Genomic DNA, 138,090 nt, shown 5'->3' on the forward strand with positions numbered 1-138,090 from the left:
CTTGCAATGTTATGTAGCAGAGACAAATGCAAGCTCACCACACATGTACAAACTCAAAACATGTAGCAGACTAGTGTTACAGCGACACGTCCCATTTGCCACGATGGGGCGTACCTCAGTAGCATTTTCCTGCTACCTTTTCATATGCGTATGCATGTGGTGATTTTTCTCCCTGCTACATGTCGCTTCGAAATAGCTGATCCCTTTGTGTGTCGGCACTTTAAATATATGGGATTTCCCCCACCCTCCCCCTCTCTGGGTACAGGTATAAATGTGGTTTATCGTCGTAAGCTTATCGATGAATTTTTTTCTGTTTTTAGTGGAAGAGCAAGACGAAGGTTTCGTGGGATTAAGTAAAGGAGCAGTTGTTGGAATCTCTGTTGGAAGTGTTGTGCTTGTTTTAGCCTTGTGTTTGCTTTTGATTTTTTGCTACCGTAAAAGAAAGTCAAGGCGTCGACCTTCCTCGCGCCGTAGAACTCAAAGGAAAAGTAAGCTGAGGGATTTTGTTCTTTGTTTCAACACGTACATGTGGAAAGTTACCGAATGAGCTAACCAACTCGGCAAATGGCTTGAAGGGTCATTAATAACATGAGTCAACGCGAGTTAAAATAGGAGTTTGGACGATCAGCGAGCGGTCCAGCGGTCCGAGAGGATATTTTAAAAGTGGAAATGCGTTTTACTGCGTTGTCACACCCGATTAAAAATTTATTTCGCTTAAAGAGTTACAAGTTAGAGTAAATATAAGAAAATTCAATTTGGGGGCCTTCGCTGCTGTTCGCTTATTAACAAAGGGTATCCGCTTAATATGGTATTCGCTCAAAATATTTTGTCCGTGTCTAACCGACGGAACTCGAAATATTTATCAGTGCAAATTTTTCTTGTTGTGAATGTTCAATATATAAAGTTTATATAATCCGATAGAAGTACTGAAATGTTTCTTCTGTTAGGTAATTAATATAAACACAGTCAACAGGTTGCTATATGCAAGTATATAGCTGTTTCGGGAAAGGTCTCCAAACATAGCAGCCAAAACGTCTGCGAAAATATCCAAAAAGCTTGATTGAAAAAAAAAACACTTTCACCTACATACTCGTCAGTGCACGTCTTCAAGAATTGACAATCGAGACGTCGCCAGTTTTATTAACAGTGAACTCCCGCCTAGGGGACACCTCAAAGGCAAAGGTCCGATCCCGGCGAATATGAATAACTGAAATTAATATTCATTCAAAATATTTCTCTGTTTTTGATTGGCTTTCGATCCCCGGCTAATTCCAGCTGACCGGCTAGCGCCGACCAAATTTGGAAGAAATTCCAATTGACGTCAATCGTCCAATATATACATTAGAATTACATTAAAACATGTGATTGGTCAAGAGCATTCAGTCAATATACAGTAGCATGTGAACTTGGCATGATAACCCAATTCTGCAGCAGATATTGGGTTATCATATCGAGTTCAAAGTCCGCCTAGTTTCCAAGCCCCTCGTCCGCGTAGTGCTGTCAAACGTTTGAAAATATGGCTGAGCGATTTGCCTCCGTTTCCAAAGAGGAATTGAAAGTTATGATCCAGAATAAAGATTCTAAAAACGCCAAGAGAACAACAAAAACAAGTGTAAAAATTCTGAACGATTAGTTGAGGTAGAAGAACCTAGAGGAACCACATGTTCTGACGAAGTTTTACGCCGGCGCTAGAAAAAGTGATGGCAAATTGTTTGAAAACGTATAATAAAACAATTATTAAATTCGGTTTTTTTGCATGATATCGTGAATTATCAAAACCTCGTGTCTGTGTTATCTCGCCTCAGCCTTCGGCTTCGGCAGATAAGGGACGCACCATTATTTTCTTTGAGGGGGGGGGGGGGGGATGAAAAATTTTCCTCTGCAAACTTTAGTTTATGCACCTCTGCAAACTTTTTTTTTCGAAATTCTTACTATTTTTTTGTTATACATATCGTGTTTGGAAACAATTTATTTTGTCTTTCCAGGCCCTGCAAACAATTTTTTTTCAATATACTGTACTCGTAAACATCGCTTTTGTGTCATAAGATTTAGCTCCAATAGACACTTCAAGCAAGTGCTAAATATCGAAATTATAAAGGACAAGAAATTTAATGAAGGTAACCGAGTTTTTGAAGTTTAAATTAAAAGCGAACGTTGTTGTGTATTTGTGTACTTTGCCTACTGTCAAAACCCTATTAAATTCATTTTGTGCATTTGGAGCTCTAAAAATATTTTGAGTGGATAATAAACAATTATTGAATTCGGCTTTCGTATCAGGATATGCGGATAACACCCTCCTCGATCTGCATAATTCTTCATATCATACTCAGCCTCATCCAATTGCTAATAACTCCCGCTACTACGGACCTCCTCTCCTCTATTACGGACACCAAATTGTCATCTTGAAGGTGTCTGTTAAAGGGAAGACTTGAATTGACTGCATTTATTAAAGTCTATTGATTGTTTCCTAGACTGCCTTTCTGCATTGCTGCGTGCGTTTTACTCTTCTTTTCGATAACTGTTCACGAAACTGACCGCTGTACGTAGCACAGGGGGCCTATACAAGCGGGGTAACTGTTTGTCGCCTCTGCTGTTCACAAATGGCGAATTTGGGCGTTTTGATGGGTTTGAATTCGACATTTTGAGCCGCAAACTGAAACGACAAAATACAACCGTTGAGGGTTAAGGTAGGTTTACGTTATTTTAAGCTTAAACATAGACAATTTTTGAAATAAGACACGCGGCTTGTATGGGTACCCCTGTGTACGTAGCATCCATAAGAAGCGTATGCGTGGAAGGTAATGAGAAACGCTTTAGCAACACGCAGTTGCGACATTTAAAAAACAAATGGCTGGGCTTTCTTACGCATTGACTGATTTTTTTCATTTTTATAGATTCAATTGAGATGTACATGTACAGTAACCCATGGTTTTCCTCGAATGAGCGATTTTGACAAGCCGAAGTTTTCCCCCACCGCTCCTACAATAACCCGGCTTACACAGTGGCTCAGATAAAACGCCTGAAGATCAGTGATGTGCAAGCCAGTTTCCTGGCTGATACTTACGCATAGGCTTTAGTAGATTGTGCTAGCATAATTTCAAACATAATTTAGCAAAACGATCATTATTTTAAGCTTTTATTTCAGTTTCGCACTGCTAGCATAATCCGAGCTTTTATGCGTTGAAAACAACTGAAACAAACAACAACATAGTTCTAAAATAATTCAGTTTGTATTTTATTTCTGTATTGTTTTTGGAAAAGTATTGAGGTCTGTGCAAAGGCCCATGGTCAAATATGGTCCTGCAGACTCCAGGTCACCCTGTGCATATTAGAGATGTTTTTTTTTTTTAATTTCTTATTTTTTAATTTTTTTTTTAATTTTTTAATTTTTTTAATGCATTTAATGCATGCATAGTCGGTCTTTATACTTAATACTTATATATGAGGGCTTTGCGTGGATGGCGTCAAAAACAAGTATTAACAAGTAACTTTCTGACTCGGATTTAGAACCCAGAAACGGTTGATTTGGATATCCTTTGTTAATCATTTGGCTTTTTGAGGTGCGCACATGCGTATTTGCGATGCTAAAGACTGGAAGGTGGACTATATGAATGTTCATTAAAATTAAAGGGACATGGTCATGGACAACTTATCTTAAAAAAAAAACTGGCAAGTTTTTTCAAGTTTGTCGTTCGTAAATTGTCTTAATTAATAAACCATCCTTGGTTATTTTCGCGTTTTGTTTACTCCTTTGTTGTTTTCCTACATTACACAACTATTATTTGAAGGTTTCCTTCAATTTGAAAGTAATCAGAAAAATTACTTAAAATATTGTGAATATCAGGGCCATAGCCAGGCATTTGACATATACGAGGCAATATCTTGGTAAGGTGGTCTGGGGTCATACCCCCCCAAAAAAAGTCTAGGAGCCCTGAAACGCGTTTTCCAACATTTTTTATAAGTTTTTTTTTTATATGTTTTGTACGTGCAGTGATCTCATGTGGCCTGAAACGTTTCAGGGTTGTCCCCATGATAAGGGGCAATTTTGCTATTTTTAGGGCAAATTGCGCCATCTTCGACGTCACAAACCGCGCGAATGCACACAAAATTGGGTGGGTTCTCGCGTGGATGTAAACGGAGTTGCGTGACAGTGTCACGTGAGTGAAAACATTCGCGTCTGCACAAAAAGTTGAGAACGAAAAAGAAGGCAGTCAAGTTCAGTGAAAACCTTAAATTTGATAGTTTGATGGTAGAAAGAGTGAAGCAAGACGGCCGTTATATATAGATTTAGGCAAGCCTAAACGCGGAGCTTTCAAGGAAGTGCTCGAAAAAGGCTTGATGTAACTGAGGAGTAGAAACAGATGAAAGAAATCCAATATTTGCTTCACTTGAAGGGGTAATTTTGGACGCCATTTTGTTTTTTTGTTTTTCGCGCGACGTCCACGCAAATATCCTCGCAGCAGTACGCGCGTGTACCACACGCGATGGCGCAATTTGTGCTAAAAATAGCAAAATTGCCCCTTATCATGGGGACAACCCCCAATACTGAAATAGCACGCGCTTACGGTCTCCGTCCCCGATTATGGATCCTGAAAATCATCCGATTGTTCTGATTGCAATAGTGCGTTACTAGATTGAAGTCATAGACTTACATATTTAAGACATTTAAGGAGAACTCAGTTACAAAAAATGTTCTCATAGTATTTAACCCAGGAAAGATGATATACAATGATTGATAGACGAGGAAAATATACAGATTCCTTGATGCGCGCGATAATCACCTTACTGTGTTTACATTTATTTTACAAAATAAAGCTGATGTAATTGCTACGTAAAATCGTGAGTGTAGACGAGGAAAATATACAGATTCCTTGATGCGCGCGATAATCACCTTACTGTGTTTACATTTATTTTACAAAATAAAGCTGATGTAATTGCTTCGTAAAATCGTGAGTGTTTCTTTCACTTTCTTAATGTACATAATGAGCAGGAGGTTTGAGACCCATTTATACAATTATTATTCAACTTTAGGCAAAACGCATCCTAACCTAGAAGTCCTTGCGCATCGATTGACTTTTCAATGTAGTGATTAGACAGTTAGACATTGACTGAAAGGAGTCGTCCATTCCAGGTTAATTTATAATGAAATTAAAAGGTCAAATCGATGAAGTTGCGAATAAGATCGTTGTGGGTCTTCATTTCGCATACGCGCGCAGGCAGAAATAGATAAATACACTATCTTTTGAAGCCCTATCGATGTACGACTTTCATGCAATTGATAGCAATGGAAGAAGGTGCCTCCTTTTGTTAGCGCGCCACGTTCTGTGCGTCACAAGATAAGCTCGCTTAGCTTGTTTTATCATCATTTCATACAAACAAATGTACCGTTACGTTTTTTTGTGTGGTCTTTCAGCGTAGGAGGCATGCTGTTAGTAATGTAAATTTTGTAAATCTATAGGATAAACAGAATAAACTACATTAAGAAAGCTTAAAATAAAACAGTCTCCTGTAGGACCATCCAGCAATATGGGGAACGTCGAGGAACGAGTACGCGCAAACAGGCTGGTCATAGTGTTCTCAACAGGCTTTGATATTTACGCCAAATTTATGATACGTTCGAATATGCTGTTTCTTAACGAGCACCGCAGCTCACCACTTCCATCATGCCGGACACACTTGGAGCGCTTTTTATTTGCAAGGAGAAATTAATTGTTCCTTTCTGGCACTATTGCCATGCTCCTCAAGGTCGTAACTAGCGAGAGGCAAGACGAGGCACTTTGCCTCGTCTAAATTTTAGCCCAAAATTAAAAACAAGATATGCTTAATAAAGAGAATAAGCCCCAATTGAACAAGAGTGATTTTGTTCAAGAAATCCCTATAAAGATGGAAAGTGGAAAACCTTCAGAGGATTTCCCTTACCATTTGAACAGTTTCCCAGTTCCAGTCTCCCATCAACAGAAAACAACAACAGGAAACCAAATTACAAATGGTAAGCGCCATCTATTTCGGTTGGTTTGCTGATTTTGGACTGGAAACTTCTCGCCATTATTCGATGTTATCGCAACCGGTTCCATCCGACAAATGGTAAGCACCCCAGATCGACCTTTCTTATCTCACCGAGGTCAGCCACTTTCGTTTCCATTTTCATTCGCGTTTGCAAACAAAAATGAAAATAGAAATGTAAACCCCGATGAGAATGCAAACGCGAATGAAAATGGAAACTTTTGCCTTAATTAGCATAGTACACTTTTAGTAGCGATGCGCTTGCTGTTTTGGTTTTAATTTTATTTCGATTCCGTTATGACGCTTATGCATAGGAAATCTGATAATTGTTATCTACTGAGTTTCCCCAGTAATTTTCTTTCACCGTGCTATTTTTATAAAGTTTTCCTACAAAAGTTTTGCACGCTTTTCGTATCAAATTCTTGGAAAGTTCCAGGCGGCGAAAACCGGAAGTGGCGTTGGATTTTTGCGTTTGACCGCTGTAAAGGGCTTGAGATTGAACTATAATGTGATCGGCCAAACTTATTAAAGAGACGAATCAACCCTTAGACAAATATTTCGATCCCTGAGACGGGTAATTGTCTTGATGTAGATTTGGTGTTTTGAGGAATCTTACCGCATTATTCGTTTTGACACTGAATTTAAATTTAGACCATTAATTCGTCTCAGAAAAGTGGATCAGTCGTCTCTTAGTATAAATTCGGCGTCGGATAATTCACTCCTTTATATATGTTGGGCAAGATACCTCAGGATCTAGGGTAGGACTTGAAATGCTAGCGCGGTTAAACCACTAGCTCCCTGATAGTTCTGACAAGATTGATAAGTAAAATTCCCAATAATCACAAAATAAAACCCCCAAATGAGTACACTTTAACTACGTTTCGTTATTCCCAACATCAGATGACAATTCCGAATAATGAAGATATATATTTACGCTAGGTGTTTGGCCGAGCCTCTGTCGTAACAAAGCTAACATTATCCTTAGCGACTGTAAAACAAATTCTGACCAATTCTATCGTTCATGAAGGTTAGGGAAAAGGAAAAAACTATTCCACACCTGCTATCGCAAAAATATCATTAAATGCTAATTATATTTCCAAAACACGTTTCTTCAAAGGTATAATCATAGCTATAAGCATAACCCACTGTCTATTGGCAAATCGCGCAATCTGATTGGCTACACGGGTGCCTTCTATTTAACAATTAGACGGCTCGCTCTCGGTTTCTATCGACTTTGATAGTTGACTCGGGGCTTCGCCCCTCGCCCACTTTCAGCCGATAGAAACCTCGAGCTGGCAGTTTAATTGTTAATTACAGTGACTGGCTATTTTTAAAGGCGTCCTCTAATTGGTTTCACATATACATCATGGGATCATTGGCACTTAAGATGTGCTGTCTCCTGGTAATGAGCTCCAACAGTTAAACACGTCATGTAAGCCCTACAAACTGTCACATTCTTTGTTTTTGCTCATCGACGGTCTTTAGGGCGCTATAAGTAAGTTTGTAAGTAAGTAACGCCCTTATATATAAAAAAAAAATACAAAATGCTATTGCATTTTAACATAAACAAAGTCCTATCATCGTCATCATGTCGTTGTAGTCAACTTTAGTTGTTGTCATCATCACCATCATTTCATCATCATCATCACCATCATCGTCGTCGTCGTCGTCGACATCATCATCATCATCATCATCATCGTCATCATCATCATCATCTTCGTCATCATCATCATCATTATCGTCGTCGTCGTCGTCATCAACATCGTCATCATCATCATCATCATCGTCATCATCATCATCATCATCATCACCATCAGGCCATTGGTTCCTCCAGTTTCAGCGAGGCCTCTGAGTAAGTCGGGTTACCGTAGGACTGCAGGTGTAAACTTTCAGGTCGCACCCACGCACCACTTGGCACCTCGGGGTTACTGAAAACCTCTGTTGAATCTAAGTATAGAAAGCAAAATTGAGCCCAACCGTTGGTTTTGGAATCTTAGTACCTGCGTGATTTGCAAGCAAAGGACTAGTTAAATTTCCTAAATTCACACGAGTGTTATATATGCAATTGGTTGTTTAAAGATAAAGCGATAGTTTTCCGTTTCGTTTCTAACATAGATGCAAGAAATGTATATAATGTGACCTCATTATACTGTGTAGAAAAACCCTCAGGCAAAGCCGACAGTAAGCAATCATGCGCGTTTTCGTAGTTGTCTTAGAATGTGGCCACAAGAACGTGAACTCGGATTGGTTAAAGGCCGGATTAAACTGGAAGAAGAATCGACGAGAGTTGAGGAGCGCTGAAATTCTTCTCCTCGCTGACTGTCAACACTCACGCGCTGTCGTAGAATTTGAACCTTCACAAATATTCATTAGTCAAAGAGTCGACGATCGAGAGTTTCCGCTCGTGAGGTCTCGTCCGACCGCGCATAAAAGGATAGCCGAAAGCTGAAAAATACTCTCGTTCAAACTTTGGTTCTCTTATGTTGTTCCAACATTACACATGTAAGTGTTTAACCAAAGAACGAAAATCCCGTTAAAGCCAGAATTTTTTTTTAATGTCTCACTTCAGTTGCAATTTCTTTAATTGCAAATAACATTCACTGCGAGGATAATTTCAGTGTGTAATTTCGTTCATTGAAAATGCCTCGGCCTACCTTTCCTTTGAGGTCTACCACGCAAGGACTGACCCCTCGACGTTTTCTTCAAGAATAAGTACACCACAAGCAAACACAAGATCAAACCCAGCACGAAACTTCCAATTGAGATGCCAACAACTCCTGCTTTACTTAATTCCATGCCACCTTCACTTTGCTCTTCCACTGAAAACAGATCAAATTGACTTTAGCTGCCAAACCACATTTATATGCTAAAGCCCAGAGGGAGGGGACTCCCACACGAAAATGACAGTGGGAATTTCCTTGTTCTTCCTCCCAATTACCCCCGTCACTTTAAAATAGCTTGCTCTCTCTGCCCCCGGGGGCTATAAGCTTTTATTTCAAAACTAGCGATGGTATATTGCAATTTCTGAGTATGATCATGAGCTCATACCATGGACCACAAATATGGTAGGTGTACGCGTCAACGAGAACAGTCGGGAAGCTCAAATATTGCAATTCTTTTGGTGTTTTCAATAAAACAATTATTCCACTCGCGCCTGTTAAATATGAGATACAGTAGTTATTTACCATATTATATCCAACACGCGCTCGTGAAATAATTGTTAAGTATACTTGTTTCAAGGAGACAAGTTTCGGAGGATTTGTTGGAGACCTTTTTGCCGACTCGACTGACATGTATTTTATTAATTATTGTATTATTTTGCTGCAGTTAGGAAGAGAAAGCGAAGAAGTTACAGGAAACGTTAAACAGATGACACATCACTGTGTAAAAAATGCACAGGATAAGCTGACAAAAACAGTAAAACAGTTTATACATTTAAAGAAGATTGTTTAAAGCCGATCTGTTTTTCTTTACTAAATTTTCGGTGACATCTGTTCACCTTCATCAGAGTTAGTGAAAGTTTGTTGGAGCTCGCTGATGAAGGTGAACAGATGTCACCGAAAATTTAGTAAAGAAAAACAGATCGGCTTTAAACAATCTTCTTTAAGGTGGCTCGTAATAGTATAGATATTCCCGTCTTTAGCATTCTCTTGCTGCTACACCTGTAATGTTGAAGTATAACTTTCAGAACATCCTTGTAAAGGTTTTACTAATAAACAAATTGGAGTTACTGTGACGTCAAGATTCGTTGCCATGGCAACTACAAAAGTGGTCAAAGATACCATATTTTTGACTGTTTTAGGGCAATTACTCTAAAACTAGACGGTAAAAGTTTTTGTTTTTCAAATTTTTTTGTGAAAAGGACAAAATAAACGATCTGACAACTTTTTAAAAAATTCTGTCAAAAATTTTCAGAGCCACCTTAAATTTATGCAAAAATAACGTAGCTCGGAATCCCTTTAACAGATTTCTTTTAAATTTGGCAAAAATGTTTATTTGATCAGTTGGATAAAAATATGTGAAAACGAAAAACTTTCACCGAGTAGTTTTTGAGTTATCAGCCTCGAAAGGTCCAAAATAGTGTATCTTTAACCTCATATGGCGTTGCCATGGAAACAGATTTTGATGTCACCATGACCTCAAATTGTTCATTGGTAAATCTTGTTTACATTTGTGTAAAAAGATTTTTCTTAACGTTATTGATATAGCTGTGATAGAATACCAAAGACAGGCATATTTAGTTCTGACTAAACTATTGAGAGCCACCTTAAATGTCTTCTACCGATCGCACTACTGGTTCCAGTATTTTCAGTTTATACATTTTTTTACCTTCCGAGCAGTCTGCTTCTTGAAATCCTTTTTCACACATGCATATATTTGGTCCAACGCAGGCTCCATGATTTGAACAGTTGTTTAAAGACTCACAGGTCACTGTGTCATGAAAAGAAACATAACAATAATTAGAATTTTAGAAATGTAGAGGTGGCGTGATAACAGGACTAGCCTGAATTCTGGGGGTCCTGGGTTCAAGTCCTCCAGAATTCCACACTGTAATTCACACTGACCATTCACTTCTGCTTCAAATGGCCAGCGTTCCACTTGTTAAGATCGTTAAAAGTGTCTCCATATAAGCGCCATCGTTTGAAGGGAGGAGGATATCAACTCCCGTTCCCCCCCCCCCCACCCCACCCCGCTTCCATAGGGGCTCCCGCCAATTTATATTTTCTATTTCTCCCGGTTTCTGTTAACTCGGGAATCTCGCATCTTGTCCTCCCGTAGATTTCCTGACCACTTTACTAGCGGGTATCTCCATCTCCCCAGTCCCCACTCCACCACCACCGGAGTGCTAAATACATTTATTTAACAAAAATAAAGTGATTTTATTACTTTATTTTATTAGGATAAAGTACACATTAAACACCTTCTGAGCAATTTAATCCTTTATATCCACCGTGGCATGAACAGACATTAGGCCCGGTACAGTCACCGTTATATGAACAGTAATCCAGTGATTCACACGAAACTGCAACGGAAAATAAATGAAAAATAATGCAGCTTATTATAATAATGATATTCATCAGTTATATGACAAATTGGTCCACGAAATCCACGATAAATAAACTATTTGAAACTGAAGTAATGGTCACACTATACATCCCCGCGGGTTTGACCAAAACTTGTACGCATGCGCACGGCCAATGGTAGGACTCCTCAGCATGGCATAGTACCAGGCGGTGTGACTATTGCTTTCAAATGGTTAATTTAAAAGACATATTTTTGTCGTTAAACGCGGTATCTATAACGTTTTGAAGATTCACATCAACATATGCATAGCTGAGACTGTTTTACAGACCTAGCCAAAGCTCCCATATGATTCGTATGGAGCTCGGGCTTATAGCAACCTCTGGGTATGTCTTTGGAGTAAAGGGCAGTATACAACCTGGCGTTTGGGTATTGTTCACTGCCTGTTGCCGTGCAAGGATGGGCCGATACAGGTTTTTCAAAACGATATCGATACGATATTTGCCTTTTTTCTCGATAACGATATCGATATCGATATTATGACGTCATTTCCGTCCTGGCGTCATTGGAATGTCACGGGATTTGTCTAACTATACAAAGGACAGTCCTGGCATTACAAATGTTAGCCATGAACGTTGATTTTTGGTCTTTTTGTTTCACTCTTGCATCAGCAATGTGTGGACATCAAGCCAAGGACAAGAACATCAATATTTGTTTTGAGCAAAATTGCATTTTTAAACCTAAGGTGCTGACCAGTAGACCGCAGGCTCAGGTCACGTGTGCACTATCGTAAACGTATCGAAAGTGCGATAATTTTCGAAAGTATCAATACTTTTCAAAATTGTCAAAATATCGGTTTATCGAATATTTGGTATCGAATATCGGCCCACCCTTACAAAAAAGAACGAAACAGCTGTCCACGGTTTTATTGGTTGTGAGTATGTGTACTGGTTTTTGGCCAAACCGCGGGGATGGATTATTTTGATTGCGTACTCATGTGCAAATGCACCAGTTACTGTACCTTCAGAGCAATCTGCTCCACCTCGAAAGCCTTCGTCACAGGTGCATTCGTTTGGTCCGGTGCAGTTTCCGTGATTTGAACAGTCGTTTAACGCCTCACAAGATACTGTCACAAGATCCCAGAGAAAAACTTGTCAGTACATGTATGACTGGATTTATTAAACCAGGTTAATGAAATTTCTCGCCAGAAACTATCTTCAAAGTAGAAGATATAAAAACTAAAGTGAATGTCAGTCTTTTTTATCTCTTCTCCTCTCTGTTATCTACCTTTAAGCGCTTTTGTTCATTTTTTTTTCTTTCTGGGCATGTTTTTAGCCATATCGCAGTGCAATGTACGTGGTCAAAAACACTCAGGTCACTTTTCGGCGACCAAGTTTTCGTAAATCCAGTTATATGTAAAAGTGTCTTTTCCACTAGCGTTTTCTACAGGGACGTTTCTTTTTACAAAGAAAATAACTTCGCCCCTCCTAGTAGATCTAAGACGTTATAAAACAGCTAAAAAATGAAAAACTGAGGTAAATACCTTCCGTGCAGTTATTTCCTTTGAATCCGCTATGACAAGAACACACATTAGGTCCAGTACAGACACCACGACGTGAACAGTGATTCATTAACTCGCAAGAAACTGTAAAAAGATATTAACATGCACAAAATACGCCTTTAATACAAATAACAAGTAAAGATAGTTCTCAATAGAGCAGTTTTCAATTGAGTGTCGTAAAACCCAAACCAAAGTTATTACTCTGGCCAATCACAAAGGACACAGACAATCCAGTGAACCAATCAAAACTCGAAGCAAATACATGTAGCTGGCACAAAGAGGGGGGGCCCGCTCTCCCAAAAAAAAAGACTTCTCGGGCCTTCGGGCCTCAGTGTAGCCTAAAAATAAGATCGGGGTCCGGCCTCTCCTAGATCCGCCACTGGTTTATTATTTAACGTTATCTCAGGCGAGGTCATGCCGTGACTACGTTTAGTCCGAGCTCGGTCAGAACAAGAGTCACATAATTTCCCTGCGGGTCGATATCGCATTCCGACTGACCTGTATCATTCCACAATAAAATGATTTTAGATTGTATGTTATACTTTTTGGCGATGATGGTGCATGGAAAACTCCGACGTGGTCGACCACTGGGTTTTGTTAAAGGAAAAGTTCACTCCAGAATGGCCATTTATTTTCTTTACGCCAATAAAAAAGTTACACAAAGATATGTTATTCACCAAAATTTCAGCCTCCAACGTTCGCTATAACCCTGCGAAATCTTTCCCAAAACTTGACAACTGAACGCCGCCATCTTGGAGCTGGTAATGTATGCGTGACGTCAAAGAGCTCAGCCTGAAGTTTGTTCGGGGAAATTTTAATAGTCGAAACTCCTTGTTTTTTGTATTTCTTGGAGCTCTGTTTGAGCAAAATAGAGCTGCACAAAGAGGCATTTTGTCCAACAAAAGCCACTTCGAAAAAACAAGGAGTTTAGAGTATTTAAATTTTCCCACAAAACTTCAGGCTGAGCTCTTTGACGTCACGCATACATTACCAGCTCCAAGATGGCGGCGTCCAGTTGTCGAGTTTTGGATAAGATTTCGTAGGGTTATAGCGCACGCTGGGGCTAAAATTTTGGTGAATAACATATCTTTGTATAAACTTTTTATTGGCGTAAAGAAAATAAATGGCCATTCTGAAGTGAACTTCTCCTGTGACCACGAGAACGTGAGCTCGGATTGGCTAAAGGCCGTATTAAACTGGAAGGAGATTCGATAATAGTTAAGGAGAGCTCAAAAACACTCGTCCTCGCTGATCGCTTACATGCACTCGTACCCTACATCGTAGAATTTGAACCTGCACAAATATTCATTAGAGTCGACGAGAATTTCCGCTCATGTGATGTCAACTCCATCCACCAGTCTCGTTCGACCGAAAGCTGAAAAACTCTCGTTCAAACTTTGGTTCTCTTGTGTTGTTGTAACAATACTGTCAGTGTTTAACCAACGAACAAAAATCCCGTTAAAGCCAGATTTTTTCTAGTTTCTTTCTTCAGTTGCAATTTCTTTAATTGCAAATTCACTGCGAGGATCATTTCGTTACTTTGAAAGAGCCTCGGCTTACCTTTCCTTCGAGGTCTACCACGCAAGGAATTACCCCTCGACGTTTTCTTCAAGAATAAGTACACCACAAGCAAACACAAGATCAAACCCAGCACGAAACTTCCAATTGAGATGCCAACAACTCCTGCTTTACTTAATTCCATGACACTTCCTTTTTGCTCTTCCACTGAAAATAGATCAAATTGACTCAAGCTGTCAAACCACATTTATATGCTAAAGCATAGAGGGAGGGGACGCCCATACGAAAATGACAGAAAAAATATTCCTTGTTCTACGGGTGTTGAAACGTAACCACGCCTTCAAAACGAGATTTTGGTGCCTTTTAGCAATTTCGTTCCTAATTCCTTACGATTACCCCTGACACTTTAAAATGGTTCCCTCTCTTTTCCCCCGGGGGCTATAAGGTTTTATTAAAACATGGCCATGGTATATTGCAATTGCTGAGTTCTGATTGGTTAACAGGTAATGGTATATGAGCTCATTTGCCATGGACCACAGATATGGTAGGTGTACACGTGAACAAGAACAGCCGGGGAGCTTAAATATTGCAATTATTTTGGTGTTTTCAATAAAACAATTATTCCACTCGCGCCTGTTGAATATGAGTTACTTATTTACCATCTCATATCCAACGCGCGCTCGTGGAATAATTGTTAAGTATACTTGTTTCAAAGAGACAAGTTTCGGAGGATTTGCTGGAGACCATTTTTCCGACTCCATTAGTTTATTTATTATTAATTATTTTGCTGCAGTTAGGAAGAAAAAGCGAAGAAGTTACAGGAAACGTTAAACAGATAACATATTACTGAGTGTAAAATGCACAGGATAAGCTGAGAAAAACAGTGAAACATTATTTTTTTTTACCTTCCGAGCAATCTGCTCCCTGAAATCCTTTTTCACAAATGCATATATTTGGTCCAACGCAGGCCCCATGATTTGAACAGTTGTTAAAGGCCTCACAGGTCACTGTGTCATGAACAGAAACAAAACAATAATTTGAAATGTAATAAAAATGTAGAGGTAGCGTGGTCTAGTGATTACGGGGCTAGCCTTGAATTCGGGAGGTCCTGGGTTCAGATCCTCCAGTCTTCCGCACTGTAATCCACACTGACCATCCACTTCTGCGTCAAATCGTCAGCTTTCCACTTGTTATGATCGTTAAAAGTGTCTCCAATAAGCGCCACCGTTTGTAGGGAGGAGGATATCAACTCCTGGTTCCCCTACCCCCATCCCGCTTCCATATGGGGGCTCCCGCCAATTATTTTCTATTTCTTCCGGTGACTGTTAACTCGGGAATCTCGCATCTCGTCCTCCCGTAGATTTCCTGTCCCACTTTACTAACGGGTTTCTGCAATCTTGGTTCTCCTTCCCCCACCCCACCACTAGAATAGTGCTAAATACATTTACTTTTAACAAAAATAAAGTGATTTTATTACTTTATTTTATTAGGATAAAATACATATTAAGTACCTTCTGAGCAGTTTAATCCTTTGAATCCACTGTGGCATGAGCAGACATTAGGTCCAGTACAGTCACCGTTATATGAACAGTAATCCAGTGACTCACACGAAACTGCAACGGAAAATGAATGAAAAATCATGCAGTTTATTATTATATTTATTATAATGGTAATCATCAATAAAAATAATTATATGACAAATTGGTCCACGATAAATAAACTATTTGAAACTGAAACAATGGTTACACTGTACATCCGCGCGGGCTTGGCCAAAACTTTTACGCATGTGCACGGCCAATGGTAGTACTTATCAGATTGTTGCTTTCAAACTGTTATTTAGGCATATTTATGTCGTCTCACACGGTCTATATTAAGTAGATTCACATCTCCATACGCAGAGCCGAGACTGTTTCTTGTACAAACACAGTACAAAAACAGCTGTCCATGGCTGCCACTCCACGGTTAATTGGCTGTAAGTATGTGTACGGGTTTTTGACCAAACCGCGGGAATGGCTCATTTTCAGTACATACTCATGTGCACATCCACCGATTACTGTACCTTCAGAGCAATCTGCTCCACCTCTAAAGCCTCCGTCACAGGTGCATTCGTTTGGTCCGGTGCAGTTCCCGTGATTTGAACAGTCGTTTAACGCTTCACAAGACACTGTGTCAAGATGCGAGATGAAAACTTGTCAGTGCCATAATTTTAAATATGTTTTGTTCTCCTAGATCTAAGACACAATAATACAACTAAGAAATGACATACTGAGGTAAATACCTTCGGTGCAGTTATTTCCTTTGAATCCGCTATGACAAGTACACACATTAGGCCCAGTGCAGACACCACGACGTGAACAGTGATTCATTAACTCGCAAGAAACTGTAAACAAATTTTAACATGCACAAAATACGCTATTAATACAAATATCAAGTAAAGATAGTTCTCAATGGAACCTTTATCATTCATCATTTAACTTTTACTCTGGAGAGGTCATGCCGTGCGAAGCAACCTCACTGCGCTCGGTCCGTGCTTGGTCAGAATGAAAGTCAAACATGTTTCCTCCCGGGTCGATTATCTTATTTAACACCTCGATAAAATAATTTAGTGGGTTTTATTTGATACTTTTCGGCGATGATGGTGCATGGAAAAATAACGTGGTCGAGGGTTCTGACAGTGTTAACATCCATAAAAAACGTTTGATCATAGGAGAAAACATTTACCTTGTGCGCAGCCCACACTTTTGAATCCACTTTCACAAACACACGAGTTTGGACCAGTGCAGTTTCCATGTCCAGAACAGTTGCTCACTTTTTCGCAGGAAACTAGTTAAATCAAGAACAAGCAACAAATAAATAGTTAGATTCACTCATGTGATTTGTTGAGTTACAGAAGCATAAAAACGAAAGAAAGAGAAAGTAAACAAACCCTTTGAACAATCCAGAGATCCTTTAAATCCACTTTCACAATCGCAAGTATTTACTTTGCTGCATCTTCCATGTCCGGAGCAGTTATTTACCGCCTCGCAAGTAACTAAAGACGAGAGGAAAATTTAAAATAAAAACTAGGGCTATAATGTAGCTTAATTTTTTCGGCACCGTGCAAGCAGGTATTTTACAGGCTGTTTTTACAGGAAGTGTCAAATGTCAGTCTTAACTACATCAAAAGTCTACGATGTCTCACTACAAGAAAGGTTATTGTAGGGCCAATCCCTATGCAGAAAACCTAATAGAATTCAAAGCAAAATAATGTAACCAGAGGTTAGCGTGGAAAAAAAAAACCATGAAATCAGTGGCGAGCGCGAGTGGGATAACATGTAATTAGTGGGAAACAGGGGGGGGGGGGGGGAGAAAGTCGGCACTTTTCTTTGAATACATAGCAGTGCCTGGAAACGGTGCGAGTCTATGTAAATCAAGCCGTTGCTAAGAAAGACGTCAACCCAAAGTTTTGTTTTCTCAGAAAGATTTAAATATCAGTGACTGCGTGCGTGTGAAATGCGAATAGTGGCGGTGTTTGCGTTTGATGTTATACGCCGCTGAGTTGTTTTTGGCCTTTTCGGACAGATTTCTCACCTGATATTTCACTTCAATATGAATGTTTTGGCGGCGTTGAATAACAAGCGAAAAATTTATCACGGTTGAAATTTAACAAACAAAATATGGGAAATAATTTCAGTATCATTGGAGTTATTTTTAATTAGTATATTTCGCAAGCCTTACTTTTGCCAGACTGGACACACAGTTATCACTGTTTGTTGTTTTGATGTCCGGCGAACTTCAAAGGAGCAATTAAAATGGAAATAGCTATCGTGTTTTGTGCACGGTCAAGACCAAAACATGTATACAATATACAATATACAATGAACTTTGTCAAGCTATTCACTACGCCCTTAGCAACCATTCGATAGCTACTGCGCAGTCTCGGTTGCCCGGCACCGCTATGATTACTTTTTGAGTCGTGTAACAAAGGAAGTTTCTTCCCCTCCCCCCCCCCCTGGTGGGAAACGTGGCACGCTCCATGTATCCTGTGGTACTGTGACAAACGCGGTAAAAAAGGTAACGAGGGGAAAGTGCGGGAAAGCATGTTACCAGCGGCAAAGCACGGGAAAGCATGTAACCCGGCAGTGGCAAACGCGGGAAAACATGTAATCAGTGTCAAGCGCGGGAAGACTTGCAATCAGCGGCAAAGCGCGGGAAAGCATCTAACCTCTATTTTTCCTTAGCTTAAGTTAATTTGTTGTCAGATTTAAAGGATATTCAATTCTGTTGGCAAAGACCTCCCAAAACACTTAAACCCAAAACGTACCACAAAATAGCACATCAACATCAACCGTCTTGTTTGCTTTGTCTCCATTAGATCTTTCTTCCGCTATGGCGATCACACTCAGAACAAATGGTTCCAACGTCCCGTTAAATGTAATAAGCCAACCAGACAAGCCTTGAGGAGCTGTAACATTACTTCCATTCACAAACTTCGTGACATTCTCGTGAACTGATCGATAACCACTCGGTAAACCCGAGAAGATATACGTCAGATTCTCCGAACCATCTCGATCATTCAGGTAGCTTTCTAAAGAGACTGGTATGATCTTTTTGCTGCTGTTCCAGTGATAACAAGGTACACTGACATTGAGAGACGGAATGTCAGCAACGGCTTTGATCTTTATTTCAATTTGGTTGCTGGTGACTTTTGTTTCCCTTGGCGTTGCGCCTTGCGCTGTGATGTTCAACTTGACGAGTCCTGAAAAGTCCTTTTTAGGCGTCATCCAAATATCACCAAAATCTTCACGTTCCAACACAACACGGTTCCCAGTCTGGTTTCCTTTATTGAACGTGAAACCCTGCGGAACATCATCTATGAAGAGTTTCAGGGTGAAATTGTCATTATAGCTGCTGTTGTCAAAATCCGGAATAAAAGCGGAGAGATAAAGCTGAGCTCGCGTGTCTTCAGAAGTGTCGCTGTACATTACGTTGATGACCGGAGTGTCAAAACGTAAAGGAAAATCTGCAAATTATGAAACAATTTTAAGATCAGGTTTCTTTATCGCTTGATAAGTGCATTTTTATATAAAGGATTTTGTACACACCATTTGAGTGGCAAACATAGTAATGATATGTAACTTTTTTTGTTTTTTGTTTGTTTTTTTTGCGAGTGATTAATGTTTTAACCTACATTTAAAGGAAACTGTGTAACGCTGAGTTAGGTTTATTTTATTAAGTTTTGGGAAATACTTGCTATGAAACTTAATGTCTGCAAAGAAATTACTTCTATGAATCAAAAATAATGACACAATCATAGCTTCATTGCAACCAAATGTGTCTCCCAGTTACAAGCAAACAAGATTAACTTTGAAAACTGTTCAGCCCAACAATATTTCAAAAACCCATATCGGAATCCGTTTCAATCTTCGTCGTTTTTGGCCATTCGTACCTTCTTTTGTATTTGATGACTTATTGAAATGTTCCTTCATTGTTTTAAGCGGTTGTTTTTATATTTAAACGAATTTGATGGTCATTTCGCATGCCTAAAAATAGCGAAAATCCGTGAAACGGTCCCTTTAATCGATACCTCGTGCTTCGCCCTTGTGCTACGCGCTAAGTGAAATAATTTGCCTCGTATAGCGTAAGACTGTTTGTCGGTGCTAATAATGACGTGTTCTTTGATATGTAATATGATGAATCCATTCAATAAATAACTTCTGATACTTACCAAGTGAGCAGTTAACACCATAAAATCCAACTTCACAGACACAGAAATTGAGAAGGGAGCAATTTCCATGGCCGGAGCAGTTGTTCAGCCGTTCACAGGAAGCTGTAAAGTGAGGATGAAATACTAGCATTACTCTACATTTTCACACATAAACTATTGACAACAGCATTTGTTCCAAAGCTACAATTTCGGACAATTCTAGTCTGTTAAAACGAAATTGTAGAGATTGCCATTTATTAGCGTTAGTTTACTGTTTTCAGATACGATTTCCTTCCCCAACCCTCTTTAATTTATACATGTTGTTCAGTTGGGCCCGAATGTCAACGCCACTAGTATGATATCTTTAGCCCAAAATATAATACTCCCCAAACAGTAACAGACGTAAAAGTAGTTGCATTGTCTTTATTTACCTCATTTTTACAAAAGCCATATGAATGGTAACGAGTAAACTAAACCGTTTTCTTGTAAAAGTAGAATTCCCGAGCAGTGGTGACTGTTTTTGGCCGACTTTCTTTGTTATTATGTCTACTTTGTCTAATGAGCTTTTGAATATTAGCGCGAGAAGGGCTTCAGGAATCCCAGATGTGTCGCGGCATTCTGGGCGATGAATAACCTTGATGTAGAGCTGAGGGCTAGTTCTAACGGGGAGAGAGATTATTGTCGTACTTTAACAGTATGACAACGTTAAAACCAAGACATACGTTTCGGAAGTGTAAAGTCCACTGTGATTGCTCGATTCAAGTCCATTGGCTGCCTGTTACCCACGTGATCAACAGCCAGAGCCAGAAGTGTGTACGTCTTCTCTGGGGGGAGGGGTAGGAAGGTTGTATCGTCTGTTATGCCTGACAGTAGGGGAAGTAGGGATTGTTCTTGAAGAGGGTCTGAAAAACGGAACAAAAAGAGCATTCAAAAACTAAAAGTTGATGTTCCAGGGTTTTATATCATGTAACGTGAAAGAGAATTGTTCGTTGGCATGATGATGATGATGATGATGATGATGATGATGATGATGATGATGATGATGATGATGATGCTGATGCTGATGATGATGATGATGATGATGATGACGACGACGATGGTAATACTTATACAGGATAACCCTGTTAATGAAATAAGCATTGGTATCAAAGGAGGTCTCTATAGAAGTCTCTAAAAGGTGTAAAACATTAAAACATCATCTCACGGCCGATTTAACATCTAATTAAGAGGCAAAGACTTTAATGTCCCTCGAGAGTGCAGGCGTTACTTTTAAGGTACAAGTTAAGTTCTTGTTTGGCAAATTTAAAACTGGTAAACCCCCGTGCCTGAATAATACGAAAACGAAACGCGTGTGATGCTTAAGAAGTTCAAATACCACCGACTTACCATTACCCTCCGAGATTTGGTAAAATATGTCAACCGACTGGACCCCAGACCCCTCGTCTCGTGTATCGATATCCACGGCCAGTTTTCCAACCTTCATGACGTCACTTATAACAGATATATTGGAGGAGGGACTTGAACTGTCAATCTGGATAGAAATATATTATATATTGTATATAAAGTGTTTGTAATCCTACATTAAAAACAAACGTTGTCGTTGAAATAAACGGTGGCCTATTATATTATATGATTGTCGTAATGTAGTTAGGCGTCCTCAATTAGCGTACATGTTTCGACACAACAATAAAGTTCTTACTTAGACTAAATCAAGTTGAATGTATTTTATATGTATAGCATAGGTATAGAGAAAGTCCTTATATTGGCCACTTTGTCCCGTCACTCTAAATTCAGCAATATAAACACAAAATGATAAGGGGTTGAGTCATTTACATTGGCCTAACCGACGAGTGGAGGATTTTGTGATATGATTTCCCCCGCCTCCTCTGTAAGTGTTTATGCTAATTATTGCGCCACGTGACCAAAGCACATGGAATAAACGATTTGGAAGACTTAACTATCTTGAATGGGGGTATATGTCACATCGTGTCAGAAGTGGAACATTTTTCTTGAAGCCGTGTAATCAACCTGTAACAACCTAATGTCTTGTCCAATAACAAAACAGAATATTAAGAGGGTGCTAATGGGGTTAACAGTTAACTGACAATTGGCCAAAAAAATAGTAGTTAACTGATATTTGGCCCAAAAAGTAGTAGTTAACTGATAAATGAAACGTTAACAGTTAAGTGACATTCTAGTAATTATACTGCACACAATTGTTGTTGTAAATAAACACAACAAGTTTTTCCTAACACCAAAAGCTATTTCGTGGCATTTACCTGCCCCGCTGCGTGACCAGGTGATATATTAACTTATATTATAATTAAACGGAAGGTACCAGGGTCGTACCAGGCACATGTTGATCTCCGTGATGGCGTCAAGTGGGGCGTGGTCAATGCAAAGTTACTCTATATAAGTTTTAATCGAGATGATGACGAAAGATCGACATTCAAACGAAAACAGAGGTCGCGTACTGTTTGACATGGCAAAGCACAATTCAATGGACATGGCTTGTAAACATTTTATTGACTTCATGGAAATCAAACGACAAGCGGAAAAGTTTGGACTCGGTGCATTTGACTTAAAGTTGTTACCTACAAACAAACGGAACTGCCATGGGCACTAAAATGGCGGTCGCATCATACTAATCAGTGTTTGACATACGCACCCATTACAAGCCCACTGAAACATTTCATTACCATTATTATTCCTCGTGTCACCCACCAGGAGTTAGGAAAGGTTTTATCAATGGGGACGCCTGAGACTGCTTAGAACAAATTCGCCTCAAACAAAATTTGATGAGAAAATGCGACCAAGAGAAAAGCCCTGCGAACGAGGTTGAAAAAAATCAAGCACTTCCAATCACATTTTATCGAGAGAGGTTACCCAGAAAGCCTAGTCTAAAGAACTCTCACGGAAGTAAATTTTGAGCACAGGAAGTAGGCCCTCCAACCAAAACTTAAATCTTAACTTTTGTAGCGCAATACCAACCAGCAGTACCAAACACAGTCCGAACTTGAAGAAAATACTCATGAAAAATTGGCATTTTATAGAACAACAACCATTGCACAAGAAAATATTCAAAGAACATTCCCTAATATTATACAAAAGGGGTAGGTCTCTCAAAGATATACTCGTGAGATCGAAATTATGAAAATGGCTAATACACGTGCGTGAGAGACGTGCTGAAGTAAAGAAAATTCAGGTTATGACGCAATAATTTGCGCTGTAAGAAAAGAAAAGTGAATAGATAACTAAAATTAGTAGTTAACTGACAATTGGCCAAAAAAATAGCAGTTAACTGACAATTGGCTTAAAAATTAGTAGTTAACTGACAATTGGGTACCCCCATTAGCACCCTCTATTAACTCATCATCTTAACTATTTTGAGGACAAAACGTTGGTTATAAAATTTCAATCCCCAAAAAAATAAAAAAATATTTCCTGAAGATTGAGCGAGCTGTTTGATTGCCTAAAGTAACAGAAATAACACATATGACTCCTTCCCGTTACTTTAATTTCCATTACCTATTTGTTTCACTCAATTATTTCGTGATTTTATTTCATATTATCGAGTGCCCCACTGAAATCCCAGACTTTGTTCCCATAGCGCTAGAGCTTTTATTTCTTATTAACTCTGTACCGTATTAAAGATTGGAGGAGTGTCGATCGGTTCGTTCTTGTCGAAATAGATGCTGGCCTTCGCATCAATCCTTGCTAAAGATGGCAAGTTCTTCTTCAGGCTTACAGTGAAAGTCACATATCCTTGTCCTGTCGTCCCATTGTTCGGTGGAAGAAAGCCTGTCAGTGGATTATCGGGAGCTTCACCTGTTATTGAATTGGAAAAAAAATTGGCAGACGTGTTACTTCTCAGATTTTATTTTTAAAAATATAAAAACATATACCAGGTGCAATACTGTATGAAGACCAGTGAAAGTATTGTTCAATAGCTTTTCATGCAAGGTGGCTTACTACAGTTTGAAGGGGGGGGGGGGCATGAATCCAACTCAATTTTAATACGCGTATTCAATGTGGACGGGTTCAGCCTTATTATCTCAGAATTACTGGTGACACGTTACCTAGTTGACTCTCTTTAAGACCTCTCTAAAAGAGGAAGAGTTGGAGCCGGTCCCAACGGGGTCAGTCTTCGAGAAGGTTGACTGTATTTATGCAGTCAAGGAAGGAAATTGAGCAACTTGTTTTCGCCAACTAGAGTATGAAATTGACCATAACTGCTATGACTGGCTATTGGAAGAGTGCCTGTAACAACCACAAAATACCTGTCTGAGGATCTAGGCTCTGAAATTCCCAGCGTGTTTCACGAGTCAAGACATCTATACCAGCTAGCACTCGGAGGTAAATGTTCTTCTCCGACACGAGGTCGATTGTTTCCTAACGAATAAACAAATTAACAAAGAACATTCATAATATGTTTTTACAGCCGTTAGACTTTGAATTAAGTTGATTGTTTTCTGGAATGTGCTGGCTAACAAATAGAGTACGTATATGAAGGAAAAAACTTCTATGTCAACTCGTTTTGGTGGGAGAGAGTGATTAGGTTAATTGTCTTCGATCTTTCCCTGCAGTATTCTGGCGCGACTTGAAAAGATAAACCGCCATAACAAACGTAAAATAGTTTAAAGGGGTTAAGTCACGGTATTTTAATTATTTTCGTTAATTAAGAGCTCTAACCTTCAAGTTGGCAGAGCAAAAGTCTTTTATTGGCAAAATCACGGCACGACACTTTCATACAAATTGAGATAATCTTGAAAAAGTCGAGCCGACGTTTTTCAAATTTACCCGAACGCAGTCCGTTTAAATCAGTCTCGAATTTTGCCCATCCATGCCGCTTTTTGGTCTTTCTGCGTTTCGTTTGAGTACTTCTAACAATTTTAAGCTGTTATTGTGATATTTCAGTTAATTCTATGACCAGTTGGTCAGTGCCGAAATTGCCTAAAATTGCGTGACATAGCCCCTTTAACAAGGCATGACTATAAGAGCGGTTTTATATTCAGTCATACCAGCTACTCAACCAATCAGATGTATATAACTTAAATTAATCCCGACTAATTGGCCACGTGTGTTTTCCCGCGCTTGGCTAGTTTCCATACCTGAAGAGACGCTCTTGAATTTGTCAGCTTTTTATTAAAGCTACCAAACCCAAATCCTGTGATTCTAAATGTTCGAATGTCCAAGTCTTGATCCAGTGTGTGTAGAATGATCACGTGCTGCGCAGGAGCTGTCGCATTAGGATCGTTCTCAAACCTGATCATGTAGTTCAGCGGCGTCTTCACTGAAATGAAGCGCGCGTCTCCGTATCCTGGAGGACCAATCATGTCGTTCTATATAAAGGGTTAAACAATTAAGATCGTCGGAGAGTTTTACAGCACGACTAACAACGTAAATATCGTCTACCGTCTATATCTTCACAAAAACATCGAACTCTGACGTTTTCACCCACTAGAACTAAACTAACGGTTTTGTTTTACATAATCTTCAATTTTCTTAATAGACTGCCAGCGAGTCTTTCTTTTGCTCTAAAATCCTTGGGGAAGAACGCGAAAATAGTGTGCGAGCGAACACTATATTTTGGCGTTCGTTTACACAGATTTTAGAGCAAAAAAGAGAGATTGCTCGCAGCCTATTTTCTTAGTGGATGTCTCAGTTGCTTTAGCCGGTTTAAAAAGGTTCCGTCTGAGGGTTGCTGTTTTTCTTTTCGATCCATTTTGTCTGTTTCCTTTTCTCAACGTCTGTTGGTTATCATCATAATTATGTTTGAAGGCAGTGAAAAAAGGGAATCATAAGTTGGATTTTCATCTTCACAGCTCTGGTGTTATTTCTGGAGAAATTATTTTATATCGGATTACCATCCAAACACGGTATTCAACAATTGTCTAGAGGGGTGTTGTCCAAGTTCTCAGAACTTACATTGAAATAAACGTATAACAACCAGTAATGAGAATTGAGAGTTTGAGCCTCTTAAGAGGGGTTTGCTGTACCGACCAACTAAAGGTATACAAGATAGGAAGAACCGATTTCCCCAAACTTTGTCAGAATAAAGGCCTTGGTAAACTAGTTCTAAAAATATAAGTTTCGGGTCGTTAAGAATTTTTTTGATTTTTTAGTAGAATTTTTAATATTTTGCCCGTGGCGGCACGCTAAATCAACGCCGAAATAGCGACTTTTGTGAACGCTGCTGCTCATATATTAAAAGCGTCCTAGAAAAAATTTACCAAGGAACTCAAAAGCTTTCATTTCCTCTGCCTATTAGTGGTTTTAAAATTATGTGGAACAAAAACTGGAATTTTTAACGGAATTTTTAAATTTATACATTTTGACAGTCGTAGCAACAGCCGAATTTTGCCTAAATTCACGGGTCAAAAAATCACTCTGGTACACGACTTTATCCTTCAAAACTATACGCCATAGAAAGAGAATATTTCCATCTACACTTTGGTCGAAAAAAAATTGGGATAAATAAAACGGCGAATTTTGAAAGCGTTTTGAAAATAGGTCACTTAAGTCATATGAGTGACCTTTTGACCTTCGTGTCAATAACAACAACAAACGGAAGGTCTTCAAATGTTACGTTTCTTCGATAAAAGACGTGTTATTTTCGTTTTGTTGTATGCTTTTAAATAAAAGGAAACCAGGTTTTTTGTGGTGGAATTGTGTATTTGCTTTATCGGGGAGTTTGTTTGAAACTTTTACGAGAGTTTTGAAATGCGAGCTTGTCTGCTTTGAGCGGTTCCGGTACGTTGATTATAAAAATCAAATTATACAGTCGAATCTGCTTTCAACGAGAATGTTGCATCTATAACGAAGTAAATGCCAATTCACTGAGTAATAAAGAAATATTTCTTACCTTTAGGATTTTTCCTAGTCCAGAAACCACATTATTCGTACCAAAATACGGAGCGAGATGCCTCTTCATGTCTTCTTGTCGCACGCGATCATGTTTCAATGTAACGTCCATGTTAATGATTAACTTGTCAAAACCGCATAATTCAACAGGAAGTACAGTTCACGTAGGCTTTCTTCGTAGTGCAGCAGCGCGTTTTCCCGGTGTTACTAGGGCATTTCAAATTCTCGAAGCTCTCGGTCGACAGAATTGGTCTTTTGCTTGTCTTTGTGGAATGTTAACGATTTGTGAAGTAAAGCCGCAGGCTACCCAACTGTACCGTAAAGGCTGGTAATCAATTAAAAAATATTGAAGACCCAAAAGCAAAATTTTCGTGAGCTTTTTGAGCACAGTTAAAGTTGTTGCACTGATCGACTTCATTAAATGGTAAGCAAAAAAATATAGTTAGTAAACGACTGTTTTGGCAGTATGTGTTTTTAGAATATTCAACTTTTTTCGACCTTGTTATTGAAATCGTGTTAAACGTTACAGACAAATTCCATTGTCCGGCATGAGACATTACCCAGTTCTAAGAAACTGAGGTATAAAACGTACCCCAATACACTGTGCATGCACTATAAATCCACAATGAAACATCTTTATTGTTTGGTTAATACCACATAGTCACCAAGCTGTACAATTCAAGTGGAAAACAGAAGTGGCAAATGCCGTAGCCTCTACTTACAGCCACTCCCCTTTACAATTTTCCTGAAACCAACCAGCTACTTCTCCAAAAAGCTAGCCAACAAGTTTAAAAATTCAAGTGTAAACAGATGACAATAAACATGTGTCTTACTCCCTACTAAGAGCTTCACCCTTTTACAATCTCCCTTAGGCAACAAGATATACATTTCAAGTGAAAACAGATGACAATTTGACAGGTGACTAAATCTCTACTTAGAGCCACCTCTTTAGAATCTTCCTTAGCCAACAAGATATACAATTCAAGTGAAAACTGATGGCAATTTGACAGGTGTCTTACTCTCTACTTAGAGCCAGCCTCTTTACAATCTCCCTTAACCAACAAGATTTTCAATTCAATTGATAACAGATGACAATTTGACAGGTGACTAAATCTCTACTTAGAGCCACCACCTTTACAATCTCCCTTAGATAACAAGATATACAATTCAAGTGATAACAGATGACAATTTCACAGGTGTCTTACTCCCTACTTAGAGCCACCCCCATTTACAATCTCACCTAAGCCAACAAGCTATACACCTTACAACCTTAGCAAACAGGCTTTCTAATTTAAATAAAAACATACCGCATCATGACAGTTTTCTTATTTGCTACAACGGCTACACCCTTTACAATCTCCTCTAAGGAGAAAAGAAACTCCGCTTTGCGGGTTGCGATGAATCCGTCTGTGGAAACGCCAGAGAACTCACAAACAGTCTTGAGCATAGCTATACTCAATGCTTTCATTCTCCCCTTCTTGTGCATGTCACACAGGTTGAAGTTGTCATAAACCTTGGGTTGTCGTAACTGCACGTCATCCAGTACAACCTGGCGGGCATCGCAAAAACTCCTGCTCTTTTCCGCAGCTCTTATATCTTCTTCCCTAGTTGCCACAGCGTTGCGCAACTTAGCTGCCATTCTTCAAAAGAACGACCGCATATGCTGTGCAGTAAGGAATTCGTCTCTGGAGAACAACCTCGACCCGTCTGCATTCTTTGTAAATCGCATATCTTTAGAAACTTGCTCAGGGTTTTGTTTGTGACCAGTTTCCTGCTCAAGGTTGAGCTTGTCTTCTAAGTACTTCCTTTGAGCTTCATTAAAGCGTTTGGGCTTTTTGGCTATTTTCAAGGCCCATCTGAACCCTCGGGTAAGCCTGCTCCCTCCGTCGCCTCAACTTCAGTTGTTTCTAGTGCTCTTGCGGAACTCACATATTCCTGAAGGAGTATGTGGTATGACGTCTTGGCTTTGTCCAGTAATGTCTTTTTTCTGGCAACATCTTGAATTTGCCGAAGGACATATGCTTCTCCAGACTTGAATACCTCTGATAAACCTTTACACAACCCTCATTTGGGCAGGAAAACAGGACGTTGGAATCTTCCACCGCACCACTGCCTTTCATTAAGGCATGGCTTCTTTGAATTTTCTTGGGAAGCGCGGACGAAGCCAATCATCAACCATCGAACGCAGATCTTCAAAACCTTTCGCACCGTCTGCTGCAGACCCTGCAAGGATTTCCTGGTTGTAGCTGCGCAGGAAGGCAAGACTCTTAGCATAATGTCCAGACTGAATGGAGTTAAATCTGTTTCCACACAGTAATTCTGGTACTGCTTTACTAGTCTGCTGGGGATCATCGTATTGATAACATTTGGTGTTTCTGGTATCTTCCCAGGGGACAGGCGGAGGTATCGCTGCCCAAACGGGATATCCTGGATGACATGCGGACTCGTTATGTAAGTTAAAAGTGGTCAGGCTGTTTTCTTTTCACTCTCATTCTCGGACTTTTTGCTCGGGGTACTTCGACTCCACGCCCATACTGAAGAGAATGCTGTCTTGCCATTTTCAACCGGTGTTCGGTAAGGCCTGAAATGTAGCTCTGGATGTGTTTGAAAGTTGTGAGGTCCGCCATGATTGACAATATTTGACGTCTTGTTTCCCAGAAAGATGCGTTTTCGTAAGACTCTGCCAGAGCAACAAGATTTTTTCGCTCCTCAGGCTCGCCAATACCGAGTTCTTTTACGACACACCCGGAATTTCTTACGGCCTCCCAGAGGTAGTCTGCATCTTCTGGGCCAGCCACAATTACAGATTTCGCCTTGGATACATGGTTAGCTCTCGTACGTCGTTTGTATGGCCCGACTGTATCAGCATCACATGAACGTAAGAAATCATTCAGTAGTAAACGTCTCGTGGCCAGACTGGTTAATAATAATAACAATAATTTATTAATTTATATTGCGCTTTTTAACATATAAAATGAGCAAAAGCGCATTACAATATTAAAACTTAAAATTATTAAAATATACTAACTTTATACACATTATTGACAAGATCTAAAAGTTAAAAAAGCTAATTTAAAAAGATATGTTTTAAGACGAGATTTGAAAATAAAAATAGAACTAATATTACGCAGGCTAGCTGGAAGCGCATTCCAAGGTGTAGGCTCACTGACACTAAAAGATCTGTCACCAAAAGACTTTTTCATTTTCCCTTCTTGGTGCAATAAAAGCGTGCCTGAATTTATAGAGCGCAGTGAATAGCGTGCGTGCTTTCTTACCTTAATTAAGTTACTAATATAAGTTGGAGCCATGCCATTAAGAGCGTTGGTGCTACTAGAGGTTTCGCTGCTTCCCGACTGCAATCCGTCCATATTCACACCCGGCCATAAAGTTGAACTGTACAGGAGTGACAGCAAGTATAATCTAGTTGAAACTTTGCTTCGTGGCCGCGCCACTTCCGGAGTGTAGTGGAGTTATCCAGTCAATCTTTGAAGATATGCAACACATCTCAGAACTCGACCAACAGCGTCCAATATTTATATTCTACACTTCAAAGAAAGCCTTAGTGGTCTTAGTGAACTGTACTTCCTGTTGAATTATGCGGTTTTGACAAGTTAATCGTTAACGTGGACGTTACATTGAAACATGATCGCGTGCGACAAGAAGACATGAAGAGGCATCTCGCTCCGTATTTTGGTACTAATAATGTGGTTTCTGGACTAGGAAAAATCCTAAAGGTAAGAAATATTTCTTTATTACTCAGTGAATTGGCATTTACTTCGTTGTAGATGCCACATTCTCGTTGAAAGCAGATTTGAATGTATAATTTGATTTTTGTAATCAACGTACCGGAACCGCTCAAAGCAGACAAGCTCGCATTTCAAAACTCTCGTAAAAGTTTCAAACAAACTCCCCGATAAAGCAAATACACAATTCCACCACCAAAAATCTGGTTTCCTCTTATTTAAAAGCATGCAACAAAACGAAAATAACACGTCTTTTATCGAAGAAACGTAACATTTGAAGACCTTCCGTTTGTTGTTGTTATTGACACGAAGGTCAAAAGGTCACTCATATGACTAAAGTGACCTATTTTCAAAATGCTTTCAAAATTCGCCGTTTTATTTATCCCAATTTTTTTTTCGACTAAAGTGTAGATGGAGAAATTCTCTTTCTATGGTATATAGTTTTGAAGGGTAAAGTCGTGTACCAGAGTGATTTTTTGACCCGTGAATTTAGGCAAAATTCGGCTGTTGCTACGACTGTCAAAATGTATAAATTTAAAAATTCCGTTAAAAATTCCAGTTTTTGTTCCACATAATTTTAAAACCACTAATAGGCAGAGGAAATAAAAGCTTTTGAGTTCCTTGGTAAATCTTTTCTAGGACGCTTTTAATATATGAGCAGCAGCGTTCACAAAAGTCGCTATTTCGGCGTTGATTTAGCGTGCCGCCACGGGCAAAATATTAAAAATTCTACTAAAAAATCTAAAAAATTCTTAACGACCCGAAACTTATATTTTTAGAACTAGTTTACCAAGGCCTTTATTCTGACAAAGTTTGGGGAAATCGGTTCTTCCTATCTTGTATACCTTTAGTTGGCCGGTACAGCAAACCCCTCTTAAGCACTCACCGGATCCAGGGAGCGGACCCAGTTGATGGTGAAATTGATTATATCCTTCGCCCATGATGTTACTGGTGGTACTAAAAGGTTTTTAATGGCCTTGTCATTAAAATCTGCTATAGTTTCTATAATACGCTGTCCACACCCTCCTAAAAAGGAACAGAAGAGTATTAACTCTAACAAAATTTAATAATTTCAAATAATTTTCAGATTTTGATTTTTCGCGAACGATAGCAGAAAAAATAATAAATATAAAAAATAATCTAGTTGCTGATTAAACTGATCGCAGTTTGCTTTTTCTCGAAATTTAGTATGGGCAAGACAAGAGCGGGCGCGCGATCGAGGAAAAGTCTTGGAAAAGTCCGCAGTCTTTTTTTTCTCGTCTCGCCCCAAGCTCTTTTTCATCCATCCGACAGTTCATCCAGTTTGCTTGGTTTTCTCGCGTTTCTGATATAACCGCGCTTTCCTCGGACCCTAAGAGAAAAAGACACACTACTAGTAGCCTAGTTTCTGATTTTCTTAACGTTATTTCGGTCGACGTGACGCAGATCCGAATTTCCAGCGGTCTCAGTCGCATAACCTGATCACGTGCCAGTTTAGTGTTCAGTTGTTGTTCTTGTAGGAAGTTATGAAGTAAGTTATGACGTTAAGGAGTTATCGTCTAAAGTCATCACATGATACTTTCCCGTTCAATCGAAAAAGATGGAAACGGGACTCAGTGCAAGCAACCGTACCGAAGCGCCATAATTAATATAGAACTTATTGGTTTTAAAAGAAAAAGAAGCATTAAAAAAAAAACAGGATAAGAATCAGTAGCCTGTGTACAGCCGTCCCGCTCCGCGATTATTTTGAGCGGAGCGGGACGGCGGTACACAGGCTAAACAATCGGCTGGTAAAAAAGGAATAAAAACAAAGCAGTCAGAAAGGCAAGGACAATTACCACCGCCGAGTGGAGGAAGGGCTGAGGAGATTGCTCCATTGATTCCATCTTCCAATGCCTTTCCCCATTTAACATCACGGTTATCAATGCCTTGCTGTATCATAGAGCCTCCAAAGCTTGTGGCGAACCCGACCGCGACTTCTGAAGGTTAATAAATTGAAACATACCGGTTGGTAAACGATAAAACAAGCAGTAAACTAACTAACTAACTGAAAGAACTAACTAGCTGTAAGACAAGTGTGAAAAGGTAAAAGAAAACTAAAATCCGCCGATCAGAATGCCTTATTGTTGACCAATACTATCTATGGAGAAATCTGTTCACCTGTTTCATTAGTCGTAATTCGTTTCCAATATAGGATTGGGCATATTGGGCGGGAAATATTAGGTATTTTACGTTTAAGAAGACCCCCGCCTTAGCTACAGAGATCCAGAGCTGTTGCTAAGGGACTGCTGAAGACGGTTTTGTTGAAAAGGAGGCAGCGTGGCCGGGTGGTTTATGGTGCTGTTTTTGGAATCCGGAGGTCCCGGATTTAAGCCCTACGCCCTGCCACAAGATGGGTATAGATGGTTTTTTTCTCGGTCTTCCCGAGTTCAACTCCTCGTTCACGCTTTTTACTAAAAATAGCCCACTGGTCCGCCTCCTGCCAGTTGGGATTTCTAACCATGTTATGTTTATTTAAAACTTTTGTTTCCTCTGTTTGTGTGGCATGCCTGGAAACTAGCTATCTCAAAGCTAAGTGCGTGGCCACTTCAAACATAAATTTAAAATTTCATTTATATCCTTTGTGTCTAGTAATTTGGAGCGTCTTGTAACGCCAAAGGAGAAACACCTGGTCTTAAATACTTATAATTTCCGTGCGTAACTGGTGCCAGTCGACCAAACCGCAAGTTAGAATTTAAAATCCCTTTGTCACGGATTTGAACAGATTTTTGAACAGTCAAAATTTATATTTGTGTCGTAGGAAACCTAAAAATAATGATCCATTTTTATTAACAATTGCTATTTTAGAGCACTAAAACTGCTAACAAGCAAAGCATCTTTGGCTGCGGATGGATAGGATAGAAGTAGATTGCAAAACTTTTCAAGTTGTTTCCGCGCGTCTTCGAAAAATCTATATTTATGGCAATAAGATTATATCTTCCTTTTGCCTACCACAAATTTCAGAACAGTTTATACCAAAAAACTGCCAAATTCCCGTGACGTAGCCGGCTCATGCATGGTCACTGATATAACGTCAAGCTGCATATACTTACTTCCAGCATACTTCAAAGAGGACGGAATAAAACCGCTCACTGCGCCGGTTACTGCGCTTGATATCAGTCCTAAAAATAATTAAGAACAAACAAGTTGTGTCAGAGTGCAACAAACACTGGTAAAGTCTGAATCTGGGCCAATTGGCCCATACAGCCGGAGCTTATCCCGGTTTCCGTAGCATTAACCGACTAGGAGTATTGCTACTCCCCTCTGGATGGGATGCTAGTCCATCACAGGGTTACCGCCCAGCAGTAAATTTGCCGGTACCCATTTATACATGCACCTGGTTGGAGAGAGGCACTGTGAGAGTAAAGTGTCTTGACCAAGAACACAACGGAGCACCCCGGTCAGGCCTCGAACTCGGGCCGTTCGAACCTGAGTCGAGCGCACTAACCATTAGACACCCCTCTTGGTGGCAACAAACACTGATGATGGCTTAATTAGTAAAAACTGTCTAACAGACTGAAAAAATACGAGTTACGCACGTGACTACGCACGTGACTACGCATTATTAATTAATCTCAACAGAAAAATTATGTTGACCACAAAGTGTGGAGATTATTCGTTTTGCATACATACCTCCATAAGATATTTTCTCATTTTTCATTTTCTGAGCATAAAGATAAGCTGCGACATTCGTCCCTGCATTTAAGGCCGCACCAAGGGGACCACCGGCCACATTAATGAACGAAACACAACGCCCTCGAGGGTCCCTGAGCATCACGGGATTGTTTGCAGCGTACGAGTAAAGATTGATACTTTTCCCTGAGAAACCTGAAAACAAAGGAAATATAAGCAAACAGTCTCTTGTCATTGGCTGGACAACTGCCTCCTGTCTTCTATCAGAGATTGACAATGAGTTTTACCACTTAAGATTAAATGAGAAAAGGATAATCAACATACATTCCTTCCAAATTTTGAGAATAACGATGTTCGATTCGACGAGTTTTTAACAATATTACAAAAAAGATTAAGATCGTCATTTGAGAGGGAGAATTGGAAGAAACGCCAACGTACTTTATGTGACACTGATCAAAAGTAAAGGCAGCATAACAACAGCTAGCTAATTAAAAAAAAGTTGGCAATTTAAAATTTAAACCTAGTTTTAAGACTGTGGATGAACTTTACTGACTGTGTGTGAACGTCGCAAATAAAAGCTATTGAGTGCTACTTTCATGTGGTACTGTTTAGGTGGTTCTAACACTTAACTCTTTTCATATGAAACCCTTGTCCGTGACCGTTTAAATAAAAGCTCTTTAGCAGTGTTTTCTTGTTGTACTGTTTGTTTTTCAACATTGCGCAAATGAAATTTAAAATTTTGCCACTCTCAAAACTTATAGGGGGTTTTCAAAAATCAATAACGGTGCTTTTACCAAGTGGATCAATGCTAAGGAATCTTCCAAGCTGTGCATCGTAATGTCTGGATCTCATCCAGTAGATATCTCTTAGTTCACGGTCAGCAGTCACTCCCCATTGACCAATAAACGTAAAGTCCTGTGGCAACTTTTCATCGACTTCTAACAATCTCCCAAACGGATCATAACTGTAGCGATTGACACGATCACCACTTGGATCCAGTACTCCAACGACAGACCTGACCAGAAGAGTAAAAACAATGATGGTAAGCTCAGAAGAAAAACAAGTGGAAATATTTCACCTGGTTACAATCTACCTTTTAAACGGTATTAAGATGACATAAATTCAAGTCATTCTATAACGGGTATACTAAATTAAAAGATTGTTAATGGAGATTTGTCACAATATATTACGTTGTTTTTGCAGATGACAAAAATATTTTCAAATTGAAGAAAAAATAAAATAATAATTTGGTACAGTAGAAAAACCCTAGAGGTAATATAAAAGGATAGTTAAAATGTTACACCATCCGTGACAAAAGTTTCTCTTAAACCGTAATAATTATTTGATCAGTGAATTAATTAATTAATTACCGACAAGTCTACCCGATCAAGTATTTTTATCCACTGGACACTGTGGATGAAACGATGAAACAAGTTCCTCCGACATGCATTTTTTTGCAATTTTTGGTCGTTTAGCCGGGGCTTAAGAAAAGAAATGACGAGAAAGATATTAACTGCTGAGTGCCACAAGCTACTAAACTCTTACCCTAGACCGTCAAACTCGTAATAATATAGTTCTCCATTCACATCAATCAAAGCAACTAATCCAAGCTCTTCACAGTGGACAAAGTGTGTTACATTTCCACCAGAAATCTACAGGAGGAACGAATACTGTCAGTTAAATATTATATTCTTAAAAGTAACACAGCATGAAAGAAATCTATGTTAATCATGATCAGTAATAAAAATAAATATGGCCATGTAGCAGGGACATGTTGCTGCGACTCGTCTCCTCGTGTGTACTCATCTTCAGTTAGTGCAACACGGAGTTGTCAGCAACATGTCCCCTCGTGTGAACAGTACATGATTGCGACATTTCCCCTCGTGTATACCAACCTAAGAATGCCGACATGTTTTTTTTTTCTTTAAGCCGATGACTTCTGATTGGTTTATGTCATTTTACACACGGTGATTTGTTTGGTTTAGTTTTCAGGACAGTGATAAGAAAACCCCTAATAATCTCTTGCCTTTCCCACAATATCAGCTCCTGGATTTCCAAATGGATCAATGATGTACTGTGTTTCTGTTTGATCGCATGTCTTCTTGTACAAGTTTCCAAAGCTGTCATAGACAAAGTTACATCTACAAGAGAGAAAATAACTTAAGAAAACTCCCTTTAATGGTCAGGTTGGAGCAATGTATAAAAGAGCTCAGTGGCTATCTCGTGTATTATTTACGAGTGTTACACATAGGTGGTTTTCACTGTCACGCCGCAAAAAAAAAAATCCAAAACTACTGAGTTAAAAAAAAAAAAAGGAATATTACAGGTTATAGAAAGCTAATATATAAACTCCTTTTCAAAGTCTCAGGTCAATACGGTATTCCGTGCTCAATTTATCTGTCAAAATATTTCACGCAAATTTAGAGAGCACAGTGTGGAAACGCCATGCTGGAGTCCAACTGCTTGGACTCCAACATGGCGGCCGGAAATCAATGAAAACATCTGGCAGTAAATTCTGCTACAAAAAGCGATCAGATCACCCTCTTGAACAAGTAAACATTCACATGAAGACTTCACGCGAAACCTCAACTGTTCAGATTGTTAAAAATCGCAAGATAAGGCTTTTTTTAATGAGAACGTGACAGCCTTCTGGCGGCCATCTTGGATCTCGTGTGGCGTGAAACTCAGAAATTCAAAATGTTCTATCTTAAAGACGGTGAATGCTATCGAGCTAAAAACCTTCAACAAGATAAATATTAAGGACGCCTAATAGCCAGGTGAAGGATAAAAACTCAGGGTTCTTGCGATTCTGGATATTAGAATTTTGATGACGTCACGTGAAAACAAAGAATACGTCTACGAGCACGTACGTCCAGTAATAGGCAGAGCGGGAGAAAATTGTTTCTTAAGGAAGGTAAAGTCAGGTCTAGGAATTGTGGAAAGCGCATAGCTCAGGTGTCTGTTGTAGGAAGCGACTAGGAGTATTTCTCCCCCCCCCCCCCGCCCTAATATTTTATTAGATTGCCCTAACAATTCGCTGGTGCCCTTTGATACTTTCGAGAGGAAAGGGACACCCGTACAATGTCAAACCCAGACCTCTCGGGACGTCTGAAATTCAGGCTAGTGCGTCTCCCACACGTGTGTCTTTACTAGTAGGTGACATCATCCCGTCATTCCGAACACTTCTTTAACGTATGGATGTTCCTCAGATGAAAAATTACTTTGCGTTCTGCGTGTTGCCAGATCTTTGCTAACAGACACATTTTTGCACAATTACAAAAACGAGAAAATCTCTGCAATGAAGGAATTAATGATATAATTCAACCATGGCGTCATGTCAGGACTGTTTTCCTTACCTTTTATTCGGAGTTTCAGTCTGCACCAAGAAATCCTCGGCACTGAACTTAAATTTGACACTATCATTCCGTACATCTCTGTTAGTTTTCTCCTCCATATTTCCATTCATGTCATATTTAATATCGTAATCTCCTGCCGTGGTGTACTGGTTAACTTCGTTTGCAGCGTACAGCGTCTTGTTACCAGGCTCTTGTGAAACGACAACTCGGTTTTTTCTTTTGTCGTAGGCGTAACGAACAACATTTCCTTGTGGATCTGTTGATTCTATCAGCTGCGAAGCTGCATCGTATTTGTAATGCCAGTTCCCTGATGTTGTGTTGAGTTGAATGATACGCCCTTTCCTGTCATAACTGTACTTAAAATAAGACGAAATGCTTCCATTTGGGAAATAATTCACCATTCGCGACAGCTTGAAATTAATTGGATCTAAAACGTATTCAGAATAAGCTCCATTTCCAAGAACACGTTTAGATACCATTCCTTGTGAGTTGTATTCTAATTTCAACAGGATGTCACCTCTGCCGCTGGGGTCTACACGAACGACTTCTGATAACCGGTAAAACCGGTCATACTTGTAAACCAGGTTTAGCCCAGCGACGTTTAGTGCCACGCGCCTTTGGAAATTGTTGAATTTGTAAGTGATCCGCTGACCGTTTGGATACGTAACACTGGATGGTCTGTTTTCTTTGTCAAAGGCAATGTTAATTTTTCCGATATCGTTTGTTGTTTGAATGATGTTTCCATTGTCATCGTGAAGAAAATACGAAGAGCCAAGTTCATCAACTTCTTTTTTGACCTAGGAAAATAGCATTTAGATGAGTTTATCATATCTTCTCAGTCAAGAAGACATGCTTATTATCTGCGAAAGATTTGCAAATACAGGCGGGTTTTGATGTGGTCGTTGGCTCGAGTTAGCGTTTACATTTGCTCAAAGAAATTGAGGAGATCCGCAAGGTTTATTGCTCTGGCATATTTGCATTAGCTTTCAACTAAAAAATGATTGTCAGAGATTTCATGATTGTCAGAGATTTCGGGAATTTCATGGCAAGTTATAGGACAAAATCAAGCACCTTCGGCCGCTGCCGTCAGCAATCATATAGGACCCACGCCATCTTCAAAGCAAAAGCACGTAAGACAACATAACATTTTCCGAATAAAAATTTACATTGTTCCCTAGATTGAAAAATTGTCACTTAAGAAGCCAAGGAGTTGTTGTTTGTTGTTAAAACAACTATAATGGCCTTGCCATTGTCGTTCATAAACTTGATTTTACGCCTGTGTACTTCACATTTGTTGTACGCAGTCCATCTCATTCTTTCTCATTTTTACCACCCCTGTTTCTTATCATTGTCTTTTTGCTGTTTTTCTACCTATGGAAACTGTTATTTGCAGGTTTGATTTGATTTAATAAGTATCACCAACAAGCTATCACAAACTTACAATTCTGTCAATTCTTTGTCAGACTGCAACTTTTCTTAGTTTGTATTAAATCTTCGGCAGCATTCTGTCTTAGAAAACGGTTATTTTGAGATTTCGTTTGTTTTTGATGGATCTGACGAAAGAAATGTATTACAAACTTACAATTCTGTCATTTTCATCGTACTCGAACGTAACCTCCTTCCCAGCTCTGCCAGTGAACTTTACCAGCCTCCCAGCGCTGTCATAATCAGTGAGTTCAGTCTTGCCATCCGGGTATTTGAACTCGGTCAGTTTGCCTTTGTCATCATAAATATTCTGATAAACGTAGCCATCGGGATCCGTCATGTTTAGAACGCCCCCGTTTTTCCGCAGTAGGAATTCTGTTTTGTGGTTGTTGGCGTCTACTACAGACATGATATTCGTCTTTTCATTGAACGTTCGTTTCATAACAACCTGGAAAAGTGATAAAGGTAAAGATAAAACAAACAACAGGAGGTGTACCAACGCATCCTTAACTATGCTAATTTGCGCAGGAAAACTTGTAGTCGATGCCAACTGCGAAAAAAAAAACGTATTTACTCGATTAAGCACTGCCCCGTTTAAGCGCCGAATATGAGGGCCAAAATATCAATTAAGGCAATTAAGCAAGAACACTTGTGTGACAATTTTAACAACCAATCAGGACTCTCAATACCTGGTCTCCTTGCCTTGTGATTCGCACAACCTCGTCATCAGATCTAACACTCTCGAACCGTACACCGCTAAAACCACCGCCGACTATATCCATCATCCTCGCTTCTTCATTAAACACGAGCACGGCCGAGTCGCCTTGTGGAAGTCTGGACATAGTAACCTTACCATCCCAGTCGTACGAGAAAAACACTCCCTGAATGAACTCGTTATCCCTGTTAAAACCTGTTATATTACTCAGGAGTCCATGCTGGTTCCAGGAATACTTGACAGTAGATGACGTAGGATAGACAATACTTGTAAGGTCGCCTTTAGAGCTGTATGTGTAACGGGTTGTTTGCTCGCCCACGCTGACAGACACCAGTGCGCCTGTATCCCAATTATATGTGTAGAAACTGCCAAAAAAACGTAGAAAAAGAGGGTACTTATTCTTCAGCACGACTTTGGTTAGGCCAAAAGAGGCTGCCACTTACTCAAGTTTTCGTAGCTCAAAGCAGCTAAAAACATTCCAGTTATTTGCTAGTACACCGCAGCCAACACCGCTACCCCCGCCGCCCCGCCCCGCGCGCACGTCAAAGAAAAACTTTTTCCCATCATGAAGTTAATCATAGACATCAGGATTTTCACGCGACAATGTTTTTTGCTAATGCGCGCACAGACTGGTACGTAGGAATAGGTAAAACTTTATTTAGACACACTTGCCTCGTCAACTAAATAAGTACAAGAAAGCTGATTTCCACAAGGGGTATGTGGCTACAACAAGAAGATTTAAACTCTATAAACATGAGTGATACTTAGTACGTATGGCGGCGTTTGCCAAGATCGCGATGTTCTATTTGCGGGCGGATTTGGGCCATAAAAATCAGTGTTATCAGAGTAAATTAATGTATCTTAACAAAATATAACTAAGCATCCTTATAAAACTCTATTCAAGCGAAACAAAAATATATTTACCATCTTTGTTTTTTACCGGATCCATCTTCAATTTGAGCCTCTCGAACAAGTCCATTGTCGTTGTATTTCACAGAGATTTTTCCTCCAGAAGAATGCCTGAAAGTCGAGGATCTGTTTTGCAAATACTCGATTTTGATCGTCTCGTTACCTCTTTGGATCTTTTTGAGATGTTTCATGACGGAATCAAAAACAAACACGGTGGAGATACTGGAGTCGGTAAAATGAAGTTCTGGATTCAAATTCAAAGCAAAAAAGAGTAAGCGTAAAATCTTAAATCGAGCTATAAAAACGAACGAACAGAAACAGCAAACGCCTCTCACCTGTGTTGTTAACAGTGGCTTTCTTTCCATCAAGTGACATATAGAGTCCAGTCGTGTCTGCCTCAAATACTAGCTCTTCGCGTAAACGAACAATCTCAATTTTTTCTGGTGTAATCTGTGTTACTTGAGCCTCCCTAATTTGGTGAAGGGGCAAAAGCAAGAACAAAATCAGAATAAAAATGACGATGAACGGAATTCAGCAACATCCCTGGTGCTTATTAAGGTTCTTCGTTGAACAACGGATAAAAATAAAGAAACATGTAGGTTTTCAGTTACTTTACATGATGATATTTAGTTAAGAAACTCTTCCTCTTCGATTCCTCTTCAAGACTGACCACGAAGCATACCATTTATGGATTACCTACTCTAATCTTAAAGACTGGGATAGATTTTCGAGAACACGCGAATTCTTTTCAAGGATAGGTTGAGGTTAAGTCTTTTAAGGTTCATTTCTTTTATTTTCGTAAGCACCATTAATCTAAGTGTGAGTCAAGAAGGATTGTTGCTGTTTTCGTCATCTAAAGCGACTGTTCCCTAACTGTTTAGATTGATTTTATGACTTCGTTTGAAGTTTTCTTACCACCACGCTGCCATCCATCCAATTCCAAAAGCGCCCTTGTCTCTTCGTTTAGAAAGAAGTGGACTGTAGGTTCTTTGCAAGACTAAAGGCAGTGCGCCACGCAATGAAGATTGGTCCTTTAAGTCATCCTGCGCTAAGAGTGGGTCACCTTTAAGGTAAAACATTAGGTCAGAGCAAGACACGTGCACCAATTGTACACAACAGGGCAAACATCTGGAAAAGCCCGGGAAAAAGGCTTTAAGCAAACAAGCCATATACTAAATGTCTTAATTTTTGTGTCCTTTGAAATATTTCTGTTTTCTGGTTCATAGAACGGAGCATTCAGGCTTGAAAAAACAAATGTTGATGAACGAGAGGTTATGAACAGGAAGTTTGAATTAGCCTTGATGTAAATGGGGAATATTACATTACATGACATGTCACGTGCGTCACGCTATTTACAGAGAGTGAAGACGTCTACCGAATTAACCAATTCAAAAGGTAAAATTTGTATCCGCTTTGTAAACTCTTATCCTTTAAAATATGTAATCACAACAAACCTACCAGACAGTTTGCCATTGGCCATATCAAGTTGAAACTGGACAAGATCAGTCAACAAGTTGACCCTCCTTCCTGACATGCTCAGCAAGGTACTGACCGCTGACATCCTGCGCTGGAACGAGGACGCGGTCCTTCCAACAGAAGCCATGAAGTTTTCCCAAACTGGAGCCCACAGTTCATTGTTCAAAAAATCCGGCTTCAGATCTTTTCTGCTGTTTATATAAGCGTGTGGTTCGTCGTTCCCATCCAACATTTGAAGTCTGTATGTCTCCTTCGCTTCTTCACTTCCAACTGACTGGGTGTCAAATACTACTTCCCCGTAAGCCTTTGGAGGTAAAATACCCCCTGGGCCTTGAATCGGTTGAGCTAAAAACATAACGGCGGAAGAGAACTGGGCAGGTTCTCTATCTTTTTGGACAGGACGAAATTGTGTTTGTCCTTCACCAATACTGAGTGACAACAGAGGGCTTAAAATATCAGTGTCGCCAGCATTTTCATACGTCAATGTTATCACCCCAGGGGAATCCACTAGCAACACTTCTAGAAAGTCTACGTGTGTTTCTAACCGTCCAGGTTCACCGCGGATTATGACCAAAGAACGCGCTAATAATGCCTCTTCTTTTGACTCTGAGTTAACGAGCTTAACGTGGAAGGTTGCACCAAGAGTCAAATTTTTAGTTATGAAAGTGGCATATACTTCAGTAGAACTCATTCGATAAACCTTTTCTGCTTTGATGAAATTTTCATTAGTAGACGAATTCACGAGAAAAGCTTCCAGGTTTTGCCCAAACAGAGTTCCTTCAAAGCGCAGAGTGGCATTTCCAAGTGACGCTACTTGATTAGGAAATACACGAAGGATTTCAAACTTGGCAATGCGTGCACACAATTGTGATGCATGGTTACTTAGGGCGGATGAAGAAGAATCATATCTTCGCATCAGAACATAGTATTTCCCAGAAATCGTTTCGGGAATTACCACTTCTTGGTCAGCTGACAGAGCAAAGGTTGAGCCACCATCGTACTGGTAAGCGGTTGCGGGTTTAGAGTGTCGGACAAACAGTTCATGGAATGCATCAGCACTGCTGCTATTTACAGCAACAATAAGAGTCTTTTCATCCGGGACGTTGTCGATAATATAAGACGTGTCCTCGCCCTGTTTTAGGGTGACATCAATGCAGCCATCCAATGAAAGTCTTGGAAATGAAACATTTAAATGTTTTGGCCCAACGGCGATGTTATTTTGGTGATTCTGGTCTAGAATATTACTTCGGGTTTTTACGAGGCTAAGATATTCTCCCAAGCTTGTCAGCGGCAGTTGGTTTGTTAGAGAGTAAGACCTGTCTGCGTTGGCGCCTCCACTGTAAGGTTCCAGGATGACGTAAGAACAGATCGGACTTCCTATTCTAACGTCTTGTATCTGCCATTCATCGTCTTGCGACAAGTATACGGTATCACATTTGTAACCCTCGGTGCGTCGACTTCCATTGTTTCTGATCTTCCAGTTCACTGTAACATCTGAAAAAATAGTGTAGAGTAGCACCAGCAATTCTATAAAATTGTCAAAAATGGCCACAAAGGGTTGCTGGTTCGCAAAATATAATTCTTGATCATGATGGCAGGATTAAGTTAAGACCCCTACTTTAAAAGGGTTTGTGATTAGACATCAGGCAAGCAGCTCTGAATATTATTGAAAAATCTAGCAATAACAAAATATTCTTTAGTCATCTATCGGAAAATGTCTTCCAACTTAATTGTAGGGTTGCTTTTCACAAGCCGGAATAGGAGACACGGTTTTAGAACACTGTCTGTATGATCCTGTCTTACTGAGATTAATATCACTATGAAAAATAAAACGCAAAGGACTAAAACGCGCTCTTTGCACTAACATCAAACAGGAGCGGGTGCCCTAATGACGGGTCAGACTGGTTTTATCTCCTATCTGATACGCTCCTAGTCTACACTTAACGGAAAGATTTAGATTAAGAATTATTTCTTACCATCGCCATAATAGAATTGACCACTAGATGAGGAAACGGACAAAACAGCTAAGTCGCTGCTGAATGTCTTGTTGATCTTCATCAACAGAGAAGCCTCATTGTTTCGTTCGTCACTCTCCCAGATCGTGTTTTTGCTGTCCACTGACAGTAACAAGTAATACTCCGAATCAAGAGTGTCAAAGGGAATGAAAACCTCAGCGCTAAAGGACAATGTGGCGTTTACGGAAAGATAAGTTGCTCTTACAGTGGCAAGTCTCTGGTCAAATGGATCGATCAGCAAGTCTTGGCTGAGATACAGGGCATTGTACCACGCGCCCTGTGCAGGAAATTTTCCTCTGTTTGTTACGTTGAAAGTCACATTTAATGGCTGGCCACCACGGGTTTGCAACTTAGTGTTTCCCAGTGACCCTTGCAAATCTGGCAAAAGACCTTCTGTAATAATTATGCCAGTCGGCGCTGTGGGTGTCACTGTGGGTTGTGTGACATTGGGTTGAGTGATATTGGGTTGTGTGACATTGGGTTGTGTGACATTATTCCCTCCATCTATGTCTGGTGTATGGGGACTGTGGATATCAGCAAAACCGTAAATGAAAGCCGAAGAGCCAAAGCCATGGGGAATTGTAACATTTGACGTTACTTCATAGAACGATTGAGCTGCTAAGGCGCCAATGTGAGGAAACTCCTTTAACTTTGTCCCTCTCTCAATGACCTCTGTCCTTTTCGCTCCTTTCCTTTCGTAAGCATAAAGCGCATCAGTCCACGACGTTTTCTTCGTTGTTACGGATCCCACGTTCTGTACGCGAAAAGCAATGGAGAAAGGAGTTCCTAAGGTGATCTGAGACGGCAAACTTGAAATAATAGTCAGGACTAACCTAGCCGCAAGGGGAGGAGGAACGGAAAGAATTTGCCTTGCCACACCGATGTTATTTGAAAGGCCTGGAACTTCCGACAAGCTCTTATCTGCGTTTGTTACTGCGTGCACGTAAAACTTTCCTCTGATGTTGCTATTAATCTGTAAGGCAGCGGACAGCGCGTACTCTTGTTGCTCATCTAATTTAGCATTTACGCTCTCAGAGGCTAAAACATGAGCAGCTTCGCCATAGATGACGCCTCGTGACGACGAAATAATAACTTTGTCTACCCAGGAAAAAGGTGCGCGCATCCAGCTACCAAAGTTTGCCACGCTCCAAGACACTGTCAGGAAACGACGTTCTTCTTCAAAAACGAAAGACGTTGCGACAACAGCTAAGTCTGGCAATGGTGCTGGAAGAATTTCTACACGCGTCCAGGCTAAGTTGTTCGTCTGCGCGTCTTTTTCAACCAACGAGCCGCCATCATTCACTTTCAAAACGAGATAGTAGGTTCCAGTCATGTTTGATGGTAGCTTTATAACTGAAACTTGGTTGTATGTTTGCCCAGGGTTAAGTGCTTGTCTATAGAAGAACGCGTCCGTCATCTTGGTCGAGTTGTTTTCTACTGCTGGTGAACTTGATAGATAAACCGCGTCGTGCCAGGATTTCAACAAGGTGCTCCCTGTCCCGTTATTTTCAACTGTCCAGCTCAACGATACTTCAGAATCGCTTAGTAGGGGTTTCTTGGCAGACACCAAAGTGAAATTTGTCACGACCAGATCCGGCACAACTTGTGGGACGGTCACATTTCCAGAAGCTCTGATGTTGCTCTTTACGTTTTGTTCCGTGACTGTTCCATACGCGTTTGTTATCACGTGAATGTATCGCTGACCAAACACATCCCTGTTCACTCTTATCGGCCCTGTGTCCATACTGTATCCTTTCCCTGGATCCAAGTTGACGCGGTGACGGAAATCTTCCAACCACAATGCATTCCTTTGAGAGAAATTCGCGTGCGGCGAGATGTAAACTGCGTCAAACCACGGCGCCTCGGTCGTCTCTCCCGCTCCAACGTTCTCCACTGAAAAAGAGACCCTCAAATAGGCTTGCACGTTGTCAGCGGTTGAAAAAGCGTTGACAAGCGTCACGGTAAGATCGGGTAGCTTTTGCGTGACATTTACCTGTACAGTTTTCTCATTGTTATCATTGAAGACGAACTCAAATACGTCGTTGTAATAGTCCGTGTATACAGTGATGTTGTATTGCCCAGTAGGCCAGCTAGGAGGAATCACGTGATTCACAGTCCTTGTGTACATCGACGATGGAGGTAACAAACCTGAAAAACTGGTGGTGCCAAGAACTTCACGCTTCATCGATGCAAGGTGGGTGATGGTCTGAAAATAAGTGATTTTAAAAAGGTAAAATATTCGCCGATATACAGTAAAATTCCACTTATAAGCCCTGGGCTTATACAACTTCGTAAGGGGTTTTGGATGGGCCTATAAACGGGAAGGCTTATATCCGGGGGAGGGGCTTATGAGCGGAATAAGAAACGTTTCAAAATGAGCTACAGCAGCGTTGATCGAAATACATTTTTCATTAACTTGCTTTGAATTAAGCTTAAAAGCTCATAATAAATCAAATTAATTTCAATGTTTGGGACGATACTGGGAGAGGGCGGCTTATATCCGTTTGTAAGGCTTTCAGGCTTATAAAATTTCTATCTGTCACGTAACCCAATTTAATTTGGGAATTTAGCCATGAAACACACAAATGTCTCGAAAGAAAAATGCCCTGTGGATTGACCGCGTTCGATCCGATACACATCAATAAGTTGCCACGTATCCAGCGTGGTTGACCCGATGGTGTAGTGGATAATCATATCACACCTGACTAGTAACAGGGAGACGCGGGTTCGAATCCTGCTCAGAGCATGTAATTTTTCTTTCATTTCAGAGACGTGTGTCGAAAGCCATCTGTAATTTATTTACATCTTTCTTTCTAAGCTTAAACTGGATGTACTTTTTTGGTCTACAGGAAGATAGGTCTATAACCGGGGGGCTTACAAGCGGAATTGTACGATAACTGAATATAAAAAGGAAGCTGGAATAAAGTATCCTATATTTTTCTCCGTTCTCAACTTACCACGCGATCTCTCCACCAATAATGAAACGGTTCCCCGAGTCCACTGTTCGAGACATTAAACTGAATCTTCATTGTATCACCCGTGTAGTAACTCTTTAATGTTGTGATTGAACTCACCACAAGATCCGGGGGAGGGCTCAAGGAAATTTTCAACACCTATGAAAAGAAAGAACAACATTTCTTGAAGCAAGAGCTACAGTAAAAACCCGCGAGTAAGAACCTAACATTTAAGAACCTGTTAGGCTAAATTCTCTATTATAACATTAAAATTTTTTCTTCAGAAATTAAGAACCTGTTAAGAACCTACTACGCCTAAATTTGTGTTAATAACCCTTTATGTAAGAACCTGTTTAGGCTAACCTGGAAAACAATAGGTTCTTACTTGCGGGTTTTTGACTGTATTCTTAAAGCTTTAAATAATACAGATATATCAACATTTAGTCATGGTTTCTCAAAACTATCCTGATTCAATCCTACCCGTTCCCTTCTGGCATGACGGGTCTTACTGTGTAGGCCTGGACCGGTTGGTTCGGGGTTGGGGTATAAGCCGCGAGCGAAGTCTCTCCCCCACTGATTGATTGATTGATTGATTCATTGATTCATTGATTCATTACCTGCGCTTTAAGGTTGTCGTCCTCTTCATTATGCTCATAGACATTGTTATAAAAGTCCGTGACTACCAAAATGGAGAAGTTACCGTAGATTGCGTTAGGCAGCGTGACGGGTTGCTTTCGCGTATAGCTTGCACCAACTGCCAGCACGCCATGATGGTAAAAAGTGCCCAGGAGCCAGTCAGACCAGTCTAAACCGGATGAAAACAAGATTTGTTAGTTTAGTCCAGATCTCACAAATTTGACAACGCGTCTGGGTTTGAGGCTCCGCCAGGAGGTTACAGGGAACAGGGGAAAATGACCATTACTTTTTTGGGGACATGAGGAAGCCCCCTCCCCCCAGGAGTCCCTCAGGTTTGCAGATTAGTGAAAGACGTAAATAAAATGGCACAAAGTAGATATACGAGCAGTTAAATTTAACGCAGGTTTTCATAGCGTTCATCTATATCAAGCCGTATCCTTTGCACACCTCTGCGTGTGTAGTGACATTGGGAGCAGGGATGGCGCAGTGGAGAGAGCGCTCGCCTCCCTCCAATGTAGACCGGGTTCGATTCCCGGACCCAGTTTCATATGTGGGTTGAGTTTGTTGTTGGTTCTCGTCCTTGCTCCGGGGGTTTTTCTCCGGGTTCTCCGGTTTTCCCCCTCCCCAAAAAACCAACAATACTAAATTCCAATTCGAACTGGAATCAGTGGGATCCGAAGAGCCACTATCTGGAAGATCCCACTATAAATTCTCATTTATTTTATTCATATTTATTATGAATTGGTTCCGTATGCAGGATATATTCCCGGGAAGGGAGGAAACCCTGAAAGGTGCCAGACTCCATATTTTTGGAGGGTCGCACGGCAACGTTTCACGCGCCGGTAAATCTTCAGATGAATACCAACCTCGCTTGTCATCCTTGGAAAGGTACACTCTGTCGTACCACGAATGATGTGCAGTGACACCCATCCCATAGTTCTTTACGGTCCACGTTATGTCAATATTTTTGCCTGTAGAAAGAAAAGTATGAGATGCAAAAACATTTTAAAAGTATTTTATTTTTTATCCTAGCTTAGTCATGAACGGAAGAGACATGCATCGTCGCGGATTTTTTTCCAGTTTCGTCTTACTCCTATACGCCAGACCGACGATGCATTTCCTAAATGCCAGTCTTTTGAGAAAATAAGAAATACCGTTTTGGGTATCAAATTACGCTTTGGTGTAGGGCAAGGGAGTATCTTTGGATCACAAAGATACTAGCAGAGGTTATATACTAATCAACTAGAGATGACTGGGTTTTTTATCAACTTAAGATGACTGTTGCCATAGGCTAGTTCCTCACCTGAAAACGATGGACTTGGAAACACAATCTTTTCAACTTTAAGGTTAGGAGGCGGAGTGAGGGACACTTGTACTGGAGTATCACCTAACAGCATATCATTAGATCGATCAATGTCGCTTATCTGCAAAAAAACGAAAAAACATTCTGTGCTCCTCTTTGTTGGTTTTAAGACGAGAACATGACAAGGTCAGTTGAGAAGTAGTACTTACCCTGTTATACCTGTCAGTCTCTACGAAGACATAAAACACACCAAACTCGTCAACTCGTAATTGAACTGTCCCCTTAGCAGTGTATCCATCATTTTGGAAGAGAATCGCTCTATGTGGCACGGATGTTGCAAACCTGGTAAAAATAAAAGCGTTTAGATTCTGATTCTCTGTTGCAGATAAAAGAACATGCGTGAGTTTAAAATCTCATTGATATTTACAACAACTAAGATCTTCCAATCCGTTTTCACTTCTGTTAGATAATAAGCACTAAAGACTGGCTTCAAAGGAAACAGTGAGCTTTGTTTGCCATGTAAAACCCCACAATGGAGAGTACAAGGGAAACAAAACTCAGTTTTCTATGGGGTCATTTTTAAAGTGTTTTTCAATACCCTAACCCCTTAACAAAAAATAAACTTTACTATGTTTTCACCAATACAAGTGCATGAAGAGGATTCTAAGAATAAGGTGGCCTCAGACCATATCCCACCAACAAATCCAGGAGAATACAGGAGTGAACAGAACGAGCGATGAGATCAGACGCCGAAGATGGAACTGGATTGGTCATATATTGAGGAAAGGCAGAGAGGAACATTGTGTCACAGCTTTGGAGTGGAGGCCAGAAGGGAGAAGAAGACCGGGTCGACCGAAAACAACATGGAGGAGAATGGTTGAAGATGAAAGGCAAACAGCTGGGTGGCAGTCATGGGCGAATGTCAGAGCCCTTGCAGCAAATCGTAGTGGGTGGAAAGAGAATGTCAAAGCCTTATGTGCCTTATGGCATGGAGAGATATAGGTATAGGTAGGTATGTTTTCACCACTAAAAATTGATTCTAGAAACTGAAAACGATCCATCCATCATTTTTGAGACGCTTTTAACTTTCAAATTTTGCATTGAGATATCCTTCTTTGGGTCAAATTAAATTTTCCGCGTGCATATTATTATTTATTTGAGCTGTTGACTTCCAAATACAAACAAAACAAAAAAAATAAAAACTTCAGCTTTTCTCCATAACCTCGAATCACTTTGCGTTTATTTGTTATTTTAATTTGCCGCGGTTTGCAATACGCACGTTCTGATCATTATTGCCATTTTCCACTTTCCATGTAAATTAGGTTCACCCGCGTCCCACTGGGACCGAGAGACGTCATCTAGCGTGCGCATAAATTTAAGATATTTAAAACCGTTAGCAGTTATGGCTAAATTCGGTGTATTTCAATCTACATGCTATCTTGCTGGCGATTCGTGCTATTCATTTACCATCCGGCGGGGAAAATTCTGTAAGTTTGCGTTCTTGTTTGTTTTCTTTTAGTTTTATTTCGTTAGTTGTTGTACTAGTATTTCTGGTCAAACTCGAAGTTGTAAAGAGACAAATAAACGTATTTTACGATAACAGCGATCAAGAATGATAAGTTCAAATTTCAAAACAAACCTTGCGTGGCGGAAATCTGTGCTCTTTCCGATATAGACTGAATCGTACCACGTGGCCAATGTATTTCCCACCTTGCCAATATTTCTAACAATCCACGACACTTCGAAGGATAGACCAGAGAATGCGTTTGGTGGTACCAGGACCTTTTCCACTTTAAAGTCCGGGAAGGCCCTGGTTTGGAATCCCCAGACTGGACTGGGTATCAGTTCTCCTGAGCTGAGCACGTATTCAATTCTCCACAACATCCGGGTATCCGCTGGGTAGCCTGAGTAAGGGAAGTATCTTCGATAATATGTCCTGGAAATAAAACAAAATTGGAATGCTAGCGAGAGGTAAGTAAAAACAAGTAAATTACTTATATTTAATAACTAACTCGAGTCTGCGACGTAAAAATCCGAAAGCGACGATTTCCCCCCCCCACCCCTCTAAAGCAGCGATACAACTTTACTGTTGTGAATACACCCCGAAACTTGTTCGTCAAAAGTAACTTGACTTGTTATCTAAAGATACAATAGAATGATACTTATACCTAATCGTACCTTTTTGGTACGCTTCGGCGGCATATCAGGCGAGTTTGGTCGAGCCATGGTTCGTATTTTGGCGAGACGTAGTCGAGCCAAAATACCCATGGCGAGACCAAACGAGCCTGATATGCCGCCGAAGCGTACCAAAAAGGTACGATTAGGTATTTACCGTACCCAAATTCAGAATTAAGCGAAAAATTTGGGAACTCCGACTCTGTTGTTTCAGTCTGAATGTCTCAGTACTCGTCGGCAAACATCGTTCATTTGGCGAGCGCGTTCAAGTTTAATTTTGGCGGGAAAGTTTTTACTTCTTTTACAATCGGTAAAAACTAGCTAATCTTAAATTTCGAGGTTCTGCTTTATTGGTGAAACCTTTTCAATTCATCGTACGGTAACACTACTTTACTTCAAAGTGACCATGATATGGTGGCATATCAGGTCAGTGACTTGATATCGTAGAATATCAGGACAGTAGATCGCGCTTCTGATTGGCTACTTGCGAATTTGGGTACGGTAAAGGTTAGAAAAGAGCAAGCCGTACCAAACTGGTTTAATGTTTGTTTTAGATGACCCAATATGAGACAATTTATTACCATGTTGTGATGTAAGGCAATGTTTTCAACAAGATTCATCTTTTTAAATAATTCCTAACGCGACAGTTTCTTTAAAGCATTTTAAGTTTGTTACGATGGATACGCCGGTGTATGGTACACGTTTTAGCAATATGAAAGTAGCGATACTGACATCTCCCCCTCCCCTCCCCGGAAGTTGCGACCTTCTGAAGCCGCTGAGGTAAAGAAAGAAAATATCTGTTAAACCGAAAGTAACGACACTCGTTTCTCCCTGAGTTTTGTGGTTATTTACCAAACCTACCACGCAGTTGGTGACGATGGCTTTGTTGTGCCGTACCGCCAAAGGTAGACATTGTATTTAACAGACCCTGGATACTGCGGCCACCGAAGCGCCTCTCTCAGGTCTACATTAACTTGTCCAATCTTGGGGTAGTCGGGCAACTGAAGCGCTAAAATTCGGATTTGTTGATGAACAGTCACTTGTTTGCCACAATCATCAGCTATCGTCCATGTTCTTGTAAAAGTACTGGCGCAAAGGATGGTGGGAACGGAGTCGACGTGCGTTATCGTGATTGGTCGATCACACGGATGAGTGACGTTGATTGCATCGCGCATGTCTTGCTGCTGTTCCTCAAAACTTCCACAAGCAATGGTTGCGTTCCCATGATAACTGACGGCCGGCGGACTGGGGTTGCTGAGGTTGATAACCTGAGTCTTGGAGGCGCTGTTACCCGCTCGGTCTGTGGCGGTCCACTTGCGTTGAAAGCTGCAGCTACCGCCTGCGATGTCTTGGTGGGTTAATGTTATATTTGGTCCTTCGTTGTCGCTGACTGAAGGTTCACCCAGAGCTGATGGACTGAGATCTGATGTGCAATCTACTGTCAGTGTAGCCATGTTTGAGATAGCTGGAGGCTGTAAATCTATTCAAGGATATAAAGAAAGAACTACGTTAACGGCGCTGTGGGAGGTGTGGTGACCTAATGGTTAGTACACTGGACTTTGAATCGAGCGGTCCGTGTTCGAGCCCTGGCCGGGGTCATTATGTTGTGTACTAGGGGGCAAGACACTTTACTGTCATAGTGCCTCTCTCCACCCAGGTGTATAAATGGGTACTGGCTAAATATATGCTTGGAGTCAACCCTGCGATGGACTAGCATCCCATCCAGGGGGGAGTAGTAATACTCCTAGTCACTTAATGCTACAGAAACCTTATTTAAGCGCCGGCTGTATGAGCTTCAGGTTCGAACGCGGACTTGACATTCGTTTCTTTAAGACATACATTGACACAGATTGCTGCGTACACGGCCGAACAGCAACTGGGCCAGTTTTGAGTGGAAACCATTCGTTAACTGATAGTGCTAGAAGAAGAACTAGTTTTTCCATCCAAATGGTTGTGACATGCTCCTTAAATAATTAAAGGATAAGTTGGTCTACAAATGCAAAAAGAATTGATAAAGAAGTGCTCTTATAGTGCTCTAGTTACCTTTTAGTTGCGCCTTGAGGATAATTTTGTTGTTGTTAGAAAAAAAGGTAATGAAGTTTGTTACACGGACAAATAACGAAAATGAAACGGGTCTCTCACCAACTTTCCATGTGTAATTCACAGGATTTCCTTGGTTCCCTACATCATCTGTTCCTCGTACTCCAAACACATATGTCTTTCCGTTCTGTAGATTGTTAGCCGTGTAACGCTGGGTGTTACACTGAGAGTACGCAGGTCTGTTGCCCTGTTGTGTTACTGCACATTGAAATGAGCACGTGTCTCGACAATAAAACCTGAACGTGAACGACGCTTGATTGCTTAGTGGAGCAGGCTTGGAAGTGATAATAACCTGCGGTGGTGTGCGGTCTGAAAGAGTAAAGACAAGAAAAAAGGTAACTTGAGAAAAACCTGATTCGTGATTAGTCTGAGGCAGCGTTTCGATCCGGCCAAGGGACGAAAAAAAAGTAGTTTTGGTAAATAAAAATGCTGATCGAAAACGACAAAAACAGCAACAACAACCTTTTAGACGAAAGAATGATAAAGAATAATATATCAGCTTCCTGAATAACAATATTTACGTTGTTCGGCAAGTCAGTATCTATAATTTCAAAAACTCAACAAGTTGGAAACTAGACTTTACACCCAGGAATAAACGTTATCTTGATTGTTGATTCGGCGAATACTTTTTACGATCATTCGGTAGACAGAGGAGGTCAATTTACGAGCAAAATAACATGAGAAGCCCTTTTTTTAAAAAAAAAATCACCGAAGGCACCTGACATTTTCTTCAACTTGAATTACTGATACATTACAATGACATACCTACAAACCACGAGTGTCTGACAGGAGGCGCTGTGTTTCCCGCCAAATCCGTCAACTGAACATAAATGCTGTGGTAGCCCTCGGTTAGATTTGTCCCAGTCCATGACATATTGCACGGATAAGCAGTGATCTGGGAAGGAGTTTGCAACGTGCACTGAGACGTGACATTTTCGTTTGCTGTCCACGTGATTTTGACATCACCACCGGAGCGAGACGGCGCGTTGACAAACGTCAACACGGGCGGAGTGACATCCTCTGTTGAATGACGATGGATTTGCTGATTAAAACATTGAATTGACACTTACGGTGATGAATCCTTGGCAAAATACGCCTCTCCTTTAATTAAGTAAGTTGCCTTTATTTAAACACGATAAAGTTAAAAGCTTACAAGCTTGTGGGGACGTGTAAATAAATATAAAAGTTATAAAAGTTCGCGCGCTCAATTCTCCCCCGTTAAGAAACATCTCAGATTTGACCCGAAACATTTCATATTGATGACGTAGCTCCACACAAACGTGTCTTGGTTGTTTCTCGGTTTCCAATTTTTGCGCGCAAGTAAAATAACAACCAATCCGAGACACTTAATGAATCTCCGTTGAGCTGTGTCATCAGAATGGAATTTGTTTTTGTTGCAGCACTGGGTGATATATAAAAACAACTTACTTATTTTGATTCGCCAGGTGCTAGGATCTCTGACTGCTGGTGACTCAGCTCCACAGTAAGTAACACCTTTAGCGACACCTACAAGAAAAAGGCAAAGTTGAAATTAAGAATTTATAGTGAGAAATGCCTCGATTCTCTAGCTGTAAAACCAGCAGCTCAACAGACTTCACATTTTTCGATGGTATTTTTGCGCAATAAACCACGCAGGGTGTTGGGAAAGTACGAGAAGAATTTGCCAATCACGAGCTGATTACAAATGGCTCCCAATATCTTTTTGTACTTTAACAAAATCTCCAGTATTTTTTTTTTTCGATTGTTCACAGCCACACAGTATCAAAATATGAAGGTTCTTTACGATAAGCATTTGGAAGGTTCGATGCTCGATATTATGCAGATGCCAGTTTCACCAAGTTTCTGGCTTGTTGATAAAAGGGCATCGGATAACTTATTTCAGCATGTGAAATTCATAAATGATTCATATTTACCATGATCCATTGTGACATAGTAAGTTTCTCTCTCCGTAAATCTCACTGACGTCGTAAACTGAATCGTTCGCCCCAGGCTCCCAACTGGATACAACACAGCGGCTGTGATAGCCACGTCAACACTGAACACGACTGTGCCGTCTGAACGATGGATCCGGATGTAACTGCTTCGTGTAGGACGCACGAACTGTAATAAATGTTCAATATAAAAAAAATCTGCACTAATCATATAAGGATAGAAGGAATCTAAGGAAGGAATCAATCCACCGGATAAATCACTACCCCGTGGATAGAGTAGTTTGTTTTGCCAACGCTTATTCACTGGATAGCGATTTATCCGGTGGACAGCGTTATCCATCCTTTCAAAAAAGAGAAATTCCGCTTTGATCTTACCCATATGGGTTGAACATGATCTTGGAGATTGGTGTCTAGTTTGAACCGAAGGGAAAGCGCTAGAAAACACTGATTCTGACAACTTAGATGTGCGTTACAAGCAAAAAGAGACAAGATCAAAATGTTAATGGAGAAAAATTTTAAAAATTAAAAAACCTTCCAATAGAAGACGGCAGTGCTACTAAATTAACCTTCTCAGTACGAGTTTGTTGATCCGTATTATTTTTATTTATATACCTGTTTATCAAATGTTATGATCCATTGACTCGTGTCCGGAAGAACTTCTCCCATTGGTGAGAGGCTCACGATTTGTGGCGGAGCAACTATGCAAATAGAAAAAGTAGGTATGTAATGCGTGTAAACATGAAAATGAAAGTGTCAAGCAATGTGTTAAGACATATGCTAAAATTGTCTGTAAGTTAGAAAATCAAACACAGCAAAGGAAAAGGTTCCTAAATTATTTGTTGTGTTGCATCGAAGGAACAGTGAACAGCGTAAAGTTGATATCTATTAGAAAAACTTTTTAACCAGGTTCGCCTAAAGTAACCTAAACCATATTAAATAGATTTAGCCAAGCCTAAAAGCGGAGCTCCCAATTTACTGACCAATAATAGGAAAAATATAGCACTTGAGCCCGCGATCCAATGTAAACCATAATTTGGTCAGCGGTAAACTTCAAAAAAACATTCGACCTCGATGAGTTCTATATGTGAGCCCGCGATATGGTCATGTGATACTGGTCAGCGGATACCTTGTTTTGACAGCTGTCAATTGACCATGAGCCACGAGCCATGCCGCTAGCCATGATGACCATGAAAAGACAAAGGCATGGTTCTGTTAATTTTCTTTGGGTATGGGGCTCTGCTCTGCGGCCCTTCGGGCCGCTGGGAGCTCCGCTAAAAAGTACTCTTAGTAACCTTCATTTAAATGGAACACGCTAGGATACCAACCACCCCTGCATAGCATAATAAACAGCACCACTTGAAAGTGCTACGACAAGATCCGTAGTTCGTAAGACTCAAAGTGTTTCTAAACTGTGGACTCCAAGAAGCAGGTTTACCTCCAACAAGCAGGGTAACGCATCGCTGTTCAGTTGTTATCCTGAAAACCAAAATGAAAACCAAATTGATTAACCAAAAAGATTAAGGTTTATCCATTTTTGATCACCATGTCAAGGTTGTTTTTTGTCAAACGGAAGCACCGACTACACGGTAAATTGTTTTTAACTGCAATGTAATAATTACTGAGAAATTAGATGGCTTCAAAAATAATGGCAAGAACAAATAAGAACTTGAAATAAATCTATATAGTAAATGAAACTATCATCGACTTCACTATCGCTTAGCGGGGAATCGCTTGTACAAAACGACAGCGAGTACCCGGTAATTGACTAATCTAATTGTTTTAGTCGGTTTTTTCTTTGTTGTATTACATAAAGATTACATTCTATGCAACTTTTAGTATGCTCAGGATATGACAAGACGTCTGCGACCAACTGCAATACTGCCAGTGTTTGCAAGTAATCATGGTAGACAGCAGTTGTAGCTTCAAGTCTCTTCTTACCCAGAATTCTCCAGTCCTGTGAAACAAAACAGCTTAGTCTCTATCTGTGACGTCGTCGGTGTCCACGTGACATTGACGTAATATTCCTGCGGTGCATACTGGGCCACGGCAGATTTGATAAATCCCGGGGGACTGCTTGTAGTTACCTCCACGATACTGCAGACAGTTAGACATGGTTAGATATATCGTGAGTACGCTAACATATTCGACTAATATTTCTCGTGATAGCAGATTAAGAGCCCGCGAGTACTAAATTAAAGAGGAACGCCGCGTTTTAAATCTTCCGACTATGACAAGACGTCTGCCACCAATGCCCTTTCCAGAATACTTATTAGACTCTAAAATAAATGGCAGGCAGTTTTGAAACTGCAAGTCCATTCTCATCCAGAATTCTCCAAACATGAACGTCAATTCAAATTGAGAGCACGACAAGAGAAACAGCTGTTTTTTTACGATATTATAAATTAAAATAAGAGAGATACAGGGACGGTTTGCAGTATAATAACACCTTTTTGACGGTCCACCAGCTTTCACAATGATACGATCAAAGTACGTTCCTCCTGGGGGAATACCAATGCATGATCCCTTCGCCCGCGTCAGTTCCGTGAACTCAGGGCGTTCATCACATGGTTCATTTGAATCAGAAACGTACACCAAGAACTGCAACGGAATGCTACTTAACGCCTCCGTGGCGGTTGGTGTAGCAAAGTCTTCAATCATGGCAGCAGCCGCGTAGTATCCCTTGTAATATGTCGCGCTGTAAGTGATTTTACACTCCCGCTGTACCAGTAGAAAAGTTATCGATGTCAGTAAATGTCATTAGTAAAAATGTTAAAAACGGGGTGATAAAGACGGCCCCTCACTCACGAATAACGGGCCTATTTTAATTCAAATCATGAATTACGTAAAATGTTAAGTAAATCTCACGAATCACGTATTTAACATAATATTTTGAAAGAAAATGAGCTTTAACTCATAATTAAGTTAATTTATGTGGAATTTACCTTTCAAAAGCCAAGCAGCAAGACATGTTCTCTCATGGAAAATCAGTGTGAGATGGGTCCTAAAACGCGTAAAGCCCGGGCCAAACGAGGATGAGAGTAGATGAGGGTTCAAACTCTCACCATCGTTTGGCCTGAAACTCTCATACACTCTCATGGACTTTGAACGTGCTCAAATTCTCACGAGAGTCGATGAGAGTTTGACGGACTTTCGTTCTCGTTTGGCCCGAGGTGATGATACAGTCCAAGTTCTCTTAACGGACACTCTCGTAAGCGGACAGCTCTACTTACGGCCGCATTGTTTGAAACCCCGTTTTAACTCGTAAGCGGACATTCCCGTAAGCGGCCGCGGACACTTTCAGAGATAACGGCTTAATAGACTTTTTCTTTGTTTTTAAGCTCCCGTAAGCGGACAGCCCAAAGAAAATCCTATTAACAACTTCTGTATCTTGTTTTTATAAATCAACTTCACATCGCCATTCGTCACAATGATTTTACAGGAATTACAGTACCGTATTTCAAGGTTTGTTTTGTCATCATCTACGTCCGTCCGGTTATTGTTAGCTGGGCAAGCTCCCGTAAGCAGCCATCTATCCCGTACACCTCAAGTGGCCGCTTACGAGAACCATTCTTGTAAGCGGCCAGCTCCAGTTACGGACATTTTTTTCGCGTCCCGAGGCTGTCCGCTTATGAGAGCTTCGACTGTAGCTAATGAGAGTTGATGAAAACTCTCATGAGAGTCAACTCACATCAGCTCTCATCCTCGTTTGGCCCGGGCTAACATCGAGCCTAGAGAACGCGTCCTCTACACAAGATCAGCCTTTGGTTTCTTATCTGGTCAATTTGTCAATTTGTGTTTATGAGACGTTATTTATTTTTGGTTTTCTGTTGGTACATACATGATACATCATAGCGTTTGGTAGCCCATAGCCTCCGCAGATACCACCACACTCAGAAGATCCACTCGCCCAGCGGCACCGTACCTCGTCGTTATCGGCGTCAGTCACTATCAAAATATGAAATACTTCTTTCTCATATTTTTTCTTTGTCGAAGAAGAAGAAGAAGAAACAGAAGAAGAAGAAGAAGAAGAAACAGAAGAAGAAGAAGAAGAAGAAGAAGAAGAAGAAGAAGAAGAAGAAGAAGAAGAAGAAGAAGAAGAAGAAGAAGAAGAAGAAGGAGGAGGAGGAGAAGGAGGAGGAAGAGGAGGAGGAGGAGGAGGAGGAGAAGAAGAAGAAGAAGAAGAAGAAGAAGAAGAAGAAGAAGAAGAAGAAGAAGAAGAAGAAGGAGGAGGAGGAGGAGGAGGAGGAGGAGGAGGAGGAGGAGAAGAAGAAGAAGAAGAAGAAGAAGAAGAAGAAGAAGAAGAAGAAGAAGAAGAAGAAGAAGAAGAAGAAGAAGAAAAAAAAACAGAAGAAGAAGAAGAAGAAGAAACGATAAGAAAAAGAAAGAATTGAGGAGAAGGATCAGGAGGACGAGATAGGAACATGATGGGAGGGAGGAGGAGGATCATTTTGGTCAGCAACAAGAAGAACCAACCTCTGAAAAATGATAAAAGCCCCAATATTTTGAACTTGCGTGAAACATTTGTGTTCTACAGAAGGCGTCACCCAAGACGTTGAGCAACACGGGTTTTACATACCTGGGATATTAATGGTATGGTTACAGCCCCATTTCAGGCGTACAATTGGCGTCATTGTCGTTACTGGAGACGTGTTCAAACGTCCGGTGTCATTTCGCACTGTGAGGTTAACGTACATGCGCAGTTCCCATGAAGCTCCTGAATTATGCACCAGGGAAATCCAGTTAGTTCCTTTGTAACTGAAAATCAATAATTTATGGTTTGATATTAGAGTCGTAGCAACACAACAACTCTTTCTCTTTAACATGTTCTTTACCTATGGAGATCTAGAGAACAACAAATCACAGTCATCAACGCCTAACGATATTGCTATAACGCAAAAGCCCACTTTCGACCCTCCCCGCCTCCCCCCTCCCCCCTCCCCCCTCCCCCCACACACCCCAGACCACCTTATAAGTTTTCGACACCTCTGGATGCGCTCCTGATAAATATCAGCTTGATCCATTCAAGCTTAGTACATACATTAGCTCTTTTTTGTGCGATATTTTACTCTAGTTCCTGTACAAAAGAGTAAGTCATTCGATGGTTTAACAGATTCTGCATTTAGATATTAGAGTCATTTAGCATCAGGTTTTTTTGGGTCGCCCACTACCTCTCGGAACGAGTTAATTCATTGGTTCTTAAAACAATAGACAACAGGTGACAACAATGCCCCTAGCCCTGATTAACAATAGAGGTAGTGTTTACAGCGGGCGAATGAAAATAGAGGTTCCAGAGAGGTAGTGTCTTACTGGGTTTTTTATGAGAAACCGCAAACCTGAGGATGTCACGTGACCACGGTCTTGCGGTCGCGTTTGCAGTTTGCAGTTCACGTTTGAACGGTAGGAAGGGCTTCAAGCGGTAAGTGATTTACAGCAAGGTTTTTTGCAACAAATAAGTCTCTTTACCTGTCTGCGATGTGCTAGTTAAATTGTTGAACTTGAATCAAAGAATTATTCGGTTTTATAGGCGATGAAAGTGAAGCACTTCGACTTGAGGAAAGACAACAAGGCGGAACGAAACACGTACTTCCAAGTCGAACGCCTTGCTAAAACTCGAAACCCTGGCAACCTGAAACTGCCAACGTCTAACCGCAAACTGCAGTTTGCGGTTTGCAGATTCCCAAAAAAAACCTGAAGCTAAAGGTCTCTATTACAAGATTCTTGCTCACCTGACTTGATAGTAAGGAGGTAAATAGGAAGGAACTGGAAATGTATATTGAAAACTGTTGGTGCCAGTTGTCCAATCTTCATTTATGCTGAAATCCGTGCATCTAAAATATAACTTCCCGATGCTACCATAGCAGCGGTCTCGGCATTCCAAGTCGTCATCTATGCCGATCAGCTGACCGGAGTTAATTGTGCTTTGATCACAAAACGTATTTGAATCCCACGATCTTCGCCAACCAATACGGAATGTTATGATTACCTGAAAAAAAAAATACAGAAACAAGGCAAAAATATAACAAGGCTGTGCATATAACCTTCTAAATCTTACTCTACTTTCGTTTTACTGTAAGTTTCGAAAGAAGAGGTAAAATGTTACGGTTGTTAGCAATTCTTGAACCAGAACGTTACTTTCATGATGAAATTTTTGCGTTTATAACGAATTTCTTAAAATCGCGAAAATTTTGATGTCCTGAAAAAAGGAAAGTGGCTTTAGTTAGTGCACCTTGCACTCCCTTTGGCCTGGATAACGTTCAGGTTAACCTGTTTACAGTTTGTTCTTAGTAATGGTAATGGGTTTTGTTTGTTTTGGGTGATTTTGGCACTGTTTACACGGAGCGATTTGATTTGAAACCGCGTCGCTTCAGATTCGTTTAAAGATCCAACCTATGAAAAGTCCCAACCTATGAAAGACTGATGTGAAGGTTGTGGGGCAGGCTGGGGAGTGCGAAAAAAAAGGTAGAAACGCTCCTCGATTTTCATATCCCTTGATGCAATGTGTTCTAGTCAAATTCGTCTCAGAAGCGTCTGGCGTCGCTCTTGAAGCGGTTACACCTTTCGTTTACACGGCGCCGATCGAGACCGATATTGAATCCGCATCGGTTTAAAAACGCCGTCAAAAATGGATCGTTTTGAAAACGATACGGTTTCATTGGCCGTGTAAATTAAAACGGCGAACGCCATCAATTTGAAAACGGTTGCCTATTTTGGCAGCGCGAAAAGTAAACATGATGAACCTCGCACGGAGTGCAGCGCTTGCTTATATAGTCATATTCCAAAACACTTGGAAAACAGTTTAAGGGGGTCCATGGAAACACTTTTCAAAGCCGTGTCGTTTTTGATGCGGTTTGGAGGTCATCAAACCGTGTCGATTGGAAACCGCATCTGGATATAAAGGCCGCCTTTGTTCGTATTCGCTAGTTTCTTACATTTTGGTCGTTTTGGTGGTTTCGCTCTGTCGTTTCGAGACGTTTCGTTCCAGCTGGCGTCGGGTTTTATAACATGCCTATGTACGCAGATGAATAGTGGGAAAAGAACTTGTGAAAAGGGGGGGGGGGGGGGGGGTGGGGCCCCCCCCCCCCAGTTTGAAATGAGCTACTCATAACTGCGCCGATTTCATTTCCCAGAAAGGGCAGGCAGAAACTATTAATTATGTAAATCATGGTAAAAACGATGTTTTTGGCATTCCCTTTTGGCTATGTCTTGCGCCTCAGTAAACTCCAAAAGTCTGCTCTTAGTCTAAAAAACAGGAATGGCTAGCTGGTTCAAAAATAGAACTTTAATGCTGACAGTTATAACAATAGACCACGGTTTTTTTATTATTATTTATTCGATTTATTTTCTTTTCAACTTTTCAAGACACGAACCAGTTAGCAAAATTCCGTCGACACTGGTGAAAAGAGCACCTTACAATTACCAAACTTGTAGTTTAATTTAAGAGTGTTTTGTCAGAAACGAGTGAAGATATAGTTTCGCAAAGTCCGCGAAATTTTACAGACGTTCATATGATAGGGGCACAAACTTGCCCCCACCACGCGACTTTGCGGATCCATATCTTCAGTTCTCAGCGTATCACTCTAAAACTGGAAGTTTACTGAATCCAACGCACTCTTTCCAGCGGTGTCGATTGATTTTCGCTAACTAGTCCACGTCAAATGTTGAAAAAGCCGTGGAAGGGACTATTACAGCATGACTCAATGCACGATTTCGTAAAAACAAAGGTCCGAATTCTTGGAAATTAACATGCAGACTATATTTCAAGAGCAATCTTGTGTCGAAACAAGTTAGGTTGTTTGTCGATCAGTCACTGATCGTTTCTACCCACCACTAGCTTTAAAAAGCTATAAAAGCAATCAAGCTAAAATTCTACGTGATCATAAGGTTATTACATTTATTTGGACCGACTGAAAGCAGGGCGCCCTGCTGAAAGTGATGTTTCTGCGTTCTTTCATAGACTGGGCGAGGAGATGTCTTTGCAGTACAAGCTACATTCAGTGTTGCAACTCTTAACACAGGATGGTAGACTGTTTAATTTTCCAAATATGAAAATGACAGTAAGCAAATGAACAGCAATTTGGCGTCGTTGAACATAGAAGCTAAGTTGTTGTTCGAATGATGCATGATGATTCACTCAAGCCGTTTGCAAAGTATAAACTTACCGTCGTGTTTGCAGGATCGCTTGGGTTGACTGGCTTGTATGTGAATGTTCCGCCTCGGAAATGAGTGCATACTGCATCATGTACGAGCACAAGACATACGATCGAAATGATACACTTCCCAGCGAGTTCCATTTTCATGCAGCGAGGAATTAGGACATAGTTTCAAACGCCCAGATATGCTTGAAGATGTTTTGAACAAACACTTCAGTAAATAGAGGAGGGGCTACTATAAAAGTGGCAGTTCCTAGAAAGACATAGAGCGTGACTCGATACCAAGTGTTTGTAAATGCAAATAGTGGAACGTTTAATTCTAGTCTCGCAACGTCGTTGGGTGTTAATATTCGGGATAAATTGGAAGTATATTCCAAACTACAGTCGTTCGCCGAGTGTAAAAAATTAAAAATTTCCTGCAGAAATTCCAAACCGCATTTATTGTATTTTAAAAAAAACCGTCACAACAAGAGGCCTAAACAGTTTAAAAGCTATTCTCTGCTGTCTTAATTATTAATCCACTTTCTGTATTTCTAGGAAAAAGAAAAGCTACAGGTGAATTCAGTCCGCGGGCTCTCACGAAACTACGAAATAGATAAGTCTCTTCTAAAGCTTTTTCTTTCCCTGTAACTGCACCCAGATGCAACACTAGAACTAGTTCTCAAAGGTGATGAAAGACTGATGTGAAGGTTGTGGGGCAGGCTGGGAAGGGCGAAGAAAAAAGGTAGGCACGCTTCCCGATTTTCATTCGGTCGTCCCTTGATGCAATGTGTTCTAGTCAAATTCGTCTTAGGAGCGTCGCTCTTGAAGCGGTTACGCCTTTCGTTTACACGGCGCCGATCGAGACCGATATTGAATCCGCATCGTTTTAAAAACGCTGTCAAAAGTGGATCGTTTTGAAAACGACACGGTTTTATTGGCCATGTAAACGGCGGAATCCCATCGATTCAGGAAAACGGTTGCCTATTTTGGCTTTAAATTGGCTAGCACACGAAGAGTGAACATGGTGAACCTCGCACGGAGTGCAGCGCTTGCTTACACGCTCACATTCGCCGGAAAACGCTTGTAAAACAGTTAGAAAGGGTCCATGTAAACACTTCCGAAACCGTGTCGTTCTCGATGCGGTTTCGAGGTTAAGAAACCGTGTCGATTGGAAACTGCATCTGGGTAAACGCCGCCTTTGTTCGTATTCGCTAGCTTCGGACGTTTCGGTCGTTTTAGTGGTTTCGCTCTATCGTTTCGAGTCGTTTCGTTTCGGCTGGCGTCGAGTTTTATAACATGTTACGTACGCAGCTGGATAGTTGGCAAGGGCAAAATGTTGAAAAGCTTGAAACGAGGGCTACTCGTAACCGGACCGATTTCTTTTCCCGGAAAGGACAGCCTGAAGCTATTAATTATGTAAATTATGGTAAAAACGATGTTTTTCGCTTTCCCTTTGTCTTGCGCCACAGAAAAACACAGTAAACCTATTAAAGACTTACCGAGTCTGCTCTTAGTCTAAAAAACAGGAATGGCTAGCTGGTTCAAAAATAGATCTTTAATGCTGACAGTTATAACAATAGACCCTTCCACTTTTTTTATATTATTATTTATTCGATTTTTTTTTTTCAACTTTTCAATGACACGAACCAGTTAGCAAAAATCCATCGACACTGGTGAAAAGAGCACCTTACAACTAGCAAATTTGTTCAGTTTAATTAAAGAGTGTTTTTTTTAGAAACGAGTGAAGATATAGTTTCGCAAAGTCCGCGAAATTTTACAGACGTTCATATGATAGGGGCACAAACTTGCCCCCACCATACAAACGTCTGTAACATTTCGCGACTTTGCGGATCCATATCATCTTAAGTTCTCAGCGTATCACTCTAAAACTTGGCAGGTTTACTGAATCTAACGCGTTCTTTCCAGCGGTGTCGATAAATTTTCGCTAACTAGACTATGTCAAGTGTTCAAAAACAGTGGAAGGGACTGTTATAGCATGACTCAATGCACGATTTCGTAAAAACAAAGGTCCGAATTCTTGGAAATTAACATGCAGACTGCATTTCAAGAGCAATCTCGTGTCGAAACAAGTTAGGTTCTTTGTCGATCAGTCACTGATCGTTTCTACCCACCACTAGCTTTAAAAACCTATAAAAGCAATCAAGCTAAAAATTCTACGTGATCATAAGGTTATTACATTTATTTGGACCGACTGAAAGCAGGGCGCCCTGCTGAAAGTATTGCTTCTCCGTTCTTTCATAGACTGGGCGAGGAGATGTCTTCGCAGCACAAGCTACATTCAGTGTTGCAACTCTAAACACAGGATGGTAGACTGTTTAATTTTCCAAATATGAAAATGAAAGTTAGCAAATGAACAGCAATTTGGCGTCGTTGAACATAGAAGCTAAGTTGTTGTTTGAATGATGCATGATGATTCATTCAAGCCGTTTGCAAAGTATAAACTTACCGTCGTGTTTGTAGGATCGCTTGGATTGATTGGCTTGTATGTGAATGTTCCGCCTCGGAAATGAGTGCATACTGCATCATGTACGAGCACAACACATACGATCAGAATGATACATTTCCCAGCGAGATCCATTTTCATGCAGCGAGGAATTAGGACATAGTCTCAAACGCCCAGATATGCTTGAAGATGTTTTGAACAAACACTTAAATAGAGGAGGGGCTACTATAAAAGTGGCAGTTCCTAGAAAGACATAGAGCGTGACTCGATACCGAGTGTTTGTAAATGCTAATAGTAGAACGTTTTATTCTATTCTCGTAACGTCGTTGGGTGTTAATATTCGGGATAAATTGGAAGTATATACCAAACTACAGTCGTTCGGAAATGTAAAAAAGCTAAAAAATTTCCGGCAGAAATTCAAAACCGCATTTGTTGTATTTTAAAAACCCGTCCCTACAACAAGAGGTCTAAAAGCTATTCTCTGCTGTCTTAATAATTAATCCACTTGCTGTATTTCTAGGAAAAACGCTACAGGTGGATTCAGTCCGGGCTCTCACGAAACTACGAAATAGTTAAGTCTCTTCTAAAGCTTTTTCTTTCCCTATGAATATTCGAACAGTGGTCGGGTGTAACTGCATGAGTCCGGGGGATGAGAAATGTTTTAGTGTACCATACGGAGACCGTTAATGTAGGAAGGTTATGGTGGACAAATGGCATTCTGTAGTTTACAAGTCGTGTAATAGTAGGTGGTTTTCACCTATATATGGTAATAGCTGTGACTGTTTTGAAGATGAGAGTACATTGAGTGTGACAGTCTATCAATCACGATCAAGTTTACCAATCAAATTTCAAATACTTTGCATGCGTAAAATACCTGATGTAGCCATTAGCGGGATCCGGCCAAATAACCGAAAATTTTAACAAGTGTACATCGAGAAACTGTCTAATCGAGGGTTAAGAGAGAAAAATAATTGATTTAAACTTGCCATTTCCAGCGCCACTCAACGAGGCAATTTCTCAGAATTTCTCAGAGAACGAAATAGTTACAAAGTAAACATCAAATAAATGCTTTTAAGACATCATTTTCAGTTGCTGGGCAAATTATTGCTGTTCCGCAATCCCAGGACGAACATGAAGGAAGTTTCATTTCCCAGTGAAGGTCTCAGAAACTCTCCCAGCCAGGGGCCATGCCGCCTGTGGCCTGCCTTCTTCCTGCCCCTGCATTTCGGAAGATTTCTAGAAATTATCCAACGTTGGATCAACGTTTTCTCTAGTGATAAACTCGTATATAAGCTCAAGAATAAGATAGATAAAGAGATAAATTCGGATAAGTGTGTGGAAAATGAAATATGAAACAGTTTTGGAATTTTCGTAACTTGAGCCCGGGCTCCGAGCATTTTCCGACGAGTTTCCGGCAGTGATCCGCCATCTGTCGTCCGCCATCCGTGTCTTACAGAGTCCGCTTTGGAATGAAAAATTACAATACTAGAGACGAGTTACCCGTCTGGACGAGCTTCAGCAAAAATTTGTTGCTCGTCTGGTTATGCGTCTCTAGACGAGTTACCCTTAAAGACGGCTACTTTTCGAAATGTGTCTTGAAAGACGGGTAACGAAAGGAAGCTCGTCTAGACACGTAACGCGTCTTGTGCCCGTCTTTATACTGGAGACACATAACCAGACGAACAACGAATTTTTTTGCCGAAGCTCGTCCAGACGGGTAACGTCTCTGGTATAGAAACGGCAAATTTTTGAATTTTCTAGAAACATTTCAGAAAATTTCCGTACTATTCGCTCCCGTTTCTTAATTTCCGGAATTATTTGTCGAGTGGAAAGCGACCACTGTTGACCTTTTGAGGTAGGAACGATGAGTGCACTCGGAAAAAATGGAAAATTTGTGGTACACATGCAGGACCATGCAGGACAAATCACGACATCTAACATCATCTAAGCTGTTTTAATTTTCCTTTTAAAGACGAACAAATAAATAGCCATTTGATATTGTATCGCTGAACGCGATTAAACAAATATTTCGAAATATTGTGTAATTGCTGCAAGATGAAACGACGTCAGCTTTTTAAAAACTAACTTACCGTGGTGTTTGCAGGGTCGCTTGGATTGATTGGCTTGTATGTGAATGTTCCGCCTCGAAAATGAGTGCATACTGCATCATGTACGAGCACGAGACATGCGATCAAAATGATACATTTTGCAGCGAGTTCCATTTTCATGTAGTTGGGAAGAAAATACTGTACTGTAGTTTCAAAACGCGCTCACACTGGTTGACTGAGTAAACAACGGGAAACAATAGGGGTGGGACGAAGTGACAGTTCCTGGAAGCCGGACTATAAAAATACTAGTCAGTTATACTTAAAGCAAGGTGAGGCATAGTTATGCGAACTAAACTGCAAATGTTCTAAATACACTATAAATATCCAGTGCTAGCACTTTCTGAATATTTGAGGTAGTTTTCAGACTGACAGTTGTATTCTTTTCTTCAGTAATCACTTGTGACAACAAGTGTCACTGAGGGGTCTAAAAGATCCTTTTGCTGTCTTAACAATTAATCCATTTCCGCTATTTCTCGGAAGAAAGAATACAGTAGTACCTGCTAGTAGAGATGCTTCCATCTTTAACCATTTTTTTTGTTTCTAAAGTGTCACGCATCATAGAATTTATTTTATTCTACTGAGGCTTCTATCTTCCCTGGGTAGTCGAAGGAGAGCAAGGCGCCTTCCTCTTTCCTGACATTTATTATTAGGGCAAAAATACGGACGGAAAGCGGAGCAAAAACATGGCCGGGCTAAACGATCCGAACCTTGACTTGTTTGCGTCCTTTAGGCTTGAAATAATAGTGGAACAATAAATCCCTTATTTATAATACGCGGGGACGTTATTTTGCTCATTGCTCGTATTTTCCTCGTAGGACCTCAGGGGTCCGGAAAAATAATACGCAACTCGTAAAATATCCGCGCGTATCATATGTTTAACCATCGAATAGGGTGTTATTCACGAAAGTTGGACTCAAAGCACTTTGAAAAGTGTCGTGGTAAAAACTGAAATAATTAAGCCTCCTCGAATTTTTTTCTCCCGCTCTAATGTACTCAAACACGCTGGCATGTTTGCACTGACAAGCGAAAACTGGTATTAATTGCAAAGTCGTGCGATTTTTTCAGATAAATAATAAAAAAAATCAATAAAATAAGAATAACATAAAATAAAAATACGCTGTAAACTTCTACAAGGAGGCCTGCAATGTCTGTCAATCAAACCGTCGGTATTTATAGAGTCTCAGGATACTAATATAAACCAAACCAAGAAAGCGTACACTGGCTGTAGTAAGTCATCAACAAGTGATGTGCTCTCTGGGGGGTCTGAGATGGAGTCCAATCGAGAATCTTGAAAGAAAACAAGAAATAATCTGAACTATTAAAGAAAAAAATTGTTGTTTTTTAAGGATTCTGTTTTTGTGTCAGTTTTACAACGATCTGTCGCAATAACATCACCAATAATCGATAATAAGACAAACGACTGAAAGAAATGAAACATTCGCAAAAAAGTACAAAACACTTAATTCAAGCTTTTGGTGGTACAGGCGACTTCGTAAAGCAGAGTACTAGTTTAAAATTAAAGTCTCTGAGTTTTTTCGTCCTTGAACCAAATCATGAATCTTACGACGAAACAAGTATAGGTAACGTTCCTTTTATAACCAACCCATTTTCGGATCTAGTTAATTCATGTATGAATTAATCTACGTGTTATATTTGCTGGAAAGAAAATCTAGCTAAAAAAAAGATCGAGCCAAATACAACGAGAAAGGGCCTAGCTATAGCTGACTGACCATTAATATATTTCGGACCAAGTTCGCTCATATGCTGCAAATGGAACTAAAATCTGAAACCAGCTTCAGTCACCAATCTAAAGATATCTGAACGGTCCACGTTCGGAGGTGGATTGTTTGGATTGCAATCTAATAAGATTGGTTGACCATTAATGTAACGGGAAGTATAATTTACGATCGCAAAATCCGCATTTAGATTGGTTAAAAGGAACGCAACCATATGATTCTAAGACAACGGCTTTTCTCCGCCATGCACTGGTAAAATAAAACAAGTTAAAATTCTGCATTCTGTGTGAGGAAATATTGTGAAATTGGACGATTATTAAAAATAACAGCGTTTGCGTTACGCGTAGGTTTACGGAAGAGTAGGGAAATCTGTCATTTAGGGTTTTGAGAGGGCCTATTATAAAAATATTTCGAACAGATGCAGTTTATGGCTATTGTTCTGTCACGCTATCGCGTGAAAATATCGCGTGAGAACATTTATCGTTTGTACTGTCACGCTAGCTGTCGCGTGTCAATTTTTTTGATTGCATGCTTTCCGCTCATATGTAATTCGCGCCCTTTACGCTTTTAAAGATAGTTATCTGTCACAATATTCTACTATTGGACAATATTATTAGCTTAGGATTTCCACAAGAACAACGAACAATCTATAATTTTAAATCAGTTCGAGAAGCTATCATAGACGAGCCCATGTAAGTTCTTTCTGTTTTTATCTCGCTGTTAAATTGTTAAGCATATCGACGGTTTGAGGTTAGACTGCCATATCGGAGCCAAGTTAGTATCGGCCGAGGTATCGGAACAGCTATATTATTTTAATTTACCGTACCCAAATTCGCAAGTAGCCAATCAGAAGCGCGATCTACTGTCCTGATATCCTACGATATCAAGTCACTGACCTGATATGCCACCATATCACGGTCACTTTGAAGTAAAGTAGTGTTACTGTACGAATTTAAAAGAGGTTTACCAATAAAAGAGAACTTCGTAATTTAAATTAAGCGGTGTTTAGCGGTCGTTAAAAGAGAAAAACTTTCCCGCCAAAATTAAACTTGAGCGCGCTCGCCAAATGCGCGATGTTTGCCGATGAGTACTGAGACATTCAGACTGAAAAGTGGAGTCGGAATTTCCAAATTTTTCGCTTAATTTTGATTTTGAAAATTTAGAGAATGAAACTCTAAACAAACGAGTGAAAAAAAAGGCAGAAGAAGAACTTGGTAAAAGTATTGAAGACCTAGACAACACAATTTGCAGTAAGTACCTTGCAAGCATGGCTTCAACAGAGCGATAAATATAACCGGAGTTTTGGCTGAATTTGGGTACGGTAAATACCTAATCGTACCTTTTTGGTACGCCTCGGCTGCATATCAGGCTCGTTTGGTCTCGCCATGGGTATTTTGGCTCGACTGCGTCTCGCCAAAATACGAACCATGGCTCGACCAAACTCGCCTGATATGCCGCCGAAGCGTACCAAAAAGGTACGATTAGGTATAATTATCAAGCGCTACATGAAAATGACAAGAAAATGTCGTGTTCTAAGTCTATGCCATGCCTTTTAGGTATATGAAAGGGGTACCCTTTTTCAGTAAAAGGTATATGAAAGGGGTTTAATTTTTGTCAAAATGGTATATAAAAGGGTAAGGGGTAAGAGCTCGGGGCGGAGCCTCCCCGTATAAAACGTTTTTTAGTACCCACCCCCGGGAAGTAATCACTAAAACGAATAAAAAACCGGGCCATTTTATGAATGCGAACTTATGTGATATTGCTGAATGTTAAAAGTTAACAGTGCATGATTCAAAGACGTTTGCATTTTGCAAAGTAACTTACCGTCGTGTTTGCAGGATCGTTTGGGTTGACTGGCTTGTATGTGAATGTTCCTCCTCGAAATGACTGCATACTGCTTTATGTACGGGCACAAGACATACGATCAAAATGATACATTTTCCAGCGAATTCCATTTTCATGCAGTTAGACAGTCGGTAAGGATATACTTCCAAACTACCAGATATGCTTTTAGTTGTTTTCAGTCAACGGCTTAATTAAACTGGCTAAAAGACGGGAGTCATTTTGCAAGAAACGACACTGAAACGACGGTTTCGAATTCAGCTAGGGTCAACCAACTGTAGCTTTGAAACTTCTGGGTCAAGTAATTGAAACTATTAGTTTCAAACTACTGACTGAAAAAAAAAATTATTAAGTCTAGCTGCCTAAAGCGCAGACTTTATGCTTGATCTGTTTCAAATTCGATCCATAATTAATGCTGGATTCTGAGTGGGCAAACCAAAATTTTTGTAGCTTCTAAAGTTTCCAATTTTTGTCATCCGATTTTTCTTATCCAATAAGAGAGCACTCAAGAGAGGTCTCAAGAGTACTCTGTGACTGTCACGCCATTACGGCTCTCTCCTCCGCAGAGGCCTTTTTTTATTTTTCGTACTGCTGGGAAATGGGGAGAGGCGAAAAGTAAGCGCGCCGATAAGTAAATTGCTTACAACAAACAATTCGAATAAAGGCGAAAGCACAGGTCGACAAAGTGACAAGGCGCCTTGCTACAATCCCCTGCTACTCTCTCAGTCTCACTATACTTCCGGAAACCAACCCACTAGCCACTGGTCAAAGCCGAAAACCGCGGGCTCAAAAAAAAGGGATGCCGCCGGATGTCGCCATCAGGGCGGGAGAAGGCTGGTCGCCATCAACTGGTGCTTGCTGGCAGCGTCGCTCCCAGCTACTTTTTCCTCCGACTTGGCGGTTCGCTTTCCTACAGGAAGACAATGGACAAACCACAACAAACTGCTGTCGTCCAACAACAACCAGGTGAGCTGAGGTCCTTCTCCTAAACTTTGCCAAACAGTATTTCATTTCAGCTGTCGCTTTGAAGAGCCTCACTGTCATCATCGACATCTGACATCTGTCAAAATTTATATTCAGATTGAAAGCTTTCAACTTCAACTTTATTACTTCCATCACTTACATAAATAAGCTTATAGTTTGTAGGGTAAGATTAAATTTGTTGAATTACAAAACTTTCTTTCAAGAAGAACAATCGTATGCAACTACGGTGATTTTGAGTTGCTTGAACTTTGGTGACCCGTAAAAACTAGCAACTATTAGCTGTTGTGTAAACATCTTAAGTTAAGATTTAAGTCTTTACAGAGCTAAAACATTCGTTAAATAAGCTTAACGAAGATTTTGTGTACCTCTGAAGGAGTTGCTGGACAAACAAACTGGATGCCAGCACCTCAGGCTCCAATTGGCTGTCCACCAGGACTGGAATATTTAGTTGCAGTTGATCAAATCCTGATTCAACAGCAGGTTCAACTTGCAGAAGGTAAAGCCTATACACATGTAAATAAATAAAGTAATGAATGAATAAATGAATGGATGAATGAATGAATGAATGAATGAATGAATGAATGAATGAATGAATGAATGAATGAATGAATGAATGAATGAATGAATGAATGGCACAACTTTGCTGCAAAACTTTTGTCACGTGACATATATCATACATCAAATAAATAGCATAGTGCATGAGGTCAAAGAATAGAATGCAAATAAATATAACCCCCAAGAGGCTCAGAAAACATCAGTGTGTTCTGAGAGAAATAGAAGGAATCAAAGGGAAGTTTTAGTTTTTTGTTTTAGGAACACCAGCTGTTTTAGATTTTTTTAGGAAAATCGTTCGCCATTTTGGTTTGTTTGTCTGAGTCGTCATGACGTCACTTGCTCACTTTGCTATTGCTACATATGTAACTACTGTATTGTTTTAAATGGAGTGCTCATTTTAATTTAGATGCAGTATTCTCCAGTCTCTGCTGTGCATTTGACCAAAACATCTTTCCACTGAGAATGTTTAAACTCACATTAAATACTGGTAGCTCAATTTCAATCTAAAATTCAGCCTAAAACTATAAACCTCCGTACAAGGCTCCGGGTAATAAACCACACAAACTCTATAGTCACTACTCAGACAAGACTCAGACAAACAAACTGAAACACGAGTTTGTGGGGTTTATTCCCCAGAGCCTTGTAGTGATGTCTATTGTTTTATAATAAGCTTAATTTAAATATATCGAAATTGGGCTATTAACAGATGATAACACTTACAACAAACTTCCTGAAACCAAACAAATATTATATACCCCTTTCCCTTCTTAATGTTGAATCAGTTACCGAAATATGAAATCAATATACATATATATTGGCAGGCAGGCCCACAAAAGGCATAAGCTAAGGGGAGGATATAAGGTGTGCATCATTTGGCTTGGAATATCGATGGAATAGAAAATGTAAATTCATGGACAGGTCTATTTTGATTTAGTTGTTTTTCTTTAGTTCTTACTGGATGTGAGAGAAACAACAAGTACAAGCTATGTAATGCAATGAATCAACAAGTCTACTTTGCTCAAGAAGGTATGCTAGTTATTTATCAAGGGTTTAATAAATAAATAAATAATTGTTGATGAATTAATGAATTTCAGTAAGTTTCAGGCAATACTGACAGTAAATTTTTTGCCCACTAGGTTACTCATCAGTCATGAAATAGACGTTGGTTGAAGTCCGGGGGGGGGGGTACTCCCCCAAAGTACCTATCGGGGTATGTTCCGCCCAACGGGTCGTGATGTTGGGCTCCCGATCTAGAACGGGGTATCCATTTGAGAGACAATTCCTAGAACGGGTATGATATTTCAAACGCATGAAAGATTCAAATTATCAGCAGCCAAAACGGGGTGTTAAAAAATTAACCTCTCCCTAGAACGGGTATATTTTTTAATGCAAATTCTTTATAAAACGGGGTGCTACTATGGAGACCTGAGTACCCCCCCTCCCCCTTGGGTTGAAGTACACAGTTATTTTAAAATCCTTTCTATTAATATTTATAAATGCTGTCAAGCCATTGTGCTTGACAGCATTGTGCTAAAGTTATTAAATACACAAGGGCAATAAAACAGTTATTTTTCAGACACTGACTGTTGTACTCGACAATTCTGTGGTCCTGGTCGTCCATTCGAAATGAAAATCACTGACAACATGCAAAAAGAAGTGATACACCTTTCCCGACCCCTCCGGTGTAAGTGTTGCTGGTTGCCTTGCTGGCTTCAGGAAATTGAAATACAGTCTCCACCGGGGATGGTCATTGGTTATGTTCAGCAAAAGTAAGTTGTTTATAAAAGTGACACACTGTCATTAACAATAATTGGTAACGGTAGCTACGATTAACAAAATTTAATATATTAGGTAAATAATTTTGGCATTCAAGCGCAAATGGCCCATCGAGCCTATATCAATCTTATGCTTCAGTCACCGGCATGCAGCAACAACGAGTGTTTCTACTTCTCCTGGATGGGATTGTGGTCCATAGAAGGGTTACCCCCAACCTAGCATTTGAATTGCAGGTATCCATTTACACATCAAGGTGGAGGATGGCAAGAACACAACAGAATGACCCTGGCAGGGCTTAAAAGGCATCTCTCCCAGTTTCTTCACTCGATTACAATGAAATATTGCATTGAGGAAGAGGGGATTGATAAACCATGTACTGCATATTTGAACAAAAAATGAATGAATGTTCACCGACAAGCACCATTATTTGTGTAGTAAATAATGGTGGTAAATTTCAAGCTCGGTGATAATAGTGAAGAAATTATTCAACATGACACGAGCGTGGGACAAAGAAAAAAAAAAGAAAAAATCTGAGTCCCCGACAGGAATCGAACCCATGGCCTCCCAGATACCGGTTGGGCACTCTTACCAACTGAGCTACGAGAGACTCATTGTGAGCTGGGCCATTTACTAGGTTGATATATGACACGCGTCCTGCATACTGCTAGGAACAGCAATGTCGAAATCATCAAATGTGTAGTAAATAATAAAGGTGGTAAATTTCAAGCTCGGTGATAAATAGTGAAGAAATTATTCAACATGACACGAGCGTGGGACAAAGAAAAAATCTGAGTCCCCGACGGGAATCGAACCCATGGCCTCCCAGATACCGGTTGGGCACCATTATTTTTTCTAAGTCTTTGTCATGCTATATAACAAAACACTTATAATAACTGATCCCTCAGGAAATCAGGAAACCTCAAGATTCGCAGGCAACATTGCAATGTTACTCTCTGGTGTCATAGATTTTGCAATGTTGCCTGCTCAGAGACTTTTGGCAAGAAACAGTTTTAATTGTTAGATGTCATGTGACCTTGAATTAGCCAATAAGAGCCTGCACTGTTAGAGGAAATTTTCTAGCTACCGTAAATGATCTAATAAATGCCCGGGGCGTCTTAAATTTTAGGGGTCCTACAGGGGGCGTTAAATAGATATGAGACGAGGCGTAATAGAGAGAGGCGTTTATTTTACATTAACTGAAACAACACCTACAAAACAAATAAGACACGAAGTTTGCCGGCGCAGAGTAAGACAGAAAACAGAGTTTGTGAGTAGGAGTCTAATCTATTCTGTGCTAATGCAAAGCTTGGAGATTTCGTTCATAGTTCGATATCGATATTTTCATCGACATCGGGGTCAATCATGTTGGTATCGTTGGCCTCTTTGATGTTCGAATCAAACAAGAAACTAAATAAATTACATGATTTTCCTCTATGGAGTGTTACCTTGGTTTTTGAGGCAATCCCTAGAGGGGGCCTCTATTAGAAATGGGGCATTTATTAGAGAGGGACATCTAATACAAACTATACCTCAGGGGAAACGTTTATTAGATACAAGGTGTTTATTTGAGAGTGGGCGTTTATTAGATCATTTACGGTATATAACAATACCTGTACATTATCGCAGAACATATCTAATACAAACTATACCTCAGGGGAAACGTTTATTAGATACAAGGTGTTTATTTGAGAGTGGGCGTTTATTAGATCATTTACGGTATATAACAATACCTGTACAATATCGCTGAACAAAGACAAGCCACAAACAATCCCAGACACGCTTACGCACAAATAATGCATCCCGCAGAAAGGCTAGAGAGGCCTACCTGATACACAGAGGCCAAACACTTGCGCCTAATGGTATTAACCATAGAAATGAACATTGACAATTTCATTATTTTTGGTTTTTTCAATTTTATTATTATTACTATTATATATCTTGTCACCATATATCTTTATATAGACTGTATTAGTTAAACATTAACCCACACTGTATTATCCAAATTCAAATTTTAGAGCCGTTATTTTCCTTATATTATAGTACTGGCCCTGAAGAAGACTAGCTCTGCTAGTTGAAATATTGGCCAATAAATCTTGCCCTCCTGCCGTTGTACCAGCCTTGCAATCAATTTGGTTTTATAAATACCTGTTGTGTCCATAGGCCGGCGCTTTGGACTCCTGCAAAGCTGGAAGTTCAAGATGCTCAGCGCCAGCCAATTATGATAATCAATGGACCCTGCTGCCCTTGCACCTGTGGATCAGATATTAAATATCCTGTGAGTTTCTAGTATTTAACAGACTGATTACTGATAATGTTGATTTGGGGAATACAGTTGAATTTTGATAACTTGAAGCTTCAAGGGAAATAAAAGAAGGTTCAAATTATCAGGGGTTTGAGTTAGCAAGCAGTGGTGGGAGGGCCGCAGGGGGCCTTGGTCAAACTAATGGTGAAGGGCCGAGAAAAATTATTTTTGAGAGTGGGGCCCCCCACTTAAATGAAGAACTGGATCCGCCACTGTAGCAAGGGTAAAACTAATAAAAAGGTGATCTGAAGGGGAAGCAAAAAAAGTTCAAGTTAAATACCAGTAGTTTTCGAGTTATTGAGGCTTTGAGTTATCAGGATTCAGCTGTACTTGAAATGCTTGCATTTCCTTAATTTGATTGAGCAACAGCTAAATTGTATTAGTTTCTGTCTTGCTAACAGGTGTCTTCTGTTGATGGAAGCAGTGAAATTGGAATGATTTGGAAGCAATGGACTGGATTCACACGAGAGGTGTTTACTGATGCTGCAAGCTTTGGAGTCCTTTGTAAGGATAACCTTTGTTTGATTGAAATGTTTACAGCTGTATGTAAACTGCAACATAACAAATGGTATGTTATGAATTAGTATATACTCAAACAGTGGATAGCGCTTTTAGCGCGCGCTGATTGGCTACTAAAACTCCAGATATCCTTTGCTGTTCACCTCCGAGCAACTCGCATGCAAAAACTGTACTCGTTGACAGGAATAAACTAGTACAAAAATCATCCTTTCGGGCTATATTATCTCACTGTTTTAGTATATTATACTAAAACAACTATTAACCTCAGTGTGGATGGCTAGTGGCAGATATTAACCTCGCCGCCTCGCGGCTTGGTAAATATCCACCACTAGCCACCTCCACTTCGGTGAATAGTTGTCAAACATAAAGCGCATATTACATAAGAAGTATGACTATGTTTTTATTTTTTCTTTCTTTTTTCTCTCGAAATAGTTCCTCTTGACTTGGATATTAAGTCCAAAGCCATTTTAATTGGAGCAGTTTTCCTTATTGTAAGTACAGTTGATATTTATATGTATATATATAATTTTTTTGTTCAGTGATGTGAAGTAAAGACGAAGTGTGAATGTAGTATTTTGTTTTACCTCATATTGAATATACTTATTTACCCTCGGGTTCAAGGGGCTGTTTAGGCCCCAAGCAAAAATATGCTTACATGCCAAAAAATAAAATGGCAACAAAAAGAATTATAATTAACGCTAGCAGACTTGTGATGCAAAGAAGGACAGCTGATGTACTGCCTTCTTAATTGCCTAATCTGTCGTCAGCGTCCGCATTGTTTCAGGGATTGAGTTCCACGCCTTGGTTGCAAATGTTTGCAAAGGTTGCAAAAAAACAAAATTTTTGAGAGCACTTTCCATCCAAACAAATGACAATGATGATTATTGTACTGTTCTAAAAGGATAGACACTTGCCTGAGAGTGTGGGCAAGTGCTTCCTTCCCTTTCCTTCCCCAATGAACATGTGTTTGCTTTTTCATCTGGTAACACAACCTAATACTCAACAGTCAACAATTTTTGTATTGTCAGTAACAAAACTCTTGGACTAACTGTTGCCCCAGTCAAAGCCTGCAAAATACATTTTTTTCTTTACAGTAATAACTTAATTATCCTGCTTACAAGCAATGTGCAGTCCCAGGGGGGGTACTCCGGCTTGTAAATGACGGGGATGATCGAAGGATTTTTTTGGGTTTGAAATTTTCAATTCCGGGGTTTTTCTGGGTTGAAAAATTTGACAAGTATTTTTTTGGGTGACTTTATTTAAATAGGGGATTTTTTTGGATGTTAAAAACGAACTAAAGTGCCTTGGCGCGGCCTTGGCATATTTATGGTATGATGAATAAAAAAAACACGAGCATTCAATTTTTCATGATTTTCTTTGTGTTATATTAGTGCCCCTCCTGGCAATTTAGGGGTAATTTGACAAGAGATTTTTTGGGGGGCTATTTTTGGTCTAGGGATTCTTTTGGGTAATGTCGGAAGACGTAGGGATTTTTTTGGGTCCTGAGTTTTGCCTCCATTCGATCATCCCCATCATTTACAAGCCGGAGTACCCCCCCCCCCCTGGGTGTGCAGTATTAAGGAAAGTCAATTTCAGTAGTGCTTTGTAGACTTTTTATGGAATGACATGCAAACACGTAAATATACCTTATTGTTACTTATTTTCACAGGAACTTAATTTCACAAAAAAAGGAATGGGTATATTTTGAAGGACTTTATTTTTGTGATTTGGCTAAAAAAATAAATATTAAAAAGCATTTTAAAATACACCTAAAACGTTAAAAATAATTTTTGGGGGGTCTTTAATTATCGCAAAAATTACCGGGTAAGTCCCGCAAGAATAAGTAACAATAAGATATACATGGCATATTAATATAACCACTCCCCCTAATATGCAATTCCACAACTACATTTCTGATTTATATATTTATTGATCCTTTTTCCTATTCCTAATAATTTACAGGACTTCATGTTTTTTGAACATGGCAGCTAAACTGCAGAGCTTTGTACATGTATGTACAGTGGATACTGGTTGTTGAGTCCACCAGTTTATGAAGAGTGTGATAACACTGCAGTTTCTCCATTGCTTAGCGGATTCCCAGTGCCTAATCCTTAAAACTTTTTGCAACTTTTGACTTGTCAGAATATTTATTGAAACGGTACACCAAAATGTATGTACACTTAAAAGTCTTTTATAACATTTGATTCATTATGTATGTCTCCTCAGAATGGATTTGCATAATAATAATACAGTTAATGCTGCAAAAGAAACTAAAGATGTGTAGGCATGGTTAGTGAAATGATAATTGGAGTTAAATTTTTTCGGTAATATTCATCAAGTGCTGTATGTAGTTTTCAGTGTTTTTAATTGCAATTAATTTAGCACATTTGCAGTGGCATTGCCACCAAGAGAGGTTAAACATTATTTCCTTTCAATTTGTAGAAAATTATATATATGGATAACCATTTTGCAAAACGGAGCACAGATCTTGTTGTGTGCTGTTCACAACAGTAGCCATTGAGTGACTCCAGAATATATATTTATTTTATGCTTTCCAAAGCTGTTTCTAAAAATTTAAAGATTTTAAAAGTTTATGTCAAAATTTTCAGATAAGAACGTTGTTACACACACATTCGAGGTGGTGTATTTTATTTACATTTAAAATTAAGAATTATTTATATATTTATTTCTGCATATTTTTCAGATAAGAACGTTCTTACATACACATTCAAAGTGTTTTATTTTATTTATATTTAAAATTAAGACTTATTTATATAGTTATTTCTGCATATTTTTCAGATAAGAAAATTCTTACATATACATTTAGTGTTTTACTTTTTATAATAAAAATTTAGAATAATTTATATATTTATATCTGCATTTTTTCAGATAAGAACTTTGTTACACACACATTCAAAGTATTGTACTATATTTATATTTAAAATTAAGAATTATTTTATATATTCATACTGCATATTTTTTCAGATAAGAACGTTCTTTCACACACATTCAGAGTGATTATTTAAAATTAAAAATTATTTTATATATTTGTATCTGCATATTCTATTCACCTTCATGGTGTTATTTGTAGTCTTGTTGAATAAAGACCACTTACTTAACACCTGTTGAGTGGATATTTTTTTATATTGTTTTTGATATTTGTTATATAACGGTTGGTTACAGATAACTGGAAAATTTTGCACCAAATATGGAGGGTTTCGACAAATCTGAAGTTTAAAAAAGGAGAGTCAAATGGATAGAGACATTTCTTTTGGTCCTGTGGTTGAATGTCACAAACCCATTTGTCCCAGATTTAACATTGTTTAGTTATCTGCCGGAACCTTTTACTTCTACGTTATTTGTGGATCCAGATGTGTGCAAAGAAAGGGGGGATCCTGGGGTGTCCGTGCCCCCCCCCCCCTCTTGCGTCCTCGCCCTTTGTGGGATATTTCTTTGGAAAAAATATACAAACCTTGGCGAGAACGCGCGAATCACTCGAATCGTAAGATCAAACACGGAATCAAAGTATTAAATCTTTCTTTACCAGTGCTTGATACTCATTGATACTCAATTTATGCAGCTATTTTGCAGGCTGGTCCCTCCCCCCATGCGAAAAGCGGGACACTGTATTCTTCGTTTTTTCGCTTCCATGAAGGAGCCTCTGCAGAAGAGAGATGTTGGTTTGCAAATCTGACGCGTAGAGCTAGCGCGGGTGGTTTTGACAGCTTGCCGTGTTTTCCTCCCCCTCTATATACAGTATATAGCTTGTGAAAAAAAAAATTATATACTTATTAGAGTCGCTGATCTTTCCCAGTATAGGTTTGTGTAGGAAAAACGCCCCTGACATTATTTTTGCGACTGAGTTTGTTTTGACACAGGCCTAGCTTCTGGGTTATGTTTCTTCAGCTTCTATATAAAAATCTAAAGATATCACACCAACCATTAAAAACTAAAGTAGAATGTTAAAAATTACAATAGAATGTTAAAAATGTTAAAAACTAAATAAGACTAAAATAATTCCACATAACTTAGTGCTATGTTTTACTTCTCGATGCATGTTCCTTTATTGCTGGGATTTAATGTTTTCAGTTATTATACCTCCACCCTCTTGAACGTAGATAAAGAACTAAGAAGCCACCAATTCAATATCCTGCTTAAACGCTTTGCAGTAATTTGTTCAGTCTAAAACAAACACCCATTCGACATACCTTTTAAGCCTGTTTCCTCATTTCTCTTTTCTTTGTAAGAATGCCAAGCGATTCCAAGAAATTTTCAGGAAACATTCTCTCTTTGCGATAATCATTCCCAAGTTGTGTTTCACAGTTGAACATTTCCTTTTATGACATAACAAGAGCATAAAAATGCGCGCGCAAAAATCAGCCAATAAGATTCGTTCAAAGTTTTTCGCGAGGCAAGCGCGCACGCAGACTCGCGCGCAGATTTCTTTTATTACCGCTAACCAGCCTTCTTTCCTTTTCCTTGATTCTGTATTGAAATGATTAAGAGAAGTTACATGCAAGGTCTATCCTCGGGATCAGTGGCCGCCATATTGTTACTGTTGTTATTAAAAGGCATTTCTGTTTCTGAAATCTTTTTGTAAATAGTTCAATATAATTCTAGTGTAAAACATCGCCAAGATCTACTACAATTCAGCAACACACTTTTGTAACTTCTACCAAAATAAAAAATAAATATATTCCTCATTAATAATTCAAGTGCCTGCTTTTCTCGCGACATTTGTCGAATTCTCACTTATTCAATGTACAAAGTCTTAACGATTTTTTTCTGATTGAACAAAGCACAATGAATTTTAATCGCGTATATAAAGAAGTCTCAAAGGACACGCCGATCATTTTGGTGTTGTTCACCGTTGTGCGCTGTGAAGCTGAGTCCTTCATCTTCTTCCATGTGCTCCCGCTTCTGGTAAGCCAACGATTTCTCTTTTTATTTTCTTTTTAAGAGTCGTTTATTCGTCTAGTTTGTTATAGCTTTTGTAGCTTTTCGTTTTGTTTAGCTTTCGGTTCAGCTTTATATATTTGGCGCTTTCAGCGCTTTAAGGGTTCAACTAACCATTCTGCTGTGAAATTTTTCTGCGTGCTTATCGGTGACGCTATAAAGAAATCGTTCAATCAACTAGTTTAGTTTTTGAAATCCTCATTGAATCAGAGATAGGATTTTTCTTCGTGAGCAATCCATTTGTTAGGGTATTTCTTACGAACGGCTGTTGGTTAGAATGTTCACACTGCTACTACACATGATACTATTTCGTTCGTAGTTCAGTTGGCTTGGAGTGCTGCCGTGCACAAATCTCACCCGTGAAAGGTCGGTTCCACTAATTCTGCGTTGGAAAGAGAATTTGTTAACATAACGGCAGACATTCCCATAATTTGAATTGAGCAATTTTTTTCGCAGGCTGAGCGAGACCTTCTGACAGCGAGCAAGGTACTGATATTGACTGAAGTAGGCGTGCTTTCACGGCGCATTCCTTTGTCCGAGTTCACGCTGGTAAATTTGCTTACAAATCCCTACAACATCTTCAACTTGTTTCGTCGAATTTCAGGTAAAAGAAAACTGTTTACCATTGATTTGTCTAGAATATAGAATTTTTAAAGATGGCACTTTGAAGGTCGGTTTCTTTGAAATTCAGCTGTCATATGCAAGGTTTCCACCGTTTTGAAGTTGCTAAGTAAAAAAGTGCTTTGAATGTCGGTTTCTTTGAAATTCTGTTATATGCAACAAGGTTTTCACCGTTTTGAGGTTGATAAGTAAAAATGTACACGGAAAAGGTAATTATATTTTGATGTTCCAGCGAACTGTCCAAATTCTTAAAACTAACATGTCTGTCAGTAAATGATAGTAAAAAAATGTTGCTTTATGAAGTCACAATAAGGTTTCCTGGCAAAATTATGAAATTTACACGACTGACAATTTGATGAATGAAAGAAAATTAGCCAGAGAAAATAAATAGCTATTAAAACAATGTTTTATTGATGCTGCGGCTTTAATTATTTTCTCCAGATTTAACACAGATGTTGAATCAAGGTACAGTAGAGCCATTTTGGATTACAGTGTGGAGCTCTTGGACTTTGGCGCACAAGGACAGTTCACTATTGAAAACATTTTAATCCAGGTTAGTACTAACATCATTGATTTGATATTTCTTCTGTCATTTACCCGTGAACGGTTCGGTTTCAGTCCAAGAATTATCAAAATCTGATACATTTTCGACTGTCTTGTAAAGAAAGTAATTACCATAAGGGTATTTACTGGAGTTAAGCTGAAAATCAAAATATCATCAGAAAACACAATTTAAAAAAAGTAAGACAATCGGTATTAATTTTTATTTCGACCGTACAACTAAAAAGGATAGCATCCAGTTCATCATCTTCGTCAAAACTGTCAACTTTTGTTATTTCTAATAACTTTATACTGAAAACTATATTCGTATGATGTAATGGTCAGTAAATCCGAACTAAACTTGTTCGAAAACGTTGACAAAGAAAAATAGAATAATTAGTGATATTCCCTCATTCTTTCTTGAACACAGTTATTTTGAAAGAAAGTGCAGTCATTTTAAGAATTACATTCCTTAATCATGTATTTCAATGGCGTATTTATTAGTAGAATAGAACCATACACAGAAATAAGCCGTTAATTTAATGCTGTTTCCGCCTTTTTCCTCCAGGTTGAACACTGACAGATATACCGTATGTTACGAGTTAGTGTGGCCATTTTTACTCGTGAATGCATAATGAACGAGTATAGTGGGGAAGTTGAGCCATCCGTCCTTCCTTCCATCGTTGTTAACATTATGCAAATTAGGTATGCTCACGGGCGCTTTCTAAAGACCTCTAAATTTCGTTTCCCTCGGCTGTGGATAAAAATACAGCTTTACAAAGGTATCATTTACTTCCCATACTTCACCCCTGTAAATGAGAAAAAATCGTTTCCCAAACGATGAAATATTGCCTTTTCTTATATAATAATCGCGAACATTCGGAAACGATGACCAGTGACTTTATGTATGTGTTATTAAAAGACTGGGAAGGTTAAATCACGGCACGATTTATTAAAGGATAATCAGTAAAAGAGTAACGAAACTCTATACAAGACAGATATGTATATAATATCCGTGAAAAAAAAATAAGAAGAAAAAAAGAATTTTAGCCACAGGGTATGAGAGTCGATCCCGGGTCACACGCTTCAGAACGCAGAGCAGTACCACTGAGCCATCGGTTTACTAAGCAATTAAAAAATGATGAAAAAAGTAATTCTTATACCTAAGCGACCTGTTATATGTTCACCCTCTTTAAATAAAGTTGATTAATATTATTAATCACTATAATGAATATTTTCCATCGATACTATACTGTTCAAAGGAACGATTCAAATATATCTAACGCATTCACGAGTAGGTCATAGACCTCTTTGATTTATCAAGTTGCAGTCTGAAGCTCTTGGACTATTGGTCAAAATTGGAAATATCTCATTTCAGATAAGTTTTTCGTTTCTTCTGCTTTATTGTTATTGTTTGTCATGTTTTGTCGTTAAAATGTAATGTCTACTTTCCATATCAATCCATATCAATCAAGATATGTAAAAAATGAGCGAGGAGAAGTTTTATTTTGAGCCTGGAATAGAAACGGTTAGGGTACGGTTACTCCATACCTTCGCTGGGTTTCCTTTAAAAAAATATTTTCAATCAAATTAAAGTTCACTATTTGATTTTTAATAGATTTCCAAAAAAAAAACAATCAATCTCAGACGCACACGAGAGCACACAAGACCACACACCAAAAAAAAAACAACTAAAACAAAACAGTCAAAGAAACAAACAAACAAAAACGCTTATCAAGGCTAAGGCTCTTATTGTTTATTTTTATTAACTATCTATTTTTAGTAGTTCGTATAGTGTGATCGTCCGGGTGAGAGTAGTTCTGAGAAGAACTGTTGTTGGTGACTGACGTTTCGACAACCTGAGCTGAAGTCATCTTCAGAGTCAAGTGAAAAGTTGTTGTCAGTCGATGATGTTACAAGTCTGGTCCGTTGAAGTTGATTGGGTCAGTTAAGCCGTGATGTTATTGGCTGTAAGACTCGTGTAAAGTTTGTCATCAGTAATTGGTCAGTTTCGATCCGTCTATTGTTAGTCTTATTAAGTCGTTCTGTTCCGTCTATTGTTAGTCAAATTAAGTCGTTCTGTTGGCGGTTCGTTTGTCGGTTCTGTTTGCGTCGTGAATAAGTCGTTTGTAAGGTGCCGGTAGTTGTTGACATCTGTTGATAGGCGTCTGTTCTAAGTTTGTGTACCAGCTTTCCAGAGTCAGTCGTTGAAAATAGTTAGTACTGTAGGTTAAGCATTCAGCAGAGTCCCAGTCGATTTTGTGTTTAGTAAGTCGGTGGTGTTCAGAAATGTGATTGTTGACATCACCATTTCTTGTCGCTCGTTTGTGTTCAGTCAGTCTCGTGTTGAGGTTTCTACCGGTCTCTCCGATGTAGGAGGCCTGGCAGTCGGAGCATTTGATCTAATAAATCGCTCCCTGTCTGTCGTTAGGTTCGTCCCTGTCTTTAACGTTGGTCAATAAATGTCGTAACGTTGTTATAGGTTTTTATTTATTCACTTCTTTAATTTGTACACGATAAAAACATCAGGATACGTTTTATCTATGTAATATAATGGTTTCTTTTATGGTGCATTTCCCAAAGCTTAATGCGCTTCACAATTAGAGTCGCGGAATATTATCGGACATCAGTATATCAGGCGTCTTTGGCAGCCGTTAGCCGTCCATCTATATGATCTCGTCCCACCACCCAACCCATGGATACAGACCACAACACCGGGAACTCCGTGCCCTACTCTGCTACTGGTGGCTCGTTATGTTGACACTATTCTCAGAGGAGGCCTGAATTGTTTATAAATCTTTTATGGAAGTGAAGATCTCTTACATCAACAAGGCATAAGCGCCGTTTTCAAGTCCAGAGCTACACTTGGTCACACTTTCTGCGACAGAAGGACGCTGTCGACCCGACTTAGCAAGATGGCGTGGTTTACAGAATTCCCTGTGAATGTAATAAAGTTTACATCGGTGAGATTGAGGAATGGATGAAGTAAAGAATCTAGGACCACGACCGCAAATCTACTTCGTTTCAGAGCTCAAGATTTCCACTGGTACACTTGGTTTATTCGTACACATTTTCATCATTTTGCAGTTTTTTAAATTTTAATCCTTATCTGTAGAATTTTTAATTGTATATTATGAAATTTTAAATTTAAGTTTTAAATTGTATATATCAATTGGTTTTAATTTGTAATTCTGGGACCGTCAGTTTATCAGTTTTTTTCCCTCTTTTATTTAAGTTGTTTGATTGATTGATTAAACTTCACACAAACAGCATCAACAGGCATGGAGGAATTGAGATCCAGAAGCATTAACGCCCACCAATACGGCAGTCAACCGCTGTCTGGAAAGGCCTCTTGCCAAGAGAGTGAGGATCGAAATCAGCCAATCACAGCCGACCATTGTGCTAAACTTGTGACGTCTCATCAGTCCACCCTTATATATCGCCTGATGAACACTAGCAATTATAAGCAATCGAAACACTTTATTATTATTGTGCCTTACAACCATGAACAACAATAAAAATCTTCCCAGAAACTCCAGCTTGTTAGCTCACAATATTTTAGGCCGAGTTAAGATCACTCTATGGGTGCAGTTTATGTATTCTATGCCTAGCCCAATGATGCCACTGAAAATCGTTTACTGTAAACAAGTAAACCATTTATCAGTCAAATCCAAATGACGTCAAAGCTTGTTGCCATGGCAACGTCAAAAATGGGTCAAAGATACCCCATTTTTTGGCGTTTTAGGTTATTAACACAACTAATACGTTGTGAAATTAAGATTTTGTTTTTTATATATTTAAAAAACAAAAAAATATTCATATATTTCTACAGCCATTTTAAAAAAACTGTAGGTATGTTCAGAGCCACCTTAACTTTATAAAAAAAAAATGACGTAGCTCTGAACCAAAGATTCCTGATTTTTTTAAAAAAAAAGTTAAAAAGGTCCTCTCTACTGATTGGACAATAATAAACGAAAACAACAACTTTGACCGAGCAGTTCTCGAGTTTTCGATTCGGTAACGTTAAGTATTTCCCAAGAGATTTTGGTTGGGACAAGAGACGGAGGAAGGCTGATATCCGCCGTGTTTTTTAGCTGAAACGAATTTGACCTGACCACATCTATGATGGTGAATGGAAGTGAATAAAGCGTGCATGGGGGCTTCCAATAAGCCAATAAGGGCACTTGTATTATCATTATTTACACATTGTCTGTAAGAAAAACAAGGGAAAGTAATATATTCTTTAATTTGCAATAATTTTTGTTTGGGGGGGAGGGGGTGGCAATTGTGTCTAATAACCAGGATTTTACGGTAGGTGGGTTCCACAGGTTTATGTGAAATTTATCGCGATGGTATGGAGTAACCTTTAAATAAAGTTCGTTATATTTTCGGGATGTAATGCGATACTAACGATTGTATTGTGTATTAATCCATAAACGGGATAAAAACACTTCTAAACGTTCGACTAAGCAAATGTTGTTTTTTTTGCTCCAGGTTGAACGCATACATTTTGAAAGAAAGTACAGCCACTTTGGATTGCATGCGCAGTGGTTAGCTCTTGGACACTGGCGCACTAAGCTGACAGTGGAAACATCTTACGTAAGAAGTTCATCATATCTTCTCTTTTTGTTCTGTAATTTACCAAAAAATGTTTCAGTCCAAAAGAGTGATCAAAACGTCATATCTCCTTACCATATCGATATATTGTCTAGTATCTTGTAAAACATTGTCTTGATTTACAAGCAGAAAAAGAGTTATAAAGTAATCAGTAAAGACTGTGAAATGAATGAAATGATCTTGGTAGTGAGCAAGCAATTTTAAACAAGTGCTTTGTTTGGTCTGAAAAAAATTCAAGGCTACAACGGAAATCGAACCCATGACCTCAGCGACACCATTGCTCTACCAACTGAGCTATGAAGCAGCTGGTCAATTGTAGATTCAATAATTGATATATTTTGAGTTAATGTTTTTTCCTTTTTTTCTCTCTAGGTTGAACGCAGATATTTCGGGAGAATGTGCAGCCATTTGGATTGCAGAGATTCATTAGCTCTTGGACTCTGGCGAAAGATGACATTGGAAACATGCATGTTATGTAAGATAAGTTCATCGTATTTGTCTTTTTGTTCTGTCGTTTACCATAAAAAGAAACAACGGAATTAAAACCCTTGACTAACGCGACATCAGTGCGTTGCTCTACCACATAACCTATGAAGTCTTGATACTTTGGGAGCAAGTCAATTGTTGGCTCGAGAATTGATATTTTGAGCTGGTTAATTTGAAGTTGACAAATATTTTTCGCATAATCAGTAAAATATTCGAGTGCTATTCCTATTTCTTATTGATCAGTCAACGGGAATTAAATTCCTTCCTAAACGTTTCACAAAACAAATAACAAAAATAGCTAAAGATAACAATGTTTTCTTTTTTTCAGGTTGCATTTGAAGGCAAATATTTTGAAAGAACGTGCCGCCAAAATCCTTTGAGGTGATTTGCTTCCTGACACTGTCCTAAGATGACATGGGAAACATGATCTAATTTAAGATAAGTTCATCATAATTATCTTGTCTCTTTGTTCTGTTGTTTATCAATAAAATGTTTCAGTCCAAGAGTGATCAAAATATCATTTCTCCTTTATACTACATTGATCCATTGTCAAGTATCTTATAAAGAAAATTGTTAACTAGAAAACTGATTGTCTTGATGTATCAGCAGCAAAAAAAGTTAGTTAATTTCTTTCTAAATATCACTTCAAAATTGGAGAACTGTTAGAATACCAGAATCAAAATTATTCGAAAAAATTCAACTAAACAGGAAATGTTACAAAGAAAATGGTCGAAAGAAAAATGGAAGTATTCTTATCGTATAAATCACAAAATATGCTAAGAAGTAGAGGTTAATAACGAAGGACATAATGATCGTGTAACCGTGAAAGCAATTTGTGACAAAAATTTAGTTTAAGGTGACGACCAATTCCAGTTTACTATATTTATACAATCCTTATAAGAGGCTTTTAAAAAAATCAGTTTCAAGGTGTAACTGGATTTTCTGATTACGGTTTTTACTGAGTAGCTTTATAAATAAGCAGTAAAATGTATCCACCTATCGAGATAAGATGACAAGTCTATTTTCTATTTAAAATATTTCTACATTATTCATTTAATTTCATTTTTCATTTTATTCATTTATTCCATTCCAAAATTACAAAGATAAACATAAAAAAAAAACATAAAGCAAAACGAGTAGGAGAAGAGAAATGGAAAAGGGCAAAATATAGCTAGCTGATTTGATGCCCTTGTTTAATTTTTTAAACTCATTAAAATGACAAAAAAAATTGTTAACTAGAAGAAACAAATAGTTAACTAGGGGATATTGTCTTCATGTAGTTCTAAATTCTTAGATCTAATTAATCGGACAATATGGCAATTTAAAATTGTGTGGAGAATTTATATTTAAGATCATTACTGAACGGGAACCAATCGCGTTAATTTAGTCTGTTATGTGACCACATATGAAAACAAATAGTTTGATTTCATGGCATAGAGTAGGACGATGAATGCAATTCGACCAAATTGAAACTCTTTAGTATTCTTCGTCGTAATTTATTCTAAGAAAAAGGCAGTTTCAAGTCTTGCATCGTTCAGCACAAGTTCACTGTGATAGGCCTATAGCATAGAGCAGGCAGAAACAGAAACATTCCATTTAAAACTAAGGTTAAGTACACGAGTGATCAAATCTAAAATCTCTTTACCACACCGATACATTGTCAAAGTATGCTCTAAAACATCATTAACTAGTAAAGTTGTCAGTCTTGATGTACCAGTAACGTTAAAAGAAATATAGAGAGTTAAATGAACATTTCGGGCGGTTAGCATTTATTTTAATTTTTTATGCGAATTTAGAGTACCTAGTTCGTATTACATATTTGATCAAATTCGAACCAAATCTGTTCGTCCAAAGTCGGCCAAAAAAATCGTTTAATAGGAAAGGGGGAAGGGGAGGAGAGGGGCGGGACATAAAGATGAGGCATCATTAACCCGAAAAATCCCCCCCCCCCCCCCCACCATTGCAACAGAAATTTCAGGGCACCCATTCCCCAACAACACAAGCGATCACAATTTCAACAATTCAAAACACTGACCATGATATTTATAAGTAAACAGAAGATTTTGTTACGAAATAAAATTAAAAAGCACCTTGATACATGTTTACCAACTGAGATCAATATTTGGACATATATCCATATGAATTCAGAAAGGCCGAAAAATTTCTTGATTGATTCAACACTTACACCTAAAAACTGGGCGAATAATGAACTGAATGGGAAAATCAGTAGTTTACACCGCTGCATTAGTTAAAAATACAAAATACTAGGTAGTCCTTTTGGTTGGGATACAGCTGTTGCTGAGGAAAGGAAAAGAATGGAGAGAAAAAAGGAAGAGCAAAGAAGAAAAACGTTAAACGGCAGAAAGATATGGTATATTAGCAAGCATTCAAATTACAAATCTATGGTGAAGTCCTCGCAAATGCAGTTTTGTCAAAGTTGGCAAGGATCAAGCTCCACCCAAGGCTTCACATAAAGGCACTAGAATATCTCATCGAGGCAGATGTAATGGACGACCTGGAGCAAACCACAGTATACTCAGACTTGCTATGGGCAATGAAATCAAATCAGACGATATCACTGATCAAGAGTCAGACTCCTGAAAATGACAGTGATGATGCAAATGATGTAAATGACAAAATATGAGGAGGTTGCCATTAAAACTTATAAAAATGCTTTAATAAAACGTCAAAGCTCAACTTTAAGATATATTTCTTTTGTTCAGGTCATGGACTGGACATTTGTGAGTAACGATTATAGAAGAAAAAAAAACATAAAAAAGTAAGTGTGAATATGAAAAAAAACCAGTTCTGCACGCACCTCCTTGTGACCAAATAACTTTTCCACAGCCCCCCCCCCCGCCCTATATACATGCGTATCCCCCCTTAACGTCTTCATACCTCTCCCACCCGGCCCTTCCCTCCACTTGTCATATTAAATGAACTTTTCATACACATTTTTTTTTTACAAAATACTAGTCAATTTGTGGGCAAAAAATAATCATACTAATGCCTATTTGTGAAACCAATTAGTTAAAGAGAAGTCGAACTTGACGAAAGATGAACATAGTTACAAACAATTTGCATGAGAATATTAAGAAGGAATAATGTTACAGTTTTTTAAATTATACAACAGTGCAAATAACGGCAAAAGAACGTTCAGCTTTTCTCCAGTAGATTTTCTGATTAGAATGTGCTAGTGGAATGTCAATAATAACAGCTGTAACAGCGCCTTTAACATGTTCGCTTTCCGTTAACCTAGTATTAAGGTGAGATGCAAAGTCTATTTTCCCTTACAGTGTCAATATACATTAACATAACCTGAGGTTATAAAAAAATCAATTCTGTCAAACATATATGAAAATCGCAAATAACACGGTCAAATATGAAGTACTTACTGAACAATACTTGCGTTCAATAGTGCACATACCAGTAAGTTATTAACTGGAAAATATTGTCTCGATGTTGGATTAAATTCATTCATTTACATTTGGTAAAATTTTTTGGAAGCAATGGCGAATACATTAGTATGGAGGATTGCTATTAACAAGTAAGATTTGTACTGAAAGGAAAGCAACCGCGCTAAGTTTAGTCTAAGTTTTGTTTCTTGCCTCGTAAAAAGGAGAAATAAGATTTTGATCGCTCTGTCTCTAACTTGGGTATTAATTGGGGTTCAATAGAAGTTATTATTTTCCTTCACAATAAATTATGTACTCGCCAGTAAGGGAACGTTTCCCTTCGTTGCGAATAAAAGTTAGTCTTATTTTATAATTATGAAAGCAAACACAGCAAAATGAAACTAAATTTAATGACCAAACACAACAGGGCGATCCCCGAATTAGTTGCCTGCATTTACGATTAATTCGTACATCGCTAACCTTAATTCAAAGTTATGTGTTCTAATATATTTTCAATGTTTGATCCTCTCACCAGGTACTCAGAGAGCGAACAATCAAGAAAATGAACAACAACACCGCGCCTGAGTAAATTAACGAGAAGTAGAAGAACCATTTTTAAACGTTTATTATTCATGAAGGGCCTTTTTGCCACACTTTGTAATTACAATTAGAATAATGAGACAAACACTGAGTGTAAATGAAGGATCGTTTCAAATTTTTGACATGTTCCTTAAAGAGAATGTTTACTTCACATGTATTTCTATTACTTGTAAACGAGCGAAAGAAAAATTCTAATTATTGTAAAAAAACAATGAGAAGAAGAAGGAAAAAATAAACAGAAATAATAATCCAATGGTATTTTTCAAACAAATGTCATTTGTACGTTAAAAAAGGTTAGCTAAGTTGTTTTTAGTTCTCTCTCGTATTCTTTTAGATATTTTTTTTGATAAGGAGTGTTAGGAAACAAAACAGCGTCTGTGATCGTGTAGGCAATTAATAAATATAGCTTTGTTAACTTAACCGAGAAAATAGTTTTATTGTACACTGAGTAATCCTTAATCTTTATTCTTATCAGTTATCACCACACAATAAATGAGTCAATATAAATAAGATCAACTTCACGACTGTAAAGAAGATACTGAGAGCAGATTAAAGGCTTGACCCAAACGCTCTTAAAACCTTTCCATAATGTAACATTACTTAGTTACAAAAATAAAAAAGATAAATAAGCCACATCACTTGAAAAGTGAATGCGGTGAAACTTGTGCCGCTGTCCATAACTTTTAGCTTTAAATTTAGTTTACTCCGATGAGCAATTCCCTACGCCCAATATGGGAGAAAATTTCACTCCCATCAGAAATTATCAACTTGCCTTGGGGGAAGATTACGGAAGGGAATTTAACTCTGATCCATAATCCTCCAACCTCCTGGAGGAGACGATTGTAGATTGAAGTTTAACTCCCACCCGCAATCCTCCACGTTACTTGGAAGTGAGGATTATAGGGGGAGTTTTACTCCCGTCCACAATTCCCATTTTCCCAGTGGAAAAGACTGTCGGAGGAAGTTTGACTCCTATCAACAATGTTCATTGTCCTAGTTAAGAAGATTGTGGAAGGACCTTTTACTCCCATCCACAATCCTCCACTCTCTCAGAGGAATAGACAGTGGGAATAAGTGTAACCTCTATGCACAGTCTCAACGCTTTTCAATGTAAGAGAGAAGGATCGTGGATATAAGTACAATCCCTCCCAACATGTTCACCTCCTCTGTGACAGTGAAAGACGTTAGATTGGAATCAAACACCCTCCCCCAATCTTTTCCTCTAAGAGAATGGAGAATTGCGAAGGAAGTTTAAACTTCAACCAACACTTTACTTACCTGGGAAAGTGGACGATTGTGATACGAGAAAAATTATTTATACTTATCTTCACTTCCAGGAGGGTTGATGAATGTGTAGGAAGTTGAAAGGTTAACTTACAGTCGTCTCCTTTAAGAAACAAAGAAAACATTGCAAAAAAAACCGTTATTGTTTTGCATTTGTTATCCCAGAATATATGAATAAATTAACCCAGGAAGGGTGTGTGGGAGTACCTCCCCCTCCACTCTCTCCTTCTCCGGAGGGGAGTGGGAGAAGGGTGTGTGGGAGTACCTCCCCCCTCCACTCTCTCCTTCTCCGGAGGGGAGTGGGAGAAGGGTGTGTGGGAGTACCTCCCCCTCCACTCTCTCCTTCTCCGGAGGGGAGTGGGAGAAGGGTGTGTGGGAGTACCTCCCCCTCCACTCTCTCCTTCTCCGGAGGGGAGTGGGAGAAGGGTGTGTGGGAGTACCTCCCCCTCCACTCTCTCCTTCTCCGGAGGGGAGTGGGAGAAGGGTGTGTGGGAGTACCTCCCCCTCCACTCTCTCCTTCTCCGGAGGGGAGTGGGAGAAGGGTGTGTGGGAGTACCTCCCCCTCCACTCTCTCCTTCTCCGGAGGGGAGTGGGAGAAGGGTGTGTGGGAGTACCTCCCCCTCCACTCTCTCCTTCTCCGGAGGGGAGTGGGAGAAGGGTGTGTGGGAGTACCTCCCCCTCCACTCTCTCCTTCTCCGGAGGGGAGTGGGAGAAGGGTGTGTGGGAGTACCTCCCCCTCCACTCTCTCCTTCTCCGGAGGGGAGTGGGAGAAGGGTGTGTGGGAGTACCTCCCCCTCCACTCTCTCCTTCTCCGGAGGGGAGTGGGAGAAGGGTGTGTGGGAGTACCTCCCCCTCCACTCTCTCCTTCTCCGGAGGGGAGTGGGAGAAGGGTGTGTGGGAGTACCTCCCCCTCCACTCTCTCCTTCTCCGGAGGGGAGTGGGAGAAGGGTGTGTGGGAGTACCTCCCCCTCCACTCTCTCCTTCTCCGGAGGGGAGTGGGAGAAGGGTGTGTGGGAGTACCTCCCCCTCCACTCTCTCCTTCTCCGGAGGGGAGTGGGAGAAGGGTGTGTGGGAGTACCTCCCCCTCCACTCTCTCCTTCTCCGGAGGGGAGTGGGAGAAGGGTGTGTGGGAGTACCTCCCCCTCCACTCTCTCCTTCTCCGGAGGGGAGTGGGAGAAGGGTGTGTGGGAGTACCTCCCCCCTCCACTCTCTCCTTCTCCGGAGGGGAGTGGGAGAAGGGTGTGTGGGAGTACCTCCCCCTCCACTCTCTCCTTCTCCGGAGGGGAGTGGGAGAAGGGTGTGTGGGAGTACCTCCCCCTCCACTCTCTCCTTCTCCGGAGGGGAGTGGGAGAAGGGTGTGTGGGAGTACCTCCCCCTCCACTCTCTCCTTCTCCGGAGGGGAGTGGGAGAAGGGTGTGTGGGAGTACCTCCCCCTCCACTCTCTCCTTCTCCGGAGGGGAGTGGGAGAAGGGTGTGTGGGAGTACCTCCCCCTCCACTCTCTCCTTCTCCGGAGGGGAGTGGGAGAAGGGTGTGTGGGAGTACCTCCCCCTCCACTCTCTCCTTCTCCGGAGGGGAGTGGGAGAAGGGTGTGTGGGAGTACCTCCCCCTCCACTCTCTCCTTCTCCGGAGGGGAGTGGGAGAAGGGTGTGTGGGAGTACCTCCCCCTCCACTCTCTCCTTCTCCGGAGGGGAGTGGGAGAAGGGTGTGTGGGAGTACCTCCCCCTCCACTCTCTCCTTCTCCGGAGGGGAGTGGGAGAAGGGTGTGTGGGAGTACCTCCCCCTCCACTCTCTCCTTCTCCGGAGGGGAGTGGGAGAAGGGTGTGTGGGAGTACCTCCCCCTCCACTCTCTCCTTCTCCGGAGGGGAGTGGGAGAAGGGTGTGTGGGAGTACCTCCCCCTCCACTCTCTCCTTCTCCGGAGGGGAGTGGGAGAAGGGTGTGTGGGAGTACCTCCCCCTCCACTCTCTCCTTCTCCGGAGGGGAGTGGGAGAAGGGTGTGTGGGAGTACCTCCCCCTCCACTCTCTCCTTCTCCGGAGGGGAGTGGGAGAAGGGTGTGTGGGAGTACCTCCCCCTCCACTCTCTCCTTCTCCGGAGGGGAGTGGGAGAAGGGTGTGTGGGAGTACCTCCCCCTCCACTCTCTCCTTCTCCGGAGGGGAGTGGGAGAAGGGTGTGTGGGAGTACCTCCCCCTCCACTCTCTCCTTCTCCGGAGGGGAGTGGGAGAAGGGTGTGTGGGAGTACCTCCCCCTCCACTCTCTCCTTCTCCGGAGGGGAGTGGGAGAAGGGTGTGTGGGAGTACCTCCCCCTCCACTCTCTCCTTCTCCGGAGGGGAGTGGGAGAAGGGTGTGTGGGAGTACCTCCCCCTCCACTCTCTCCTTCTCCGGAGGGGAGTGGGAGAAGGGTGTGTGGGAGTACCTCCCCCTCCACTCTCTCCTTCTCCGGAGGGGAGTGGGAGAAGGGTGTGTGGGAGTACCTCCCCCTCCACTCTCTCCTTCTCCGGAGGGGAGTGGGAGAAGGGTGTGTGGGAGTACCTCCCCCTCCACTCTCTCCTTCTCCGGAGGGGAGTGGGAGAAGGGTGTGTGGGAGTACCTCCCCCTCCACTCTCTCCTTCTCCGGAGGGGAGTGGGAGAAGGGTGTGTGGGAGTACCTCCCCCTCCACTCTCTCCTTCTCCGGAGGGGAGTGGGAGAAGGGTGTGTGGGAGTACCTCCCCCTCCACTCTCTCCTTCTCCGGAGGGGAGTGGGAGAAGGGTGTGTGGGAGTACCTCCCCCTCCACTCTCTCCTTCTCCGGAGGGGAGTGGGAGAAGGGTGTGTGGGAGTACCTCCCCCTCCACTCTCTCCTTCTCCGGAGGGGAGTGGGAGAAGGGTGTGTGGGAGTACCTCCCCCTCCACTCTCTCCTTCTCCGGAGGGGAGTGGGAGAAGGGTGTGTGGGAGTACCTCCCCCTCCACTCTCTCCTTCTCCGGAGGGGAGTGGGAGAAGGGTGTGTGGGAGTACCTCCCCCTCCACTCTCTCCTTCTCCGGAGGGGAGTGGGAGAAGGGTGTGTGGGAGTACCTCCCCCTCCACTCTCTCCTTCTCCGGAGGGGAGTGGGAGAAGGGTGTGTGGGAGTACCTCCCCCTCCACTCTCTCCTTCTCCGGAGGGGAGTGGGAGAAGGGTGTGTGGGAGTACCTCCCCCTCCACTCTCTCCTTCTCCGGAGGGGAGTGGGAGAAGGGTGTGTGGGAGTACCTCCCCCTCCACTCTCTCCTTCTCCGGAGGGGAGTGGGAGAAGGGTGTGTGGGAGTACCTCCCCCTCCACTCTCTCCTTCTCCGGAGGGGAGTGGGAGAAGGGTGTGTGGGAGTACCTCCCCCTCCACTCTCTCCTTCTCCGGAGGGGAGTGGGAGAAGGGTGTGTGGGAGTCGTTGTTTCTCCCAACCTTGTCTTTGTAGTTTCTAAATGTTGCAGAAATCGAGTAACATTTTATATAGGAAAGAAGGACACAAGGACACATGTTTTGATTGAGCATTTTTTAGAATGCTAGACTTTTTTCTTATTCAATGTTTAATTATGAGTAATAAATGTTTTTAGTAGAAAGTTTTAAGAGCGTTTCATCGATCTTCCTTTATTTTGCTCTTCACACTTTCTTTACATGAGTTAAATTTTGATTATCCTTACTTTAATTTCTGTATTGCGTTTCCCACTTGAAAACCAGTTTTTTGTATTGATCAGTTGTTGGCTTCTGTAGAAGCCGCCAATTAGAGGGCTTGGTAAATAAGCAAACTCATTTAACGAAAGATTACAAAATGCAGTCAATGCTTTTTCTTTAATAATCTTGGTTTATTCTTGACACATTCTTCATGTTTTGTTATACACAATTGTGATGCTTCACTATTCATTTCCGTGCAAATCCCTCTCATGTCTGCGTTCCTATATCAAGTAGAATATTGATATATTAGAAGGCGTGTTTAAGATGTTAATTTAACTGATAAATGGAAAACTTGAACTGCGAAACTGAGAACATTTGGTCGTTCCTAAGTTTACAATTTTTTTTAGTATGCGCTAGTTCAGCCCGCACCAAACTCTAGCAAATACTACTTAACAATCTAATAACCTGTAAGAAAAAGTAACTGAACTGCACACGTATAATCGATCTTTGCTTGTGTGATGAAATTATAATTTTGAGGTATCTCGAAAGAGCATTTTGGGAACTGTACCTTGCTGTTGCTATGGTCAAAATATGTCAACTATTTAACTTTTGTGGTGAACGTTTTGAAAACATTAATTGAGCCATTTTTGAGATTTTTACAATGGCGTATAAAAAATTCTAATACAAGTGAGCTTAAGAATCAAAATCGTCATCAGGATCGCAAGAAGAAAAATAAGCAAAACATTCGTGACGAGCAAAGATAATTTGTGAGGTTGAGGTAATAATGTCAAGAAGTTATAAAAAATTTTATACCAAAAATATGTATCAGTTTAAGACGGAATAATTTTAGGAATTTTTTCAAGTCATGATAACAATTTAAAGAGATTTCAGTGTTTCGCCGGATAATACCGTTCCTCGAAAATAAACTCCCTTTTAGTTATTCTTCCAAATATGATTTGTAATACCTACAAAGTGGGATAAACGTAATGTTCAGAATTTTCTATTGCCAACTTCAATACGATAAACAGGTTATACAAAAACAACAATTTTGTGTTCAGGTATTGCTGTGTTCTTTGCCTAATTGAATCTAACTTTTTATCTTAACTGGGCCTAGTTGTTCAATCATTTGTCCGAATAATTTTTGTTCAACAGTTTTTGACTTTGAGAATTGTTAAATAAGCAGCAACAAACTTCTTGAAATGACATAATTAAAAATAGAAAATAGATTATTTTTAAAGTTGAGTCAAAGTAGTGTAATTCTATCGATATTTACTTTATTTATTGCTAAACAAAAACGAATTCACACACGTTTCCAAATATTTGAAAGGATAAACGTCCCGACGACAAATGCTATAAAGCCGTGAGTCGTACTCTAGATTTTCTGCCATCAAAGTCCTAAAAACACAAATTCCTAAAATACATCTCCGGTACAAATTCTATTTCATAATAAGTATGAATAAGCTAAAAAACGCCTTCCGAAACAAATGATTAATTTCCGTTCAGTCATTTCATATGCAAATCGTCTTAAAAGAAAGTTTCAAGTCGTCTTATAAGAAAGTTACCAATTTTTTCGTTTACAAAAAAACGTAAGTATGTTTAAGGCTGCATGTTTCCTTTGATTGAATTCTTGAATTCTGAAAAATCGCAAATCCTTGTTTTTGCAAACACTTTACAAACACTTTCTCGACAAATTCCGAACTAGTTAGTTTAGTTTTGTTTATGTTTTTGGTTTGGTTCGTACTACAGAAACGCCACACGGATGGCCCTCAAGGTAGAGTTTAGAAAACTGAACGTTAACGCATTCAAATACTAGATCAAAATATCTATTCTCCTAACTGATTGTTATAAATATATTTCAATGTAATTTGTGAGATTTTGGTGGTACAACAAGACAATATTCCCCTGGTGTTTATCACCTCATCACATTTGATAGAAAAATTAATTGAAGATACATTATTAATAACGATACTCTTTGTACAAGATATAGGAAACAGCGATGTTGTTCTTTTCTGTTCCTTATCTTTTGATTTTGAACTACCGGTAAATCCTTCTAAACACAAACGACATTCTTTACTAGTCAAAGTATCGAGGTGTCTGTAGTATTTCATAGTTGTTGTTAAACAAATTTTTTCAGCAATCTTAAAATGACGAGTTGATATGCAGTTAAACAGTCCAAGGCCTGTTTCAAGTACTGTTACAGTTTTTATCCATGCATTCTAAGCAGCAAGGAATGGGTTGACATGAGTTTTTTGTTTGAATTCCCTTAAAGTGTTAAACAGTTTTTTCGTGTTCGTTAATTGATCAATACGCCATTCGACTAACCTTAAAACTATGCAGAGAAAAGTGAACATAATATTCAGTGGATCTTAGCCATTTCAGAATTTACAGGTTGCCTTACAATTCTCTTAGTGTTGGTTCTGCCAGTAATTTGGTGATATATCTAGTAATGAATATTCTTTATGCAATACTTTACAACCATTGCTATTCAATTCGAAACAGTACACTCTAATAGTCCCCCACCAAAACTGTACAGAAGTAGGAAGAAAACTGTGGACTTATCTTGGAAAAACGAAGTTGCCAACAGTCAACTTGCTTCAGAATCCAATAGCTACACCATCGTCACTTGCAGTTGACCCATAATGGTTGTACTCCGGAGCCCTTGTATTCCCTTTTTTTATATCTCTACCACCTGGAGAAACAAAGAAAAAATCAATATAACTTAAAGGGGCTTTGTCATGAATTTCAACAGTTTTTTAAACAGCCAAATAAATATTTGTGTCGTAGGAAACCTAAAAATAATGGTCCATTTTTATTAACAATTGTTTACAAGCGTCCTTTGCTGCACATGGCTAAAACGGAAGCCCTTTTTTAAAGTATTTTTATTGACCATATTTGCTTGCTGTGTTGTCTAAATCTGGTAATTTTAAAAATACGCTAGGCATAGATCTCGAACAAACGTGCTCTGGCTATGCCTTATTAATCAGAGAGATGTTATTAAAACACATGACTGTATTTTAGTTTTTTTCTCTTGTTTTGGCATTTTTTTTATATCCATAATCAGTTTGTGTTTCAAGTTTTGTTGAGTACAAATTACTCATGCAGGTATGCAATCGTTCCAGCACACTGTTTCTAGATTTGGTTTGAGCTATTTTGGTATTTTGCAATCCCAAACTCCAAACAATTATTATTCACCACGAGAGTAATGTTTCATTTTTTCCTTATTTTTTAGTTACAAGCAGGATTAAGAAAGACGTTGAACGAATTTTTTTAAACAAGAATAGTGTTATTCATGGGGTATCGGGACTGTTAACCTGAAATTATTCCCAAAAACGCGTTTTTTTAATTGTTAATCGATTTTCTTGGCTCTACGGTCCAAAATTTCTCTAAATTTGCTAAAAATGCACTTTCTGACAATGCAGGAAGATTTTGATGTAATTTCCATGTAAAAAATGTACAATATTTTACTTTGGCGCATGCGCATAAGCCAAAATTTGGATTTTTTTTTTTTTGCTGAACCGTTCCGATTTTTTTCCTTGCTCCTTTCCTTTTCGTTTTTCTCTGCTTTCTTATTCTCTCTATCTTTTACTTTGTGCACCCCTTCTACTGGCCGAAAAGTTTTGATCTGAATCAATGGAAAACCCTGGAAAGGAGATCATGATCAAGTACGGGTATTTTGGCCTGTTTTAGCACCAATTTTACACCAAAAACTGATCACTTTTTTTTCGATTAGCTCTGTTGGAATGCAGTCAATATTGAAGATGGACAGTCCTGTGGAAAGATCTATCCAAGCTCTATAAGATGCAAATCACAAAAATCTGCTGACGTGTAAATTGGTGACGTCATAAGTGGCAGAATGGCCATTCCTCCAAATCCCGGAATAATCCGCGCTTAGCATGTTAAGGGTTAACATTTCAGTATGGATTGATTCAGTTTGCTTCGACTTATGTCAAATGCTTTTGACTAAAGCTCACGAATCATAAACAGTGCAAAAACGTTTTTATATAGAAAAAAAATAAAATGTATTTCGTTTAGATGTTCATAAATATGTATTGCAAATTATTCCCGTTGGGGTTTTCAACTCCTTTATGAAGCATGAACTCCTTGTGAATATCACACTTAACGCCGACTAAGGTACTCGAAGTTCTTGTTTTTTCTTCATTTTGTATTAATGTGTAACTAAGTTTGCTTTTCACTGACAACTTGTAATATTTGGAATTTTCGCTGTCTCCGTTTAGGTTGTAATTTTTACTCAGATTTTTCTTCACCGTTTATGTTGTAGCTTATATTTAGGTTACGTCAGTACGTACACTGTAACATTTCAGTTGTTTTGGCGGCTCCCTCCACAATTTGTTGTATTGTTTGCGTCTTTACTTATAACAGATATGTTTTCCATTCAGCCGAGTGAAGCAAAAGATAACAGAACCTCAATTAATAGGTTTGGAATAACGCGGCACTACATGTCAATCCTTTAAATACGGAACGTTTTTAAATGTTAATTATGAGAATTTGGTATGAATCTACTCAAGATACTAGTTTCAACTGTATAACAAAATATCTAAATCACTGTTTTTAGTGTGTATCACTGTTTTTAGCCTCAATTCCTTTCTCTCTTGAATTTTCTTATGTTCCTTAATTTCCCTAAACTTTGCTAGAAAAGCACTTTTTCATGCTCCTTTTCCTTCCGTTTTTTCGGCTTTCTTATTCTCGTTCCTTTCTACTCTTTACATTCTTTCTTCTGGCCGACAAAGTTTTGACGTACTCACTGGAAAACCCTGAAAAGGGGACCTTGATCAATTACGGTGTATTGGTCTGTTTAAGCACCGTTTTCGCAACCAAAACGGTTTGTGTTTTATTTGATTAGCTCTGTCAAAATGCAACCGATATACAAAATGAACAACAGTCCGGTGAAGATCAATCCTAGCTGTCACCTGTCACCTGTCACCTGTCCCCTGGCGCCAAGTTGGCGCATAGGGCCTCCACATGTGCTCTCCATCGATTCCTGTCTTGCGCTGCAGTGCGCACTGTATCGGCTGATAATCACAAAAATCCACTGACGTGCAAATTGATGACGTCACAAGTGGTTCAATGACCGCGCTCCAAATTGCGCCGTTTAGAGGTGAAAGGGTTAAGAACACGTTTCTCGTTACTATTTCGTACAAGTTTGATTTGGTTTGCTCCTCATTGCGTTATATTAACTAGAAATGACACTTCTTCTAACTGATTTTCATTAATTGTTGTTGGTGGTAAATAAGGACAATAGCATCGAAATAGCATATGGTAGTGGAGAACGTTTTTGTACCGAAAAAGTGTAAATAACAGGAAGAACTACGAAATATACTTATTTGAGATAGATGTATCCAATAGTCAATTGGATCCAGAGGAGGAGAGCCACCAGACTTCGATCAAAACAATAGCTGCACTTGATTCACTTTGTTTAATACATGTATTAATCTCTGTTCAACCTAACCAGCTAAAGAAAACAAAGAAAAAATTAGTAACTAATAACTTGAAAAAAATAAGTGTTTCATTCATTCATCAAGTTTAGCTCCGGACATTTTGCAGTGATTTTGGCAGTAACTCGTACAAACGTGCTCTTATCGATCAAGAGATGTTGTTTTCGTAGGCAATCAGATTCAATAAGAGCTGAGCTAATCGTAATTGGACTTTGCTGAAATTTGCTCTTTATTTAGCTTAAATTATATTTATTATTGTTATATAGCTGGAACTTTTCCCCATCCGGGCGCACTCTCATTGGCTACCTCGAGGTCACATGACATCCAACAATAAAACTGTTTCCCGCCAAAAATCTCTGAGCGGGCAACATTGTAAAATCTATGACGTCAGAGAGTAACAGCGCACTGTTGCCTGCGAATGTTGTGACCGACGACCGCCTTTCTTCTAAAGTAATTTAATGACTGGTCCGTTGGGAAGTTTTCCTCAAGACCAGTGATTAAGAGGTCAATGTTTCTAATGCATTATACGTATGCTACGGCATTATTTTATCAGTCCGAAGTTGTTCTGAAAACACTCGTTATCTCTATTTTTTTTGTTCACGATAAAATTAAAATTCAAGAGTGCCGAATACAAATCACAGTTTTCAATAAAAGCATGCATGGTTGGATAATAAAAACTCACTTGTTTGGAATGGAGAAGCCATTAAAAAATAAGAGCTACTGAGCTAGGTGATCGAGAAATCGAAATCCAGAATGGTTGCCGGGCTTTTTAAAGCAAATATAATAGTGATAAAGGCGTGTTAAGAAATCATCAAGGCTATCCTTGAGCTCGTTTGACACATTTACCACCACTCCAACATAAAGCAATTAAGTCATGTTAAAACTTTATCACTATTCAGGGCAGTCTTGGTATGAAAGGTGGTCACATCAGTGCTGCCCCAGTACACCATCTAGGCTGACAGACAGACTTAATCGAGACAGGATCTTGTAAATGAAAAATTAACTGTTACGTTCAGCAATCATCGAACGATCACCTTACCTGAAATTGTAATTGTTTGTTACGCGAATAGGCTGGCGAGGATGGAATAACAACTCCCCACTTGCTTGTTGCTGATCATGGTCGCTCTGTTTGCAAATTCTTTTGAAAGCACTCCTACTGCTCTGCAGGTGCTAAATTTGACGAAAACACAAGAAAGGATTAGTACGGGAAGGAGGCGTCGAAGCAGTTTGGTTTGACGCCAGCTTACTGACAAGTATAAAAAACTGAAAATAATCCTCAAATTCGATACGACACAAATCGCGAACGAAAATTTAGTGGTGCGAGAAACAGTCCGCGCTTGGCCTAACAGTTTAATTCAATAACTACTCACGAAAAAAAAAACACAACGATTTCCGCGGCGTGGCCTTTGAGAAACTCGAACTTAATTTCACTGCTAAGCTTTTTTAGACCGTTTAAAAGCAAAACTAGCGTAATTTTAAAAACTAAAGCTACATACCAACTTAAGAAATAACATTTAAACAAAGAAGAGAGAAAATGTGGACTTATCTGAACGAAGCACATGGAGGAAGATGTTCGCCGTTTGCTTCACAGAACAACGATGACCTACACTGAAATTATGGGTGTGTCATGACGCTTAAACTCTTATAGGTAATTAATATTCATTCAAATATGCCACGACAAATATGGTTTGCACAAAACAATGCACCATTAATATCTTTTTTGAAACGTTCAACATTTTTGTGCATTGAATGTAAGCTCAAAAATATCGGGAGAAAGCTCGCATTCCAGCCATGATCACCGAGGAATGTTTTTATTTGTTGGAATAAGCGCTCATTAATGGTAGCTTTGGAAATGGTACATATCGTTGACTTGAATTTTTGAAATCCCGACAGTAATTACCAGCCAAAAAAAATACGGATAGTGATAATTCCGGTCATTTCAGTTGGAAAGAAATTGGAACAGTAATTTTCTGGGAAACCCAGTTTGAAATTGTGAATAACATTTTTGAAGTCAAGTTCTTTCATCTTATTAGTTTGTACGAACCGTCGGAAAATTCTGTATAGTTATTGTATTTTTCTTATATCTAATTATTTTTCACGAAATCAGGCGTCAAACCTATGTATTTCTTTTTATCACGATTAAGCATAGTTTTTAAGGCAGTCGAAAAGCGCGCAAATTCCAATAAATCTGTTTGGTGGAGTTTTTTAGTTATTATATCTCCGCCCTCTTGGAGGTAGGCCAGTAAGTAACGAACTACGAAGCCACCATTTAAATAAAATCCTGTTAAAACGCTTTGGCGTAATTTGTTCTAAAACAAACGCCCAGTCAACATACCTTTAAGCTTGTTTTCTCATTTCTCTTTTCTTTGTAAGAATCTCAAACAATTCCAAGAAATTTTCAAGAAACATTTTGTCTTTGCTATAATCATCCCCAACATGCCCAAGTTTTGTTTCACAGTTGAAATCTTTCTTTTATGACATAACAAGAGCAGCAAAACGCGCGCGCAAAAATCAGCCAATGAGATTCGTTCATAGTTTTACGTGACGCAAGAGCGCGCGCAGACGCGCGCACATATTAAACCAGCCTCGTTTCCCTGCTGCTGGTAAAAAAAAATTAGAAAAGTACGGGTACTTCAAAGATACGGTTCTAGCATGTCTTATTTTTCACTGTTCAAAGATGTTGGTCTGCAAATCTGAAGAACTAGCGCGGACGGTTTTGACGGCTTGCAATCATCAACGAACTCAATCGAGCAAGCCAACCTCGTTCAAAGGGCTCTTCCCTTGCTCCAAATTACCAAGGGGCTTTTTCCCCCTTGTGAAAAAAAATTAAACTATAGACTTAGAGTCGCTGATCTTTTCCTGTATAGGTTTGTGTAGGAAAATCGCCCCGACATATTTTTGCGACTGAGTTCTGTTCTGACACATGACCTTTTCCACAGCCGGTAAATTAGAGATTACGTTTTCCTTCTCCTCTCCCCCCTGAGTGGGGTCCAGGCCTCTCTCCTCCGCAGGGGGAAGGCGAAAACACGATCTCCAGGCTCCGCGCGCTTACTTTTCACCTCTCCCCGTTCCTCTCCCTACTATTTCCCAGCCCGAAACACGAAAGAGACCTCTGCGGAGGAGAGAGGGTCCAGGCAAAAGGGTTATGCGACCGCACAAGAGCAACCGAGCAACCGAGCAACCTCGTCCCCAGGGTCTTCTGCGCTTTCAAAATGGCGGCTGACTTGACTCTTTGTACGTGTTAGAGCTTGGCGAGCGAGCTGCTTAACTGAGAATGGCTTTTTTGGACTCCGTAGAACCGCTTCTTGAGCACTGGCAGACGATTTTAATCGCCTCAGTCATTTTGCTGGCTGTTTATTACTTTGGGATCGTGCCCTATCAGACGCTGAAAGCTGCATATCCCACCGGTCCAACTCCTCTCAGATGGGTTGGTAACGTTACGTTACATATACGGGCGTGTTACATATACGGGCGTGTGACATATACGGGCGATTTCATAGATACATTTGGTCACGCATTTCACACTACTACCAGTCAGGATGTGACAGTTCTCGTGAACAGCACCCAGAAACAAAACTTAAATGGGTATATTAAGCGCCTACAAGACTGCATATTTCATTCAGTTATTTTCCTTAATTCGAACCTTCAAGGGAAATCGAAAAATGTTCGAGATTTCGGGAGTTCGAGTAACTCATTAGTAAGAATTTTGAAATGTTCGAGATAGCGGGATCGAGTTTGAGTTTCTGAGGGTTCGAGTTATCGGTATTCCATTGTATATTTAAGCCTCGTTCCGGCAGTTTATCGAAATCGTCCGCATTACCATCTCGTCCGCATTACCATCTCACCTTTCAGGACATGTAACATATACGGCCCCCTCAACATCTTTACCCTTTTACTGTCGGAAGATTTCTCTTTCGCTGGGATTCGACTGTCTGTAACTTAAAAATTATCTAAGTGGTTCTGATTTAACTAGAAAGGACTTTTGTGTCGTTTTTCAGGGAAGGTAAATTTACCTTTCAGGACATGTTACATATACGGGCGCGCTCAACATTTTTACCCTTAAACTGTCGGAAGATTTCTCTTTCGCTGGGATTCGACTGTCTGTAACTTAAAAATTATCTAAGTGGTTCTGATTTAACTAGAAAGGACTTTTGTATCCATTTTCAGGGAAGGTAAATTTACCTTTCAGGACATGTTACATATACGGGCGCGCTCAACATTTTTACCCCTTTACTGTCGGAAGATTTCTCTTTCGCTGGGATTCGACTGTCTGTAACTTAAAAATTATCTAAGTGGTTCTGATTTAACTAGAAAGGACTTTTGTGTCGTTTTTCAGGGAAGGTAAATTTACCTTTCAGGACATGTTACATATACGGGCGCGCTCATCATCTTTACCCTTTTACTGTCGGAAGATTTCTCTTTCGCTGCGATTCGACTGTCTGTAACTTAAAAATTAGCTAAATGATTCTGTTTTAACTAGAAAGGACTTTTTTGTCCATTTTCATGAAGGGTAAATTTACCTTTCAGGACATGTTACATATACGGGCGCGCTCAACATTTTTACCCGTGAGGTCATGACAGTTCCTTGCCTGAACTGAGCGAAAAACCACTTAGATGTAACTCTTGGTAAAAGAAAGATGACAAGAAACGAGCCAAGAACGCCAATGCGGAAGCGGCATATATCAAATTTCTACTACAGAGCGTCCGTGCTTATTATACACAAAGAGAAAATTTGTTTTTTGTAAATTCCGGAGAGTCGTTAAGAAGCGAAAGGAAAACTTCCGACAGCAAAAGTGTAAAGATATTGAGCGCCCTCGTATAATGTAACATGTCCTAAAGTGTCGATTTACCTTGCCTGAAAATAAACTCAAGTGACCGCTATAGTCAAAACAGGGAATTTCATTATGAAAGTGAGTGCTGAATAAAGGTGAATAAAACAGTGTTATATATACTGAATTGAACAGTCGACAGGTCTGGATAGTTTTGGAATTTGGGATGGTAGTGGTGTCCAAAGTAGGCCCTATAGCTCACGATTTGTAATAATTACTGCAGCAAGTGGTGTTGTAGAAAAATAGCCCATTCGTAAGGCTAACAAACCCCACACTGAAAAACTGCTTAAAGAGGCTTTTTGTTTGCTGGGTGAGGAAAGTGGTTGAAAAGAGATTTCCGCCTCATAAATTAACTTCTTTCATCGTGGACGCAGAGATATAATTTTTGTAGTAACGCTTTTGACAGGCCTACTCTTGAATCCAAAATGGCCGTAACTTTGGACGACTTAAGGCGACTTTGGGCGATTTCAGCTTATTTGGTCTAAAATAACGGGCGAGTTCGAGCGATTTTAGGCGATTTTGCGCGACTTTGGGCGATTTGGGGTTAGAGGGTAGGCCTAGGGCTACACTGGAACACAAATTTAAGCTTATTTTGACCAAAAAGACGGGCGATTTTGGGCTACTTTAGGCGACTTTGGGCGATTTTAGGCGAATTTGCGCGATTTAAGGCGACTTTGCGCGATTTTGGGGCCCAGATTAGGCCTTTTTGAGGCAATCAATTATCAACGGAGAATCACTCTCGCTCGCGTTATTATTTGTCGGTCAAGAAAGCTCGGCGTATTTGTTTCTTTAACTGGGAAGATGCTCACCGTTATTGACACCTTCGAAACCCTCGTAGAAGCGGAGATTTATTTCTTGTCGCTACGCTTCTGAAAAATCAACGATAAAATCCGCAGTTCAGTCTGCGCGTGTTTGTGAGCTCATTGTGAGCTAAATAAAGTATTGTATTGTAAAGTATTGTATTGTACAAGAAAAATTCGCTCGCCGTGAAAATTGTAGCAAGCATAGATACTCGGTGCATCATACCTACCTAAATCACATTATTTTTCTTTGAGTACAGAGGGTTTTTTTTTTACTGATAGCCGTGAAAAGTTTCCTAAACCTTGTAGAAGCGGAGCCTTAATTCTTGTTGCGACGCTTCGACAGTAAAGGTGTAAAGATGTTGAGCGCGCCCGTATATGTAACATGTCTTAAACGGTAAACTTGCCCTGCCTGAAAATAGACTCAAGTGTCCGTTACAGTTAAAACAGAATCATTTAGCTAATTTTTAAGTTAAAGACAGTCGAAACTCAGCGAAAAAGAAATCTTCCGACAGTAATAGGGTAAAGATGTTGAGCGCGCCCGTATATGTAACATGTCCTGAAAGGTAAATTTACCTCGCCTGAAAATAGACTCAAGTGTCCGTTCTAGTTAAAACAGAATCATTTAGCAAGTTTTTAAGTTACAGACAGTCGAATATCAGCGAAAGAGAATCCTTAAAAACGAAACAATCAGTAAAAGTGTTGAGTGCGCCCGTATATGTAACATGCCCTAAAACGGAAATTTACCTAGCCTGAAAATGAATTCAAGTGCCAGATACAGTTAAAACAGAATAATTATGGTAGCTTGTAGGTATTAAAAAGTTGTTACTCGACGAAAGGGAAATATTCCGACAGTAAAAGTGTGAAGTAAACTACATGTAGATCTGTCAGATTTTGTTTAATCATACTGTTTATAGAACTGTCACATCCTGACTGGTAGTAGTGTGAAATGCGTGACCAAAGGTATCTATGAAATCGCCCGTGTATGTCACACGCCCGTATATGTAACACGCCCGTATAGGTAACGTAACGTTACCAACCCCGGTCAAGTATTCAGCTATATCGACCGAAAACAACACTGAATTTCGCGCTAGATCGAGTGAGCGGAAAGGAACGCCTGGTAAATTAATGGTAAGCGAAATCTCATCAGGTTGGTCGCTATATTCGGAAAATCGCTTACCATTATGCAACGGTCACACCAACCGGATTTTTCTTACAAATGGTAAGCACCCCAGGTCGAAAATAACGAAAACAAACAAGGTAAGTGCAAATTTAATGCGTATAACAGCAGCTTAGTAAATTGTACTCACTTGGAATAATTCTACGGGAAGTCCACTTTAGGGTAGTCCATTTGATTAGTTCCTCATGTTTAATAGACCATGAATCGAACTGGGGCCAGTGAGCAGTTTTCTCCACCGCCAGTAGAAAGTTGGTAATTCTAAACCAGAGGCTAAACATTTAAAATTATTGTTTGATTTTAAATATGGTATTCGTTTTCGTGTGTTTAAATTTCGCGCGTATTACATTTCGCTATTATTTTGAAATCACGAATTAATTACCGAATACCTCACGAACTAACTTACTATATTTTACTGTTTTCTTTTTTGGGATGCACCCCATGCAATATTCTTCGACAAACACATAAAACATTTTTTGAGTTGTTTTGTACTCGATGTTGTAACTAAAATGCACAGACATCAGCATATACAATGCATCTTGAAACGATGCATCTCGCTCCAATTCTAGGAGTACCCTCCTATCTACAACAATAAAGAACTGGATGATGTCGTCGGCGGTGTCAACATGACACATTACCCAAGGCTGGCTTGTGTTGAAGGCCTTGGGCACTTTTCCCGCTGCAAATTTTCCCGGATCGCTTTCTGTGGTCTAGAAATATAATTTAGATGAAAAAGATTTAAGTGCACGAAAACCTACACAAGTGAAGTATGCTCACAGGTTCACAAATACAACATCAAGGTTACTCCATCATGTCAGACAAAAGTAAAGATAAAAAAAATTCTTCATCATTGATAACAGACATACTTTACATGTACAAATTATGTAACTGTTTATGATGTAAACAATCACCATGTACAATCATTATTATTAAGACCAAGTTGTATCTAAAAACTGTACCTTATCGATGAAGTAAATAATGGGTTCGCACCCAAACTGTTTGGTTAATGCCAATAAGGCTTTCCCATCATCATCATCTAGGAAATAAGTTACACCATTTTAATAATATCCATGTATTCTTACGTGCCCAAACTTATAGATGCTTTTCAATTGGCCTAACTCAAAGCAGCTTAAGGGACATTTTAAAGGGGGTCATTGATATGATAACAAAAAAGTGGACTTACAATAATAACTGAAATACCTCAAGTAGCTTCCAATCATAACAACTGTTTGGTGAGAGTGAGAGTCATAAACAGATGTCATTACCGGTAATTTCAAACTGAGAACACTTTAATAGTTACGTAACATGTAAATTGTGGAGTGGAAATCACAATACATCTGTATTAATTCTATGATGGCATGAACAAACCTACAAGCCAGCTGAGACTAAATACACATTTTGCTGTTTGCAGTTTAGTTTTCTAATACCTGAGTCTATTTTCCCTTGATGCAAGATAAACATTCTTCACATTGTTTTTATCAATTTTAATAGTAAGTGCACAAGTTGAAAAAAAATGAGTGTTCAAGAGAATGGCTAGAAGTACACTTTCATACATTAACTAACCTGGTGTGTCATTGTCATCATGATCTTCATCTGGTAACTTCATGATCAACCTCTCTTTAACAAATTTCCAGTTGGCTTGAAAATCTTTAATTGTAATGTTGGTGATCAGCTCCATCTCAACTTTTAACTGTCAACATATAAGCCAGGGCTGTCATTAAGTTTTTATGCAGCCGTAACATTGAAGTTATCACCTGTAGCATTTCGTTCTGAACGCAAGTGTAAGTAACCAAAATTGACATTTTCACCTGTACCATTGAGTGAGCTCAGCCGTAACAGGTGTTACGGGTTACGGCCCTTAATGACAGCCCTGTTAAGCAAGTGAAGCAATGAATCGTGATTTTAAGTGACACTGAGTCATATTGCAAACTGATTAATATATTTTTTCTACTTTCTACCATCGTTTACAGAATGTACTTATAAAAGATCCCAAGGTTTTAAAGGGGTTTATGTGTTCCAAATGCACAATTTGAGCTAATACCAGCATGTTGCATATGGAGGGGTATATATATGTGGGGACCCTGTACATCACAACACCGCCAAAAATAAATTAAAATTAAATTAAACAGAAACACCACACCAGCACAATAAGATTTGACCATGTCACCCCAATAGACCCAATAGTCATGTAGTCAAGTTGCCTATGAATGAAAATTGCCAGGAATTGGCATTTATAGTGTATAAATAAATAACTAAAGAATACTTTAATGTATTTTGTTACAAATTAAACATACGAAATATACTTCTACAAAGTAAGGATGGATTAACAAAGATATTAGAGTTAAATTCAGTTTCCTAACACCACTAATAATGATTTTGTTTTACCAAACAGTAACACTGTGCAACCTAAAACCAAAACAATGCACTGCATATAGGATTATTCACTGTACAACACTGCATTAAAACCACATGCCCCCTCACCCCCGCCATGTTTATGCGAAGTGCAGATTTTTTCTGGCTTGAAAAACATCTCACTTCAGTGAGCTTTGATTTGTGAAAAGTCTGACTCAAAATGTACGTGTTTTTAATTTGTGATGTGAAAAAGGAAAAGCAAGTCAATCATTAAGTAAGGTTTACCACCCCCCTTTACTGTGCTGCAATTTATCATGCATTCCTCTTATTCACAGTATACCAATAAAGGAAAATAGTACTTACTGCCAATTCGTTGTTCATAAATGGGTATTTTTCTACCACTAGCTTACTGGGATCAGCGTCTTCTATTCCCAAGATAAACTTCCTTCTTTCATTCAAAGTAAGTCCAATGATTTGCTTAATCGTTTCCATGTTTGCTTTACGCTTTTTCAGTTCTGTACTGAGAGTCTGGTAAAGCTTCTCATGATCTTTGGTGTCTGCCTGTGGCTGGATTTTGCCCGCCTTGCGCTTGTCCTTCGAAACATAATACCTTGTATTGTAAATCCTTTGCCGGATTAAAAACAGCATGGTTCCCTGTTTTGACAAGTGAGAACAAAGATGAGCACTCAGGAGAAGATGGGATGGTTGGAAAAATTATTCACCTACCTGCAACAATACCATGTATCGGTAAGTCATTAAAAAAAATTCCTCTTGTTAATTAATCTAAATATCAAAATGATTGTAAGATTTCTAATCTGTTTTTAAGTGCTTCTTTTTGCACTTAAAATGTGTTTAATTTTTGATTTAGGTAAGTTAAGTTTTGTAGCCATTACGCTCCCTGTTTTGAACTAAGGATCTTTAGGAACCACTTTCCAGGACTAGAAGTCTGAGGATGGTTACAAGTTCCTCCAAGGGCAGCTTAAGAAACTAAGGATGTAGCTATGACAGCTCTTCAACAAGCCCTGCTGGCTTTTCTGATCTTGGCAGCTCTAAAAGTTTACCCAAGTCTTCGTTCTCATGTGAATTTTTCAGCCGGATTTAAACCCGGTTAAATTAGCTGGCAGCCAGCCTTTAGCAGCGTTACTGAGAAAGCACGAACTTCTCACCATGAAAATTCCAAAAAATAGTACAATATGTTCTGTGTACCAGAATGGAGATTTGAAAACTTGCTCCAGGTTGTAGTGAAGTACATGTAATAGTATAAGCTTAAGTGCAATAATTACAATAAAGCTTATAATATTACTTTACAAATAATTATAATATTACTTTATAAATAATTATTGACTACTCAACAATGTATAAGCACAGAATTATACTTAACCCAGTACAAGAACTCTCTGTCATCATTATACAAAAATGATGGTGGCTTTGGGTCCTTCAACAACGGCACTTTGTCGCAAATCTTTCTTGCGGCTGCTGTCAGAGTTTTTACTGGGATCATGTTAGTAGAGCCATAGCAGGCTTGGAGGCAGGCCACACAGTCTCTTATGAACTTGTTGACCGTTTTATCACGTGGGCGGTCATCCAATAACATTTCCGGTGGAATTGGAAATTGGAAGTCTTTCATGCTTGTGTTGTCATGTGTTGTCTTAAGTATGGAGATACTGTCGTCTCCCTGCAAAGTATTTTTCATAATCATGTAAAAGAATTCCACTGAGAACCCTAGCTTGCTACTGGCTTTCACTGATATCTTTTTAAAACATTTAAAATCATTTAAGTGTGTTGCAGAAAACGTTTATTGACCAAGAATTAAGGTGGCATGTTAATGTCTTTAAAAGTTCCCATGTAGACAGTTTAAAGGCTTGAAGTATATTTAATCAGCATGTTTCTATGGATTTGTAAAAGTTTCGGTATAGTAAGGGTGTGTGTACTGAATGTGCTGGAATTAGGATTATAGTGCTAATTGTATTCATTTTCAACTTCCTATTTTCTTGACAAGAATTTCATTGTTGATTACAAGTGCCATATTGTTTTTTTGGAGAAAGTTTTAGGGTGACTATAGTATTATTCATTTTTTAACCTCTTCATCTGATGAGTCATCTGGGAAAGTCATCTTTTCCACCTGAAAACAAAAATATTGTCTTGTATTAAGGCTGTGAATAAACAGCTACTTTAATGTTGGTTTGTCATGTCACTGATACATATGTAGTCATGGCCTTCTCGTCAGTTTAGATCTACTGTTGTTGGTTGGGATTGGGATACCCGTTGCTGTTACATTTTTGGTATATTCTAAGAAAATAAAAATTAATTTACAGAGCCTTGTTATTAATCAATGAAAGATTGGCTTCAAATTTGTGATTAATTGAAAGAAACCTTTCCGTACTAACTAAGGGCGCGTTCGTTTGGGATCAATCAGGAATACGAATAATTGGAATAATGATTTGTTTATTCATTCCGGAATACTTGGATTACATTCTGGCTATTCTGCTCCCAGGAGCAGAATAGCCAAAATATATTCCGAAATATTCTTATTCCAGAATATTCCCAAACGAACGCACCCTAAAGAATACATACCGCAACCCATTACCCTTTAGAAAGGTTTATGTCACAAATAAACATTTTCTTTTTATTTAGCTTTTTTTATATGGCGTACGTGAATTAATGAACAACAACAGTTTGTAATTTTCTAATTATTGATATAGACTGTTGGGGGTATGGTACGTAATAAACAATACTCCAGAAATTAAATGTTGGAAAAGTAAGTGTGGTTCATTATTCTTTTGGCTTGCTTCAAATAATTATCTTATTATACCATGAACGTTGGCCCTATTCTCTTGGAGGAAAGTTAGGAATTTTGTCATTTAGTCACCACAGAAATTAATTTTTGTTAGCCAAACAGCTTCAAGTAGAAAATAATCATGACTTTAGATTGCAGGTGGAAGTACCTCGACTTCAGGATCATATGTTTCGTCAGAATCATATGTCTCATCTGAGTCGTAGTTCTCATCTAGCTCACTTGACAATTCAATTTCCTTGCACATCTTGATTTGTTCACAAACCCATGAATCATAATTAAAGGATTCACTGAATTCCTGTTAATTAAATGTAATATGTTTGAGTGCTGTTTTGGCATTACAATTTTCCTGGTAGACTTGATTGGTTTTGCTTGTGGTTAGTTCCACTCTGGCTTACTTAATTATGGTTAATAACTTCGGTTTGCTTGCAGTTAGTGCCACATTAGTTTGCTGGTGGTTGGCTTTTTTAGATTAGTAAAAGGCAACACTATTTTAAAATTATTAGTTACTCTAATTTAATATTTGACTCATTGACTTATAAAAACTTCACTCTCTACTTTATCATGTTAATTACAAAAATGCTAAGACTGCCATACCAATACACTTCCTGTTTTTTCACTGCCAGATGAATGAGCAGCAGCTGAGGTCAAACTACATGCACCCTGCAAAAGTGTTGAATATACCTGCAGTGAGTATAGCATTCCAGTTTATACTATATTGTGCAATGTTGGTTTTTTCATTGTTCAACAGCAGAAGTTATTGTTTTTTTACCTGATTCTGTAATTGGCCATTTTGAAGTTGCATAGGGAACTGGGTAGCCTCCCACACAGTCGTTCTTAGGGGCGATCACGTTACACTCCTCCCCACGAGTGTAACGCAATTGCCCCTAAGAACGACTGTGTAGAAGGCTAGGAACTGGGGCGAGTTTCAAATTGTAAGTAATCAATAATCTGACACCACCTTAGGAAAGATCTCGGTAGGATTGTTCATTTGACCAAGTTTGATGCCTCTAGAAGAACCTGTTTGGGTTAAATTATCTGAAAAACAATGAGTTCTTATACTTGCAGGTTTTTACTGTATCAACTGTACCTTGCTTGATTCTCCAGTAAGATGTCTTTCTTTTTCTACAGTCTTCACAGTTTGTTTTCCAGATTTCTATAAATCAAGGTAACAATAAATTCTATATTCAGTGTATATTATACAATTTATTTCTCACTGCTGATTTACATTAAGGGGTGCTTTATCACGTTTGAAACAGGAGGCAGTTCCAGTTTATTGGACTTAACTTAATAAAGCATGACTGAACTGCAAGGTCATTGAATGGCTTCAAAATCTCAGAGATAATTCTTTCATGTCTTTATCAGACATAAAGACATGCCTTAAACATTAATTTTCTTTTGTATTCCCTTCATTAATTATTAATGAGTTTTTTAAAATAATGATATTTTGAACAGATGTGATGTGGTGTGTTCAATTTGTACCTTGTTTGATTCAGCAGTTAATCGGTTTTCTTTTTCTACAGGCACCACGCAACGTTCTCCTGATTTCTGTAAAGGTGAGAATAATTATTAATTTTGCATTTTACAGTATAAGATATTTGTCATTGCTGGTTTGAGTGATAACAGTACTAGTGGTACTGTGCAACAAAGTTGCATTTGTCTTTGGTATTCTATCATAGCTACAGCACAAATAAATGGCTCACAAATATATTTTGGCATATCAGGTATTTCTTTCATTCTTTTTTATAAACAAGAAAATGACAATTAAAGGCTGCCATGCCATTATGTGAAGTGAAGAATTATCATTTCATGTTTATAAAAAAGTAAAATGTGCACTATTTCTGAAACTTTTTGTAACAATTTTTGATAGGTTTTTTGTAGATTTCACAGGACTTATATTTCTTGATTTAATGTCAAAGTAGTTTTGTCGACAAATCTCTGGTAAACAACTTACTTGGAGCTGCACCCCATCATCAGACCCCCATTGTAAGATTTCTGTTTTAAGGCAAAAAGGCTTTAAAGACTCTGTTTTTCTCCACTACAAATCTTTGTTAAAAAAATTTTAAAACAGAGAGGTTTAACCAATTGAGATAATGCATTTTCAACAAGGAACAACAATAAAATTCTTTTGACCATGACAATTAATTTGCATTTAAATGTTTTTGTTTTCTGCTCTTTTAAACCCTTTTCCCGATTTATCTCCATACATTTGAATACATTTTGTTTGAGGGACATTATTTAGAAGATCAAAACAAATTCCCATGAGAACCTTTTTTATTGCTCAATATACATGTAAATGTTGCTACCTTTGGTACCAGACCAGAAGTCATTTTGTTCACTATTTGAACTTTAATGGTTAGAAGGCAGTTTGGGGGTTTTCCTGGTATTTTTTTATGCCTAGCCATGATATAAGGCCAAGGACAGAAAGGTAAACACATGTACTTACCACATCTTCCAAAAAATCGGCAACTTTTTTTCTCAGCACAAATTCCTCGGGAAAGAGATCAAGAAGATCCGACCGTCTAAGCTGATAAAATGTATCCCCATCCATTTTACTTCCTGTAGCACCAGAAAATAGCATGAGTTGCTTTTCTTATCTTTCTCAATAATCTCTTGTTTTCCAGTAACTGAAAGGCATTACACCATGGAATACCAGGAGCAAGATTTTTCTCCATGCAAATTGAAATTCATTTTGATGTATTTGGCTTTGGTTTCTTTGTTTACCGGGCAAATTAGGAATTAAAGTTCTTCATATATGAAACATATTGTCTGACTTTTATTGAGGTAATGAATTCAATTGAGGTAATGAATTCAAACTTCACTACCCCTAAACTGCGAGCAGGCTCTCCATTCGAATGGCGCGATCCCGCGCGTGCCGAAGGCGCGAGTCGACTCTCTCGCGAGTGCCTTCGTCACTCTCGGGATTCACGTTGCTACCGAATAGAGAGCCTGCTTGCAGGCTACACTACCCCTTAATGCTTTCTAGTATCCCTTGCCATTTCAGCTTTGAATATCAGCTTGTTTAAATGCCCTGAGCACCTCTCAAAAACAGTTTAAACTTAGAACACCATCCCGCGAGCGTTCACGCGCGTTGATAATCGCGCAGCTGCACGTGCTAGCTGGCCAAGCGCGAAACTGTTTTCTCGGGAAGGATCAGAAGATAATTTTTCAAAGACATTCGCTTCTGTTAAAAAGCCACTTGTTCATCAAAGTCTTCAACATAGAATATTCCTGAATGTCACTGTAATGAACTTTCATACAATTCGCCGTACAATTTAAGTTATGTTCCCCATTTTGGATGACTAGCTAGAATGTGCAGCCATCGCCGGCAGACGTTTCGTTTCCATTATTGAAAAAAAACTCGCGAAAAGTTAATTGAAATTACCTTCGATAACATCGCAGATACTTTCTGGGAGGCCATTTAACTTTATCCACTTTATCAGGTCTTCGGAATCGTAGTTAGCGATATACGAAGCCATAATACACAGCAACACAATTTCTAGCAAACTTGCCATGAAACGGGGTAAAGTGAAAAAAGTTCTCAAACTCACCGTTCATTCAGGGAGGGCGCGTTAAAAACGCGTCAACCTGATTGGCCTATTTTCTTTGGCGGGTAACTGATGCAACTCTATTGGTCAACTGCTTACAATTCACGTGAGGATCACGTCAAAAGTCAAAAGCCTACAGGTTATTGGCTAATCATTTAAATTGACCTCGTGTCTTGTCATGAAAGACGTTTTGTTGAAATGAGCTACTTGGAGAAACTTGGAGCGTAATGGCGTGGAAATGTGTTCTCTGTGGTTTTGCATGCTTGATTTTTTCTCTGTTACTCTCTCACTACAATTCCACCCATGGAAGTGAGAAGTCGTTTACTGTAACTTGTAACATAAATGGTTGTGAAAAACGGTACAATAACGTCCAATCCTTTGTACGGCATGCCAAAGAAAGACATGCTGTTTTTCTGAGCTGCCGTGGGCCATATGAAACTGATGGACAGCCGGAATTCGAAGCAATTGAAGGTATTTTAGGTAAGTCTTTTGCATTTTTTCTTTAAAGAGTGGTAAAAATTTATAGTATTCAAAGATAGTTTCAGGTTTATCGAATTTTCTTATTGCAAAGGTACAAATGTGCCATATCTCTTGTGATGAGCGGCCATCACAGGAATCCATTTAATTGCTATTTGCCTGGACCCAGTTGTTCAAAGGGTGGATAACGCTATCCATCGGATAAATCGCTATCCATTAGATAACTCTTAACAAAACCTACTGCGCTATCCATCACAGATAGTGATTTATCCGCTGGATAGCGCTATCCACCCTTTAAACAACTGGGCCCTGGCTAATAGGATCTTAGAGGGGCTATTGCGAAACAGTTTAACTCGTTTCGCAAAAAAGCAAAAAAGTTATATCATTTAGTATTTCTATAGTATTACAGGGAAATCACAATCTCTCCCCCACACATGAATGCAAATAAAAAAATGTTGCAATTCTGCCTTGGAGACTCATGCGTTACTTCGTTACTCCTCCTATTGATTTTGCCCTTTTTGTTGAAAAAGATTACCCAATAGGCGATTTGCATGATGACATCATTTGACTACAACTACCAGAATCCTTCGCTGTTTCTTTTTGACATTCTAATTAGAGCAATTGTCTTTTAAACCCCACTGCGGATTCAAAATTTAAATGATAAAAGAAAAGCGAAATGAATTCTGGTAGTTGTAGTCAAATGACGACATCGTGCAAATGTGCTATACTGCGAAATAATCTGATTTTACCCGGTGCATGAACGGGCAATACCCCCTCCCAGCTCCACAATTTGGGCCTATTAAAATGGGTTTGAAAAGAAACTGGAAGATGCCAATTGTTGTCCAAACACGTTAATCCATATGTTTATTTATTAATCCATATGTTTATTTAAAATGCTTATGGATCGAGTATCACAATGTATTTACTATCAATAATGACCTCTAGAGAAGGGAGGTCGGCCATACCGGCCAAGTATAGTCTTCATTTGATCTCCTCTCCCGTGGGAGGGACATGGAAATTGTAAGAAATTCAACCCAAGACAATATCTTTAGATAAAAACTCGAAACTAGCCCTTAGTATTGATCGGACCACTGATTGCCTGCCATTTTGAAAAAGGTAAATAAGTTGAATAATTTACAAGTTATAGATCTGAAATTTTTTAAAAGAGAAAGAAAGTCTTGGATATTCCTGAATTTGAAGCGAAGAAGAGAAGAAGAGAAGTATAATTTATTTTTTAAAACAGTTAGCTTCGTTACTATACTCCAGTTCGACCCGGCTACGGCACTGAAACCTTCTCTATCTTTTCTGCCAAAGTAGAAAACGAGAATAGTCCAGACTCCAGACTCCAAACTGAAAATCTTACGAAGATGTAATTGTACTGAGCATAGTTAGTAGAGGAGAATAATTCATTACGTGGTCGTCCGATTTTGTTAATCACTCGCTTGCTTACAGATCGAATTGAACTCCACTCAGTACTATTACCATTATGAATTACACGCATGTCAAGTATACTGTCCAATTTGTGCTAAAATCGAGCTGCTGATTACCACAGGGGCGATCGGAATTTTGTTGTAGTTTTGAATAAGGGAGTACCATCGAGCGAGTAATTAAGAGCTTGGTCAATTTTAAAATTACGAGCACGAATACTCTCTGAATTGTACGACACGATGCCCAATTCCTAATTCATGGTATCAATAACAAAACTTCAGGTCAGAATTCTATGAAAACCTTTTTCTGTTTCAAAAAGTCAAAAGGTAAATTCAACAAACAGTAGAAAAAGAGCAAGAGAGAACCCATTCAAATGCACAGATGACCAATTAAAATTCTTCGTTAGTTTTTTCAGGCTTTCTCTTCACAACTGCGTAAGTTGTGTTAATAACTACAAGGATCTTTTCTTTATTTATTCTTCATCTGCAGTTCAAATCATTTATATGATTTTACATTTTTTTCATTATTTCACCTTCATCTTTCTCAATTGGTTAGAGCATTGCACCGGAATCGCAGAGATTAGGGTCACTAACTTCCTTTAAAATATGGAAATAAATACAAAGAGCGCGCATGCGCAGGACGCGTACTTTATTATTAGACACTTGAAATAGTACAGCAATGTGATGAAAGTGGGCGCAAAGAAACAATAAGATTCTAGAAATTTCTAACTGTTTTTCATTAAAAACGAAATGAACCGAAACAAGAGAAAATAATAAAAATATTTTCTCTTGACCGAAAGTACTAGGGAGGCGTTTATCACTAAAGCACTAAGAGGCGGCTACAGGAACAGAAATGAATAAATGTAAATAATAATTTAGTGGTATATAATTAATCATGAAATAAACTTTTTTTTTTCTGCATTAATCAAGAATGTGAAGAAGACGATTTGATTGACGACATTCCCGAAAGTAGCATTAATGACGATAGTGAAGATGACTTCTTGTTAGCGGATGACACTATCGAAGATGAAGATCCCGAGAACGCAGTTGAGGAAATTGGAGCTATAGAGGGGCCTTACTTACCAAAGTTTTGTTCAAAATCAAAGAAGAAAACAAACTTACACAAAAAAGTCTGCAGAAAATAGCCATCGCTACTAAACAACTTTTTCAAGGTTCTATCCAAAGAATAAAGAGGAAAGCAGAAGACTGTTTAGCTGAAGCGGGGATAGACAGCGGCGACATTCCCGGTTTTCAGGACTCGTTCCAAGACGAAATGGATGAATACAATGACTTCGAACATGGAGACTTTCCATAAGAGGGGCGATTGCGACATTCCATTTGTTGTAAGTATTTCTGTGATTTTTTGCGGCACAAATTACGTAAAAAACTTCCTGAGGTTTAAACAATGCCACGAAGCCCTTGTGCTCTTATATTAGATAATATAGTCACCCGAAGTTATAGACTATGTATGTTTTCATTGTCTCTTCTAAAGAGCAAACAGTTTCCGAGTGCAAAGCCGCTCATTTTGGGACACCGCTTATATAAATTTGTCCAAACGTCGTGACATGTTTAGACCCTTCGCACACGAAATCCCCTTCTTGGGATTTTTATCAAGTGAAGCGGACGAAGGTTGGTGGGTTATTTAAACAAATAATGTACCACAGGTGAAATTCCCAATTTGACAAACTCGTTGATACTAATAATAATCATAATGATAATGACAGTGACGATAATCCATAGATTTTGGAAAACAAGGCGGTAAATTACATTAAACTCAACTATCCTTACAATACTGTGTTTAATTTATTTTTCAAGGAACCTCAAAAGGTGGTACTCGGAAGTCGAAATGTGTTTCGAAAACGTGGGAATAAGAGGCCGATAGTCTCGGTTGAAGACTGCTTATACTACATCCCATTAATTCAAAGTATACAAGTACAACTGTCTTCGCCTCGTATACTGGCAATGGTTTTTTAAGTGGCCCGTTATTGTCAAGCAGCGCCAATGTCTTAAGAGACTTTTGCGACGGCACTTTCTGGCAAAACCACGCCCTATTTAGCAATGATGAAACGGCTCTAAAGATTTTATTGTATTATGACGACGTCAACCTCTGTAATCCTTTGACCAACAAAGTTCATAAGATAACATTGTTCTACTACCAACTTGCAAACATTAACATTGAGTACCGTTCCAAGCTAAATGCAATTCACTTGTTGGGGGTGTGCAAGACTTGTGACTTAAAGAAGCATGGAATTACTAAAGCCTTTAAGCCCCTAGTTGAAGAACTCAAAATTCTAGGTTCGCGCAGAGGATATCGATTTCGAATCTTCGATGGAGAAATAGTTTTGCGAGGAGCCCTTCTTGGGGTTTTAGCAGATACCCCTGCAAGTAATTTGGGTGCAGGCTTCAAGGAAAGTGTAGGAGGAGCCCGGAGAAAGTGCCGTCATTGTATGACAGATTATGAAAAAATGCAAGAGTTCTTCACAGAGGAAGACTTTACATTAAGAAACGCTGAAGACCACGAAGAACACCTTAAATTGGTAGAGAATGCACCTACAAAATTTCTTAAGGAGTACTATTCAAAACTGTTTGGTGTGAACGAAAGATCTGGTTTGGAAGATGCGCCGTATTTCGATGTCTGTAATCAATTTCCGCAGGATATAATGCATGTTTTCCTTGAAGGCATCCTGGCTTATGAAATAAAGTACTTACTGAGATTTCACATTAGTGAAAACAGGGACTTTACATTAGATGAACTCAACAACGCTATTCAAAATTTTCCCTATGGCTACAGCCAGTTGAAAGACAGGCCATGTATTATCAAACTTACGGACCTGGAGCGTCAAAGTTCGAGTAACTTAGGACAGGGGGCAGCAAATATGTGGCTGTTAGTGCAAGTGCTACCATTTATTGTGCGAAAATTTGTATCTACTAACTCGGAACATTGGAGGTGCCTTTCGTCCCTTCTGCAGCTTATGTCCATTGCCTTTTCCTCGACTATTTCTTTGGAGACGGTAGTTTATTTAAAACACATCATCAAGGAACACTTGGAACTATTTAAAAGGGTATATCCAGACGCACCGATCATACCAAAACAGCATTATCTCGTCCATCTCCCGAGCCAAATGTTTAAATTTGGACCTTTAATCAGGAGTTGGTGCATGCGGTTCGAAGGAAAGCATGCATATTTTAAGGACCTTGCAAAGAAAATTAAAAACTTCAAGAACATTGCATTCTCACTTGCCCAAAAATACCAGAAAATGGCTTGTGCGGAACAGATTTCAGTGGACGGAAGAAGAAATAACAACCCATTATTCTCAAATGAAGTACTGTTCGGTAAAACGAAGAAGTTAACGGGCCTGGATTTGGAATCAGCAAGAAGAGCGATTGCCCCATTTTACCCAGTAGGCATGCATGCAGAGATAACTCTCTGCAACTCCATCACTTTAAACGGAACAAGGTACGTCCCTGGATTAAAAAATGTTATCCACACTGGTTACTCGCCAAATGGACTGCCTGAGTTTGGGAAACTGGTTAAGATATGGTATATCTCAAATGAAGCTATCTTTTTCGCATCACAAGTCCTGGAGTCCACAGGATACTGCGAAGAACTGAATGCTGTGGAGGTGGAAGAGCCAGCCCTTCCACAAGGCCTTGAGATTAGTCGCCCTGGTGTTCTTCCATCATTCCAAGTGTTTCACTTGTATAGTGACGATGAAGGGACAATGTACATTCCTTTTAAGCAATATATCTTCGATAACGAGTAACTTGTTGCCAGCCAACCTTAGTAAATGATGCAGCAGCTTCAGGTCTGCAAAGCGTAACAAACCTTCAGTTAGTGAATTTCATTGGTACAAACATATTCTTGAAGAGTAATTTCTTAGATATTGATTTTATAAAATTAAACGCTATAAAGTTTGGACGTTTCGATTTATCGGAGGTCATTTTCAAGTGGGAGTAACATATAAAATTAGCATAAATATATTAAAATAGCAGAAAGGCAAAAATGTCATGAACGCTGAAAATGCGATAAAATGTGTAAAAATAAGTAACAAAATATTTATGAAGTTAAAACGTTAAAAAGACTTAAAAATACGGAAATAATGAAAGTAATTAAAAACCGACCTAAACAAATAATTTCGCGCGGATGGAATCGCATTGTTTGTTTAGAGTTGGTTTCAGTTTTTTGACAAAAAAACCTTTCAATAATAAGGCAGTCAAACTTGCCCTGACACTTTTTTTAAAATTTTAAAAAAATGCACGATGTCATCTGGAACCATTTTGATTGGGTCTTGTATCTTAATTTCTTGTTGTTCTTAGAGGCGTTCCCCACGTTCACACTCTTAGTGAAATAGTTTCCACGTAGAAGAGAGCTTGAAAGCACGGTTAAACGTGGTGTTCAACAGTGACCGTTTATATCTTTAATCCACATGGCTATGATAATGTAACAATAGCCCGGTGTCCGTAGGCCTTTGGTACACCTTTGTGTCCAAATGGTATCAATTTCTGATGATATCCATTCCCAGAAAGGGGAGTCTGCCATTTTCTTCAAGTTCCATTGTGACTGCCTTATATTTGAAATGTTTTTTTTTTTTAGCAAAGAACTGAAACTAACTCTAAACAAGCAATGCGATTCCATCCGCTTTGTTTAGGTCGGTTTTTAATGACTTGTTTCCGTAGTTGTCTCTTGAACATTTTAACATAATAAATATTTTGTCACATATTTTTACATATTTTATCACATTTCAGCGTTCGTGACATTTTTGCCTTTCTACTATTTAAATATATATACGCTAATTTTATATGTTACTCCAACTTGAAAATGACCTGAGGACGAAACGTCCTAACTTTATAGCGTTGAATTTTATTACAAACACATTGTTGTTCTTTTGTTGTTATTCCGTTGGAAACATTCGCACGATTTTAAAATGTAGGCTTTATCTCACGTTTATTATCGCAAAAACTTTGTAAAGCCAAGGTGTTTCTGAAATTTAATCAAGTTCAGACTGTTCAATATAGGGCCACTCTGGATCACTGCAATTGAGTTGAGAAGTATTTATACAGCCATTTTTTCAACACAAGCCATGTTTCCGTTTGACTACACCAGCTTTACAGCATTTGATTGTATATATGCTTTTACCCTTAATAACGGTTTTAGGAGAAAGTAAAAATAAAGCCCAGATTGGATGATTTATAAATAAATTGATTGATTGATGTATGGAATGATTGGCTGGTTGGTTGGTTTATTTCATTGGATATTTTCCGGAATTACAATGATAAAGGCTTGGTTACCAACGTCGGCATGAGCCCTATCACGAGAGAGTCGAAAGGTAAGCCCGAGATTTAAATTTGATGTTTTGTATTAGTTTCGTTAAATTAAGAAATTATTTTATTGTTTTAAAAAGGTAAAGTTCTTGAATTAAGCTTTTTGATGGCTTACTTTAAGAACCCTGCTTTCCTTGAAATCAGTACTTGAAAGTAAGTAGACATTCTTTTAAATCAAGAACAGCTACCTCAATTTAAGAAAGAACTTCTTAAAATAAGAAATCGTCATAACTTCAAATAAGAACTTATTTCTTAATTTCAAAACGCAGGTTTAAGAGTGGCAAGATACGCAGATTTATGCGATACTTGCGAAGTCAATTATTAAAAGCATTATTTTAAGTATACGAGCCAGTTAAAAGTTCAACTTACCCGTAAAACAAACTTCTTTTGGTTAAGTTTCAAACTGATGCGTAAATTTCGTCTGGAGACAGCATATACAGCGATAATCTCTCAACATTTTGACCCTCCACATAACGGCCATCTTGATTTGTGTGGACACAAACAAGCGAACGACATTATCATTTCAACCAAAATTAGTTGCGATCCCAAACGAAGTTCTCTTACTTCAGCTTGAATTACTCTTCTCGTCGAAGCATTTGCTGTAACTTTTTGGGATATCTGCGCGGAATCCTTTCCGTTCAAAGTTGAAGTTATTAAAATAACACCACCAAAAACAGCTTCCCGCGTCGCAATCACAATTTTGAATTTATCTCGGAGATATTTCGGGCATGCGCAGACAATAGTCTCCTTTGCTGGTAACATCTTGCACACTCGGCAAATGTCTCTATTCTGATTGGTTGATAAACAGCAGCACCGCGCACTTACAGTCCTTACGTGCAGAGCTGAACGGTTTTATTTGCGGCATTTCTATACTGAAATAGTTGCAGATACAGTTGTTTTTTCTCTCTCCTCCGTAGAGGCCTTTGTTTCATTTTTCATACTAGAAAATGGAGAGAGGTGAAAAGTAAACACGCGGTGCCTGGAGAGAGAAAAACGAAAGCTCGGGGGTGAGCGGGGACACTATTTTTCGTTTTTTTGTAGAGGCGAGATTTTGGTTTGCAAATCTGACGCGTAGAACTAGCGCGGGCGGTTTTGGCATCATTTGGTTGCTTGCCGTTCATCAACGAACTCAATCAATCAAGCAGCTTCGTCTCCAGGAACGAGTTTTCAGTTGAAATGGCGGTCTCATCTTAAAAGCGGAGTAGAACCTGGGATCGAGGTTGTCGAGCAAGCAGTTGCCCCTCTATATATAGCTTGTGAAAAGAAATACAGTCTTATTAAAGTCGCTGATCTTTCCTTGTGAAGGATTGTGTAGGACCCCTCCCCCCCCCCCCTCCCCCCCGACATTGTTTTTGCGACTGAGTTTTGTTTTGACACAGGCTTAGGGCCTCTTTACATGAAAGCCGAGTTGAGTTTCATCCCGGGGTGAATTTCGTCCCGGGATGAAAAAAATTTCATTTTAGGGCCTCTTTACATGAGAGTTTTCGTCCCGGGATGACTTTCGTCCCGGGATGAATTCATCTCGGTGTCTGGTCATTTTCTTGTTGCTGTTTACATGATGATACATGATTTCGTCCCGGGATGAACTCATCCCACTCATCCCGGGACGATTTCATCCCGGGATGAAACACCGAGTTGAAATGTCATCCCGGGATGAAACGTGACGAAAAACGTCATGTAAACAGTCTTTCCGGGATGAAATATAAAGTAATGTAAGCACGGGCGAGATGAATTCAACTCGGGCGGGACGACTTACGTCCCAGCATCCCGGGATGAACACGCTCATGTAAAATGAAAATTTTTTCATCCCGGGACGAAATTCACCCCGGGATGAAACTCAACTCGGCTTTCATGTAAAGAGGCCCTTAATGAGCGTGTTCATCCCGGGATGCTGGGACGTAAGTCGTCCCGCCCGAGTTGAATTCATCTCGCCCGTGCTTACATTACTTTATATTTCATCCCGGAAAGACTGTTTACATGATGTTTTTCGTCACGTTTCATCCCGGGATGACATTTCAACTCGGTGTTTCATCCCGGGATGAAATCGTCCCGGGATGAGTTCAAGTATCATCATGTAAACAGCAACAAGAAAATGACCAGACACCGAGATGAATTCATCCCGGGACGAAAGTCATCCCGGGACGAAAACTCTCATGTAAAGAGGCCCTTAGCTTCTGGGTCAGGTTATGTTTCTTTAGTATATAAAAATCTTGAGATATCACACCAATCGTTAAAAACTAAAATAGAATGTTAAAAATTCCAGTAGAATGTTAAAAACTAAACAACGCTAACACAATAATTCCACAAAGCTTAGTGCTATGTTTTACTTCTCGATGCATGTTTCTTTATTGCTTGGATTTGATGATTTCAGTTATTATACCTCCACCCTCTTGAACGTTGATAAAGAACTACGAAACCACCAATTTAATATCCTGTTGAAAATGCTTTGCAGTAATTAGTTCTAAAACAAACAAACGCCTTGAGTCAACATACCTTTTAAGCTCGTTTTCTCGATTCTCTTTCCTTTGTCAGAATGCCAAGCAATTGCAAGAAATTTTCAGGAAACATTCTCTCCTTGCGATAATCATATAAATTCCCAAGTTTTGTTTCACAGTTGAAATCTTTCTTTTATGACATAATAATAGCAGAATCGAAATATTTTGTTTTAGTCGATCTCGCTGAGAATGTTGGAACAAGCGTTAATACCCTTCAGTTGGCACGAAACATATCGTGTAATGTACTTGTAAATTAAAGTACTTGCCTCTTTGACTAGTGAATCTGATTTTTTTTTTTTACATTTCGAAAAAAATTGGGTCGGTCGGGCGATGGGAAACGAAACATTTTATTGGGATGGCCAAACATGTTTTTGTGCCCATTAATGGTCGTACTTTCAATTTTAATAAGCGAGCAATTAATTTGACCATAGAGCTGCTTCTTTGGGCTAAACAGTAAATGCTGTTTCGTTCTTTCGCTCTAAATTCAAACTGTGGCCTACGTATTCGATTTCATGAGATGCGATTTCATCTCGGAGCGAAATACATGATGCCAGATCCCAGAACGAAAATTTTATTCCGGAATGAAAACTGGAATAAACTCATTCAGGAATGACTTGACTTTCTTTTTCGTATCAGTGCTTGATGGGCTTAGCCCCAAAATAGCTGTCTGATCTGATCAAGAGATATGTCCCGAGACGCGATCTACGTTCCATGAATGACCATCGCTTGGGTGACGTTAATTACAATTTGCGCAACTACGGATTTCGAGCATTTTCTGTAGCCTCGCCGCATCTCTGGAATGCATTCCTTTAGACACTCGATCATGCAATGACGTTTCAGAGTTTAAGCGCAAACTTAAGACACATCTTTTTAGGAAAGCTTTTAGTTAGATCTTTTTATAATTTAGTGTATTTTTACAATTAACTTAGGCGAATTAGCTAGTCTTTTTATTCTTTTTATTTACCTTATTGTTACCTATTTTCGCGGGACCTTAATTTCGCGAAAATGAGATGGGCATATTTCGCGGTACTTAAATTTCGCGATTTCGCCAAAAAAAAACGTTTAAAGGAAATAAATTTCGCAACTGATTTTAATTTTCCAAAGCAATAGTTTGCAATGACACTTAACAAAACCATACTACAAAACGAAACTTTAAATAGTTTGACTTGTAACAAAGTAGAGCAAGTTTGACGACTGTACCAAGATAACTCTGTAGCAAACTGACCTTATCGTTGATTAATTATTACAAACTATATAGAAGGGCTGATTAAAGTTCGCGTCGTTATTTTTCGCGAGAACCTTTTTTTCGAAATATTTTGAAAATCGCGAAAATTAAGTCCCGCGAAATTAAGTAACAATAAGGTAGTCTTTTATTGATTGCCCACTACATACGTACATACAACCTTTATTTATACACGATCATCATTAAAAGAGGATCTGAAGGGGGTACCTCGATAACACTTTTTTGGCTATGTTACATGAAACGGTTAAATTTTAGGCATTTTACCACTAACAGTAAAATATTCACTATAACAGTAAATTCGTATGCAGAAGGAAACAATAACGGCTCCAAAAAGGCCAATATGATTTAGTTTAGTATATTAAGAAGTTTTCGGTCATTTACCGACGATTCCAAATCATTTTGGAAGATTTCCGAATACTAAAATGTCCGTAGGCAATCGAAGATGACCAAATTGTACCGAAGATTTCCGAGAAGAACAAACAGCACAATCCTAAAGTTCATAAGTGATTTCATTATCGATTTTCGAAGGGCAGATAAGAATTTACAATGCTAAGACGAAAATGAAAACCCTCCAAACACTTAACAGTATTTTCTCCGGAAACAGTAAACATTAAAAAATTGACTCATACAACAGCCAGCACTAAAAATTATGGGCAAATAACACTGAACACTATTCAGATCCTCTTAAAAGCTACAAGCTTGTGGGGTCATGCGTAAATAAATAAAGTTAGAAACTACAGTTAAAAAACTAAGGATCTAACTATTAAGAAATCCGGTATGAATTATGGATCGAATTTGAAACATATCAAGAATATAGTCCACGCTTTAGGCTAAAGCGCGGACCATATGCTTGATCTGTTTTATATATAAGTGGCTAAACTTAATTATTAATTTTTTTTCACTTGTCAGGCATTTAAAAAAACTGAACAGTCAGTATGTTGAAACTGATAGTTTAAATTTAACCCGGAAATTCCAATGCTACAGTTTGTATAGGGTAGGCAAGCATTTGCTAAATGGCGACCCCACACCTTGGCTGAATTCGAAACCGTCGTTTCAGCGTTGTTTCTTGCAGGATCACTCCCTCTTTCAGCTGTTTACTGAAAACAACTAAAACCATATCTGGCAGTTTGAAAGGCTTAGTATGTCCTTTCCGACTGTCTAACTACATGAAAATGGAACTCGCTGGAAAATGGATCACTTTGATTGTGTGTTTTGTGCTCGTACATGAAGCAGTATGCACTCATTTTCGAGGCGGAACATTCACATACAAGCCAGTGAACCCGAGCGATCCTGCAAACACGACGGTGAGTCAGAAGGCCTTTTTACATGATTCCGGAATCACTTTCATTCCGGAACGAGTTCACTCCATCCCTATATATTTCTCTGTATCTGTCTACATGATACCGAGACGAAAGTCAAGTCATTCCGGAATAAGTTCAATCCGGTTTTCATTCTGGAATGAAAGTTTCGTTCTGAGATGACATTTCATTCTGGTATTTCTGGTATCATGTAAACACAGAACGAATTTCGTTCCGAGATGAAATCGCAACTCATGAAACCGCATACGGACTCCACAGTTTGAATTCATAGAGAAAAAGTGTAATAGCATTTACTGTTAAGCCCAAAGAAGTAGCTCTATGGTCAAATTACTTGTTAAAATTGCATATACGGCCATTAATGGGCACAAACATATGTTCGCGCGAAACATGAGCCATCTTGTTTTGATATCGCGCGAAACATGCGCCACCTTGTATTGATCTCGCTCGAAAAGGGCGCACGTGAAAATGCCTTTGGTTGAACTGCCCGACTCTGTTTATCTGAATGCAGAATTAACTGCATTCTTGAACGAAATGAAAGTCATTCCGGAATCATGTAAACAGGCCCTCAGTCTGCAAAATGCAAACATCTTTGAATCACACCGACACTGTTAACTTTTGACACTCAGCAATACGAACACCGAAGATGACCGAATTCTACCGAAGATTTCCGAGGAGAACACACAGCACAATCTCAAGGTTCATGAGTGATTTCGATTCATTGTCGATTTTCGAAGAGCAGATAAGAATTTACAATGCTAAAACAAAAATAAAAACCCTCCAAACACTTAACAGTATTTTCTCAGGAAACAGCAAACATTAAAAAATCATTGACCCATACTGAACAGCAAATACTAAAAATTATGGGCAAATAACACAACACTGAACCGTATTCAGATCCTTTTAAAATCTACAAGCTGGTGGGGTCGTGTGTTAATAAAAAATGTTAAAAAATACAGTAAAAAACAAAGGATCTAAATATTAAGAAATCCGGTATGAATTATGGATCGAATTTGAAACAGATCAAGAATATAGTCCGCGCTTTAGGTGGCTAAAGTTAATTTTTTTTTTTTTACTTGTCAGGCATTCAAAAACTGAACAGTCAGTAGGTTTTAAACTGATAGTTTAAATCAAGAGAGGATTGTTTTCAATGCTACAGTTGGTATAGGGTAGCCAAGCATTTGCTAAATGGCGACCCCACATCTTGGCTGAATTCGAAACCGTCGTCTCAGCGTCGTTTTCTTGCATGATCACTCCCTCTTTCAGCTGTTTACTGAAAACAACTAAAACCATATCTGGCAGTTTGGAAGCTTAGTATGTCCTTATCGACTGTCTGACTACATGAAAATGGAACTCGCTGGGAAATGGATCACTTTGATTGTATGTTTTGTGCTCGTACATGAAGCAGTATGCACTCATTTTCGAGGAGGAACACTTCATACAAGCCAGTGAACCCGAGCGATCCTGCAAACACGACGGTGAGTAAGGGCCTTTTTAAAAGGATTCCGGAATGACTTTCATTCCGGAACGAGTTTACTCCATCCCTATATCATTGATATTTCTCTGAATCTGTTTACATGATACCGAGACAAAAGTCAAGTCATGGGAATAAGTTCAATCCGGTTTTCATTTCGGAATGAAAGTTTCGTTCTATAAGATGACATTTCATTCTGGTAACATGTAAACAGAGAACGAATCTCGTTCCGAGATGAAATCACAACTCATGAAACCGCATACGGACTCCACAGTTTGAATTCAGATTGAAAAAGCGTAATAGCATTTATTGTTTGGCCCAAAGAAGCAGTTCTATTGTCAAATTACTCGTTAACGGCCATATAATGGGCACAAAAATATGTTCGCGCGAAACATGCGCCATCTTGTTTTGATCTCGCTCGAAAATCGCGCACGTGAAAATGCCATTGGCTCTTTGGTTGAACTGCCCGACTCTTTTTATGTAAATGCAGAACGAGTTTGTTCCGGAATGGAAGTCTTTCCGGAATCATGTAAACAGGCCCAAAATCTGCAAAATGCAAACGCCGTCTTTGAATCACACCGGCACTGTTAACTTTCTACATTAAGCAATACGACAGCATGATTTGCGCATTCGAGCCCCTTACGACATGCCCACGAGGAAAAGTACGAGCAATGAGCAAAATGACATCCTACTCGTATTATATGTTAACCATCGAATCAGGGATTTATTGTCCACTATTATTTCAAACCTAATTAAGGACGCAAGCAAGTCAAAGTCAGAGCCGTCAGTAACCAGACGTTTGCCATAGACGAGGCAAGATTTTGCTCGCTGATTCTGGGGGCTTGCCCTCCAGAAAATTTAGAAATCTTGAAGCTATGAATCTCTTTCAGAGACATTTTCATGAGGTATTTCTTGAGAAAAATCAATCTTGTTCAACTGGGGACTATTTCCCCAATAAAACTTATTTATTTTTTAAATTTGGGTAAAAAAAAAATTAGACGAGGCAAGTGCCTCGTCTTGCCTCCTGCCCCCAAACCGGCCAAAAAAAAGACACCGTAACGCAGGTAAACAAAAATCATCTTTATTTTAATAACTAATACAGCGTTTGGTTTCCCTGTGCCACAACCTTCACATCATTTCTCCGCAGTCTTTCATCATGCACCTTTGAGAACTAATAGGTTTGGACTGGAAACGAGTATGAATTCTGTGTAAACAGTGTCAAAATCACCGAAACAAGCTAACCATTACCATTATTAAGACCTATCTCTAAACAGTTTAACACATGTTTTAACCTAAATGTTATTCAGGCTTCAGGCCAACCGGAGTGCAAGATGCACTAAGCCACTTTCTTTTTTCAGGACATCAAAGTTTTTGCGATTTTAAGGAATTCGTAATAAACGCAAAAATTTAATGTCGCAAAAAGTTCGTGCCAAAGTTTTGAAAGTAAGTAACCAAAGTAACTTTCTGGATTTGCTAACAACCGTGAAATGTTATCTCTTCTTTCGGAAATTAACAGTAATACAGAAGTAGACTTAAATTAAAAACTAGGATCTATATACAACCTGGTCATATTGTTGCCGTGTTTCTGTTTAGGTGATCATAACATTCCGTATTGGTTGGCGAAGATCGTGGGATTCAAATACGTTCTGTAACCAAAGCACAATAAACTCGGGTCAGCTGATCGGTATAGATGACGACTTGGAATGCCGAGACCGCTGCTTTGGTAGCGTCGGGAACTTATTATTCAGATGCACGGATTTCAGTACAACTGAAGACTGGATAACTGGCACTAATAGTTTTCAATATACATTTCCAGTAATTGTTCCGGATTATTTACCTCCTTACTTTCAAGTCAGGTGAGCGAGAATCTTGTAAAATCTGAATGCAGAATAGTGGGCTTTTACGTTAAAGCGATACCGTTAGTGCCAAATAAAATAATATTTTCTCTTGTTAGTGCTTAATGAATGTTAAAGATAAAGAGTGTGGTTTGTTGATTCTCTAGATCTCCATAGGTAAAGAACAGATTAAAGAGTAACTGGCTTTTGTGTTGCTACGACTCTAATATCTAACCATAAATTATTGATTTCCAGTTACCAAGGGGGTGACTGGATTTCCCTGGTATATAATTCATATGCTTCATGGGAACTGCGCATGTACGTTAACCTCACAGTGCGAAATGACACCGGACGTTTGAACACGTCTCCAGTAACGACAATGACGCCAATTGTACGCCTGAAATGGGGCTGTAACCATACCATCAATATACCAGGTATGTAAAAACCGTGTTGCTGCTCGCCTTGGGAGAAGCATTATTCTGTAGAACACACATATAGGCGACGGAGCAGGGAGGGATGGGGACTCCCCCTCCAAATCCTGAAAGTATCGCTAGCACAGCATAAAATAGATAATTAGTTTCGTGACCTTTGCACAAATCGCTTCATCAGGATCGCGCTTGGCGGTTTATGACTTTCAACGAAACTCCTTTTTCCCAAAACGCTACTTGGAGAGGCCCGCAACTGTGAAGATTGTATTTGACATTGCCTGGACATGTTACATCGGTAACTTCAGAGCGCGCATCTTATGCCCTCCAACGACTAAAGATTTTTTCCAAAAAGCGTCAAGAAGCGGAATCGTCAGAACTGCCTAGTTATGCATTGTCACAAATCGATTACAGACACAACAGAAACTGTAAGAGACACTTGGGGGGGGAGGCACTTGGCTTGGAGAACGATGAGCCCCCCTTGGTTCTTGTTGCTGACCAAAATAATCCTCCTCCTCCCTCCCTTCATGTTCCTTCTCGTCCTCCTGATCCTTCACGTTAATTCTTTCTTTTTCTTTTTCTTCTCCTTCTCCTTCTTCTGCTCCTCCTCCTACTGCTTTTGTTACTGCAGTTTCTTCTACCTCTTCGACAAAGAAAAAATTATGAAAAAGGAGTATTTCATATTTTGATAGTGACTGACGCCGATAACGACGAAGTACGGTGCCGCTGGGCGAGTGGATCGTCAGTATCGTCTGAGTGTGGTGGTATCTGTGGAAGCTATGGGCTACCAAACGCTACGATGTATCAAGTATGTACCAACAGAAAACCAAAAAATAAATAACGTCTCGTAAATTAATTTCGCTATTGATTACAATAGCGAAACAGTGTGGTGGTGGTGAGTGGAGGATGCGTTCTCTAGGCTTGATTTAAGCCCAGGCCAAACGAGGATGAGAGGGCTAGCTAGCTGATGTGAGTTGACTCTCGTGAGAGTTTTCATCAACTTACATGGACTATCATCAACTCGGGCCAAATTAAATGAGAACGAGAGTTCGTCTGAAATTCTCATCGACTCTCGTGAGAACTTGAGCACGTTCAAAGTCGATGAGAGGGCGTGAGAATCGGTGAAAGTGCATAAGAGTTCCATGCCAAACAAGAGTGAGAGTATGAACTCTCATCAACTCTCATCCCCGTTTGGCCCCGGCTTAACGCGTTTTAGGACCTATCTCACACTGATTTTCCATGAGAGAACATATGTTGCTGCTTGGCTTTTGTAATTCCACACATTGAATTAGCTTATTAGTTAAGGCTAATTTTCTTTAAAAATATTATGTTGAATACGTGATTCGTGAGATTTACTTAACACTTTACGTAATTCGTGAATTCAGTTAAAAAAGGGGCCGTTATATTCGTGAGTGGGATGCCGTCTTTATCACCCTGGTTCTAACTTTTTTTACTTATCTTACTGATATCGATAACATTTCTACGGTTACAGCGGGAGTGTAAAATCACTTACAGCGCGACAGATTACACGGGGTACTACGCGGCTGCTGCTATGATTGAAGACTTTGCTACACCAACCGCCACGGAGGCGTTAAGTAGCATTCCGTTGCAGTTCTTGGTGTACGTTTCTGATTCAAATGAACCGTGTGATGAACGCCCTGAGTTCACGGAACTGACGCGGGCCAAGGGATCATGCATTGGTATCGCTCCAGGAGTAACTTACTTCGATCGTATCATCGTGAGAGCTGGTGGATCATCAAAAAGGTGTTGTTAAACTTCAAACCGTCCCTGTATTTTTTAAGTTTTTCTTATTTTATAAAATCGTAAAATAATTATACTCGGTCGTGTTGCTGTTTCTCGTGTCGCGTCCTCGATCCGAATTCATGTTCATAATCGTGGAAATGTGGAAAAGGAAGGACCGGCAATAACTGCCTACCATGCATTTGAGAGTCTTGAAAGTATTCTGGAAAGATCATTGATTGCAGGCGTATTGTCAACAGAGAGGAATTCCTCTTAAATTTATTGCTCGTGGGCTCTTAATCTGCTATACATTTTAGAGTCTAATAAGTATTCTGGAAAGGGCATTGGTGGCAGACGTCTTGACATAGTCGGAAGATTAAAGGGGGCGCTCCTCTTAAATTGAGTACTCGCAGGCTCTTAATCTGCTATCACGAGAAATATTAGTCAAATTTGTTAGCGTACTCACGATTTATCTAACCATATTTACCCGTTTGCAGTATCGTGGAGGTAACTACAAGCAGTCCCCCGGGATTTATGAAGTCTGCCGTGGCCCAGTATGCACCGCAGGAATATTACGTTAATGTCACGTGGACACCGACGACGTCACAGATAGAGACTAAGCTATTTTGTTTCACAGGACTTGAGAATTCTGGGTAAGAAGAGACTTGAGGCTACAAATTAACTCCCTACCATGATTACTCGCAAACATTGGCAGTTTTGGCAATTGGTCGCATAAAAAAGAAAGTATCGACTAAAGCAATTAGATTAAATTAAATTGGACAAATACTCGCTTTCGTTTTGTACAACTGATCCGCCGGCAAGCGACAGTGAAGTCGACGATAGCTTCATTGACTATATAAATTTACTCCAAGTTCTTATTTGTTCTTGTCAATATTTTTGACGCCATTCAATTTCTCAGTAATTATTGCATTACAGTTATAAATAATTTTCCGTGTAGCCGGTGCTTCCCTTTGACAAAAAGCAATTTGGTTCTCATTTTGTTTTCAGGATAACAACTGGACAGCGATGCGTTACCCTGCTTGTTGGAGGTAAACTTAGATTCCATTTCGACCTTCTGCACGAGCATACCGATTAGATTTATTTTGAGTCTTACCAATTACGGATTTATTATGCTGTACACGGGTGGTTCTAACGTTTACGTCTGTCGATGAAACCCGAGTGTTTGACCATTCAAATGGAAGCTGTTGAGTAAAACTTTTATGTGGTACTGTTTATTTTGCTGTACAAGGTGGTTGTAACTTTTAAGTCTGTTTATAAGACCCTAGCATATGATCAATGAAACGAACTGTACTGTTTCTTATGTTGTACAGAGTGGTTGGTACCCTAGCGTGTGTCATTAAAATGAAAGCTACTGAGAGTACGTTTTGTGGTACGGGTTACTTTAGGAGAAACAGGTTAAAAAGTGTCTTATAGATATCAACTTTGCGTTGTTCACTGTTCCTCCGATGCAACAAACAAATAATTTAGGAACCTTTTCCTATGCTGCGTTTGATTTTTCAACTTACAGACAATTTTAGCACATGGATTAACAGTTCATTTGCACGCATTACATACGTACTTTTTCTATTTGCAGTTGCTCCGCCACAAATAGTGAGCCTTTCACCAATGGGAGAAGTTCTACCGGACTCAAATCAATGGATCATAACATTTGACAAACAGGTATAAATGTAAATCAGAATAATGAGAAGTTCAATATAGTGTGGCACTGTACTGCTCTCTTCTGTTTGAAGGGGTTTTTTTTATTATTCTTAAAGGTTTTCTTCACAAACAATCTGATTT

General features: G+C 39.4%; 8 protein-coding genes across 10 annotated transcripts in view; 5 read left to right on the top strand and 3 right to left on the bottom strand.

The window, feature by feature from the left end:
• LOC144662046 (uncharacterized) overlaps window positions 1-5,062 on the top strand; it is a 77,683-nt gene extending 72,621 nt beyond the window's left edge. The window contains exons 41-42 of the mRNA XM_078522779.1: window positions 321-488; window positions 2,895-5,062. Coding sequence (XP_078378905.1) covers window positions 321-488; window positions 2,895-2,953 — 227 coding nt within the window. The 3' untranslated portion in view covers window positions 2,954-5,062. The remainder of the gene's footprint in view (window positions 1-320; window positions 489-2,894) is intronic.
• A 1,848-nt stretch (window positions 5,063-6,910) lies between these two features.
• LOC144662022 (uncharacterized) lies at window positions 6,911-63,570 on the bottom strand. The gene is made up of 49 exons (XM_078522754.1): window positions 63,203-63,570; window positions 60,770-61,026; window positions 59,620-59,798; window positions 58,882-58,988; window positions 57,490-57,761; window positions 56,982-57,137; window positions 56,479-56,519; window positions 55,656-55,741; window positions 55,026-55,212; window positions 54,541-54,618; window positions 53,878-54,132; window positions 53,155-53,421; window positions 51,874-52,492; window positions 50,477-50,773; window positions 49,047-49,179; window positions 48,838-48,958; window positions 48,401-48,505; window positions 47,516-47,703; window positions 46,902-47,057; window positions 43,906-46,150; window positions 41,912-43,423; window positions 41,369-41,516; window positions 40,789-40,922; window positions 40,469-40,697; window positions 39,519-39,909; window positions 38,987-39,277; window positions 37,405-38,201; window positions 36,075-36,189; window positions 35,594-35,700; window positions 34,843-35,063; window positions 34,049-34,243; window positions 33,469-33,537; window positions 32,215-32,355; window positions 31,284-31,423; window positions 24,902-25,132; window positions 24,071-24,182; window positions 23,434-23,618; window positions 21,177-21,321; window positions 20,513-20,692; window positions 19,812-19,913; window positions 18,408-19,106; window positions 17,031-17,135; window positions 16,826-16,927; window positions 16,383-16,484; window positions 16,164-16,268; window positions 15,616-15,717; window positions 10,333-10,434; window positions 8,658-8,822; window positions 6,911-7,950 (listed from the first exon to the last, which is right to left on the bottom strand). The coding sequence occupies exons 1-49, from the start codon at window positions 63,338-63,340 to the stop codon at window positions 7,817-7,819; spliced, it is 12,948 nt and encodes a 4,315-aa protein (XP_078378880.1). The 5' UTR covers window positions 63,341-63,570; the 3' UTR covers window positions 6,911-7,816.
• Window positions 59,028-59,417, top strand: LOC144662958 (uncharacterized; the record flags this gene model as incomplete). The annotated part of the gene is made up of 1 exon (XM_078523887.1): window positions 59,028-59,417. A coding segment is annotated over one exon (390 nt), but the record flags the coding sequence as incomplete, so codon positions are not given.
• An 8,598-nt stretch (window positions 63,571-72,168) lies between the features above and the next one.
• LOC144663212 (phospholipid scramblase 1-like) lies at window positions 72,169-79,631 on the top strand. Its single transcript, XM_078524127.1, has 8 exons — window positions 72,169-72,291; window positions 72,683-72,805; window positions 73,813-73,890; window positions 74,441-74,633; window positions 76,801-76,915; window positions 77,344-77,446; window positions 77,894-77,952; window positions 79,424-79,631. Exons 1-8 carry the CDS (start codon window positions 72,249-72,251, stop codon window positions 79,451-79,453), a joined length of 744 nt encoding a protein of 247 aa, XP_078380253.1. The 5' UTR covers window positions 72,169-72,248; the 3' UTR covers window positions 79,454-79,631.
• Window positions 79,632-109,945: 30,314 nt separating this feature from the next.
• LOC144663333 (uncharacterized) lies at window positions 109,946-112,842 on the bottom strand. Its single transcript, XM_078524229.1, has 4 exons — window positions 112,558-112,842; window positions 111,406-111,532; window positions 110,802-110,878; window positions 109,946-110,552 (listed from the first exon to the last, which is right to left on the bottom strand). Exons 1-4 carry the CDS (start codon window positions 112,840-112,842, stop codon window positions 110,217-110,219), a joined length of 825 nt encoding a protein of 274 aa, XP_078380355.1. The 3' UTR covers window positions 109,946-110,216.
• On the top strand, window positions 112,346-117,749 carry LOC144663335 (uncharacterized). Of its 3 annotated transcripts, none has more exons than XM_078524231.1 (6): window positions 112,346-112,654; window positions 112,862-112,941; window positions 115,615-115,677; window positions 116,120-116,156; window positions 116,512-116,544; window positions 117,613-117,749. In XM_078524231.1, coding segments are annotated over exons 1-6 (333 nt in total). In that variant the 5' UTR covers window positions 112,346-112,653; the 3' UTR covers window positions 117,732-117,749. The 3 variants fall into 3 exon arrangements, with proteins under 3 accessions (XP_078380357.1, XP_078380358.1, XP_078380359.1); XM_078524232.1 differs by having other exon boundaries at window positions 112,349-112,654; window positions 112,840-112,941; XM_078524233.1 differs by lacking the exons at window positions 112,346-112,654; window positions 115,615-115,677 and having other exon boundaries at window positions 112,812-112,941.
• On the bottom strand, window positions 112,952-115,647 carry LOC144663334 (uncharacterized). The gene is made up of 3 exons (XM_078524230.1): window positions 115,586-115,647; window positions 114,275-114,316; window positions 112,952-113,869 (listed from the first exon to the last, which is right to left on the bottom strand). Exons 2-3 carry the CDS (start codon window positions 114,305-114,307, stop codon window positions 113,543-113,545), a joined length of 360 nt encoding a protein of 119 aa, XP_078380356.1. The 5' UTR covers window positions 114,308-114,316; window positions 115,586-115,647; the 3' UTR covers window positions 112,952-113,542.
• Window positions 117,750-130,666: 12,917 nt separating the features above from the next.
• Window positions 130,667-137,025, top strand: LOC144662435 (integrin beta-like protein B). Its single transcript, XM_078523239.1, has 6 exons — window positions 130,667-130,804; window positions 133,884-134,146; window positions 134,381-134,559; window positions 135,243-135,358; window positions 136,043-136,314; window positions 136,788-137,025. Exons 1-6 carry the CDS (start codon window positions 130,667-130,669, stop codon window positions 136,945-136,947), a joined length of 1,128 nt encoding a protein of 375 aa, XP_078379365.1. The 3' UTR covers window positions 136,948-137,025.
• Window positions 137,026-138,090: the final 1,065 nt, after the last annotated feature.

This window comes from Oculina patagonica, chromosome 8 (assembly GCF_052425735.1).
Source record: "Oculina patagonica isolate OP01 chromosome 8, crgOcupat, whole genome shotgun sequence".
NCBI lineage: Eukaryota > Metazoa > Cnidaria > Anthozoa > Scleractinia > Oculinidae > Oculina > Oculina patagonica.

Excerpts from the sequence above, each read along its gene's own strand:
- LOC144663212 (XM_078524127.1), top strand. The coding sequence starts at position 72,249 with ATGGACAAACCACAACAAACTGCTGTCGTCCAACAACAACCAG. Across the intron at positions 72,292-72,682 it reads TGTCGTCCAACAACAACCAG|GAGTTGCTGGACAAACAAAC; the intron begins GTGAGCTGAGGT and ends GTACCTCTGAAG. Across the intron at positions 77,447-77,893 it reads TGCAAGCTTTGGAGTCCTTT|TTCCTCTTGACTTGGATATT; the intron begins GTAAGGATAACC and ends CTCTCGAAATAG.
- LOC144663333 (XM_078524229.1), bottom strand. The coding sequence starts at position 112,842 with ATGCTGTTTTTAATCCGGCAAAGGATTTACAATACAAGGTATTATGTT. Across the intron at positions 111,533-112,557 it reads TTATGAACAACGAATTGGCA|TTAAAAGTTGAGATGGAGCT; the intron begins GTAAGTACTATT and ends ATATGTTGACAG. Across the intron at positions 110,879-111,405 it reads TGATGACAATGACACACCAG|ATGATGATGATGGGAAAGCC; the intron begins GTTAGTTAATGT and ends CTTATTTCCTAG.
- LOC144663335 (XM_078524231.1), top strand. Across the intron at positions 112,942-115,614 it reads TGCAACAATACCATGTATCG|ATGAATGAGCAGCAGCTGAG; the intron begins GTAAGTCATTAA and ends TTTCACTGCCAG. Across the intron at positions 115,678-116,119 it reads AAGTGTTGAATATACCTGCA|TCTTCACAGTTTGTTTTCCA; the intron begins GTGAGTATAGCA and ends CTTTTTCTACAG.
- LOC144663334 (XM_078524230.1), bottom strand. The coding sequence starts at position 114,307 with ATGACTTTCCCAGATGACTCATCAGATGAAGAG. Across the intron at positions 113,870-114,274 it reads ATGACTCATCAGATGAAGAG|GGAGACGACAGTATCTCCAT; the intron begins GTTAAAAAATGA and ends AATACTTTGCAG.
- LOC144662435 (XM_078523239.1), top strand. The coding sequence starts at position 130,667 with ATGAAAATGGAACTCGCTGGAAAATGGATCACTTTGATTGTGTGTTTT. Across the intron at positions 130,805-133,883 it reads GCGATCCTGCAAACACGACG|GTGATCATAACATTCCGTAT; the intron begins GTGAGTCAGAAG and ends GTTTCTGTTTAG. Across the intron at positions 135,359-136,042 it reads CAAACGCTACGATGTATCAA|CGGGAGTGTAAAATCACTTA; the intron begins GTATGTACCAAC and ends CTACGGTTACAG.
- LOC144662022 (XM_078522754.1), bottom strand. The coding sequence starts at position 63,340 with ATGAAAATGGAACTCGCTGGGAAGTGTATCATTTCGATCGTATGTCTT. Across the intron at positions 54,619-55,025 it reads CTATGTCACAATGGATCATG|GTGTCGCTAAAGGTGTTACT; the intron begins GTAAATATGAAT and ends TTTTTCTTGTAG. Across the intron at positions 19,107-19,811 it reads TGGTGTTAACTGCTCACTTG|ATTTTCCTTTACGTTTTGAC; the intron begins GTAAGTATCAGA and ends CATAATTTGCAG.